Source organism: Artemia sp. Qi Xiang Cuo, chromosome 17, assembly GCF_049724085.1.
Source record: "Artemia sp. Qi Xiang Cuo chromosome 17, ASM4972408v1, whole genome shotgun sequence".
In the NCBI taxonomy this organism is placed as follows: Eukaryota; Metazoa; Arthropoda; class Branchiopoda; order Anostraca; family Artemiidae; genus Artemia; species Artemia sp. Qi Xiang Cuo.
Genome location: NC_142810.1, coordinates 12,928,261 through 13,044,258, shown reverse-complemented (window position 1 = coordinate 13,044,258; position 115,998 = coordinate 12,928,261). Strand labels below are relative to the sequence as shown.

General features: G+C 35.3%; 1 protein-coding gene across 2 annotated transcripts; it reads right to left on the bottom strand.

Annotated features, from left to right (window-relative positions):
• Window positions 1-21,813: 21,813 nt before the first annotated feature.
• LOC148941904 (BTB/POZ domain-containing protein 6-like) lies at window positions 21,814-100,937 on the bottom strand. 2 transcript variants are annotated; one of them, XM_089103016.1, is made up of 5 exons: window positions 100,830-100,937; window positions 68,986-69,068; window positions 46,093-46,305; window positions 31,996-32,177; window positions 21,814-26,626 (listed from the first exon to the last, which is right to left on the bottom strand). In XM_089103016.1, the coding sequence occupies exons 1-5, from the start codon at window positions 100,857-100,859 to the stop codon at window positions 25,947-25,949; spliced, it is 1,188 nt and encodes a 395-aa protein (XP_088959142.1). In that variant the 5' UTR covers window positions 100,860-100,937; the 3' UTR covers window positions 21,814-25,946. The 2 variants fall into 2 exon arrangements, with proteins under 2 accessions (XP_088959142.1, XP_088959143.1); XM_089103017.1 differs by lacking the exon at window positions 100,830-100,937 and adding an exon at window positions 81,293-81,469.
• Window positions 100,938-115,998: the final 15,061 nt, after the last annotated feature.

The window sequence follows — 115,998 nt, the reverse complement described above, 5'->3', positions numbered from 1 at the left end:
GTTAGTTATTTTCAGTTTGGAAAATGGAAAAATATTTTTCACATGGTACATTGAACCAATATTTTGACCAAGTTTAAACCTTAAATGATCAATGTGATTATGAAAAGACGACAATGGATCAAGAAAACTCCCAAATAACGATATGACTGAACCCTACAAATTTTATTTTCACCAACCTGAAGCTCCTGACAAGAAATCAATTGAGTGGTGCATTTTGAAGGACCAAAAACCATAAATTCAGTTTTAGTAAAATCTGGTACTAGATTATTATAAGCAAACCATTGATTAACTTAAGTAATAGTTATAATCAAATTTTCAATTAATGTTGTTGAATCCCTTGCTTCAACAGATATAGCTGTGTCATCTACAATAGCAAGACTAATATTCCTTGCAAACTCTGTGGAAGATTTTTATTGTAAATAAAAAAAAAAAAACAGCAGGCCTAATACTGAACCTTGAGGGACATCAATATCATCAAGATTTTTAAAATTGGACAGTTTTCCATCGACATGTACCGTAATTTTTCGTCCACAGAGGTAGGATTTTACTAAGTCTAGTCCTATCCCCCTTATGCCTGCATTTTCCATTTTATCAGAAAAATTGTCTTGGTTTAGTGCGTCAAATGCTTTCTTAACATTATAGAAAACAGTAGCCACATGGAAATCATTATCTAAACTAAACAATCATCTAATTCTAATATAAGAGCTGTAACTGCGTGTTGTGTCGAATGGCTTCCCCTAAATCCAAACTGTTATTTGGTAAAAAAAAATTTATCTTATCCAAATAATTAGAAATCCTCTCTTTAAAATTTTTTTAAGACACTGTAGATAAAGCATAAGGATGAACTAAAAAACAATGCAAAAATAAGAGATTGGACTAAGCTCTATTTACATTACCTCAAAAGGGTTCAAACAACCATTACTACTGCTGCTACTAACAACAAACTGTAGTACCAAACACCTCAGACCAAAAATAAGAACAACCGATGGTCAGAGAGAGATCGTTAGATCCTCATTCAAAACCTACTGCTTACATCTGTTACATTTTAACACATAAAGACAAACTGAGCCACAAAAATTGTAGCATGCTACAAAATGGCACTTTTTTGAGGCCATCTCTGGAACGGGTAGGGGTACAAGGGTAGTTAAGCCCTTTTAGAATGGTCTCAACAACCGGATTCTATGGTATGAACATGAGCTCAATTTACCAGTTAGAAAAAGTTCCAGATTCGACAGTATCGTTTGGCACTGGACCAAAATATTTCCGTTTGCAAATGAAGCTAGAAAGTTGGAAATAAAGCTTTTGATAGCTAATAAAAGTGTCAGTGACATCTACGAGATCCATTCTGTTCCTTTTAGTTACATTCGGGCTAAATCTAACAATGGCAATTTGTAATTTTGATGCCGTCTCTTGAATGGATGGAGCTGGGAGGCTGGTTATTTTATTTGTAGAGGTCTTGTTAAGAGAACCCTTTGAATTCAATTAATGAAAATATCTAATAATATACTCTAGTAGTAGTCAAATCAAGCAGTACCTCATTGCTAAATACCAGACCGTCTGATTCTCAAACGGGAAGTTCCTGGTTTGAATCCTGATAACACAGATTTTTTTAAGTTGGTCAATTTTCAACTTTGATCTAAATCTGGGGGTTGGGTTTGTGCAAACAAAGACACTTTTGCGCATATAGGTTTCGTTGCAGCTCATCTAAAAAGTAACAAAAGTCTAGGATGTTGAGATCGGGTGATTGAAGGGAAAGGAGAAGTGTGGTAATCCGACAATCCCTTTAAGAATTTGGTTTTACTTAAAAATAAAACAAAATATGAAAAACGTGATTTACTAAGTTTTAACCCTTACTGAGATGATGTGTTTTTGAAAATACCCACAAAAACCGGAAATGAAGGATATTTATAGGTTGAAATAGGAATTGAGAGATATCCTTGGTGTAGCACAGAATATGTGGCTGGTCATATAAAATATAAGTAAAAGTTGCCTGGCTTCTGAGCTTTTTTACTGGGAGATACTTTTGACTTATGCCCTTTTTCGGAAACTTTGGATTACCTTGAGTTGCTGTAAGTGTTTGCATACATTATGCTTCTAAGCTGTGCATTGGATTCTTAAATTTATTGAGACTGTTCTCTGTATTATTGTTGTTATTCAGAGTCTTTAGTCTGTACCGTCATTGTTTAGATTCCAGTAAAGTAATCAATACCTGTCTTCTCGTAGAGCATAGTAGAAAACGTCTCCTTATACTTAGACTCGGCTAACCATAGTTTAAGACACTACCATAGTTATTACCGTTCCTATTGACTTTCTCCAGGTATCCTCCTACCCCATCAAGGGTAGTAACCCTACCCTTCCTCCTTACCTTGGATTGGATCCAAGGTTGTCACCTCTCCCGGTCTTACCTCACCCCATCGTAGTCATATTTCCCCATCTAGGGCAGTAACCCTCCCCTACCTCCTTATGTTGGAGTGTAACCAACGTTGCCACCTCAACACTCGTAGTGGTCATAACTCTTCCACCATACCCCCTCGAGTGGCCCTGACATTTTTTTTACTTTATCAAATCTGGTGGCAGACGGAAAAGACAGGGCTGAAAGACAAAATAAGTTTAAATTAAATCAAATTGACCTTTTCGGAAGGAGAAAGCAAAATGATATCCATTAAAAGGAGGACAAACAATTCAACAGCTAAATTTCCTTGGATGTCCATAGGTCTGATCAATGCTATACACATGAAGGCGTCTTTATTCAAGGCTGCATGTAAAAGCAAGACACAGGATGATCTTTTTAAGTATAAAAAATCTAAAAATGTGTTTAACTCCTCAGTACGTGCAGCCAAAAACCCTTTTTTATGTCAAATTGATAAAGGTGTAAGGGAAATTTGAAACCAGGAAGACTACTCCAGAGACTACTAGACGCTCCCTGTTGTAAGCAGATCTTCAAGTACAAGCACAAATTCATCGGTATTGTAATTAAAAGATAAAAAGTCGAAAAATTAAACTTCAAGCCACGTCAAATCTAAGCTTCAAGCTATGATCTTAGTCTTGTGTAATAAAAGGTTTTTATTTTTCAATAAGTGCATTGTAGCAAAAAAGAAAAGAAAAAAATACAGGAAATGCTTCATCAAACTTTTGCAATTTCCTTGAATTCAAAGACAGTCAAAAAACGTTGAAAGTTGATATAAAGAAAGTAACACAGTGTGCGCCAGTGGTGGATCCAGGATTTTTTTTAGGGGGGGGGGGGTGCAAAAGAGGTTGATCAGATAAACTTGCGTTAGGAGCAAGTTTAATTAACGCAAACTATCGTTAATGAGGTAAATTTCACTATTTTAGGGGGGAGGGGCGCGCGCCCCCTCGTCCCTTCCCTGGGTCTACCAGTGGTGTGTGCCAAAAGTAATACTGAAAAAATTATATCCAAGATAGAAGAAAAGCAAAATTAGAAAACAAAAACTCTAAAATTGCCATTAGCCACCCTATCAACTCACTCATTTACCCCCATACACCATCTTGGTCAATAGCCTTCCGTTACCTCTATACCTTAGATTGGATCAAACTTGGTCACCACACAACACCTAATGGTCATGACACCTTACCGCTTCTAGTTGCCATACACTTGTTTACTTTAGCAAAGAAATCATTTTTGAGGAAAAACTTTGTCATTACTTAGAGTTAGAAACAAATCCGATCTACCTCACTAGAAAGTGAATAGCTCCCTCTTTCCTACTGAGTATTATATCTGCAGTTTAGTACCCCGGTTTAAAAATACATTTTAGAATGTACCAATATCACAAAGGAATCTTTCCTAAAATTATCTAATTTCCTTTCTATTGCTTCTCAAAAAGATACCATTGGTAAATATAAGTGTACCTCCATTCTTTGGACAATGAGGCTGACCAGTATGACGGGAAATATGCAGAGTTGCCATGGGTCATTCCAAAGTACCATTTTAGTACTCTACAGTCAAAGCAGTACTTTTTAAATACTTTCTACGAAAGTGGTACTTTTTCAATACATCTCGTTAAAAAAAAAAAAATTTCCAATGGATTCTGTTAAAAGTAATGCCTGTTCAAAATGTAACGTTTAAGAATCCATTTACTCCTCAATTTCCCGTAATAAAGAAACTTTTTGCAGGTTTGTTGACAAGCTTTTGCGCAACATGTAATAAGTAACATACTAACGTTTTTATTCATTGAACTTACTTTTTTGATGAAGAGAAATAAATAGACGTAACTCTACTACGAAATTAGTGGGAACTATCAATAGAAGTTAATTTTCGCTTTCTGAAAAGGCTACATACAGTTATCAATGACATAAATTGGAGAACGGGCTATCCCTCTTTGATTCTTTGACCCCTTCGATTTCGGAAGATTAAGTTTTTGAGAAATGCTTTTATTAAGAAATCCTTTTGGTATATTCCGTGAAAAAATTAAAACGACAAATTTGCCCCCCCCCCTCCTAAAAAAGGTTAAAAGGTACATTTTGCTTTCCTTCTGGCCTTATGTTTTTAATTTAACACCTCTTTCAGGCATTGTTTTGGGGAAAGTTTTTAAATGGGAAGTGCCTTTGAAAACCAATAGACATCAATTTATAAAATAGCATTTTGCTGAATAAAAAAAAATTGCTTTTTAGTTTGGCTTCAGCTCTAAAACGGTGGATTATTTAAGCGATGCATGCTTAAAAATTATTTTTTGAAGATTTTATATAAAAAACAGCTTCGATATACATAACCAATAAACTTGTGCATATTTATTAAAAAAAAACTGCTTATTTCGACTATTTTTGATGCTTTTAGCTTCCCGTCCCATTTTTCTAGAAACTGAAAGTCTGAACGCAATATTGTCAAACTAGGCAATCATGGGCTGTTGAAAGTAGGGTTGCCACCAAGGTTGTGTTCGTATCATTTTTGGTACGTTTTACGTTGCGGTCCTAAAAACGTTACATTTTTGTTATGTATTTGAATTTATGTTACAATTAAGTTACGCTTTTGAATAATGAGGAAGTTTCACATTTTCTGGGTAATCTATTTGCTCCCCGTGAAAAAAATCCGCTGTACCTATTTTAATTTCACTGACATGAGTATCGACATTTTTTCACATGGCGGTAATTTAATCTTATCAAACAATCACTCAGTTATTAGGATGAGGAAATACCCACTTCGCTTACTCGCATAGTAAGTTAAGATAACATTCTCTCTCATGAGCATACGATTATCATTTGTTTAGTGACAATAGTCAGTTAGTAACCTCACCAACTTTCAATTTCATCAGTTGACTTTGAATCTTGTTCCGTCAACAGTCATACTAAAATTATCAAATAGTTCGTGGTAACAAACTGTAAGTAAGGAGCGACCCAGCGCAATGGTAACCGAAACTCTAGAAAACAGTATTTTGATACAAATAGATACATTAAAAGAACCATATATTAATGCTGATTTCAAATATATAAATTTCATCAAGTTTAATCCTACTCATCAAAAGTTACGCGCCTGAGAAAATTTGGCTGATTTTGAAAAAAGGGGGAAAGACCCCTCAAAAGTTATAGAACCTTAATGAAAATCATACCATGATATGCCGCGTATCAGGGAATCCTGCTACAGAATTTTCAAGTTCTCATATACGATAAAGTGGAATTTTATATTTTTGGCCTGAAGATAGATCACGGATGCGTGGTTATTTGTTGTTTTTTTTCAGTGGTGACCATATCGATCCAGTGGTCCTAGAACACCATAAGAGGGCTCATTGGAACAAAAATTAAAATTTCTAGTGCCCTTTTTAAGTGATAAAAAAAATTGAGGGCAACTAGGCCCCCTCCCACGCTCATTTTTTCCCCAAAGTCACCTGATCAAAATTTTGAGATAGCCAATTTGTTCAGCATGTTCGAAAATATTATAAGTATGTCCTTTAGGATGACTTAATCCCCCGAAGCTCCCGGAGGGAGGGCTGAAAGTTATGAACTTTTCCCAATGTTAACATATAGTATTGGTTATTGGGAAGTATACAGACGTTTTCAGGGGAGATTTCTCCTGGTAGTGGGGGGTGGTGGTTCGGGGGTTATTTGGGAGGATCTTTCCATGAAGGAAGTTTTCATGGGGGAAGAGACATTGCTATGAAGGGGACGCCGGACTTCCCAGCATTATTTAAAAAAAGATCAGAAATTAAATGTAAAAAAAACAAATTTTTCAACTGCAACAGCAGCAACATCAAAACTTTAAACGAACAGAAAATATTACATATATGATTGGGTTTACCCCCTAGTCAAAACCTCGCTCTTTAAGCCAAAGATTTTTTAGTACTTTCATAAGAGCTATTTATTCTAATTAACGGCCTTTGTGATTAAGCGGTCATTTTTTAAGAATTGGAACAAAATTCGAACTTTCGCTTAAACAGCAAGGTATTGACTGGGGGGAGAACCCCCTAATATACATATTAAAAATTGATGAATATAGAAGTTCGTTACGTAAGTTAATTCGTAAGTTACGTATATTTATTACTAATAAAAACGTTCGCAAATATAATTAAACAAGTTTCGAGAAAGCCATTTAACCAAATAAAAGTAAATTAATATGAAAATTGTGTTTTAATTATTCATGTAGGCCTACGGTGAACCAAGATCAAAACCTGCATTTATTCAAAAACGTTCAAAAATTAAATAAAAAAAACAAGTTTTTTTTAACTGAAAGTAAGGAGCGACATTAAAACTTAAAACGAGCAGAAATTATTCCGTATATGAAAGGGGCTGTCCCCTCCTCAACGCCTCGCTCTTTACGCTAAAGTTTGACTTTCTCACAACTCTTTTTTTTTAAAACAATGAGAAACTTTAGTGCAAAGAGCGAGGCGTTGAGGAGGGACAGCCCCTTTCAAATACGGATTAATTTCTGTTCGTTTTAAGTTTTAATGTCACTCCTTACTTTCAGTTAAATAAACTTGTTTTTTTTTATTTAATATAATTAGTTAATGCTAATGAAATAAAACAAAATATGATGAAAATGTAAAAATTTAGAACCAAATTTGGGCTATATATTTGCACATTAGGGGGGGGGGGGTAAAGCATAGTATGTATTGAATACGCGACCTAATCTAGGTACTCCCCCCCCCTAAACCCCAAAAAATAACAGTTTAAATCATGGGTACCCATATGGAGGGCAGGGAGGGGCTCCCCCCCCCCTGGCTGAATGATGCTGCCTTATTTAGAGTTTGCTATTAAAAGTGCCAATTAGACGAGGTTTGCTCCTGGAATTCAGCTTATGGGCGTCCATGGTTTAAATATTATAAACATGATGACAAACCACGCTTTGCGATCCAATTCTCTACTGACTGATAACCGTTTGACTAGTTTCCATTAGCATCTATCTTGCGTGTGTCTCAGCTAATTGACTAGTACCGATGATATATGTATTAATCTTTCCGTAACGACCTCACCCCCCCCTCTTCTGACTGGTTTGACATAATATCAGGTTATATACAAAACTTGCTCTTTTTATATGGAATTATTACTTAGATATTATTATTACTTATTATTACTATTTTTTTCATTGTTATTTATCACTATTTTTTATAACCCACTTACAAAGCAAATGACGAAACATAAACCTATGTTTTAACGTTATTTTTTTAAATAACGTATTATTTAAAAAAATTATTACTTGTTATATTATCATATTATTAATTTTTTAATTGTTTACGTTATTTATTTAAGTACTTGTTAATTCAATGAAAAACACCCAAGATGTGTAGCAAGGTTAATCCTAATGAAATATAACCTTCATATAACCTAGCAAACGAAATAAATATTTCGAAAGAAAAAACCTAGCAAACGAAATAAATATTCATAAATACAGTGCTAACGCTAAAATCACTGGACAAAGAAAAAAAAAATCTGAATCAAAACATGGACGTAATGGACCATGACTGCTTGGGGCTCCAATCACATGCGACTGCTTGTGATTGTGGCTGTGACTACTTGTATTTGCCGCTGCGACTATTTTTGACTTTGACTATTTGCGACTATAAATACTTGTGAATTCCTGCGACTGAGGCTACATGGGATTGCAGATGTGACTACTTTCGACTGTGACTACTTGTGACTACGACTATTTCTGACTGTGACAACTTGTGATCGTGAATGTTTGCGACTGTGACCAATTATGACTGCGACTACCTCTGACTGTGAGGACTTGTGACTAAATATGAATGCAACTCGAATACTACTTTAGCTACTTGTTACTGTGACTATTGCAATTGGGACTGTAAGTGAACTTATAATTATGAATATGTCAGCTTTTGGCAGCAGCTACTACTGCTTACAACTGTGACTACTAAAATTAGTACTGCTACTGGTACTACGATTGTGACTGTAAATACTATTGCAACTTCTACTGTTAGAAATAGAACAACTGAATTGAATCAATGGGATCTAACTGCACCCTGAAGTCAAAATGGCACATTACATCCAGGTTTTCAAAAAGGCTTTGCGCAATATCTAAAGAATGGCTAAGATTATTATATTGAAAATTCCAGAGAATGTTAAGGGGGATGGCTAAAGCTGTTAAGCTGAAATTTTAAGAAAATAGCTATGGGTGTACCGTATGCACTCATGTAACAAGAAGAATTGTATTTTCCTCAAGGAGATAAAGAAAAATGACAGTTTGACTGAATGCCCTACAGATAACAGTTCGAGTTGAAAGGTCAACCATCGATATCTTATGTCGCCAAAACGATATTTCGTTCTAGAATGCTAATATGTAAAATAAGATCTGAAAAAGATATAAATCTATATTTTAGTTTGCAGCAAAGTATGTCGGACAACAGAAATAACGAAGGAAAAACTATAAAGTATGATCTTTGTGAATACCAGAAACCTACTGACTCTGTAATGATAAATATTATATAATAAGATCTATGAATTCAATGCAGGCTGTTTTCTACGTAAAAATCATTTTTTGTTTATTTAAAAACAAAGAAGGAATTTTATCTTCTTTACAATCTTCAATCTTGGAGGTTTATAAAATGTTTGAATTTAATTTGATAACGACATATTTTTTCAGAGATTTTCTGAAGTATTTTTTGGCTCATATCACTGATTTCTCTGGAAGAGAAGATGACAACATTTGCGAGTTTCTAAAGGAAAGAAATCTGGTGAAATCGTTGTCAAAATGGTCCCTCAGAAACGTCTACTGCATACACCCAACCCCACTACGGTGAGAGATGTGCCCGACTCCTGTTCCTGCCTTTTTCTCCCAATCTCCCTGCCAGGCAGATGGCACAAGTGGTTCAGTGAACCTATATTAATGGTACTTTAATTTGAATTTAAATCACTTTTTTACATTTCTTCCGATGTTTTTCTCAGAATTAAAAAAATCTTTAATTGATTGGAATTAAATTTTAAATTAATAGTAGCAAGCATAATAAATTTCTTGACCTTTCAAAAATATTGAGTTTATTCCAAAAACATGTTTATATTATTTGCAATATTGTCAAATTCACTGTCGAATTTATAATTCACCGTCAAATTTAAATCATTGTCGAATTTATAATTACTGCTGGTTTCATAATGACTGCTGGAACACTGAAGGAGTTGAAGGAGAACACTGAAGGAACACTACTCGTGTTTAGGCCTCAGGATGATTAAAAAATTTCATCAAAATTCTGATGCTTCATAAAATTCCTGTTTGACAACCAATGATTCGCGTGTATACATAATACTGAAAACACTTTCAAGTAGGTGGATGTCAAGTGACTGCGAGAAGTCAAGCAGCCCTGTCATATCTTGCTTTATCCATACTGCCATTAAAATTGGCTAAAAAAGAAAAATCAGACTGTTAGAACAACAAATCAGCAAGACAAAAAACATGTTATATAACGTTATATTGTATTAGCAACAGAAATGATCTGTAAAAGATGTTACAAAGTCTTAAGGAGCTTAAACGAATGGAAAATATGAGGATATTGAAGAAAATGGCCCATTATACTAAATGGGTGAATTCGGTTGTGGTGGAAAAGACAGGCATTTGCCCGAGAGTCTGTATTGATCTTCATGAGCTGAACAAGACCATACCATCCAATGCCAACTTTTGATGAAGTAATTCAGAAGCACAATGGTGCTATATACTTTTCCAAGCTCTATGCTCAGAATGGGTATTGGCCATTCTGGCTTGATGATGAATTCTACGAGTTGACAACTTTTAGCACCCCTTTGGATGCTATGAATTTAGAGAAATGCCATTTGGACTTGTATTTGCCCAAGATGAATTTCAGAGGCATAGAGAGGAAACTCTCAGGCCTTGATCAATTCTCTGTCATAGTTGATGACATGATTCTTCTAGGGAAATCAGAAAAGAGCATGATGGAAATCTTAGATGAGTACTCCAAAGAGCTATTGGGAAAAGAATTAAATTGAACAAGGAAAAATACATTCTAAAGGCAACGTTCATTCTTTCTGATGTTTCTTTCAGAATTGAAAAAAAATCTTCCATTGATTGAAATTAATTTTTAATTTCTAAATTAATAGTAGCAAGCATAATAAATTTTGTTAAGATTAGAGGTATGCATGCATGCCGAGGTATGGATACGATACGGACCTTTCCCATATTCTACTTCTTTGTATAGTATTATTGTAGGAAACAGCTCTCGTCCTTGTTTTTGGAAAAATGCTCAGAAAGGCTTCCCATTCCTGATTGAGCGTGTGTGCAACAATGAGCATAGGTCTTTTTTTCTTTCTGTTTTAATGAGTATTTTCTCTTGAAATTGAACATATATAAAATGTATTTGGTTGCAGAAGTTTAAACTTCACGAATCCAAATACTTAGATTTCATTTTCACTGTCTTTGATACTTAAAGGTAACTAATGTACTTAAAAGGGTACTTGAAGGACTTTAAATTAGATTTTATTTTCCTTGTCTTTGGTACTTTAAAGGACATTAAAGACTTCACTTAAGGTATTTAAGGTACTTAAAGGTAACTAATGTACTTAAAAAGGTACTTGAAGGACTTTAAATTAGATTTTATTTTCCTTGTCTTTTGTACTTTAAAGGACATTAAAGACTTCACTTAAGGTATTTAAGGTACTTAAAGGTAACTAATGTACTTAAAAGGGTACTTGAAGGACTTTAAATTAGATTTTATTTTCCTTGTCTTTGGTACTTTAAAGGACATTAAAGACTTCACTTAAGGTATTTAAGGTACTTAAAGGTAACTAATGTACTTAAAAAGGTACTTGAAGGACTTTAAATTAGATTTTATTTTCCTTGTCTTTTGTACTTTAAAGGACATTAAAGACTTCACTTAAGGTATTTAAGGTACTTAAAGGTAATTAATGTACTTAAAAGGGTACTTGAAGGACTTTAAATTAGATTTTATTTTCCTTGTCTTTGGTACTTTAAAGGACATTAAAGACTTCACTTAAGGTATTTAAGGTACTTAAAGGTAACTAATGTACTTAAAAAGGTACTTGAAGGACTTTAAATTAGATTTTATTTTCCTTGTCTTTTGTACTTTAAAGGACATTAAAGACTTCACTTAAGGTATTTAAGGTACTTAAAGGTAATTAATGTACTTAAAAGGGTACTTGAAGGACTTTAAATTAGATTTTATTTTCCTTGTCTTTGGTACTTTAAAGGACATTAAGGACTTTACTTAAGGTATTTAAGGTACTTAAAGGTAACTAATGTACTTAAAAAGGTACTTGAAGGACTTTAAATTAGATTTTATTTTCCTTGTCTTTTGTACTTTAAAGGACATTAAAGACTTCACTTAAGGTATTTAAGGTACTTAAAGGTAACTAATGTACTTAAAAGGGTACTTGAAGGAATTTAAATTAGATTTTATTTTCCTTGTCTTTGGTACTTTAAAGGACATTAAGGACTTTACTTAAGGTACTTGAAGGTAATTAATGTACTTAAAAAGGTAATGGTTATTTTCCCATGGGGTCATAATTCATAGGCATGTCGTTTAATGGAAGCTGTAAGACCATTATCTAACCACAGATTTAAGATATGTTAGGTTTTGGAAGCCGTAGTCCATACTGAAAAGTCATCTAATTATGGTTTAGGACTGAAAGTTGTTTATGACTTCGATTTGGTGGCAACGGTCTTGTGGATTTCCATATACTAGCTAATCTTTCTCTTTGAGAATCTGAATTTTGATGTATGAATAAATAATTTTGACTGTAAGGATAATTTAGTATTAGGGCTCATAAATCTGAGGGTTCATTCAAACGGAAATTAAAATTTCTAGTGCTCTCTTTTTAAGTGACCAAAAAGATTGGAGCGCAACTAGGCCTCCTTTCCCACCCCTTTTCCACAAAAATCGTCCAATTAAAATTTTTGAGATAGCCATTTTGTTCATCATAGTTGAAAGGTCCAATAACTATACCTTTGGATATTTTTTTGGTCATTTTTTAAAATGACCCCCCAAAACCCCAGGGGAAAGGTCAACGTTTTAAAAATTAAAATAACATATACGGGAGGAGGACTATAGAATTGTTTTGTCCAAGTATATGGACTGTCGTGCTATCAATATGAGAGCATTTGAATATGATAGGGGATTGTTTCCCTGTAGGAAAGTTTAACTTTGCTAAGTACTTTGCTTCCTACAAAAATTAAACTAATACCTCTATAATTAGATAATTACGTAGACCACACTGCCTTTCCATCCAATAAATAAAAGATAAAATAGGGATAAAATCCTTCTAATAGACAGTGTTTCATAAACAGTGGTAGAAATTCACAAAAATAGTTTAACTACTGTGACGGTTTAGTTTTACTACTGATGACGGTCACTGCACATGTGACCGAAATATCTGGTATTTTTGTGAATTTCTATCACTCTTTGTGAAACACTGTCTATTAAAAGAATTTTATCCCTATTTGAACTTTTGTTTATCCTCTATAATTATCACGCTCACTCTTACAGCCTTTCCCAGAAAGGAGTTTAATTAAAGTTTTCAAAAATCATTATATATTTTGAAGTACTAGACAAAATTTTTGGGATTAAAAAATCGTTTACCAGACCTATTGCACGCAACTAAAATTAATCTTTGCCAAACTTTTAGCTGAATAATGTTCAAAATAATTTTTATGTGATATTTTTTATGAAATATTTTTTTTTGTGTGTGTGATTTTTTCTTCTTTTTTCAGGCATTATTATCACACTAGCAACATTGTCCTTAAGGAGTTGCTTGGTATCGACGTACTGAGGAAAAGATTTGAGATTATTTCCATTTCCCATGGTCTCGGTGCCATGGTCGGCCCACCCTTAGCTGCCATTTTCTACGACACAACGGGGTCATACAACATTCTGTTTCATATAGCTGGAGGGTTTTTTGGGTCTGTTGGCTATATTCAGTTTCTTGGTACCAGTTGTTCGTGTTCTTAGTATCAGTAGACAGTGGAGTTTACTCAATAAAAAAAATCCCTCAATAAATATAAAAATCAATAAAAAAAAGTAAGATGTTCAAAGCAGAACTTACTCACTATTATACAAACACTCGGCAGAGTTCGAACTTCCTCTCCCTTGTACTTGTAATCATTGCACGTGTGTTTTAACTTCTTACCTTCTTAATTTCATAAATTGTAGAAAAAAAAAAAAAAAAAAAAAAAACAGGGCGAAAATGGACACCAAAGTCCTCGGGAAGTAGCACCAGGAAGAGTTATGTACTTGAACTCACACTTTTTAATTTTGTCCACAAATTGTAAAAGAAATTTAATTAGTGAACAGCTCACCTTGTCAATGGATAGGATGAAATAAAATGGATGTTTTTGGAAAAAAAAAATAGAGAATGCACGTTTGGAAAAGACAAATGGCTCTGGAGTTAAATAGGCAAATTGAGCGTGTTGTTGAAAATTAACGAATTACCTGATTTATGTATCAGGCAAAGAGTACTTAGATGAAGCATTGTTAGGAAAAGTTTTGTTGGGCCTAGTTAGTAGAAGACGGAAAATTAATCCTTGCAGTAAAAATGGGCTTCGAATCAATCTGGTACAGGAAGAAAGACATAATTTGTGTACTCTTAATGGGTTTGTTGATTAAGTGTTCGTACTGTAAAACGCTTGTATTATTTTAATTTTTTATTAAATTTTAATAAGAAAAGTTGTTTCTTTACTCAATTCTGGAATAGCTTGTTTATTTAAGAGTTAGAATTTGAAATTGATTTGCCTCAAGACTGTCACCTATTATAGTTCTTCTGCAATTTTTAGATCATTTCTACGGTTTATGCAACTATCAAATAAAAAGAAAAAAAATTCAGCTGAAACTAAGGAGCAACATTAAAACTTAAAACGAACAGGAATTATTACGATTGTGAAGGGGGCTGCCTCCTCCTCAACACCTCGCTCTTTACGCTAAATTTGTTTAGTACTTTTGAGAAAAGCTTCTCATTGTTCCAATTAAATGAACATAGTGTTTCAGAATTCGTTCTTAAAGAATTGGTACAAAATTCAAACTTTAGTGTAAAGAGCAAGGTTTTGAGAAGGAGGCACCCCCTTCATATACGTAATAATTTCTGTTTGTTTTAAGTTTTAATGTTGCTCCTTAGTTTCAGTTGAAATAACTTCTTTATATTTAATTTCTTATCATTTTTTAAATAATCTCAGAAAGTCTGGGCCGACGTTCACGGAAAAATACTCTCCTCACGGATATATCCTAGACAATTCAATCCAGTGAAAATTTACCCATGAAATTACCCTTAACAACTCCACGCGTAAAGTTGTAATGGAAAAGAGAAAGCAATAAATACAAAAAGAATTTTGTATAGGAATTCTGGCAAATCCCCGAGTGTAAAATATCCTTCGACAGGTTCACCTCCTGGAAACTTCCCTCCTCATGGAAAGTTCCCGCATGAAAAAAAAAACAGCAGAAAGTTCGTCTTCCCACCCTAAAATGTATGCATGCTTCCCAATAACAAATATTATGCGTAAACAATAGGCAATTTTTACAACTTTAAGACCTTTCCCCTTGGGCTTTGGGGGATCATTCTATATCCAAAGGCATAGTTATTGGGCCTTTAAACTATGAAGAACAAAATGGCTCTCTCCAAAAATTTAATCGGACGATTTTGGGGGGAATGGGGTGGGTGAGGGGGCCTATTTGGCCTCCAATCATTTTGGTAACTTAAAAAGGGCACTGAAACTTTTAATTTCCGTTTGAATGAGCCCCCTCACGATATTCTAGGACCACTGGTTCGACACGATCACCCCTGGGAAAAACAAATAAACACGCATCCGTGATCTTTCTTCTGGGAACAAAATTCCACATTTTTGCAGATAGAAGCTTGTAACCTTTTCAATGGGGTTCTATGAAACGTTGAATCTGAGGCTGTGATTTTCATTAAGGTTCTATGATTTTTAGGGGGTGTTTCCCCCTTCTTTTCGAAAATAAGACAAATTTTCTCATGCTCGTAACTTCTGATCGGTAAGACTAAACTTAATGACACTTATATAGTTGAAACCAGCATTAAAATCCGTTTCTTTTAATTCCGTTTTTAGAGTTTAATTTACTATTGAGCTGAGTCGCTCCTTACTTACAGTTTGTTACCACGAACTGTTTGATTTGTCAACAGTTTCCACCAGAATAATTTGATTCTGCTTCTAATACTGAATTCAAAACTACAATCATAGTTTTTCCTTCGCCAATAGCTTTGCGCAATGTTTTCATCTTTTGTAAAGATCTTTTTTTCCAAAAACTCAGAAGACATTTCTAAGAAAAAATTGTCAAAGCTCATCATTCTTATTTTTGAGCTGGTAATTAGCGCTCACAGTTTCTGGGTGGTCGTTTTTTTTATCTGGTTTCTGTTGCTCCAAATAAAAAACAAAAGTTCTGCTGAAACTATTGATGCTAGAGTTCCTACGTAAATTTTGATTTGGTATGAAAAATTGTACTATCAAAGTTGTCTTAATTATTTACAACTATGAGACATCAATTAACAACTAAGTTAATAGTTAAATTAAAAATACTCGATTTTCACAGAAAAAAATTGTGCCAATGCTTGGGAGACGGAAAATTTGCCTTTGCTTTTTCAGATTTCGCTCTAAAAAAACTAAATCGGTAATCATACAATTTACTTTTTAACCCAAAATTTTACTTTGTTGTCTCAGCATTGTTGTTTCAAAGCCCAAAAATAATACTTCGAAGATAACGTAAAATCCCAGTTAGTGGAGGAAAGATACGGAAAAAAATGGTCAAATCTCGGGGAAATTGCAACAGAATTTTTTTTACACCAAAATGTTCAGAAAAATCAGCTTAATCACAAACAAAAAATCTCCCCGAATCCCCCCTGCACAAGTATCCCAAATTCTCCCTTGAAGGGGGGACATTTATTTTTGTGGTTATAAATATTTTAGAGTTTTAATAGTTGTTTTCTATCAAATCAGGCATGCTGACTACATATCTGAATTAAGACTTTGATTTTTTAGTACCCTAATGCCCATTTCTATCCATAAAGGGCAGTGGGTGGGGGGGTTGGGGTAAACTTGAAATTAAGAGGCTACTGGATTATTTGGTAGTTTCCTATGAAATCAATGGTGGCGAATTCGAAAATTAAGTTAAAAACTTGATTTTACGTGGTCAAGTACCTCATCTTATCCAAAACGGCTGTGAAAGTTGACCAACAGGAACTAGTTATTTTAATCACTTATCAGTTGATTCACCATTTCCTATCAAGCTAGGAATGGAACCTTAGAATACGAGTCTCGAACAGTTTAATTTCAAACCAGTATTCCAGAATCCCCTCCCACCCTCCCCCCCCCAGTTTGCGGTTTCCATTCCTTAGTGTTATTCTTTATAATCAGTGGAGCCATCTACCATAGTACTTGCTAGAAGACTGGCGTGTTCAAGGCTATGTACAAGGTTTGTGCCGTTTTTTTTTTACTTCCGCGAAAAAAAGGCAAAAAATCCACGAGCGCTAAATAGAAGTATTTAGTGAGGTAGTGTTTGGGATTATGTTTCTGATTTGAAAAGAGCGGATAATCATTTTTGCTTTTCAACTTCATTTGTGCAACCATCTACTGTGTATCATTTAAGCTGAGTTTGTTCTTCTAGGTGGCGATGGGTTGAATTTTGATTTGATTGTGCCTGGATTGACTGAACAAACAAGTGGTATGAATTAATGAAAAAAGCGTTTGGTTCGGGATTTTACCGAATTCATTGTGTTTGGATCCATGGTGGGACGGCCTCCCATGCCCCTCTTTCTCAGAATTTCTTTCCTGTCTGGCATTTCTTTTCTCCCTTCTTTTCTTTTAATCCTTGTTTTCTAAGTTTTCGTTGTTATTGTTTTTTATTTTTATTTGTTAATTAAGTTAATTTTGCTATTATTATTATGACGAGAACTTTTGTTTTGTGTGTGTCCCATTATTTACACACCCAATCTTACGAGCTCTGCTCTCTGTTGGGGGTTAAATTTTTTTTTTTTTTGTATATTAAATAAATAAAATAAATAAATCAAGAAGTATTTTTTTCTTCTAGAACTGTTAACGAAGAAAACATGGTCTTCCCAATATTCCAAAGGAGCACATCAAACCCGGTGAAAACACTGCCATATTATCCGAGAACGGAGCCGATGCCGTGAATAACGCAAGCGAAGAAAGAGGTAGTAGCATGGCAGTGACGACCAGAAATGAACTCCAAATCACGCGTCGTCGTAACTTCTGTGACGGACGTCGGATCGACAGTGAAAAGAACGCTCAAAGGAAACTTGAGCAGAAAGAACCGGTTGCAGCTCCCCCGACCAGATCTTCAGCTCCAAGCTTTGATTTTTTGAAGAACTGCCTATTCTGTGGTCAAGCAGTGAAATTATGCAAGATCACAAGCCGGAAATTCGCTGAAGCTTATGCAGTACAACTCATAGCTTGAACTACTCGATTAGTGAAATGTGTAAGAGCAGGAACGATTAGTGGGCCACGACATTGCTTGGTCGGATAAATTCAAATACTTCTGACCTTCATGCAGAGGATGCCGTTTATCATCAAATATGCTCCGTAAACTTCAGGACAGGAAAAGAGATTCCACAAAATCCTGTGGTCAAGCAGAAAAGAGTGACGTACCTCCACCAAAGAAACAGAAGGGAAGACCGTGTGATAGTGCAAGGAAAGCCGCTCTCGGGGAAGCACTCCGGTACTATGCCAACAGTGAAGAACCTGTACCTCTGACGATCATTTTAAGAAAGATGGCTCATATTCTCTCTGAAACTAGCTGTGATAGTTTGACATACAACTTTCGTCAAGCCAAGGATTTGCTAGTCACTGAGTATGGCGAACGAGTGGTTGTGTCCGATTCAAACGGGAAAGAGGCACTCGTAATATTTAGAGATACGGTTGACAAGATATTACGAGAATATCATCAAGAGGTGAAAGCAGATAGCGAAAACAGAGAAAGGGATCAGCTCATCAAAGTCGTTGGAAGAATAATAAGAAGTGAAATAAAATCCATTATGACCAGGAAGGATTCATACGAATTTCTTAACGAAATATCGTCAGTAGAGAAGTGTTTGAACCGCGTGTGCCCATCTCTTTGTCAACTACTTTCAACGATAGGTGTCGAAACGCCTCGTCTAATATCTTCTATCGGACAGGCTATAATGCAGGCATGCAGACCCCGGGGTTTAATGTCTCCTGTACAAATAGGATTGGCTTCGCAGCTGCATCACCATTTATCATCCCAATTTTTAATTGACAAACTGCACAGTTTCGGCTTCTGCTCTTCGTACTTAGAGGTAAAAAAATTTGAGAGATGTGCAGCAGTAAATCAAACGTTGTTGGAAGAGTCCAAAGAGGACGCATATTTTTTCAGTATGTAGGATAAAACTTCGATTATAATATTGCTACTATGGACGGTCTGAATACCTTTCATGGAATGGGTCTTATTGAAGTGTCTACACCTGAGTGTCCGGCAACGGAGCTTTCACTGCCAAGAAAAGAAGTAAGTGGAGATGATATGAAGTCAATCGGCACCGTGCCATTCTACACTTACCAAATACCCGCCAAGTCGCAACCAAGGACTTTTGTTTGCTTGACAAAAAATGGTGACACTTATGACAATGAATGGATGTTGAAACGCTCTGGCGCATCTCTGGCTTTTTCAGAAGCTCATACATGATCTGGTCGGCCTTTATGTGGTCAATACACCAAAAGCTACCTCATCCGGGAAAATCGAATATTCGTTTTTTGCCAAGGATTAACCACAACCCAAGCGATATCTCCTGTGTTTATTCTACACTTATGCACGCTAACGAGCGCGCCAATTGAGCTGGAGAAAACTCTAGTCATTACCTTTGACCAACCGCTTTACTGGAAGGCGAAGTGTATCGTCGATGCAGAGCCCGCCACAAGTGCTTTAAGAAATGCTATTGTTGTCCTGGGTGGATTCCACACACGCATGAGTTTCCTAGGAGCCATTGGCTTCCTTATGGCTGACTCGGGACTTTTGGAAATCCTAAGTCAAGTATATGCGCCTAACACTGGGCATAGTATGTTACAAGGCAAAGCTGACTCTCGTGCAGTGAGAGGCCATGGTCCGTTGGAGGTAGCCCTTTATGTGGAACTTTTATCATCAGAACTGGGTAACAGAGCGTTTGATGGCAATGACATGCTACCAGAGCAAAACAGGCGTACGAGTCGTTCCTTGAAGGAGATGACATCGACGAAGTGCAGGTGTCGGAAGCAGCAGAGCTTATCTATGAAATAGTTCAAAGTGCAAAAGAACGATTAGCCGAGTCCAGAACTGCCCGTCTTTAGTTTCAGTATCTGGACCGTTTGCCAAGCAATGTCTGGCTGAGATACAATATCCAGACTTTACGACATAGAGAAACCACCAGTGGTTTCACTGTTACTTAAAGATGGGATTTTTAAGGATGCCTGCAAGATCTCCATGACACCAGGATCCAACCACCAGAAGATTGCCAAAGCTGGAGAGAAAGCTTTGCTCCGCATATACAAAGGGAAAAGCAATGAGAAGACCCTGAAGGATGTCCGGGTGCGAGCATTTACAATGTGGGTTGCAAGTGCAAATGCTTTTGTTCAGGCAGAGCGGCTTCCACCGACTTTGGCTGCCGCAAAGTATCCCTTTTACAGGTGCTATTTTCAAATAATGAAATGGCAAGACACGTCTAATTCGCTAAAGCCCAAAGAGTGGGGCTGGCACCTCTCTTTGTCACGAAATATGTATCTTCCCATTATGACAGATGCTTCACCAGCACCGAAGAACCTATTGAAGATGGTGTGGTGCCAGTGCACCAGCGGGTGCGAGTCGCTCAGATGCAGCTGCCGTCGGAACGGTTTGCCGTTCTATAATATAAAGGGGCGTTATGCACTAACGCTGCAGCAAGACAGGATGAGGACGATAACAAAGACGAGTAGTAGAAGTAGCTTTAAGTAGCGTAGCTTTAGGTTGTGTTTTAAAATCAAAATGTTCTTGTGATTAATTTACCTGAGTTCTAAACGTTTTTCTTTTATAACTGATTGATCTGAAGTTTTGATCTCGATTAAAGAAGTGGTTTTTCAAGATATTATGCTTAGCAACCCCTCATATTATAGGCCCCTTAGAGGTGGAAATGAGGTAAATAGTAAATAAAAACTGCTTTTTGACCTCATTTTTGGCAATATGGTACTTTATTTGATATAAAATTATCCTTTAGCCGCAGGAATCCGGCAAATAATTATCTGTGTACTTTACCCCCCCCCCTCCCGTTTCGTGAAGGTGAAAATTGATACTGGGGTACGGAAAACTTGATTTCTGACGTCGGATTCGGATTCTTCAGGCTTGATTTGATTGAAAACGACCATTTAAACCCAAAAATACGTCCAAATAGAAATTCTGATTTTCCCCCTTCAAGGGGGATTTTGGGTAGTTGTGCAAGGGGGATTGGGGGATTTTTTTGTGTGATTAAGCTGATTTTTCTGAACATTTTGGTGTAAAAAAAAATTCTGTTGCAATTTCCCTGAGGAAAAACCGTATTTTTCCTCCACTAAGTGGTTGTCCAACTGTTTAATAGTTGTTTTTTTTTTTTTTTTTTTTTTTTTTTGAACGACTGAGAGACATTTATTATAACAAAGAAACATAAACTAGAGTTCAACCGCCAATCTGAGAAGTAAAGCACTTGTTCGAAGTTTGCAAAAATAAATTCCAACAAGAGAAAAAATGGACACGCCGTTCATGACACACTTCCTTATTGGCTTCACAACAAAACTATTTAGTGCAACTGCACTATTCCATTCATACCCTGATGACTATTATTTTACTACCCCACCCAGTAAAAGCTAAAATTTATTTTACTAAAAACACTTAAATGAAGAAGCGTCACGATAGTATGTAATGTAAAAAAATTATCTATAAACAAAGACGAGTTGAATATAATCTCTTACATTTCCTGGAAATAACTAGAAAAGTCACTACTTCCATTTTTTTTTTTTTTTTTTTTTTTTTTTTTTACTTTTCTCTTAGATATTCATTTTTATCAAGCAACACTATTAAAAGTAAATATGAATGCCTGAACTCTGTTGTATACGTCAATGCTTCCTAGAATAAGAAATAGGAGAGAACAGGGCCTTCCTTCCCTACTCAATATCCACCAATAGAAATAGAACACAAATAGTGTTGTAGAGAGGAGTTGAAAAGCTCAATTCAAAGATATTTGATCATTATTGATCATTTAGAGAAAAGGAACATTCAGCAGTAATAAATTTTTTAGTTCTAGGATATATTATTGTCTTAAATGGATACAAGTGGCAGATTTTTTTGTTTTGATGTCCTTGGGGCTTTAAAAGCCAAAAGACTGTTGTGTTGATCTGCTACATAGCCAGGGATCTCTCAAAAGATAAAGCCGAACACCTAAAGCTCAAACTGTATTTCGCATATAAGACGCATAAGAGAAACTACAACAATCAATAAAATCTCAATAAATCGCTTAAACATTAACACAGTAAACACTAACTTATACTGATACGTAACAATTTACAAATAAAAATATGTTCAGATAGAAAAGGAATACATTACAAAAATATATCGCAGAACATGCGTAAATCAAAGATTATGTAAATCAGTATTAACTCAACAACAATAGATAAGTTAAACCTAAGTCTTGACACAAGTATATTCAGACATTAGTAACCAGACAGTTCCCATGAAAACTTTAGAGTTTGTCTGCAAAAAGTTATAAATGTAACAAGTTAAAGATAATACTAGAGCCTAGAACTTTTGGTCTTGGCTTTTAAAACCCACCAATCGAGAAACCCGTTTTGTCACTATATTTACAATCTTCTCATAAAAGTGGCGTTCAGAGGCATGTCTTGCTTAACTTTCATGTTATGCAAGTGTACAATCAGACCTTTATGTCTAGAACATAAAATTTTTGCTGGACCTGCATGTGAAGGCGGCTATATCCAGTGGGTCTTTTTCAGCCACACGTTCATTTGCAGTGTGGATGCACCTTTTGCCATATTTTACTTCAATTATTGTGTAACTTATTTTTTTAAAGGAAGGAGGCAGTGAAGCAGGCAACCTCGATTCCACTGAGAAGATAGACTAAGTCAGTTCTTTGACCAGACAACCTCTTTTTCTAGTACTCATCTAATTACTGTAATCAACTTCCCTGAATGAAGCTAAAATACTAGAGAGTTCTCGGACATCAAAACCGCGCACATAAAAAGTAATGTTGCCAAAAAAAGCAACAATAAAAATAGCGCGTCTGTCATAAGTCAAATTTCGCTCATTTTAAGAGGTCTGTTCTACTCTTCATAATCATCATCAAAAACGCGTAAGCCACAGAGGCTAAGCCACGCTACTTTAACGTAAGAAAACTTTCTACGTTCTTTCTACTACTCTGCTGGCACGATAACTATGCCAGGTGCTTGGTGCCATCTGGCACCAGTAAGCGCGAATTGAAAATATCGTGAGAAGTCTCCAAAATATGCCTCAAGTAGACATTAGTAACGTGACCCCAAAATCGCGTGGTGAAATTGAAGTTACTAGGGTAACAAAGACACATTTTTAATATTGAATAAGCTTTACGAAGAAAAATCTATCGGGAACGCTTTATTTTCAAAAACGTCCCAAAATTTATTACCGAAAAATTAAACATTGACTAGATTTATAAAAATTGGCCCCTAAAATAAAGTTTAAACTTTATCTTTAAAAAATTCAATGGTGTAGTTTGTGTTATTTTTTAAATCAACCTCACAGCTTTTGGCCACTTAAAAAAATCCGCGAGAACAATATGGCTATTCCAAAGCCTCTCATCTCCAAAAATCGATGTTACTATTAGTAAAAATAAAAAAAAAATCCTGCATATATTTTGTTAGTTTCAGCTTCAAACAGACCCCTCTTAAAAATCGTTAATCTATGAAAAAACAAACGGAATTAGAACATCTCATATCTCAAAACTTTAGTTTAGCTGGTAATTCAGTACAGCCAATATTTAAGTAATTTCATTTAAATTTGTGTGTTAAGGCCTAATTTCTATCTTGCAATCCATATTTTAACAAATTCTATTGTTGGCCTGACATTTGTCTTATGGATTGATTTTCGATGACAAGACTCAATTTTGATCTCAACATTTCTCATCAGGTTTCAACATAATTTAGCAAAAATTTTGAAATCTCTAAGGGTCGAATTGATTACGAATGAAGAATGAAAGAAAAATATACTTCTTCATTATAGATATGATGAAGATATTTATTTTTCCAATATAGATATTTTCCTTATTTTTACATTAAATATACGGTATCATTAAAAGTACGATCTCGCAACCTGAAGTTGTGAAATATGTAATAAGTACCCCAAGCATTTATTTCTACTTTTAAAGAATTTCAATTTCTTCTTTTAGATCAATTACTTTTTACTTTTCAGTTTTTTTAGTATTTTTATTCCTTTCACAAAATCCTTAAATTAAATTCAGAAAAAGCTCTACGTAAAGCAATAGACAGCGTGTTCTTTCCAAAATGATAACAGTAAAAAGGACAAACAATGCCATCTATATGGTGCCGAAACTGTTCTAAAACACTTCACTTTTCAATAACTATAATCTTTGACATAAACAAAAACAATTGTAAATTTTGAAAATTAAACATCAAAATAAAAATCTTTTAATCACCGGTAAAGATTGTACCAATTAATGAGACATGATAGTAGAAAGTAGTGATAAGGTAAGATTTTGGCTAATTCAAGTTTTGTATCATGAAGAATCAGACACATTTTTCCAATTTTTCACTGAGGAAGAGAGAGAGTAATAATTTTTTTGGATATCATAATTGAATGCAAGTTCCACTCTAAATCAATTTTCCTCTCTTTTTCAGAAATTTGGGGGAGGGGGTATGCACAATAATTTTAAAGTACCAAGAAAACGAAAATTGAAACTGATTAGAAATTTCAAAAATGGAAATTGATTCGTGACTTCAATTGAATTGAATTGGAAACCTCACAACCATATTCATCATAAAATACTAGAAAAAAAATCAAGGCTCAATTTTTAATGAAAATTGACTGAACATAATGAGTGTGGTTAAAAAGTGAATCCTTCAATAGATATTAAATTTAAAAGATGAAGTTTTCGAGGATTCCCTGTCGAAGTTTCCAAAATCATTTTTTATGATATGGGCAGAGAAAACGCAGTTTTTGATAGTTCTGAATTCAAATCTAAAAAAAAGAAACGTGGGTGGAAAATCGGCAAAAATAAGCTAAAAACACTTGGCACCAAACGGCTGAAGAAGGTTTAGCTTTTCTTTGAATGTGTAGCTGTCTATAGGTTTTAGTCTTTTTAGCTACTTTCTTAGCTATTTTCTTTTTTTAGCTACTTTCTTTGGTTATAATTAAATTAATTTTTTTTACTATAATTAAGTACAAGTAGCTAATAAAAGGAACATTTGCAAGTTATTTAATTTTAACAAAATTCGATTACTAGGATAAGTTCGATAAACTTGGATAGCTTGGAAAATGATATTCTGGGAAATGATATAAGAGCAGATTGCTACTGAAACTTACCAATCTATAAAAATACCATGGTTTACAAAAATACCAAGGTTTAAATAGATGTTGAATAATAGTGACACGTGCCTATTATATTTTTTGAAAGATAGTATCATCACCAGTAATAAGCTTGGGGTTTAGTATTCAACAATCAGTCAAGTTTGATGAGATAAGAAAAAAAATTAGCAAAATTTGATAGCACGAGGGTATTTTTCAGAAGAATTCAGTTAGTTTCAGTATCTTATTTTTCAATAAGAATTCAATCATTGACAAACTATGGCCGATACCTCCGCTAAGCCGTCCTCAATGCAGCACGAACGATAAAAGGAGACAGATAACTCCACAGGAAAATATTAAAGAAAAAGCTTTAAGAGACAAAACTAAAATAGAATAAACATTTTTTTGCGAAGCGTTGTCTTTTCACGGTTGCTTAAAAAACGGCCTCTTCTATTTAAGTTTTATTCACTTCCTCTTTTTTATTTGTTCTGTGGAATTTGATTAATAATTTTTAGTAGTCTTTCTGCACTATGGGCAGCCGAACCGAGGGGGGGGTATACAAAACAACGCATACAAAATTTTTTTATATCCATTTTTGTTACGTTTTTACGAGCCAAAAAATATATTTCGGGAGGGGTTAAAACCCCCCTAACCCCCCCGCGGAGTACGACCGTGGATACAGCCTTTAGGCGTAAGAGCAACAATTTATTGTTTATTTTTCTTGTTTATATTTATTGTTTATTTTTGTTTATTATTCATATTTGTTATTTATTGTTGTATTGCATTCATTGTTTATTCTTGTTGGTATTGTATATTTTTTTTGTTTATATTTATGATCCTTGTTTGTATTTATTGTAAATATATAATATTTATAAAATACATCGAAAGGAAATTAAAATGACATATTTTTCTTACCACTATCTTATTACAATTATCAAGTAAAAATGACAAAAAAGTACGCAGTTTCTATCACAATATCACCGGCGTTTAAATCAGTTCAAACGATTATTCAAAAATTAACGCAAGGAATACGAAAAATTTTTCAACATAGGGAGAATCAGTGGAGCGCTTTTCGCACTCAACACTGCCATCTTTATTTTTATCACTATTCTTCCGAAAGCGTCGCTTTTTTCCCTGTTTCACACCATCTTGATAATTCCTCTTACGTCTCAAATAGGAAGCATCAACTTCAATAAGGTCGCTACAATGTGAACTTGAATTTAACAACAAATTTATAAGTTGTTCCTGTTCTTCTGGTAATAGCAGTTGAGAATTCATTGGACCTTTCATAAATTGTTCATAGCTCATGGCAAGGTATCGTATAGTCCATAATAGGTCACCGAGTACATTTCGCTGGTCAGCTGGGGTTGATTCTCTATTTTGTCGCTTGCACTCACAAATCGCCCAGCTTTTCAGAGCGTCAAACACTTCCAGTTCATCAAATAGAATTAAAGTATCACGTTTGGTGATCAACTCGACGGCAGATCGATCAAGATCTTCGAATTCTTCAGAGTTAAGAAGAATACTTGCATTTCTGTCAATAAAATCTAAGGATTTCTTCACCAACAGAGAGCAAACACTTAATCCATCTTGAATAACTGGGGTAAAAGATTCAAGAGGTGGGGCAGTGGGATCGGTTGTCAGGGCAGGAGTGGGATCTGGCGCCTCATAGTTTGGTCGACATCCTGAAATGAATAAGACTAATTAATAATTTAAATCAATTTTGCAGGCAAGAAACTTACATCTCCAAGGAAATATTACCAAGGAAATATTACCAAGGAAATCAAAATCAAACATTTATATCAAAACGTTTTTAGCCCCCTGCACCAATAATGGATCTATCATTACTGAACCACAAATTTCTTATTGGTTGTCTTAGTCTTCAGAGTTATGAATTTCTTGGGCCAGCAACGTATTTTTGTCAGTGTTGCCAAGTTGAAGCTTGAAAATGAATAAGAAAAAATAATTAGCTGAATTACATAACGCTTTTTATCCATAAAAACTCGAACATTCACAATCTGTTAATTTGCAAAGACAAAGACACCTTCAAAGGAATGTTGCGCCTTTTTAAGCTTTTTGATCCCATATTTAGATTATTATTCATCAATGTTTCTTTCTTTTTTTAATGTAGAACATGCATCTACCAAAAACTGCATAACTGCATATGGAGGCCTTTTTCTATTAAAAGATTATATTCTTTGTTTTTGATTTTTTTTTATTCTTTTACATTAAAATGATGATATCTCATTTCCTTGATGCTCGAATGCAACGCAAAACTTTCAAACAGTTTACCGAAGCTTAGCTCATGATTTTGTTTTCCCTTCTTCTTCTAGTTCTTCGTTTCTTTTTATCCTTTCTTGAAGGAAAAAATACTATTTTGGTACAAAAAAAGAAATAACCCACATTTTGGTCCCAAGTGTTGGCCTGATAACATATCTGGCTTAAATCTTAGTATCGTGAAATTTTACAATTTAAGCAGGGGTTTTATTTCGTCAAAATCCTAGAGGGATAAAGTTTGGGTCGATTTTCCAGATTCAAGTAAAAATGACCAAGTGAAAAATGAAAACTGAGCCATATAGTACCATAAAGCAAAGATATAATAAATAAAACTGATCGGTTTCAGTAGATGCCTGAATTATGTAGGCCTATCTTAGTTTTTACAAGATTTTGAAGACGTTAAATCTCAGCTGGGCGGACAAGCTAGAGTCCAGGGGGTTATTTCCCCCCCCCCCGGCTCCATGGCAAATAAAATCCCTGAATATAACGCAAAAGATTACATATCTTTTATCTTATTGCCATTTAAGAAAAATGAAGAAAGATGCAAGCCAAGATAAAAAATAATTTTCAAGTCTACACGCTAATAGGAGCCTCACAAATGCCTTTAAACAAAGGATAATTTTTTACCAGTAATATCAATTAAAGAGGGGAAGGGAAACCTTTAGCTATTTTAGCCTTGACCCTACCTCTAGACTTAGAAAAATGCCTAATGGCGGGGGGACATTTTCATTGAAAAACGTCTTTTTGGTATTTTCATCGAAAAAATGATAAATTTACCCCCCTCCCAACCTCTAGATTCTGAAAAAAATGCCCCCCCCTACATTTTTGTGAATTATCGCTACTGCTTTCATTACATTCTTTCTACTGCAAATTTTTACTTCATTATTATTATTTATTCATTATTTTTATGATTATATATATATATATATATATATATATATATAGCAGCGGTGTGTCAAAAATGAAAAGTAAATACACACGCGGTTAGAAGAACAGCGGTGGCTTGTCAAAAATGAAAATGAAGAGCCAAGACACACGCGATTAAGGAAATGTGAAAACGAGCAAGTGAGCAACTCGAAAATGAAAACGAAGCGCAAAGACACACGCAATTAGAAGAAATGTGACACCGAACATGTGAGTGAGTCAATGAAAATCAACCTGGGCAGCGAGAATCAAAACATGTCAAAATTGAAAATGATAGCGATGATGATTGGGTTTGGAAACAAAACCAACGTAATTTATTTCAAAAAAAAATAATAATCAGAACATAACATAATCAATACATAACAAATATAGATTTTATTTGAAAATCTGAAGAGGAAGTGTCCAGAAACTTAATAAAATTTATGATTTTTTTTATTTTATTTTTTTTTTGGGGGGGGGGGGGTTTCGGGCCCCAGAGCTTACGCCCCCCTTCCCCTCTTCGTTCGTCCCTGTCTGCATTACGTGACTGTAATGAGGATGGTCACAATATTTACCTGCCAGTTGTTGTTTTTTAAACCTTATCAGACATTCATCTTTGGTTAAAAGAAATTGTCATCCTAACCTCAGATAACCTTATCATGATTAGCTTATAAGTGATAACCTCATAAGATAAGTAATAGCATATATTAAAAAACCCTTAGCGTGGGTGCAGTTTGCCATTGTGTACTCACGACCTACAGTTTTAAATAGACAAAAACATAAACAAATAAACTTCTCTTTTTCAAAGTAAGTTTTGAAAAAAAAAACTGTAATCTCTAAACATATTAGAAAGGAAACAAACTATTATCTCATATATATTAATTAAATTTAGTTAATGATATATTAAATATATATTTATTAAATTAATTAAATTAAAATTAATGAGACAAAAACAGAAAGTGTATATTAGTGTGTGAGGGGTGGGGGGGTACTATCTTTTACTTGTTAGTTCATTGGAAAGTGCAATTGTCATTTTTTTTTATTATTTTTATTCAAATATTTTTAGACTGTGATTAATATTTCAGAAAAGAAAGTAAATCTTTTATAAATTGTTCTAAGGTAATAGATTCATACGAACAAAATTTGTTCAAGTAAAATTTTATTTCCAATAAGTTTGAAAATTTGATTACCCTATTAAAATAAATCTTAACTGATCCAATTAACTTAGTTAAGAATACGAGCTCAGTTTATTGCAATGGCAACATTTAATTAAAAGGACAGTTAATTGATATGGCAAGAGATAAAAACAATATTATACCAGAAAATACATCTAAGGGGTTTTACAAGATTATATAAATTTATTAGCCAAAAAAAAATCTATATAATCTTTTTAAGCAACCATCAGGGATACGCATTAGGTTTTTTGCGATAGTTTTTTCCATCGTTAGAACTTATTGTATATTCAAAACTTTACTTAAAAAAAAAAAAAAGCTAAATCACTATTAACTTAACAGATAGGGGGTGGATGATTAATTAGGGGACACCAGCAAATATGAGCTCTCCCATTTGCACTTTTTGCCCGTTCACACCTGTAATTAGTTCATCTTTTGACCTTCTGCATGGGCATCTGTCCCTAAAACTACTCCCATTGGATCCACCCCTGGAGGAGGTAACGTTTTAGCCTATTCTTGAAACGGTTAGCATTTTCTATCAGCCTAAACATGCCATTTTGTTTTCTGATAAGAGTAGGCTGCGAAAAAATATGTCAAGAATCAAATTAATATATCTAGCTTATGCTTATTTGGTGATTGTATACAAATCTCTTCAAACCATTTTAAGAATAATCCTCAGAAATCAGGGCTTACATCCTCATGGGTGTCTCCATCACCCCTGCATAACAGTAATGACAGTTTATTTGTACAATAGCCAACAATGACGGTGAAAAAACGAACAAAAAACAAACGAACAACCAGACAGAAAACGATAAGAAAAGCAGTCCTATGGTTCAGTTTTAATATCAGTTATTTCCAAAACTTTCGATGTTTTCCCGGATCCTTCTTCCTAATTATTGTTATTCAATAACTGTTATCAATAAACCTTCCTCCAAAAAAAAATCCTTAGATCAACCAATTCTTTACATTCCCCCACAAAATTCTAAATGTTTTTACATACTCAGAATCGGGTTTCAGGTAGTAGATAGGCTACCGCTAGATTCTTGACAATTAAAGAATTAACTAATAAAAAGTTAAGTAATGATTTATGGCTAAACTTAACTCCTTTTGGTATGGATACCTTAATTAGAATCGATGAATGCAAGGAGAGAAATCGCATGCGTGCATTCAAAAAACGATATGTTACACAACATTAATTTTTACAATTTGTTATAAAAATGATATTTGATTAATTTTTTAAAACTCTTATAATATGAACTGATCAACTAGTTTTCTAAGTTTTTTTTTCATTACCTGTCGGCACTTTTTTTTAAGTTAAGTAATAGTAAATGGCTAAACGTAAATCCTTTTGATATGAATACCTTAACCAGACTCGATGAATGCAAGGAGAGAAATCGCTTGCGTGCATTCAAAAAACGATATGTTACACAATGTTAATTAATGTGATAAATAATAATGAGATAAAAATTAATGTGATTAATTAATGTAATAAAAATGATGTTTGGTTAATTTTTTCAAACACTTATAATATGAACCGATCAACTAGTTTTATAAGTTTTTTTCATTACCTCTCGGCACTTTTTTTTCAGTTAAGTAATATTTAATGGCTAAACTTAACTCCTTTTAATATGAATACCTTAGCCAGAATCGATGAATGCAAGGAGAGAAATCGCATGCGTGCATTCAAGAGACGGTTACATGACGTTAATTTTACAATTTTGATAAAAATGATTTTTGGTTAATTTTTTCAAACTCTTATAATATGAACCGATCAACTTGTTTTATAAGTTGTTTTTTTTCATTACCTGTCGACAGTTTTTTTTACTCCTATTTGATATTAGGATCAACTTTGAGATATGCAAACACACGATCCGTATCGTTTAACCAAGCTATCCGATTTCCAAAAGAAAAGCCATAATTTATTTTCAGTAATTGATGGCTATATTTATTGTATTTGATGTAGTAATTGTATTTATTTTGAAATAATTAAATCCATGAGACATAAATTTCTAAACTTTAAGATATCACTTTTATGAAAGGCATGATAAGCCAAAATTTTGGTAAATGTTGTTTTAGCAAGTTTAATTCAAAAATTGAGTTATATGTATAAGTTTCACTCCAAATATTTCCTCCATAACAACCATCGGCTTTAATTTTTAATTTTGGGGAGTAACTTCAAAATTAATTTTGGGATTTATACAAATAAAACACGATAAATTACATACAATAAAACTTTAAGATAATAATAAAAAAATGTGAATAATTAATAATAAATAAATGGGCAAATATAATGAAAATTACTATGGATTTTTTTTCTTAAAAATAATGGAAGGGTAGTAAAAATCGAACTATAACAAAAATAAAACTATATAAAAGTTGAGACAAAAAAGAAAATGTAAGAACAAAAAGGAATTTTTTTTAAAAGGCCGTGAATGAAACAGTCCAACAATAAAAAGAAAGTTTGCTCCTTATTTTACTTGATGTATTTCTACCAACAAGTTCTGGAAGACCCCCTCTCCTCCTGCAAAAACAGAGAAAATCGTAAAAAAAGGAACGCGCGCAAAATAAAGCACTTTCTTATTATACCAGAGCTGGACAAAGTTCTTAAAAAGAAGGCATATTTTAACAAATTCGCTTAAATATTTTTTTAACGGACAAATGGCATATTTACATTAAAAAAATTAGAATAAAAAATTACTTACCACTTGGGCAGTAAAGCAAAACGTGTTGAAGAACTTGTAAAACGTTAGAAATGGTGAGGTTTTTCCCAAGGTAATCAACACAACACTCTGTCAATTCCGAGCACAAATACTGTTGCGATGCATGCAGTGTTGCAACAGCAGTGTGGACAGACCTTAGATCAACCGGTTCAAAATGAAGAAATCTGCAACGATGTTTACCATTAACCATGTTTATTATCGAAACATATTCTAACTACGCAATAACATTTAAAATTAACAATTTTCAATATAATTGATGGATAAACTTAAATTCTCAGCAAATGAACCAGAATTGATAAATACAAAGATGTCCATAGACAAGGGCTCTAAGGAGAGGGGTAAACTAGAGATATTTGCCTTACCCCCTGATTTCTCACCCCAACCACCCCATTCCCCCGATTCCGAAACTTACCCTTCTTTTGGTATTTACATAGAACAAAAATCTAAAAAAAATCCGTCTCTGAATTTTTAATTTTTTTTTGTTCTAACTACTTGGAAAAAAAGCACAACTTTCTAAATACCTTAAGAACAAAATACGGAATATAAAAGGGGATTGGAGAAGCCGATAGAACGTATTTCCTTAAAATGGTAATTTATAAATTTAATATTGAAAGAGATTGCACAACTGTCTTTAGTCTCACAAAAAGGGGAAAATCAAAAATCATATTTTTTAAATTCTGTTGACGACACTAGACCCTCAAGGTCCAAACCGGTGATCAAGGCCGTATCCAGGGGGGGGGGTACCCGGTTTGAACCCCCCCCCCCCGAAATTTTTGACCAACTCGAAAATAAGTCGAAAATTAGTAAAACCTAGGTAAAAATCAGTAAAATTAGTCGAAAACTGAGTCAAAAATTAGTAAACCCCCCCCCCCAAAAAAGTCAAAAATTAGTAAAACCCCCCCTGAACAAAAATCCTGGATACGGCCCTGCCGGCGATGCTGATCTCTGCTTCGTGGTCCTTCAGCCAGGAAGTGCAAGGGGAGGCTGGGGCCCACCATCTTGAGTATTTGCAAACCCTTCCTGCTTACCATTCCCAGATTTCTCCAGGTACCCATTTAGAGCTGGGTTGACTCTGGCTGAGCTTAGAGAGTCAGGCCACTGACCCCCATCCCAAACTAAATAACTGGCCACGCCAGGGATAAAACTCGTACCCTCGGACAAACGATTCCCAACCCACCACACCAACCACTTAGCCAGGACGGCTTTAAATTCTGTTACTTTACCTTTATTGTGGGACAAAAGACGGTGTACTTTTTTATATTTTTTTTAGTTGAAAATAATGCTTCCAATACCCCCAAACTTAACCACAGATCTAAGATTGTCGTGATATTCAACCAAAATTTTTTGGGGGGGAACGAGGGGGTCGGTGAAAATTGCACCTTTTGGCACAAAAGAAAAGTATTTTTTTAGGTTTCTTTTTACCTTTTTTTATTTTAGTAGCAAAATATCACATATGTCTTCTTTCCTTTTTAGCTGTAACCAAAATCCATTTTTTTTTTATTTTACTTCTGGGGCTAAGGCCAAAGACAATAGTTGCAAGATGTGGATCACGTCTCATTCAAAGAGCCTATTTTACTTGCCTCCAACCCAATGTGTGAAATTACGTTAGGAAAGGCAATAAAAGTTAGAGGTAAATAATAATAAATTGAATTCCTATATTCCTTGGGCAACAATTACGATAGATAGAAAATTGCAATTTACAGGAAGGAAAGATAAACAGGAAATATGCACCGACGGGCAGACAGTCTAAAGAAGGAGTAGAACTCAAAATCTTGTTCAATGGAGGCTAAAAATAGTTTCATTTACTTCTTGACAGATTTACTTAGAAAATGAATAAAAAATCGTAAAATTAAATTTAAATCAATTTTATATATTTTTATGTATTTTATATATATATTTATATATTTTATATTTTCTATACTATTTATATATATTATAGAAAATTTTCAGTTTAGAGTATTTTTCTTATCGAAAATGTAAATTAGCAAAATACATAAGTTTTGGTTAGACTTTAGATGGTTTTTGGTTAATCATAACAAGTCCTTAAGGATGTATATGGTGCCTCTGCATCATAATACGCGGCCAAAAAAAAGGGGGGGGGGGGTTCCCCTCTATATTTTGAAAATAATTTTTTTTTAGTTTCACTGGAAAAATGCCCTTTCTTCGTATTTTCATTGACAAAACAACAACAAAAATGCTCCTCCCCCTTGATTTTTAAAATACACTAACTTCCATCTACATTTTCGTGAAGTGACAACCCTGACCACAGTTATTCTTTGTGTAAGCATTGGCATCAATACAAGCGAATTTATGGTGGGGGCAAACTGTATTTTCAATATTTCGGAAGGACATTTTTTTTTTTAAGTAGAACCCCACCCTGAAAAAGAAATTCTTCAATGAAAATACCCCAAAATTTTTATTTTTTCAAAACCAAAGGGGAAGGGGCAAAAAATCTATTGAGAAAGACCCCCTTCCCCAATTGAAACCACTGCCCGTAAGCCTCTTAGAATACTGTATGCTGAATAAAAAATCTGGTCATTGACCTAAACAAGAGTTAACTTTTTCTCCTTTAAAAAGACGTCACCGGTCAGTATAATATTGATCGAAACTCTCTTTTGTCAATTATATGTTGCTGCGCGTTCCTAATAGAAACAATTTTCAACAAGGCTTCGCCATAGTTACAACCAAATTGAACCTGAATAAACATGGTGCTTACTTGGACTACTAAATTAGTGTTGCCAGTTTGGCACTTTCTAGAGACTCTTAATCACTTGCACTCAAGGGTCCGAGGGAGGGGTGTATGGCCCCATCCTTTCTTTGTAGACCAACGATATACAAAATGTACAATGTCTAAATATACTATTCTCTTAGGTTTTTTTTAAACCAAATTTGTTCAAGAGATTTTAAATTACCCGAAAAAACGGTACTTATGCATTATATGTTACGCATCGCTGTATACTGTATCGGGAAACACTAAAGGAAACAAGTCAAACGGGTACTTGCAATAGAGGAATGGATCGCAAAGCGTCGTTTCTTGTTGCGTTTACAATATTTAAACTATTGTTTTTTGGGGTTTAGGGGGGAAAGGTACCCAGGTTAGGTTAGGTTACGTAATTAATATATGCTATGCTTTACAAATGGCATTTTCTTTATGTTTTTATTAGTCAGACAACATTTTGGAGCGGGGGTTAAAACCCGGTAACCCCTTGATATAACCTTGGTTTGAACAATGGCTCAGATGTATATTGTTAATTGCTATTAACTTTTAAAGTCCTTTATACCAACACATACAGAAGGGAGCACTCGCAAGCACTTTTCAGTTTTGTTCCGCCTCTTTTGTCTAGAATTAAAGCCTGGAAGGCCAATCTGAAAAGGCAAGAAACTAATGGTTACAAGTAGGCATAGAAGTATAGTGGGGGTCTTCTGGCCTGTACCCCACTATTGAAATCTCAAAGTTCTTTAGATTTGTCCTAGGATTTAATATATTTGCCTATCAGTAAGGCCTTCCCAAGTATGCTTCCCCCCCGAAATAAATTGATGTATATCTATTGTCAGCGTGTTGAGAAATCTAGTTGTCAGCGTGAGAAATCAGTTCGTCAGCTCATTTAAGCTGACTAGAAAGAAAAAATCAGTAGTTTCGCATATCAAATGAGCACTTATGCAACAGTTCTTCGTTTGATTTTTTTCTTCTTATTGCATCACTGCGTTGCGTGATAACACTTTTAAAGTATTGATACTATCCTGCGATTTAATGATTTTCGAAATAGATACACAAACTAGAAGTAACATAAAGGATAACATATCATATATATGGTTATTAGGCCTATTCACAATGATATATAACCAACTTCAAAATTTAGCTAATGCCGAGCTTTGTACTGCGGGTGCAGGGTACTTGTGCACTATATGGTACAGACCGCTATAGACTGTATCAAGGAAAACCAGACATGAAACCCGTCAAACGGCTATTTGTAAGAGATAAATGATTGCAAAGCTTAGTTTCTTAATGAGTTTACAATATTTAAACGATTTTTTTGGAGGTTTAGGGGAGGTACCTAGGTTAGCTTACATATTTAATATATGCTATGCTTTAGCCCCCCCCCCTTAATGTGCAAATATATAGCCCAAATTTGTTTCTAAACTATTGTATATTCATCCTGTTTTATTATATATCATTAGCATTAACCAAACTTGGCTTCTTTCGTGTGTACCATATAATGAACAAGTACCGGGTGTAGCTACCAGTGAAGTACGCATGCGCTAGATCCCCCTCCATAATCCAAAAATTTTCCGAATTCCCGAGCTGTTCTAATCCCAATTATCAGGTGGATTTGTTTTATTATTCCCTCCCCTGAAAAATCTTGCTTCCGTGTATGGCAGCTCCTCCTGCGTATGGCAGCTCCTCCTGTTCCCCTCCTGCGGCTTACGGATATGAGTTGTTAGTGGAAGTAATAGTAGCAAAGTTTTAGCCAATACCAAGAGTTAGCTAACGCCAGATCTATTGATAATACGAAATTATCTGATTGGATAGTTCTGACTAACTCAGATAGAAAATTTTTCGTTTCCTTCTCACAGTTTGATCATTTGGTGACGCATAATCTCCATTCAATTCCAGTCCAGTCCCTGGAGCCACTAACCCCGAGTCTCGTATTATCAAGCAGGGATCAATGCCACTGTTCTATAACGTTTAAACGTTCGTTTAAACGTTTAAACGTAGGGTTAAAACGTTCATCTATCAGTAGAGGCAGGTTCTTTTCATCTCCTTAGATTATTTTTGTTTTGAAAGAAGTCTTTTTGGATTTTTCATTGCTGCAAATCTGTAAGAAAAATTGCCCCTCCTTGGTTTTGAAAAATACATTTGAGTCCTCCTCCTAATCTCTATGAACTTACACAACTGTGACTTACATTTAGAGATAGATAACGAAACTCTTAGGTTCGCTGACCTCAGCTAAATCAAAGAGTTCGTGGTAATGAATTGTAAGTAAGGAGCGACCCGGAAAAACAGCCTCTAAAAGTCAAGTGATCTCAATGAAAATAGCACCATCAGATTCAGTATACCAGAGAACCCTACTGCAGAGGTTTCAAGCTCCTATCTGCAAAAATGTTGAATTTTGTATTTTTTGCCAGAAGAAAGATCACGGATGCGTGTTTACTTGCTTTTTTTTCCAGGGGTGATCGTCTCGACCCAGTGGCCCTAGAATATCTGGAGAGGGCTCATTCAAACGGAAATTAAAAGTTCTTGTGCCCTTTTTAAGTGACCAAAAAATTGGAGGGCAACTAGGTCCCCTCACCCGCCCCTTTTTCCCAAAATCATCCAATCAAAATTTTGAGATAGCCTTTTTGTTCATCATAGTTGAAATGCACAAAAACTATGCCTTTGGGTATAACATGACCCTCCACAGCCCCAGGGGAAAGGTATTGTTTTTATAAAAGGGGTCAAGTGCTGGCGCCTAGTATTTGTCATTGGCAGGGAGCCAGATTAGTTTGGTTGGGGGAGGGACAAATTTTCTGCTGGGTGTCTTATCACGGGGAGGGAAGTTTCCAGGGAGTAAAATTGTCAGGGTAAATCATACACTGGGGGAATTTGTCAGAATTCTTATACAAATTTCTTTTTTAATGTCTTGCTTTTTCTTTTCCGTCTCAATTTTACGTGCAGAGTGGTTAAGAGTAATTGTCCGGGGTAAATTTTCACCGGCATTGAATCTTCTAGAGAATATTTCCGTGGAGAGGGGGGTTTCCGTGGAGGTGGGGCCAGATTTCCTGGCATTACTGAAAAAATAATCAGAATTTAAATAAAAAAACAAGTTTTTTCAACTGAAAGTAAGTAGAAACATTAAAACCTAAAACAAACAGAATAAATTACGTATATAAAGGGGGTTACCCCTCCTCAACACCTCGCTTTTTACGCTCAAGTTTGAATTTGGTCCCAATTCTTTAATAACGACTCCTGAAACACATGGGCCATTTAATTAGAAAAATAAGATGCTTTTTTAAAACTACTAAAAAACTTTAGCGTAAAGAACGAGGTGTTGAGGAGGGCCAACCCCCTTTTTATACGTAATAATTTCTGTTCGTTTTAAAGTTTTAATGTTGCTCTTTACTTTCAGTTGAAAAAAACTTGTTTTTTTTATTTAATTCCAAAAAAGTTCAGATAAATTGAACATCAGTGATGGCTTTAGCTGACTCTGAGTTTCAGTAATTATTATTATGGATGGGTCTGATGTTAACTACATGGATTCAACCCAATCCTGGTGGTAGCGAAATCTTGTCGTTGGATAGAACATACTCTGAATGGTTCTGTGAGATTTTTTTGGGCAACTCTTTTTCTTAAGCAGTTGGTTTCTTTCTTCTTTTTTTTTTACTTAGCTTGAAATATAAGACAAAATTTTCAGAGGCCAAGATTTCATGAGGTTGTAAATATCGACGGCCAACAATACTAATCTTAGAAAATATGTCAAGTTTTTGTGTCAATGTACATGTTACGACAAGTTTTTATTGTAAAGATTTTTATTTGAAATGTTACCCAAAATTTTTGACGTTTATGTTAAAACTTGCGGCTTTGAATATGGATCAATTGCAGAGTGTGCATAATCACTGGTGTCGATTAGGGGACCTGGAGGGGGCATTTGTGCTCTTATAGATTCTGAAATATATATTTTTTTTGTATTTCAACTTAAAAATTATATTGATTTTATTTTCCTTAATTAACTAAGAAAACAAGTTTTTTTTAACTGAAAGTAAAGAGCGACATTAAAACTTAAAACGAACAGAAATTATTCCGTATATGAAAGGGGCTGTCCCCTCCTCGATGCCTCGCTCTTTACGCTAAAGTTTGACTTTCTCACAACTCTATTTTTTTTAAACAATAAAAAAACTTCATCGTAAAGACCGAGGCGTTGAGAAGGGGACAGCCCCTTTCATATACGGAATAATTTCTGTTCGTTTTAAGTTTTAATGTCGCTCCTTACTTTCAGTAAAAAAAACTTTTTTTTAGTTAATTTCTGAACGTTTTTGAATTAATGCAGCTTTGATTTTGGGTCGCCGTACATGAATAATTAAAACGAAATTGCATATTAATTTCTCTTTTTTGGCTAATTGGCTTTCTCGAAATTTTGTTCTGACGTAACTTACGAATTAACTTACGTAACGAATTTCTGCATTCGTATGTTTTTATTAGGTATATTAGGGAGTTCTCTCCCTCGCTCTTTACGCTGAAGTTCGAATTTTGTTCGAATCACAAACCCCTGAATCACAAAGGCCGGTTAATCAGAATAAATAGCTCTCTTGAAAGTACTAAAAAACTTTAGCGCACAGAGCGAGGTATTGACTAGGGGGCGAACCCTCTCATATACGTTATAATTTCTGTTCGTTTTTTAATGTTGCTCCTTATTTTCAGTTGAAAAAAACTTGTTTTTTTATTCAATTTCTGATCGTTTTTTTAATAATACTGGGAAATCTGGAAATGCTCCTTCCCCCAAGGAAATATCCTCCATGGAAAGATCCTCCCCCGTAACCCTTACTCCGGCCCTGACCCCCCACTATAAAAAATTCTTCTAGAAAACACCTGTATACTTCCCAATAACCAATGCTATATGTAAACAATGGGCAAAGTTTATAAATTGCAGCCCTTCCCCAGGGAGCTGTGGGGGATTAAGTCATCCTCAGGGACACATTAATTATATTTTCGACTATGTTGAACATAATGGATATCTCAAAATTTTGATTGGGTGACTTTGGAAAAAAATGAGCGTGGGAGGGGGCCAAGTTGCCCTTCAATTTATTTGGTCACTTAAAAAGGGCACTAGAACTTTTAATCTCCGTTCAAATGAGCCTCTCATCACGATATTCTAGGACTACTGGATCGATACAATCACCCCTGAAAAAAAAAAAAAAAAAAAAAAAAAAAAAAAAAAAAAAAAACCCGCAACCGTGATCTTTCTTATGGCAAAAAATACAAAATTCCACATTTTTGCAGGTAGGAGCTTGAAACCTGTATAGAAGAGTTCTCTGATACGCTGAATCTGATGGGGTGATTTTCATTAAAGTTCTATGACTTTTAGGGGTTTTTTCCCCTTTTTTCGAAAATAAAGGAAATTTTCTCAGGCGTGTAACTTTTGACAGGTAACATTAAACTTGATGAAAATTATATATTTGAAATCAGCATAAAAATTTAATTCTTTTGATGTATCCATTGATATGAAAACTCTGTTTTTTAGAGTTTCGGTTACTATTGAGCCGGGTCGCTCCTTACTTACAGTTCGTATACCACGAATTGTTTGATGATAGATGTGCAGAAGCATCCAGAATTACTCCTAGAAAATAGCGAAGAGGAAAACTTTATCATCAAAGAAAAGTTGTATTTCTCCGCAAATAAATACAGTTCTTTAGAAAGAACCAAACAATATGTAAACAATAGGCAAACTTTATAAATTGCAGTCCTTCCCCCGGGAACTGTGGGGGAATAAGTCATCCTAAAAGACATATTTGTTAGATGTTCGACTACGCTGAACAAAATAGCTATCTCAAAATTTTGATCGGGTGACTTCGGGAAAAGATGAGCGTGGGAGAGGGTCAAGTTGCCCTCCAATTTATTGGTCACTTAAAAAGGGCACTAGAAATTTTAATTTCCGTTCGAATGAGCCCTTTTACGATATTCTAGGACTACTTGATCGATACGGTCACCCCTGGGAAAATAAAAAAACAAACAAACAAATAAACACGCATCTGTGATCTTTCTTCTGACAAAAAATACAAAAGTCCACATTTTTGCAGATAGGAGTTTGAAACTTCTGCAGGATGATTTTCTGATGCTGTAAATCCCAAGATGTGATTTCCATTAAAGGTCTCTGACTTTTATGGGGTGTTTTTCAGGTAAAATAAGTCAAAATAAGTCAAATCATAACTTTTAATGGGGTAAAACTAAACTTGATGAAACTTATATATTTGAAATCAGCATAAAAATCTGATTCGTCTGATGTATCTATTGGTATCAAAATTCCGTTTTTTAGAGTTTCCGTTATTATTAATCCGGGTCGCTCCTTACGTACAGTTCGTTACCACGAACTGTTTGAAAAATTGAAAAAAAAGTCTACCACCCTCCTAAATTTTGGAAAAAAGTATAAATTACTTTTTAAGATTTTTATTGAAAAAAAAGAAGAACAACTAAGTTGCCCCTTAGATTTTGAAAACACATATTTGCCTCCCCCCTCCCCGAAAATTTACATTAATTGACGCCACTGTGCATAAGTGTACTTCGCCAATGTATTAAAGAGAACATCAGAATTTCTCTGAAGAAGACGAGTCTGATAACACAAGCAGTTTTTTTCAGCTCGATATTTTAATATTTTTCTCATTCTAATCTTGCGCTTGCACAGCTATTTTGTATGGAGGTGGGGGGGAGTATTTTAGGAATTGATACGTATTCAAAAAAACGAATCGTATTAATTGTAATATCTTAGGAGTGTTTATAGTTCTGAAGTCCTCTTTGGGTATTCTAACAGCCCTGTTCTAACAGACAAAAGTTCTTATAGAGGATTCTCTAACATTCCCTAGGTGAGAAACCCTTTCAGCTTGACACCTCAATTTGTAGCTCCCGAGCAAAAATCAGTTTGGAAAACATCATAATGGTAGTCCCCCCTAAATTTGCATTGGATGAATGGCTGTAAAAAAAAGAAAGAAAAAAAAGGTTCTAGTCCTCATCTTAGATCGACCCTTGACTGGGTTTAATAAATTAATAGTTTGTTATTAAAATCATATTTGATTTTGTAAGTTATTTGATGTCAAACTATATTTGAAATCATGAGTATAAAATATAATGTTTCAGAATTTGTCTTTTAGGAAGAGAACTATTGAAACAGAAACAGGTTCTTGTTGGCTGTTCAGTGAAGATGAAAAAACTGTCCGTCAGTTTGGCAAACATTTTGAAAATAAGAGATTTTCACGAGCCCGCACTTGGTGTTTATCAACCAAAGAAGAAGTTACTGCATGAAGAAGAAGGGGAAGGGGATGGAGGCCAGAACCTCCGAAAGAAAGTTGCTAGAGAATTATTGTGGAATAAAAACAAAAGCAATAAAAGTGAAATTGTTGGCTCCAATAGATTAAAAAACCTATCATTTTAACGTGTATGCACAGCAAATAGTCCTAATAGTCTTAGTAGAAAACTGCCCAATGAAGATGAAAGATTTGTGCGTCAATTTGGCATATATTTTGAAAATAAACGAGTGTCACAAGCCCACACTCAGCGTTTATGGCCTTCTTATGTTATGAAGAAGAAGAGGAAGGAGATGAAGACCGATCCCTCCAAATTAAAATTGTTAGATATTTACTTGGGAATAAAAAAAAGAGAAAAAGCGAGATTTTTGACTCTGTTATTCTCCTGCGGCTTTAGAAACCTTAATTTTTTACTAAATTTGTTACAGAGGTTTTACATAGCTTAAATTTTATTTCCATCTATACTATTAGAAAAAAAACAACAATTTTTTTGTTCAATAAACCTCTCATTTTAAGGTGTGGATACAGATAATAGTTCTAATAATTTTAGTGTTAGCAGCTAATAGTATTAGTAATCCAAACAGCTGCTGAATGTATGACTTTTTCTGATCTTTACTAACCTATTCAATTTATTGTGAGAGAGTTGTTGGTCATATGTCAATATTTATGACATGGTATTCCACCTTTAAACCACAAGCGGCCTGACAGGCTTAAGTCCGTAAGTCCAACCGAATTCAGTCCCAGATTTTGTATACAAGTCCAGTGGACATTGTCCTTCACGTGACAACCCGAAATCAATCCAATCTTTCATCCCTTAATTCTATGACTATCTCCCTTAGTTCTGCCCTAGGAATGATCTATGGATAAATGATAGATAGACTTATCTATTAACAAATGACATCATATTTTATACAATCTTAAAAAGGGCTTATCCCAGATTCACCTCTCAATTACTCAGATTATCTGTCTTGGCTTTTTCTACAATTAGCCATGTCTTAATGGCTACTGCAAAATACTTGATTTGAATTCAATACGTTTATATAACTGAGACTGAGGCAGTAGTAGCAGCATACATAGCGGTTTAAGCTGCATTGATTTCCATACAAACTAGTATAGAATAAACATAATTTCCAACAACCACCAAGGGACCACAGCAAAGCGTCTGATAAAAGATAGCTGCATCCCTTTGATTCTCAACCGACCATTCATTAAGAAAATCATCTCTCTTGTCACACGTTTTCAATAAAAAAAACAACTAAATAACAAACAATATTTCTTCATTAAAAAACACTTCTTTAAGGGGATTCAATACTTTAAAAATTATTTTGCGAGTCACAGCATTGGCCGACCTTCTCAAAGACAAAGGAACCATTAGCAACACAGGGAACTCCCGAAGTAGGTTTGGTAATAATTGAAAGGAGATCATAATTTTGTCAACAGTTCGAAAAGCTAACGAGAGGCTGTTTTTAAAATTAAAATACCGAATAATCTCTTACCAATTGTTAATCAAAGCGCTGTATATTCAATATACATAAAATATAAACAATATGTATCCTGTGTCGGAAAGTTTTTCAATCAAGGAAAGTAGCACAACAGGGAGCTCCCAAAACTGTCAAATTCCATATATGATACTTCCTATGGGCTGATCTTAAATGTTTACCGAGCAGGTATGCTGGAATATTTTTCGAAAAAGCAGGTGTCAGCTATTAGTTTTCTGTCGTTTATTCATATCTTATCCATGCTCTACAAGTTATAGCAAGGCCGTCCAATCAACTCTAAATAGTCTGGCCATACAAACTAGAAAGTTTATGATAGACCATAGATTTATAATTTTAAGTAATTTTAATAATAATGTGTTTTCAGTTATGCATGTGCATGTGTTAATGTGACAGTGTGTTTTCAGTTATTTTGTAGGCTTACTTTTTGGTATGTTTCAATTATTAACAGATATGTTTCAGTTAGTTTGGTATGCTACTGTATGTTTCAGTTATTACGTTTTCAATGTTTTCAGTTACTGTATGTTTTTCCTAGGTCATTGACATTGTTATAGACCTTTTTATAATTGTCTAGTGCGACAAGCTTGTTAAAGCTTACCGTATTTTGGTATTAATAAATAAATAAATAAATTTTAAATAATTTCGTAATTTTAATAATACGTCTATGTGAAAGACGAGATGGGATGATCCTTTAAGGTATAGAATCCCCTTAATCTATTTCAAAGTAAACCAATGTGCTCAGCCAGGCACATACGCAGGAATTCGATTCGGGGGGGGGGGCAAATCCTTCAAACCCATTATTCTGTGAGAAAAATCAGAAAATTATACCCCTGTCCCTGTGCTCAGCCTGCAAAGAGCCATTCGGAATGTTGCTCGGTTGATGTCAGTCCGTGGACTGTATGTAAAAAAGTTGTTTACTAATTCATATTCAAAGTTCAACAAATCCTTAGAAATTACCCCTAGAATTTATTCCGCGAGGTAAGTTGTAATATAATAACGTGTACAATGGTGTCATATACTAGTGACTCGCACTGTATGTATGTCTTTACACAAACTGGAATAAAATTGGAGGTTTAAAATGATATTCAGATCTTGGAATAATGATTTAAGATTTTTATTGAATTGTAATTCTATTGTAATCACCTAAAACTATTTACAGCATAAAATTAATCGTGATTCTACTCTGATATTATGGAATAATGTAGTCCCTTTTGAAACATTGATGCCAAGGGAGATGAAAATTTTGACTACAATATAAATAGCCTACCTGTAATATTTTTGATTTGCTAATAGTGAAAGAGCATTAGTAAATACATGCATGTAAATGCCATATCAAGTAACATAAGATTTTTCTTATTATTGTTTCAAACTATGAAGTTTTAAGGCTAGTACCACATTTCCTTGGCATTTTGAAAAAAGGCCCCACTTTTCCTACTTTTACAGGAGAGAAAAATGAAAATAAAAACGCACAATGAAAAAATCTTTCTCAAAAATATGGATTTAAGAAGCGAGAAGCTGTAAAGACTGAGTCCTAATTAAATTTTCAATCAAAATTAACTAGAAATGTCCAAATTGCTGAATTGATCGTTAATTCAGAAGATAAGGGACTTGCACTCTTTTTTACACCCTTTTGGAACAATTTTATAAATCAGTCAGAATTGAAGATAAGCCCATTATGAACAAATCAGTCAATATATCCCTTCGAGTTCTTTCGAACAACACTTTCAGAAAAAAGTGGACTTTGGCCCTTTTTGCAAAACTCCACAGATTTGTGTCACGTTGTCAGCGTTGTCACGTTGAACTGTTTTATAAATAAGCAAAACTGGTTTGTTAAATTTGACTGCTTTTCAGACAAATTTCAAACATTAAGAATGTGTTGATTCCAAAAGACAACTAAACCTTCAAATGAGAGCTAAGCTTTCTTGACCTGTTTTGAGTCATATGTTCTTAGCTGATTTTTGACCGATATTTATTTTTTTGGTACACGTATGATATAGCCCCTACCTAATATTCTTCTAATATGTTTCTCTGACGCTCAATCTTAATAAAATATACCTAAGTATGACAAAAATATAATATTTTAGAAACAAATTTGGGCTATATATTTGCACATTAGGGGGGGGGGACATTAGGGGGATATAGCGCGTCTGCATGCCTAATATGTTAGGTACAATTGTTATGCATAATATGAAGTAAGAATTGTTTTCTAATTTCACGCTGTCCAAATACTTTACCCCCAGCCCCATAATGTGCAAATATATAGCCCCAAATTATGTATTTTCCATATACTCTGTCACTTCTCTGTGTCTTGTCGCCCTAAGCTGATAGAAACTAACTAAAAAAAAAACCGGTTCTATAATGCGTCAATGAATGAACAGCATATATCATGCAAGCATTTATTTTTTTAATATGGTGCCAAAACCAAAAGCAAGTTTTCGGTGCATTTTACGGTGGTCTTTTTCATTAAGAATTTAGTTCCTGATTTCGTATAATTTTGAAATATATATACAATATATGGTTGTGTTAAATTTCTACGTAGCAATCAGATTTCAATGCTCTTGGTACTTCAAAAGTAATAGGAAATAAAACTCACTTTATTAAGTTTTCAAAACCTCTTCCGTCAACATCACTCACAGATATTTGTCCTTGTGGGGCCCAAATATCCTGTGAGAACATGGCCTTGAACACGGGGTTATTCTCTTCAATAATTTTCCGTTGTGCAGGAACCCTCCAGACATTTTTCGGCTCTGTTTCTACTAAGAATAATACGTCATAGGAGTTCGACCTTGAGCTGGTGCTGCTTTTCCTAAAACGGAGAAATTGTAATCATAAACAATTAATCTTGGATGCTTTCCAATTTAATAAAATCCTTGCTTCTCTTTCCAGAAAAATACCAGCATCCTAATTATTAACATTACCCGTCAATATACATGCAGATCCTTAGAGTTCAGTAGATCAATGCTGACTAAGTAAGTGTTAATTTCAAATTAACTTTTTAACTATTCAAATTGGCATTTGAATATGCCAAATGGCATATTCAAATGCCATTTGGCCCTTCAAAGCAGTTGGGCCGTCCAGACATAAACACGCCTAAAGCTAAAATAATCATAGAATGTAAAATTTTTCCAATCTTTGACTGCAGCTATAGACTCTAACCGGTTGGATAGATCGGTTAAACTGGTTAGATAGACCGTTTAATAGCGTTTTATTCCAGCGTTTTAAGAGCTTAAATGAGCAAATGATAGGCTGTCAGTTTCACAGGAAAGGTGGCGTGTCTTTGGAAAATCATCTGGGATTTCTAAAGAATGGACACCCAAAAATATTTCCCAAGACGGGGGGAAGGGGTCAAGTTCAACTAAGAGCTGTTTTTTAACAAAAATTTAAAGCGGAATATTTCTCATTTTCCTATTTATATGTATTTTTTTCAATGTCTTCTTGTTTCTCAAGGGGTAATGACCCTCTGGCCCTCCTGTCAGCATCCATGGGAAACCCGATATGTTAGAAATCAATTAGCATATTAAGCTAGCCAGTAAGCAACCTCACGTGGTGGTGTCAATTCATGGATAGGGTATCCAAAAAAGAGTATATTTTAAAATCTGGAAGAGGAGGAAGAGAAGGATTTTCAAAATCTAAGAGAAGGGTAAAAATCTGTGGCAGGGGGGGGGTCCACCCTCAATTGGAACCCCTGACTCCACAAATATTAGACTGAATGCACCTCAACCTACTGAAAAATCCTCTCAAACTATAAAGTCAGGCTGAAATCGCTTGAATTGAATGTTAAACTGAAAAAAAAATCCTGGATTGAAAGTTGACGCAAAATACGCCTGTATTGAACTAGTACGGCGTTTTTAACTTTGAAAACGCTTTGTCTGTACAGTCCGAAAGCTTTCAGACAGACTTCAACTTCCGCTTACGTCATTGTGACGTAAGGCAACCTTACGTCACATGAAGAAAAAAAAAATCTTTTCATGAGTTGATATTCGGCCTACTCCTATGAAATTTTATTAAATTTAAAAATTTTTTATTAAATGAGAGAAAACTAGCTGGTAATGTAAACATTTTATTTTCTATTTTTATCGTTCTAGAAAGACCCGGGAAATTTACTTTCAATTAAGCTAATTTGCAGTTTTTAGTTTTAATTCAGTAATTACTTACTTTCAACTCACTAGCCAAAACTTGTAGAGCAGCGTTCCTTTTCTTGAGCAATATATACTTTCTAACTTCATTTTTCTTATAGCTATGCATCATAAATGTTAACAAAGAGTTAATATGGGCAAACAATTCATCGAAAATTTCGAAATATCAAAACAATCGCTTAGTCAAAAAATCGCCCAGGAGATAAAACAATTTCAAACTGTAACCTGAAGGCAGAGTTACTGTCTCTAGGCTTGCCTGCTTTACAAAAATTGTTACAAAAACTTAACATTCGAAATGAAATTACATAGTTGAAGCAGAATTCATAACAACTCTGATATATTTTTTTTTAATGTGATTCTTATAAATATAAATTTCTAAAAATTACTTTTAAATGAATTTTTTTAATTAGCTTTTTATTTATAAAATTCTGCTCATTATGCAGTTTTTTTTAGAATCTACCTTAAATACAGCTTAAAACTATATGGAACATATATTCTGAAAATATATTAGCCGAAACGGAGAGTTGCAACACAGACAATGGGAACAAATATATATTTAATAGCAAGAGATTTCTGCATTATTTTTCCTATTTTTAAATATGGTCTACTATACTAAATACTTTGATCAGTCTGATTAAAATGCATAAAAACAATTTTACCCTTCATAATCACGAAAAGTTGATTTTTAATAAAGAAAAAAAAAAAAACTAGATTCAAGTCCGGTACACAAAGGGACATCTAAGTCAGGATAGGTCACTAGATGAGAGCAGGACACCTTCTTGGTTAGGGGGTAAGACACTTTTTGGAAATTTGTTTACCTTTCATTTGATAAAAAAATTTGGGAGAATCGAATTCAAAGAAGCGTGAGGGAGTTTTGATTTTGAAATTGCAGCTGTCACCAGGATTGAGGGGCTATGTAATTCGACTGACTGGTGTACCTTCCTTATATTTTAGCAGCGTCTACTTATAGTAGTATATTTATAAGAAAAGTGACTGATATCTTTACAGTAACAACTTGATTCGATAAGTTTATACTACAAGCATAAGTACATTCATGAATTATATATACTACAATATTCTGAGTGGTTAACAACTTCACTTTTAATTCACACATGAAAAGAAAGGATTATAATTAAAGTCCAAGACACTTTGGAGGCTTGACAATAAGATTCTGCTGCTAGACAACGGTCAGCTTTGTCTATAGCTTGCAACGTCCCTGATTTGTATTTTAGGCCAGAACAAATAGTTTGCCTACATTTCCTTTATTTCTGAGACATTGAGAATAAAAAATTGTCTCCATGGGGCTACCCAATAATTATAAATAGGTATGCATGATAATGACGTAGTTTTACAATTATTTATAGAGACGATCAGCTGTAGTAATCATGGTTCTGAAAAGTCAGGAATAGAGACATGGTACCTAATATGCTTTATTTTGTTCCTCCTAGAAAAACAGCATGTAAAAGACAAGGGCACATGATCTTATCTTAGAATTAAATAAAAAAAACAAGTTTTTTTTAACTGAAAGTAAGGAGCGACACTAAAACTTAAAACGAACAGAAAATATTCCGTATATGAAAGGGGCTGTAACCTCCTCAACACCTCGCTCTTTACGCTAAAGTTTTCTATTGTTTAAAAAAAGTAGAGTTGTGAGAAAGTCAAACTTTAGCGTGAAGAGCGAGGCGTTGAGGAGGGGACAGCCCCTTTCATATACGGACTAATTTCAGTTCGGTTTATGTTTTAATGTCGCTCCTTACTTTCAGTTAAAAAAACTTGTATTTTTTATTTAATTTTTGAACGTTTTTGAATAAATGCAGGTTTTGATCTTGGCTCACAGTACATGAATAATTAAAACAAAATTTTCATATTAATTTACTTTTATTTGGTTAAATGGCTTTCTCGAAACTTGTTTCATTTTATTTACGAACGTTTTTATTAGTAATAAATATACGTAACTTATGAATTAACTTACGTAACGAACTTCTATATTCATATGTTTTTAATACGTATATTAGGTGGTTTGCCCCCTAGTCAATACCTCGCTCTTTAAGCTAAAGTTCGAATTTTTTTCCAATTCTTTAAAAATGACCGCTTAATGACAAAGGCCGTTAATTAGAATAAATAGCTCTTATGAAAGTACTAAACAATCTCTGGCTTAAAGAGTGAGGTATTGACTAGGGAGTGAACCCAATCATATATGTAATATTTTCTGTTCGTTTAAAGTTTTGATGTTGCTGCTGTTGCAGTTGAAAAACTTGTTTTTCTTATATTTAATTTCTGATCTTTTTTCAAATAATGCTGAGAAGTCCGGCGTCCCCTTCATAGCAATGTTCCTTCCCCCATGAAAACTTCCTTCATGGAAAGATCCCCCTACATAGCCCCCGACCCCAGGCACGTACGCAGGAATTTGTTTCGGGGGGGGGGGGGGGGCCCAAGGGGGCAAATCCTTCAAACCCATTATTCTGTGAGAAAAATCAGAAAATTATGGGGAAATTAAAAAAATCGTGAGATTTCGGGGGGCCCGGGCCCGGAGGCCCCCCCTGCGTACGTCCCTACCCGACACCCCCTCCCCCCCTAACAGGAAAAATCTCCCCTGAAAACGTCTGTACTGTATACTTCCCAATAACCAATACTATATGTTAACATTGGGTAAAGTTCATAACTTTCAGCCCTCCTCCCGGGACCTTCGGGGGATTAAGTCATCCTAAAAGACAAAGTTAGAATATTTTCGAACATTCTAAACAAAATGGCTCTATCAAAATTTTGATCAGGTGACTTTGGAAAAAAAATGAGCGTGGGAGGGGGCCTAGTTGCCCTCCATTTTTTTGGTCACTTAAAAAGGGCACTAGAACTTTAATTTCCATTCCAATGAGCACTCCCATGATATTCTAGGACCACTGATTCGATACGATCACCCCTGGAAAAAAAAATAAAAATAAACACGCACCCGTGATCTTTCTTCTGGCGAAAAATGCAAAATTCCACATTTTTGTAGATAGGAGCTCTAAACCTCTACAGTAGGGTTTTTCTGATACGCGGAATATGATGGTGTGATTTTCATTAAAGTTCTATAGCTTTTAGGGGGTCTTTCCCCCTTTTTTCGAAAATCAGCCAAATTTTCTCCGGCACGTAACTTTTGATGGGTAGGATTAAACTTGATGAAACTTATATATTTGAAATCAGCATTAAAATATCCGATTCTTTGATGTATCTATTTCTATCAAAATACCGTTATCTAGAGTTTTGGTTAACATCGAGCCGGGTCCTAATAACCAATACTATATGTTAACATTGGGTAAAGTTCATAACTTTCAGCCCTCCTCCTGGGGGCTTCGAGGGATTAAGTCATCCTAAAAGACATAGTTATAAAATTTTCGACCATGCTGAACAAAATGGCTATCTTGAAATTTTGATCCGGTGGCTTTGGGAGAAAAATGAGCGTGGGAGGCGGCCTAGTTGCCCTCCATTTTTTTGGTCACTTAAAAAGGGCACTAGAAATTTTAATTTACGTTCCAATGAGCCCTCACACGATATTCTAGGACCACTGGGTCGATACGATCACCCCTGGGGGAAAAAAACAAAAAAAAACCAACAAAAAAACAAATAAACATGCATCCGTGATCTTTCTTCTGGCAAAAAACGGAAAAGTCCACATTTTTGTAGATAGGAGCTTGAAACCCCTGCAGTAGGGTTCTCTGATACGCTAAATATGATGGTGGGATTTTCATTAAGGTTCTATACCTTTTAAGGGGTCTTTCCCCCTTTTTTCGAAAATCAGCCAAATATTATCAGGCGCATAATTTTTGATAGGTAAAATTAAACTTGATGAAACTTATATATTAGAAATCAGAATTAAAATCTGATTCTTTTGATGTATCTATTGGTATCAAAATTCCGTTTTTTAGAGTTTCGGTTACCATTGAGCCGGGTCGCTCCTTATATACATACACTTCGTTACCACGAACTGTTTGATATAACACATATTATAGTTTTCCAATGTATTTACCCATTTGAAACATTTATTTTTTTTTCTAAACAGGACAGAGTAATTTCAAATCTTAGTTATCGTTATATTCGTTTTTGTAGTCAAAGGTTCTTTTACTTATTTCGTTCTATATTATTCAAAATTTGAAAAAAAGAAAATATGCAAAATACTCTTTAATCACAATATTTGTTGCCAACCTTTGTCAAACCAAAAGTTCCTTTATCGCGTTTGACTAATGCGTCATATATTAACCAAGAGTTGATTTTACCAAAAATCTGATTATAATGTATAATCTTGAAATTTCAACAAATCTAATTCTTGCCTAGACTACCCATACTAAGTTAAGCTGCGGCCTGAAATCAGAGTTACCGTCATTCAAAGCTTGACAGCTCTCCAAAAATTGTTAAAGATACGAAAGTAAGGTGATAGGTGAGGGTTACTAGAGTGAATTAAAACTCCGAATTATAATAATTCTGATATATTAAATTTCCAAATTAATATAATTTTTGCAAATTTAATATTGCTAAACAGTGTTTTTGAATAACAGTTTTTAATAGCTTATTATTTACAAAATGTTGCTCATAATACGATTTTTCAAATTTTCTACCTTAAATATAGCTAAAAATGATATGTAGCCTATCATATTTTCTGCAAGCATATAGTCTACTATGCAACACAAACAATAAGGCTAAATAGATGTATACTAACAAGAAGTTTCTGTATTATTTTTCCTATTTTTGAATATAGTCTACTATGCACCATGCTAGATGCTTTGATCAGTCTAATTAAAATGCATAAAAGTAATTTTACACTCCAGAACCATGGAAAGCTGATTTTTCATACAAGGAAAAAATGGATTCATTTCCTGTATACAGAGGATTATTCAAGTCAGGATAGGTAATTAGACTAAAGCAGGGCACCTTCTTGGTTAAGCAATTAGAAATTATTGGAAATCCGTGTACCTTTCAGTCAGTAAATAAATTTGGGAGAACAGAATTCAAAGAAATGTGAGGGAATTTTAATTTTGAATTGGCTGCTGTCATCAGGAATGAGGGGCTATGTAATTCGACTGACTAGTGTGCCTTCCTTATGTTTTTAGAAACGCCCATTTATGAAGGCCGTATCCAGGGGGGGTTTACCCGTTTTTAACCCCCCCCCCCCCCGAAATGTTTGTTTGACTCGTAAAAACGTAACAAAAATGGACATAAACAAATTTTGTATGCGTTTTTTTAGGGTTTTTTGTGTACCCCCCCCTAACAAAATAAACCCCACCCGCCCTAACAAAAATCCTGGATGCGCTTCTGCCATTTATAGTTGTCAGATTGTAAGAAAAGTGACTGATAGTTTTTTCGTAACAACTTGGTTCGATAAGTTTATACTGCATGCATTATTACTTTTATGAAATATATATTTTAAAATATTTTGAGCGGTTAACAAATTCACTTTTAATTCACCACATGGAAAAAAAGAATTATTTGAATTATTAGAACAATTTGTAGACAATTTATTAAGATTCTACTGTTAGAAAACGGTCAGCTCTGTCAATTAGGGGCTTGCAACGTCCCTGATATGCATTTTAGGCCAAAACAAATAATTTGTTTACATTTCCTCAGTTTCCGATGCATTGAGAATAAAAAAGTCTCTCCATGGGGCTGGGTAACAATTATAAATAAAAATTTTTATAATAACCTAGTTTCACAATTATTTTAGGGGAGATTAGCTGCAATAATAATTATTAATTATTAACTACAATTTTAATTGTTAATATTAATTATCAATTAATATCATATTGATTAGTATATTATATTATATATTAATTAATACAAAAATATAAATATAATATTAGTTATTAATTACAATTTTTAAATTATTAATTATAACAACAAAATTTTTTTTTTTTTTTGTCTAATTACCTACCATTTCTAGCTATATTTCCACCTGGTTTTGGAAAGCCAGGCATAGAGACATGGTATGTAATAGATAAGGCACATGATTTTTTTTAAATTAATTAAAAAACTTTTTCCACGAAATAACTTTTTCAAAAAAAAGTAAAGAACTCCATTAAACTCTATTAAAAATATGATATTTGGACTATTTTGAATAAAAGGACTGTCTCAAAATATCTATTGGATATATCTCGGGGAAACATGACGTGTTTGTGTGTGTGTATGCTAGAGGGAGGGGGGGGAGGGTAGCTGCGCTCTGATCACTTTGACTCTAAAAAGGGCAATAGAACTTCTGATTTTTTTTTTGATTTTTTTTTATTCCAATATTCACGGCGCCAGCTACTTCAAAGTATCTGATATGCCGCTATTCATTTACCTCGTTCAATGGCCTCGAGGTTTTAAATGTTAATTGAACCTTCTTTTGAAGGTGTCAACAGAGGGATTTGCAGGGATAATATCCCCAGGAAGATCGTTCCAGATAGAAGTGCAACGCCGGATGAAGCTGTTCCTCAAGTACTCGGTTTTCGCCATATCCTCTTTTAGATAATTGGACCGAGCTATGTGCCTTCGTGTCTGCCTTGTCGGCTGGACAAAGGGGGGAGGGGCACAATTCGAGAGAGCTCGTCTGAGGGAGGCGAATTCATGTACTTGTAGAAAACAGCCATCGACGCTGCATCAAACCTTTCATTTAGAGGCTGGAGCGATTCTTGTGTAGAGGCGCAGCCTGCCATATTTGCCCTATTCTGGATCTTCTGAAGTGGTGCCAACAGTGTTTTCGGAGCACCAGCATATAGCGGGCATCCATATTCAGCTATGGGTCTGATGCAAGACTTTGCAGCAAAGAGTAACTCCCAGCTTTCTTGCGCAGGAGGTTCTCACCCTATCAAGGTGGTTGTTCCAAGAGAGATCAGTGGAGAAATGAATCCCCAGTAGACGAAGCTCATCGACTCTCTTTATAGCTTCATTTTTGAAGATGAAACTAGGGTGTTCACGTGGCACCTCTGATCGGGTAATTAGAAGCTCCTTTGTTTTCGATGCACTGAAGTTGATCATCCATGCATCAGACCACTTTTCAATTTTCAAAAGATCCATCTGTAGGGAAAGGGAGGCTTGTGTTGGGTCTTTGTGTTTAGGGACGGCTGAGTGTGTCGTGGTATCGTCGGCAAAGTGATGCAGAGGGTTTGCGAGGTTGTCTCCCATGTCGTTTATGTAGATAAGGAAAAGCGTAGGTCCCAAGACACTGCCCTGGGGTACCCCTGCTTTCACTGGATAATCTTGGGAAATAAACCTGTCGAGGACAACCCGTAGTGAACGATCTGAAAGAAAAGCTCTCAATAAATCTTAACAAACATCCACGAACACCATAGCATAGAGTTTCTTTAGCAGGCCACGGTGCCATACTCTGTCAAAAGCTTTCGCAATGTCGAAGGATAATAGCCTGATGTCGTGTCCCATTGCCAGAAGTTCTATCCACTCCTGATACTGGGCCACTAGGCAGTCTAATGTTGAGCGTTTCCGGCGGAATCCATATTGGCGATCGCCTAGAAGGTCATTTGATTCCAGGTACTGATGAAGTGTTTTATTGGAGACGCTCTCGTAGACTTTGCCAACAAAGGAGAGAAGGCTAATAGGCCTGTAGGAGCCCACGCTAATTGGATCGCCTTCTGGCTTTAGGGTAGGTATAACATGGGCGGACTTCCATGTTCGTGGGAAGGTTCCGGAGCGAAGGCACAGCCGGAAAAGCAATGACAAGGGTCCAGCTAGTTTGGCACTGCAGGACTTGAGGAAAACATTTGGTATGTTGTCAGGACCCGTGGCTTTGGTCACATCAAGATGCTGCAGAATGCGAAGGATCTTGGGAGCACAAAAATTCAAGCGTTCCTGGACAGTGTCGGTTTGGTCGGAGAAATTTGGCACTTCTCTACCGTCGTCGTCCAGATTCGAGAATTCGGCAAAAGCCTTAGCAAGAGCTTCAGCCTTTGCCTGTGGATCTTGTACCACTGTCCCGTTAGTCTGGAGAGAAGGAATTATGGTCCCCTTGGACGACGGTAAAGCCTCTTTGACAATTCTCCACCAACTCTTTGCCGAAGTAAGTTGAAGCTTGGTGGCGAATTTTTCCTTATACTGGAACCGGGACTGCCGAATCACTCGAACTGCATCTTTGCGCGCATTTATGAATGCAATTCTGTCCTCTTCGCTCTTCGAAAGTAGCCATCGCTTGTGTGCCTTTTGCTTTGCTCGGATTGTCTTCTTACACTGGGCGTTGAACCAAGGTTTGTCCTTACTGGACACCTGGATCTGCTTTGAAGGGATATGCTTTTCGACAGAGTCAACTATGGCCTGCTGGTACTTATCTGCAGCTTTCTCTGGGCCTTTCAGGAGGAACTTTCACTGGGCCTTTCACTCTCCTCCTTTCAGGAGGAGAGTGTTTCTCAAACCGTCCCAATCACCTCTTTTGTATAGCCAGATTGTTCGCTCATGCTTTACTGGAGGCGGAATACGTAGGTTTCCAAGTGTAACGACGTCATCGTCGTCACTGGTGAAAGCATGAGCGTCTACCTTAAAGAAGTCAGGGTGATCTGTAAGGAAGAGGTCAAGACGAGATAATCCGTTTGGGCCGTGATACGTGTCGAAATCGACAAGTTGTTCCAGCCCGTAAGAGAGAGATAGATCACACAAGTCCGACCCTTCCTTATCAGTATTTTTGCTGCGAAGCCACACGCTAAGATGGACGTTGAAGCTCCATAGAGAGATAATAGCAGACTTAGCGTAATTGCCCCGAATATATTCGAGGGGGGCTTCAAGGTAGCTGGTATTCTGGGAAGCTTGAGGATTATATACAGTACCAACAATAGCTGACTTATTTGGAAGGGCCGCTTTGAACTACTGAGTCTCTTTGCCTGCTGCATCGGGTATAGTTGAGCATGACAATCTTACTCAACTCTTTATCTGTACAGTGAAACCTCCTCCTCCGCCTCTAATACTATGAGTGTGCTCTTGGTACTGCCAGAGGACCGTATCTCCCTGTACGGCACCCTCATTGCTCTGAATATGGTGATTTAGATTGGTTTCAGTGATGGGTATTATAGATGGTTTGGCCGAGTTCACTAAATGTAGGATCTGGTCAAACTTAGATCTGAGACCTCGTACATTGCAGTGGGCTATCGTAAACAGGTCCGTTTGGATGGTCGGTGGACATGCTACAGGTCGTCGTCGAAATGGCTGTTTGGTCCGAGGCTTATTGTTGTTAATCATAACCAGGTAAAAGAAGCTTTGCCGGGTAAATTATCAACCCAAAATTCCCTCCAAAGCATATACGACCACCCTTCCAGACATAATTGTGTTCCTCACAGACATAATTTCCGTAACCTTCAAATACGAAGAAAAACAATTGTTTTATCGAAATTTTGATTGAAGGTGTTGAGGGAAATGATGAGGACGGGGGGGGGGGGTTGCCCTCAAATCACTTTGCTCTTAAAAAGGGTGCTATAGCTTCCAATTTCAAATCAAATAAGCCCCATCTGAAGTTTATATGACCGCTCATTCCATAAGACCTTATATGCCCTCATTGCCCTCATGGCATAACTTACAACCCTATCCCCAGGGTGCTGGGGGGTTGTGTCGTCCCTAGAGACATTATTATATGCTCTTTGGACTATTTTGAATAATATCGATATCTCATAATTTTAATGAGATACGTTTGGTGAAAAGAGGTTGTCGGGAGGGGGTTATTAAATGCCCTCCATTACATTTGACGCTTACAAAGGAACTAAAACTTCCAATTTTCAACCAAATGAGCCCCTTCTAAAGTTAAAAAGCCATCCCTGCCATAAGAACCTTAAATACCCCGAGGCATAACTTACAACCCTCACCCCCTAGGCTCTGGTGGTTTGTATCAACTCCAAAAACTTTGTTATATGATCTCTGGACTATTTTGAATAAAATGGTTGTCCCAACATTTTTCATTCGATGTATTTCTGAAAAACACGACGTGTTGGGGGGATGGGGGGGGGGGGGGTAACTGCCTTTTGATTACTTTGACTCGTAAAAATGGACACTAGAAATTCAGATTACCAATCCATTGAGTCTCATCTGAAGTATATACAACCAACCTTTCTATAAAAACCTTATATACCCCCGGGGCATAACTTATAACCCTTGTCCTGAGATCTATGGAGGCGGGTGTATTTTCCTCAAAAACATAATTTCCGGGCTCTTCAATTACAATGAACAAAATTACTATCTTCAGATTTTGATGGGATGACTTTGGGGAAATGATGAGCGTGGGGGGGGGCGGTTGCTCTCGAATCCCTTTTGACTCTTAAAAAGTGCACTATAACTTTCAATTTCAAATCAAATAAGCCCTATCTGAAGTTTATGCGACCACCAATTCCATAAAAACTTTATATGACCCCAGGCCATGATTAACATACCTATCGCCAGGGCACTGGGGGGTTGTGTTAACCCTAGAGGCATTGTTTTAGTTCTTTGGACTATTTTGAGCAAAATGGCTATCTCACAATTTTAACCATATTTAATTGGTGAAGAGGGGTTGTTTGGGGGGGGGGGCTGCCCTCCATCACTTTTGACTCTTAAAAGGGAACTGGAACTTCCAATTTTTAACCAAATGAGCTTCCTCTAGAGTTTATGCAGCCATCCTTTCCATAAAAACCTTAAATATCCCCTGGGCACAACTTACAACCCTTGCCCCTAGGCTCTGGGGTTTGCTTCAATTCCAAAAGCCTTGTTATATGATATTTAGACTATTTTGAATAAAATAGCTTTCTCAAAATTTCTGTTAGATGTATTTCGGGTCAATAAGACGTGTGTTTGTGGGGGGGGGGGTAGCTGCCCTTCGATCTCTTTGACTCTTAAAAAGGGCACTAGAGCTTCTGATTACCAATCTAATGGTAACCAATCCTATGAAAACCTCATATTCCCCTAAGGCATTACTTAAAACCCTTGCCCTGAGGGCTGGGAGGATTTGCTATCCTCAAAGACATATTTTCCGGACCTTTCAAATACGTTGAACAAAATGGCTATCTAAAAATTTTGATTGGAAGTGCTTGGGGAAATGATGAGCTTCGCTGGGGTGGGGGCCATTTGCCCTCTCATAACTTTCGATTGATAAAAAGGGCACTAGTCCTCTCAATTTCCAATCGAATGAGTCCTTTTTGAAGTTTCTATAACAATGCTTTCTATAAAAAAAACCTTATATGCCCCAAGGGCACAAATTACAACCCTTGTCCTGAGGGATGTGGGGGGGGGGGTTGTCATCCTCAAAGACATATTTTCTAGACCTTTCAACTACGTTGAGCAAAATAGCTATATCAAAATGTTGATCGGAAGTGTTTGGGAAATGATGGGCGTGAGGGGGGGAAGAATTCTCCCTCCGATTACTTTTGACTATTAAAAAGGGCACTATTCCTCTGAATTTCCAATCGATTGAGCCCTTTTTGAAGTTTCTACGGCAACGCTTTCTATAAAGCCTTATATACCCTCTGTGCATGACTTACAACCTTAGCCCTGAGGACAGTGGGAGGGGGGCTGTCACCTCAAAGACATAATTTCCGGACCCTTCAACTATGTTGAGCAAAAGGGCTATATCAAAATGTTGATCGAAAGTGTGTGGGCAAATATTGGGCGTGAGGGGGGGGGCCTTCGTCCTCCGATCACTTTCGACTATTAATAAGGGCACTAGCCTTCTCAACCTCCAATCGGATGAGCACTTTTTGAAGTTTCTACGCCAACGCTTTCTAAAAATACAATATATGTCCCCAGGGTATAACTTACGACCTTTGTCCTGAGGGCTGTGAAGGGGTTGTCATCCTCAAAGACATAATTTCCAGACCTTCCAACTGTGTTGAACAATATGGCTATCTAAAAATTTGATTGGATGTGCTTGGGGAAATGATGGGCGTCAGAGGGGGGTTAGTTGCCCTCCAATTACTTTTGACTATTGAAAAAGGCACTAGCTCTCTCAATTTCCAATCGAATAGGTTCTTTTTGAATTTTCTACGACAACTCCTTCGATACGAAGCGCCCTGGTCTAAACAAATAAATGCTTATGCAGCGCTTAGGCAGCGCTATAGCACTGCCTATGGCTATAATACATATTATAGTTTTTCCAATGTATTTAACGATTAGAACCATTTGATTTTTGCTAAATAGGGCAGGGGTTATTCTAAATCTTAGTTTTCATGACTTTCCTTTATATAAACGAAGTTTCTTTTTATTGTTTCATTAAATCAGTTTCCGCAGAAAGTTTTGCGTCTTTTATATTTCTCATTAGTCCATCCTTATTATCGCTCAACATGGTCCAAGAAGGTCTCCAAGATCATCGATGCCGGGCGAGGTGGAAACGCCTGATTCCCGCCACAAGTACAAGTAAGTAAGTAAGTTCTGTTTGGTCTGGAACATTTTATGTTCACCTGAAACCTTTGCGTGTTCTCCAGAATTCAACTGTGCGTGCTATTTATGGAATCGATAGACTTGCCTCAGTTAGAAATATTTATCCGCAAATCCATATTTTACCGTTATCAGGGTTGTGCTTATTTTATAAGCTTCAACTAATGTCTGATATTATTAATAATATTGCTCCTATGTGTCTTCGTCATATGCTTGAGACAGATGCTGATGTACATGGGCATTTAACGAAACAGGTTGGTAATTATTGAAGGCCGATTAGAGTGTTTACGAGGTCTGCTTTCTCTGTTTGTCATATTCTTCCAGTGCTGTGGTCACAGACGCCATCTTCTATTAGGGATATTGCTGAAAGGTCTGGCTTCCGTGAGCAGTTGAGGCACCATTGCCTGCACGTTTATGAATTCTAATATTTTTTTTTTCAAGTAGTTCTATATATTTAATATGTTTTATATGCTTTTTTTTTGCTTTGTTGTGAAATGGGAACCCGAATGCACTGATGTAAGTGGATGTAAGTTTTTTTTGGAGTGGCAATACAAGCCCAGGTTACTGGGCTTCATGCTTTTTTGTTTATTTTTTTGTGAATAAATTATATCTCCATTGAAAAAAAATAAGAGACGGAGTAAGGTTTTTCCTCAGTGGGGGGGGGGCAGCTTTAAACATTGCCGCCCCATCAATACTGTAAACCTTAAATTTTTACCCAAAACATTACAATTTAAGCTTGTTTTACCACCCTAAGGCACTTGCCCACCCTAGCCCTTCCCCCCAGGTCATATTTGAATAATCCTGTAGATAATATTCGAAGTTTCAACAAGAATATCAGCAAAAAACTTTTTAATCACAGTTTTTGGCTGAACTTTGGCAAAATCAAGAATTTCTGATTGGGGTTTGACCCAAATCAAAAATTATGTTTATATATGTTTGGTTAATACATTTTCACAAAGAGTTAATTTTAACAAACATCTGATCGATTATCTAAAAATATCGAAATAAAAATATTGATTAATTTAATTATCGCCGAAAAGATTTAGACTGAGTTAAGCTATAGCCTTAAATTCAGAGTAACCGTATTTCGAGGCTTGCCAACTTTACAAAAATTATATCTTAGGCGGCGCAGTAGTGCTGCCTAAGTAAAGAACGATGTTGGCACAATGTATTATTTAATTTTTTTCTAGGCAAGGGCGCTTCGTATCAAAGGAGTTGTAGTGGAAGCTTTGAAAAGGGCTCATTCGATTGGAAATTGGAATGACTAGTGACCTTTTTAAAAGTCGAAAGTGACTGGAAGGTAACTAACACCCTTTCTAAGCCCACCATTTCCCCAAACACATCCAATTAAAATTTTCAGATAGCCATTTTGTTCAACGTAGTTGATTTCCAGATAGAAATTATGTTTTTTAGGAGGACACTCCTGCCCACAGCTGTCAGGACAAGGGTTGTAAGTTATACCCAGGGGGTATATAAGGTTTTTATAGAAAGCTTTGTCGTAGAAACTGAAAAACGGCTCATTCGATTAGAAATTCAAAGGGCTAGTGCCCTTTTTAATACTCGAAAGTGATTAGAGGGCAACTAACCCCCCTCTAACGCCAACCTTTTCCCCAAACACATCCAATCAAATTTGGAGATAGCCATTTTGTTGAACGTAGTTGAGAGTTCTGGAAATTATGTCTTTGAGGATGACCCCCCCCCCCTGGAGCCCTCAGGGCAAGGGGGGTAAGTTATGACCGGGAGCCAAACAAGATTTTTAAAGAGAGCCTTGTCGTAGAAACTTCCAAAAGGGCTCATTAGATCAAATGTTGAATTGGATAGTGCCCTTTTTAATAGTCGAAAGTGATAGGGGGGCAACTAACGCCCATCTCATGCCACCGTTTCTCCAAACACATCCAATCAGAACTTTTAGATAGCCATTTTGTTCAACTTAGGTGAAAGTTCCGGACATTAGGTTATTGAGGTTGACAACCCCCTTTGAGCCCTCAGGGCAAGGGTTGTAAGTTATACCCTGGGGGCATATAAGGTTTTTATTGAAAGCTTTGTCGTAGAAACTTGAAAGAGGGCTAATTCGATTGGAAATTCAAAGGGCTAGTGCCTTTTTAATAGCCGAAAGTGATTGGAGGGCAACTAACCCTCCTCTCATGCCCACCTTTTCCGCAAACATATCCAATCATCATTTTTAGGTAGCCATTTTGTTCAACGTAGTTGAAAGTTTTGGAAATTAGGTCTTTAAGGATGAAACACCCTCCCCACAGCCCTCAGGACAAGGGTTGTAAGTTATGCCCTGGGGGCATATAAGGTTTTTATAGAAAGAGTTGTCGTAGAAACTTTGAAAAGGGCTCATTAGATTCTAAATTGAAAGGGCTAGTGCCCTTTTTAAAAGTCAGAAAAGATTGAAGGGCAACAAACCCCCCTCTCACGCCCACCATTTCCCCAAACACATCCAATCAAAATTTAGAGATATTTATATTGTTCAACGCAGATGAAAGTTCTGGAAATTAGGTCTTTGAGGATGACAACTCTCCCCCCCCCACAACCCTCAGGACAAGGGTTGTAAGTTATGCCCTGTGGGAATATACAGTTTTATAGAAAGTTTTGTTGTAGAAACTTCACAAAGGGCTCATTTGATTGAAAATTGAAATGGCTAGTGCCCTTTTTAATAGTCGAAACTGAACGGAGAGTAACTAACCCCCCTCCAACCCCCGCCATTTCCCCAAACACATTCAATCAAATTTTTGAGATAGCCATTTTTTTCAACGTAGTTGAAAATTCTGGAAAATATGTATTTGATGATGACACCCCCCCCCCCAGAGCCTCCAGGGCAAAGGTTGTAATTTATACCCTGGGGGAATATAACGTTTTTATAGATAGTATGGTCGTAGAAACTTCAAAAGGGGACCATTTAATTGGAAATTGAGAGGGCTAATGCCCTTTTTAATAGTTGAAAGGGATTGGAGGGTATTTAACAGATAGCCATTTTGTTCAACGTAGTTGAAATTTCTGGAAATTAGGTCTTTGAGGATGACACTCCGCCTGGAGCCCTCAGGGTTAAGGTTGTAGGTTATGCCCTGGGGGCGAGTAAGGTTTTTATTGAAATCTTTGTCGTAGAAACTTGAAAAAGTGCTCATTCGATTGGAAATTCAAAGGGATAGTGTCCTTTTTAATGCTCAAAAGTGATTGGAGGGCAACTAACCCTTTTCTCACGGTTATTTTGGGCATGTTTATTTTTTAATATAATTTAAATAAAACACGTTACAGTCAGCACAACTAAAATAAAACGTTCCAGTGTTCGAACCTTTTTAATAGTCAAAAGTGATTGGAAGTCGAAGGTGAAGGCAACTAACGCCCCTCTCACGCCCACCATTTCCCCAAACACATCCAGTCAGAATTTTTAGATAGATATTTTGTTCAACATAGTTGAAAGTTCTGGAAATTAGGTGTTTGCCAGCGTTGTCGTAGAAACTTCAAAAAGGACTCTTTCAATTGTGAATTGACAGGGCTAATGCCCTTATTAATAGTCAAAAGTGGTCGGAGGGCGAATGCCCCCCCCATGCCCACAATTTCCCCAGACACTTCCAATTAACATTTGAACAAATAAACTTTCAAATGGGGATAAATCAATTTATTTAGACAGTGAAAAAAACAGGTACAAAAGTCCAGATATTTCGTTCACATATACAGCGACTGAAGCGTATTTCTACTGAACACGGTCACTGTATATGTGACCGAAATATCTGGACTTTTGTAACTGTTTTTCACTATCTAAATAAATGGATTTATCCCCATTTGAAAGTTTATTTGGGCATTTAAGGTTTTTATAGAAAGTGTTGTCGTAAAAACTTCAAAAATGGCTTTTTCGGTTGGAAATTGAAAGGGCTGTTTCCCTTTTAATAGTCGAAAGTAATCGGAGGGAGAATCACCTCCCCCCACGCCTATTATTTCCCCAAAAATTTCCGATCAACTATTTTGTTCAACTTAGTTGAAGGGTTTGGAAATTATTTCTTTAAGGATGAAAACCCTCCCCCCCATAGCCCTCAGGACAAGGGTCTTAAGTTATGCCCTTGGGGCTTATAAGGTTTTTATAGAAAGTTTTGTCGTAGGTGCTTCAAAATGGACTCATTCGATTGGAAACTGAGAGACTAGTGCCTTTTTTATTAGTCGAACGTGATGAGAGGGCAAATTTTGATATAGCCATTTTGTTCAGCCCATCAGAAAGGTCTGGAAATTTTGTCTTTGAGGATAACAAATCCCCCCCCAGATTTAAGGGCAAGGGTTGTGTATTATTGTACTTTACAGAAAAAAAATTCTTTTAAATTTTTTCACTTTTATAACTTTAAGAAAAAAAAATTAATTAAGATTTCAGGGAATAAATATCAGCTTATGTATATTAAACTAGCAATGCACATTTTTTCAGTAAATTCATTTGAATTTTTTCAGTAAAGTACAAATTATATTCTAGCTTTTAGAAAGCATAGGGTTTAGAAACCTACTCAGATTGATTTCTGCTCGTTTTGAGTTTGACTTATTTTAATTTCTGTTTGCTTTGGGTTTCTTTTATTCATTGATCCTGATTTGTGGAAGTTGTATGCTTGGTAGATTATTTGATTCTATTTTTTTTTTTTTCATTTTTGGCTTATGGAGTACTTTACTATTTTTGGAAAACTTATTTTGCGCAAAAAGTTTTATTGCTCAATCAAATGAAAAAGCTGGAACAGTTTATTTCTTTCATGCTGAAACGATATCTTATAACAATTCTGATATATTAAATTTCCCAAAATAACATGATATTTTAAGTATAATTCACCAAACAATATTTTAAAATATAATTGTTGAATAACTTATGATTTATGAAATGTTGCTCATAATACAGTTTTTCGAAATTTATATCAAAGATAGCTTAAATGGATATGAAACAAATATTCTACAAGCAGAGTCTATTTATAGTAGTTTGATTATAAAACTATAAAAAAAAGTGACTGATAGCTTTATAGTAACAACTTGGTTCGATGAATTTATACTGCACCCATACGTACCTTCATGAAATGTATATTTTAAAATATTTTGAGCAGTTAAAATCTTCACTTTTAATTCACACTTGGAAAGAAAATTATCATTAAAGTCCAAGACACTTTGGAGGCTTGATAGTAAGATTCTGCTGCTAGACAACGGTCAACTTTGTCGATAGCTGGCAACTTTTCCTAGTTCGTGTACCTTTTAATCGTCCCTGGAATATATTTTAGGTCAAAACAAATAATTGGTCTGCATTTGCTTTGTTTTGGAGGCATTGAGGAAAAAAGGTTGTCTCCATGAGACGACTCCACAATTATAAATAAGAATACACGATAATGACGTAATTTCACAATTATTTTAGGGAAGATTAGCTGCAGTAATATGCTTCGGAAAAGTCAGGAATAGAGACATAGCACTAATTATGCTTTATTTTGTCCCCTCCCCCCCCAAAAAAAACAGCAACCTTTTCTCGAAATATAATGTATATTATAGTTTTTCCAATGTATTTAATGATTAGAACCATTTGATTTTGGCTAATTAGGGTGACTTTTATTTTAGGTATGATTTTGCTGTTTGAAAACGTAACAGAACAACTGTAAAAATCATAAGATTTTCCAAGGGAGGATCCTATGGAGCCCCTTTGAGCACCTACCCAAAGCTTCTGACCTTTCTCCCATTTAAACCCCCTCCTACCGGAGTAGCTACTAAGCAATCATCCTTTAAAACTGCCGTTATGCCCCTTGGTGAGCTAGACTGGGGTTGACATGCCTTAAGACAACCTTCAAATTATTTTACCCTGATAAGTTAGTGAGTTTTAAAAGAAGAATCAACATATACATTTTCCAACTATTTCCCTAAACATACCAAAAAAGTATTTTCAATGAAAAATACCCTCCAAAAAGGTATTTTCCAAATCTAGTACAGGAAGGGGCAAAAAAACCCTAGGAGACAAGTTTTCCTGTACCTCCAGATCCATTTAGGGTATCCAAGAAAATCTGCCAGTCAATTCTCTGGTGTGCTGCAGCCCAAAGACCTTCCGACTCGAATTGCATAGATGCTCGAAGATTTCAGAGGTTGGTGGTATAGCTGGGTTTGAGGGAATTTTCTGTCCTGCATCTTCGTCTGGATCTCACAAGCTGCCACTGGAGGATATCCTTAGAGAGCCAGTTTTCATAAATTTGGATGACATATCCTAGGTACTTTTATTTATGGTATGTTATCATCTTTGTGATTAATGGTTACATTGTGAGGTCTCCCATAGTCTCGTTTGCGACTCCTTGTGTCAAGTGGAAAGACGTGCCACAAGGAAATTTTCTTTAACTTCAGTAATCTTTTCTCTAACTGTTGGCGAAGATGCTAGTTTTCTGAGCCGTAACAATGGATCGAGAGCATATTGCTATCGAATATTTTTGGCTCAATTCGTAGGGAACATTTTAACCATCTCCTCACTAAAACGACTAAAATAGTAGGAACAACGGTATTTGTATGATATACACCCTACATAATGTTCTTCTAATATGTTTATCTGATACTCAATCCTAATGAAATATACCAAAGTAAGGTAAAAATATGATAGTTTAGAAACTAACTTTGGGCTACATATTTGCACATTAGGGGGGGGGGGTAAAGTATAGCAGGTCTGCATGTCTGAGGTTTTAGGTACAATCATTCTGCATATTATGTAGTAAGAATTGTTTTCTAACTCCGCACTGTCCAAATACTTTACCCCCCTAATGTGCAAATATATAGCCCAAATTATATATTTTCCATCTATTCTGTCACTTCTCTTTGTCTTGTCTCACGCTAAGCTGAAAGAAACTAACGAAAAAAAAACCGGTTCTATAATGCGTCAATGAATGAACAATTTTAACTGTAGGGCGTTTATCATACAAGCGCCGGAACAACCCCTTTAAGCACCAAGGATACCAAGGTGAGAACATGTTTTCCCCTTGACACCATCTTGGGTCTATTCATACCGTAAACCGGAATTTTCTAGGGTTTTTTATTTGGGTGTTATACAATTATTAAGTTTTTCGTTTCGTCAATTCTCTTCTTTGTTGCTGTTTTGAATAGTCTGCTGTTTTGAAATGTGTGTGTGTCTGTGTGTGTCTGTGTGTGTGTGTGTGTGTGTGTGTGTGTGTGTGTGTGTGTGTGTGTGTGTGTGTGTGTTTCTGTCTTGGTGTTTATCTCTTTGTGTGTGTGTGTCTGTATGTGTTTGTGTGTCTGTGTCTTTCTGTGACTTTGTGTGTGTGTCTGTGTGTGTCTGTGTGTGTGTCTGTGTGTGTGTGTTACTGTGAATGTCCGACATTGGTGAATGTCGCCATTCACGTGAGAATGTCTGAAATAATTTGGGTGTTATACAATTATTAAGTTTTTCGTTTCGTCAATTCTCTTCTTTGTTGCTGTTTTGAATAGTAAGAGGAAACAAGGTGAATCTTTTCTTGTTTACAGATAAACCCAACCAAACGGTTGTAACAACCAATTCATCTACATGTGATCGTTGAGCAAATTAGGCAATAAAGATGGTGTTGTTTGAGTAAAAAGAAAATAAGGTATTTAATGATATGTCAATAGCCAACTGAAAATATATATGTTACTGTGAATGTGCAAAATTTGGTTAATTTCGGATATTCACCAGTGAATGTCCAAAATTCCCTTTTCTCTGCTTGGATTCAATTAGCTTTGCGAATCAGCTTTTTCAGTTTTATGCAAGCATTGATGGCAAAAGCTAAATTTAGGTTAAATTAGGTTACAAATATCAGAAATGAGTTAAAAACCAAATATAACCTAACCTTACATAAAAATGAAAAAGTTGACTGGCAAAGCTGACTAAATCCAAGGAGAAAAAAAGGTATTTCAGACATTCTCACGTGAATGGCGACATTCACCAATGTCGGATATTCACAGTAACACACACACACACACACACATACATATAGACATATAAATACATACATACACACACACACACCCACACACACAAATACTCATACACACACATACAAATAAACACAAACACAAACAACCACACACACACTCAAACACACAAACACACACACACACACACACACACACACACACACACACACACACACACACAGAGACACAGACACAAACACACACACAAACACACACACACACACAAAAACACACACACACACACACACACACACACACACACACCACACACACACACACACACACACACACACACACACACACACACACACACACACACACACACACACACACACACACACACACACACACACACACACACACACACACACACACACACACACACACACACACACACACACACACACACACACACACACACACACACACACACACACACACACACACACACACACACACACACACACACACACACACACACACACACACACACACACACACACACACACACACACACACACACACACACACACACACACACACACACACACACACACACACACACACACACACACACACACACACACACACACACACACACACACACACACACACACACACACACACACACACACACACACACACACACACACACACACACACACACACACACACACACACACACACACACACACACACACACACACACACACACACACACACACACACACACACACACACACACACACACACACACACACACACACACACACACACACACACACACACACACACACACACACACACACACACACACATACACACACACACACACACACACACACACACACACACACACACAATAAAGAATGAGATTCAATTTTCAGTGTTTGGTACTTAAAATCAAAATAATAATAATTAATAATAATAATAATAAATCAAAATAATAATAATTATCATTGTTTAAGCCGAATAATTTAATGGAAAGCAGAAAAGCCGATGCAATTGCATATTTAAAAAAAATTGTTAGGTTTTAAACCTGTATTATCATCAGCTAAATAATTAAAAAGTAAACTAACCTGTTGTGAACTTTTCCGTGTCTTTTAATATACTGTATACTTGGTTTTTCGTCGGCAAGACAATGCTGTTGACGGGTAGCGACCTAGAAATAGATTGACTTTTAAATTTTGGCTTGTTTTCATATCTAAATTAATTAATTTCTTTGGTATTTTCGTCATTCTGAGCGTTTACGCTCTCTGTGAAAGTTTTTAAAGATCGACGTTCATATAATGTGGAATAAATTGTTAATATAAGGGAGGAGCAACAATTCAAAAAAAAATTACGAACATTGTCATCTCTGCAATGTGTTGGTTAGATATAAGGGTTATCAAGCCAAAAGATTCTGTATTATGTAAATACTGGTGTATAATACATGGATTTTTGACCAGTTTTGCGGACCAACATTGATCTTAAAACTTTTTAGGATTGACCAACAAACCGAATAATTTGATTACTAGGTTCGTAAGGCTAATTTCTATGCACATTTAAGCCCGGAATAACAAGCTAGGCGTGACATAGCTTGATAACGGGGGTACCAATTGTGGAGGGATCAGGGGACTCTTGCTCCCTCTAGATTTTGAAATTTTTTTTTTTTTATATATAAAAAAATGGACACGAAAAAACGCCTACACTAGACTTTTGAAAAAGTTTATTGCCAACATTAAACTTTTTTCCATCTTTCTTCAGAAAATTTGAGAAAAACCCTCCTCCCCCTTGCATTTCCAAGAACTGTCGCTTTGGCTTGATAATATTTTCAATGGCTTGGCATTTAAAGTTTTATTGTTTATTGTTTGCACGTCTACGGTCTCAGACCACTACGTCGGCCAAGCCCTTTATTGCTGTGTGTTCACGAAAACGATTGGCATAAACAATAATCACCAATTTAAAATTATTTGAGTTGCAATTTTTTATTTATAAAATTAATTATTTCTTTGTATTATATAAGCAGAAAGAACCAAAATATCAGCCTCTTTTACTTATAATGACCACATAAGAAGTAGAATTTGTAGGTTTGACCTATTTTAGGAGGAAGGTTACAACAAATAATTAATTATAATTAATTAAGGCTTCTGCTACGAACCCATTTTGTTTTGGCTCCAACAGAAAGCAGGGTTTCAACTTGTGACCCTGCCGTTTATTTTTGAAAAATAATTTACAGACAGGGTTGCCACATCTAGCACATACGTGCTATTTTATCACTATTTTATTATATTTAGCATTGCAGCACACGCCCAGGGTTGGTAAAATAGCACGAAAATGCTATTTTAGAATTATTTCAGTGCTATTACAGTCAATTTTTTTACTAGAGCACCGAAAATCACTGTATATCACGCTTATTTGGCAATTGTAGCACTTTAGGAACTGACTGTGGTGGCACCCGGTTTACAGGCATGCATTAAAAGAAATTGCCAGTTTATTTTCGTGGTCAGAAAGAAACTAAGATTATAAACCATAGGAACATAACTGAAGCTAACATAACCCTGGACTCATAAATTTCCGGTTTTATTTACCTAGTTGTTGAACTGAGAACATGCCTTCAAAAAAAATGAAAAGGATGGAGCTTAAATGAAAAAATAAGAAGAAGAAAAAAAGCATCTACATATAAAAGCAACAACAATAGTAGAAAGAGTTGTACGTAGCTTCATAAATTACAGCCTCATTCATCTGATAAAAAACGGCGAACACATCAAACAGTTCGTGGTAACGAACTGTAAGTAAGGAGCGACCCGGCTCAATGGTAACCGAACTTCTAAAAAACGGAATTTTGATACCAATAGATACGTCAAAAGAATTAGATTTTAATGCTGATTTCAAATATATAAGTTTTATCAAGTTTAGTCGTACCCATCAAAAGTAACGCGCCTGAGAAAATTTGGCTGATTTTAGAAAAAAAGGGGGGAAAACCCCCTAAAAGTTATAGAACCTTAATGAAAATCACACCATCATATTCAGCATATCAGAGAACCCTACTGTAGAGGTTTCAAGTACCTATCTACAAAAATGTGGAATTTTAAATTTTTTGCCAGAAGAAAGATCACGGATGTGTGTGTTTTTTTGTTTTTTTTTTTGTTTTTTTTTCCAGGGGTGATCGTATCGACCCAGTGGTCCTAAAATATCGTGGGAGAGCTCATTGTAACGGAAATTAAAAGTTCTAGTGCCCTTTTTAAGTGACCAAAAAAAATGGAGGGCAACTAGGCCCCTTCCCACGCTCATTTTTTTAGTCACCCGATCAAAATTTTGAGATGGCCATTTTGTTCAGCATGGTCAAAAATATGATAACTAGGTCTTTTAGGATGACTTAATCCCCCAAAGTCCCCCGGGGAAGGGCTGAAATTTATGAACTTTACCCAATGTTAACATATAGTATTGGTTATTGGGAAGTATACAGACGTTTTCAGGGGGGGATTTTTTCTGGTAGGGGCGGGGGGAATCTTTCCATGAAGGAAGTTTTCATGGGAGAAGGGACTTTGCTATGAAGGGGGCGCCGGATTTCCCAGCATTATTTAAAAATAGATCAGAAATTAAATTTAAAAAAGAAGTTTTTCAACTGAAAGTAATGAGCAACATCAAAACTTAGAACGAACAGAAATTATCACGTATTTTATTGGGTTCACCCCCTAGCCAATACTTCGCTCTTTACGCTAAACATTTTTTAGTACTTTCATAAGAGCTATTTATTCTAATTAACTGCCTTTGTGATTAAGGGGTTATTTTTAAAGAATTGGAACAAAATTCAAACTTAAGCTTAAAGAGCAAGGTATTGACTAGGGGGCGAACCCCCTAATATACATATTACAAATCTAAGAATATAGAAGTTCGTTACGTAAGTTAATTCGTAAGTTACGTATATTTATTACTAATAAAAACGTTCGTAAATAAAATTAAACAAGTTTCGGGAAAGCCATTCAACCAAATAAAACTAAAATTATACGCAAATTTTGTGTTAATTATTCATGTACGGTGGGCCAATATCAAAAACTGCATTAATTCAAAAACGATCAAAAATTAAATAAAAAAACAAGTTTTTTTAACAGAAAATAAGGAACGACGTTGAAACTTAAAACGAACAGAAATTATTCCGTATATGAAAGGGGCTGTCCCCTCCTCAACGCCTCGCTTTTTACGCTAAAGTTTGACTTTCCAACAACTTACTATGTGGACCTAGGATGAAACCTTTTGGGAAATAGAAAGACTTTTAAAACTGTAAATCCAGTTTATCCGTCTATAACTGCATTTTGAAGATTATGAATAAAAATAATATGTATTTATCTGTACGTTGTTCTGAAATTTAATGGCCGAGCCATGTTACTGTCATGGCTCTTGGCGATAAACTAAACACGACTCTAACACCCAGCTTTGATATTTTCCGCCTGTAATTTGTCGGGTTGAATAATTGTTTGTTCTTAAGCCTAGGACTTGTAATTGACCAATCAGAGTCAAGATTTAAGGCATAGTTTTTAAAAATAAAAAAGATCATAGTTTGGAAGCGGAGATATTTCTATTTGTAGTTTGAATCATTGGAAGCGTAATCGCGCTGCCTAAGTAAAGAACGGTGTTGGCACAATGTATTATTTTTTTTTTCCTTTAGACCAGGACACTTCGTATTGAAGGAGTTGTCGTAGAAACTTCGAAAAGGACTCATTCGATTGAAAATTGGAGTGGCTTGTGCCCTTTTTAATAGTCGAAAGTGATTGGAAGGCAACTAACACCCCTTCCACAACCACCATTTCCCCAAACACATCCAATCAAAATTTTGATATCGCCATTTTGTTCAGCGTAGTTGATTTCCAGATAGCAATTACGTTTTTGATGAGGACACTACGACATAGCCCTCAATACAAGGTTTGTAAGTTATGTCATGGGGTCATATAAGGTTTTATAGAGAGCTTTTTTGCAGAAACTTCAAAAAGGACTAGTTGGATTGCAAATTGAAAGCGCCAGTGCCCTTTTTATAGTCGAAAGTGATTGAAGGGTTACTAACCCCCCTCTCACGCCCTTCTTTTCCCCAAACACATCCAATCAAAATTTTGAGATAACCATTTTGTTGAACGAAGTTGGAAGGTCCAGAAATTGTGTCTTTGAGGATGACAACCCCTTATAGCCAAAAGTGATTGGAAGGCACCTAACACCCCTTCCACGCCCACCTTTTATCCAAACAGACCCAATCAAAATTTTGAGAAAGCCATTTTGTTCCAAGTAGTTGAAAGGTCCGGAAATTATATCTTTTAGGATGACACTCCCCCCTACAGCCCTCAGGGTAAGGATTATAAGTTATGCCCTGAGGGCATATGAGGTTTTTATTGAAAGCTTTGTCGTAAAAACTTGAAAAAGGGATCATTCGATTAGAAATTCAAAGGGCTAGTGCCTTTTTTAAAAGTCGAAAGTGATTTGAGGGCAACTAATCCCCCTCTCACGCCCACCTTTTCCCCTAACACATCCAATCAAAATTCTTAGATAGTCATTTTGTTCAACATAGTTAAAAGTTTTAGAAATTAGGTCTTTGAGGATGATAGCCCCCTTAGAGCCCTCGGGGCAAGGGTTGTAAGTTATGCCCTGTGGCACATAAGGTTCTTATAGATAGTCATGTTGTAGAACTTCAAGAAGGGCTCATTCGGTTGGAAATTAGAAAGGCTTGTGCCCTTTTTAATAGCCGAAAGTGATTGGAGGATAACTAACACCCCTCTCACACCCACCATTTCCCCAAACACATCGCAATCAAAATTCTGAGATAGCCATTTTGTTCAATGTAGTTAGAAAGCCCGGAAATTATGTTTTCGAGCATGAAAATCCCCCTAAAGCTCTCAGGGCAAGGGTTGTATGTTATGCCCTGGGGTCATATAAGGGTTTTTTTTATAGAAAGTGTTGTCGTAAAAAAATCAAAAAGGAATCATTCGATTGCAAATTGAAACGGCTAGTGCCCTTTCTAATAGTCGAAAGCGATTGGAGGGTAAGTAATCCCTCTCTCACGCCCACCATTTCTCCAAACACATCCAATCAAAATTTTGAGACAACCATTTTGTTCTACGTAGTTGAAAGGTCCTGAACTTATGTCTTTGAGAATGACAATCCCCTCAGAGCCCTCAGGGCAAGGGTTGTAAGTTATGCCCAGGGGTATATAAGGTTTCTATAGAAAGTTTTGACGCAAAAGCTTCAAAAAAGGCTTGATTGAAAATTGAAAGGGCCTAGTGCCCTTTTTAATAGTCGGAAGTGATTGGAGGGCAACTAACCCATCTCTCACGCCCACCGTTTCCCCAATTCCATACAATCAAAATTTTCAAATAGCAATTTTCTTCAACGTAGTTAAAAATTCTGGAAATTAGGTCTTTGAGGATGACACTCCCCCAGCCCTCAGGGCAAGGGTTGTAAGTTATGCCCTGGGGCATATAAGGTTTTTAATTGAAAGCGTTGTCGTAGAAACTTCAAATGAGCTCATTCGATTGGAAATTGAAAGGGCTAGTGCATTTTATAATAGTTGAAAGTTACTGAAGAGCAACTAACGCCCATCTCACGCCCACCATTTCCCCAAACACATCCAATCAAAATTTTGATATAGTCATTTTGTTTAACGTAGCTGAAAGTTCTGGCAATTAGGTCTTTCAGGATGACAACCCCCTCACAGCCCTCATGGTAAGGGTTGTAATTTATGCCCTGGGGGCAAATAAGGTGTTTATAGAAAGCGGTTTTTTTTCTTTACTGAAAAAAAAAATACAAATGAATGTGCATTGTCAGTTTAATTTACATATACTGACATTTAGTAATCAAAATGTTAATATTATTTGATTTATTAAAGTTATAAAAGTAAAAATATTTATATTTATTACTCAAGTGCAAATTATGTTCTGGCCTTGGGAAGGCATAGAGGTTTTGAGCCCCACACATTTTAATTTCTGCTCGTTTTGAGTTTGACTCAGTTATTTATTGAAATTTCTGTTCGTTTTGGGTTTCATTTATTTATCGATGCTCTTTTTTGGTAGTTTCACGCTTGGTAGATTATTTTATTTAATTTTTGTTCGTTTTTTGTTTAACGGAGTTCTTTACTTTTCTTTGAAAAATTTATTTGGTGGAAAAAGGTTTTTTTTAATTAATCTTACAAAAGATACTATAGATTAATGCGAATAAGTTTCAAATAATGTCAAAGCTATGCCCATTCGCCATTAAAATATATGTAGCCACAATCACTATGGAATAATTCTGACATTACCAATATAGTCATAACAAATGTATGGCTATTCTTATTAAATTATGCATAGCAATGATTAATACTGTTAATACTAATTTAGCCATAATAAATCTACGGTCATTCCCGTTAAATTATACATAGCCACAATTCGTACCGCATATCAAGGGCCATTCATCATTGATTTTTACAAGGTCATGATTGGCACCAATAAATATCAATGTAGCCATAATAAATCTATGGCCATTCCATGTTAAATTATGCATAGCCATGACAAGTACCTATGAGCATTAGTATGACCATAATAAATGTACGGCCACTACCCATTAAAATATGCACAGCCATGATTAATACCGATCAATAGTAATATAGCCACACTCAATCTATGGCCATTCCCCATTAAACTATGGATATCCATGATTAGTACTGACTATTACTGATATAGTTTTAATAAATCTAGGGCCTTTTCGCATTAAGTTATACATAGCCATGATTAACACAAATTCATATCAATATAGTCATAATAAATCTATGGCCATTCCATATTAAATTATGGATAGCCAAGATTAATACCGACCAATACTAACATAGCCATAAGAAATCTTTGGTCATTTAACATTACATTATGCATAGCCATGGTTAACACCAATTCATATTGATATAACCAAAATATAGCTATAGTCGTTCCCCACTAAATTATGTTTAGCCACAATTAATCTGGATAACCAAATGCCGTTAACAAATATATGGCTATTTCCCATTAACTTTTGTACAACTAATGCAGACACATGTAATTAAGTTAGATTAATACAGGTATAATTCATACAGTCATAAAAACATGTATCCGTTCCTATTTAATTATGTATAGCCATGTTTAGCATTGGCGTTTATGGCACAATGAATATAGCCATAATAAATCTAAAGCTATCCCCCATTAAAATACAAGGAATACCCCCAGCAAACAGAGGTAGAAAATAAAAAAAAGGATGTAAATATAAATGATTATAAGTAAAGAGGTCCATTCAAGTTTCAAGGACAGTCGACACATTTTTGACACTTTTACCTTTCCACCTCCTCTATCTAATATTCTTGCTTGGTCCATGCTTCTAGGACTGCAATCCATACACGGGGAAGCCCCTTACCCGAAAATCTTTCATCTAAATTCTTCAGCGGTATGGTTTCTTATTTCAACACATTTTAATGGTTGACAAAGCTAAAAACGTTGTTTTGAAATGTGAATCCACCTAGGACTATTAAATCAAGAAGGGGTGCTAAACTTAGAATTTTGTGTTCTGAGAAATTTATAATTAGGTAAGATGACCACTTCTGGGATTCTTGGAAAAGATTGTACGCATTTCCTCTTGGAAAGTGATATAGAGGTCTTGTCTAGGTCTAGAAAAATGTGCTTGGTGAATCAAATCAGTTGCCTGGTGTAGAACGGCCTAACCTTCGAGTTAATGCTACTAAAATAACCTACCATAGAAAAAATAAATGAAAAATACATATACATAAAGAGAATAAGAGGAGTTCTAAGCAAATACAGATTGCTTAAAATGGTCACCGGGAAAATCTATAAATTTGAAACATAAAGATGCACTTTTTTAGATGCTTTCACAACAAAATGGTTGGCCTATTCCTTCAGGAGAATGTGAGGGGCATATTTATTTTTGCAATTTTTGCTAATAAAAATACAAAAAAAATAATTTTTTCAAATATAGAAGAGATAAATGCCCCCCCCCCAATTGGTACCCCTGCTCAGAATGTATGATGTTTATGACTAGGGTCGTATCCAGTATTTTTTTCGGGGGGGGGTACAAAAATAACGCTTTAATAAACTCATTAAAAAAAAATTATATTTATTTTGGTTATGTTTTTACGAGTTGGAAAAACATTTCAGGGTGGGGTTCAAACCCCCTAACCCCCCTCCTGGATGTAGCCTTGTTATTGACATCTCCAAATGGAATTTTATTAAGTACGAGTATATGACATTTTAACACTTCTGAGGTAATCGTCAAATCTTTTTATTAAGTAATTATCAAAGGCAGGATCAGCAGTGCAATGTAGATTAGGAATATCAAAGTGTGATTGAATATACATTGCCTGCTTGTTATCCCTTTGAAAACAGCTAAGCGAACGGTTTTTGGTAATTGTCTCAGAAGTGTGAAAAAAATGTCAGGTATGAACTTTATGCTTGAGACTGATGAAATATCAAATAGCTGCTATTTGACTTTTTTGAAAAGTGACAATTTGTAATAATAAATTGAGCTGCAAGAATTTGCTACAGTAAATTTCATTTGGATGTGGTATTCCAAAGGCGGTATGTTACACAACATAAATTTTAGAGGATGGTGCAAAACCTTTATGTTTTCCATCTATTGCATAAATATTCGGTAGTTTGATAATATATTCTATAACTTGAAAATATGTGGCGAATCATAAGGTGTTATGATACATAGCATAAATCTTAGAGGAGAGGGAAAAATTTTAAAACGCGTGTCAGTTATTTTGACCGACCAGTTCTTACATGGATTCTTTTTACCACTTAATATACGCGCACACCACAGCAAACTCGGGTGTCAAAAGTTACGTTTCTCAACTGTTAATGTGAGCGAGAAAAATAAGGATGTATCGCATTTTGGAAGAAACGAGAACTTCTAAATATCTTGAAAACCAAACAATATAGCAAAAAACGGAAGAGAATGAAAGTAAAAAAAAAAAGAATTAAAAAACAGGTAACGTACATAGTATCAAATGTTAGTAATTGATCCCCTATTTGGGGTTCAGAAGTCCTGGTCCAGAGACTTAGGCAAACAGTGGGTCGCAGAATTCACCCCTTAGTCTATTTATTGTTTTTCCGATAAAATTTGCAAAATCACCCCAACATTATCAAATAATTGTCAAAATACAGCCTGAATTATCTATAGAAATTTTGAAAGAATTATTTTATTTGGCATTTAATTTTTTCAAATGCCCCTCCCCCGTCTAAATTTTGAAAAATACATTGTTTTGGTACCTTTATAAAAAAAGAGGAAATTTTTGACCCCCTTCCGCTAAATTTTGTGAATTGACATCCCTGGAATAGCACGTTTTCTGGTATTGCCAACTGTTCCCGCGCCTATTTGGATAAAAATTGAATTTAGAAAGTATAACTCACCAAAATTAGTCCATTCATTCTCTCAGATTTCCCCCCAAAAAATTGTTAAAATCACCCCAACATTATCACATAGCTTTCCAAATACAGTCTGATTTCTGAATCTTAGAATCTTGTGTCTATTTAGAAAATGGAATAAAAAATTAGATACGGGCTCCCACCGAGACTGATGTCGTAGAGGTCAATATGCTAAAGCTAAAAAGAAACTTCTTAGACAGTACTGAATCCTTGTTTCTGGTAGTTACGTTGTAATTGGTAACAGGCACATGCGTAGGACTTTTTTTTTGTTGGGGGTGGAGGGACTATAATGAAAACTTGATAATTTGAATAAGAAGCACCTTGGTGTTATATTTTTTTTTTATATATATATATATATATATATATATATATATATATATATATATATATATATATATATATATATATATATATATATATATATATATATATATATATTTATTATCTGGCCAGGACGTTGGGTTGAGAATTCATTGTCCAAGGGGCACAGGTACGATCTCTGGCAAGGCTAGTTCTGTGGGTTTGGGACGCGAGTCAGTGGGGTGACTCTGTAAACTTATCCAGAGGTAACACAGCTCTAAATGGGTACCTAGAGACTTCTGTGAACGGTCATCAGGAAGGATGTGCTAGAGCAAAGGATGGTTGCCCCCCCCCATTGCACTTCCTGGCTGAAGGGCCACGAAACGGAGATCAGCACCGCCGGTTTGGACCTTAAGGGTCTAGTGCCGTCATACTTACTTACTTACTTTTATATATATATCACTGTATATAAATTATGGGCAGTATGATCTTTCCCTATCTTACCCATTATAAAAACCCGGACCGAGGTGCGAGTGCTCCAGAGAATGTAGAAACATAAGCGACATTAGATCTTTTCACGGGTAGACAAGTCAGATTTCTCTTCAACGTGAAACTTGGCTTCACGTTGAAGTGAAACTTGAAACGTGAAACGTGAAACTTGGCTTTATATATATATATATATATATATATATATATATATATATATATATATATATATATATATATATATATTTACAATTATTGAAAAACGCATCAAAATTTGTGTATATGTGTTTTGTTACGTTTTTACGAGTCGGACAAAATATTTCCGAGGGGTTCAAATCCAGTTATCTCCCTGGATACGACAATGTATATAGCCAAGTCTTTACCTATGTAGATAGGTGTAGGTTTGTCTTAGCATATCGCATATATTACTATAATTATTTCGTTCATGATTTTTTTCTGGGGGGAGGGAATCATCTCATTGTTATGACATAACCGTTCTAATGCATCTGATTCTAAATACACACACATATATATATATATATATATATATATATATATATATATATATATATATATATATATATATATATATATATATATATATATATATATGTATATATATATATTTAGCCCAGCCTACATTTATCTAGATACTAACAATCTTAGAAACTACAACTTAGCATAATTATTCCGTTCACTATCTCTCTCTGTTTTTATTTATTGGCGAAATTGTCCCAACATTATACAATAGCGATCCTAATTAATCTGATTTTTCGGAACTTATCTTAATTCAAAAAAAAAAAAAAACATGCATGTTCCCGCCACGACTGACGTTGCCGAGGTCAACATACTAAATCTAAAAAAAATCCTCCTAGACAGTAACAAAATAACGTCAATTGGGGGAAGGCTTTGGCTCTTAGATGTTTTTCCCCCCTCCCCCTTGATTTTGAAAACACTATTTTTGGGGGAATTTTCATTTAAAAATTGTAAAAAATAAAATTGAAAATACCCCCCCCGGTTACTTAAAATTATATTTTGCCCCCTCCCTAACTTTTCATGGATTTACACCACTGTAGTAATGTATCCTTATTTCTTGTATTTACGTAGTTAGTCCTGTTGAGGTAAGGTCCTTATTGTACAAGCAAGTTCACCTGTACTAAAATCCAAAACTTACCAAAATTATTCCAGACATCATCTCAGTTAAAAAAAAAAAACAGAAGAAAAAACATGGCGAATTCACCCCACCGCTATCACATAACCATACAATCCAAATACAGTCTGTATCTTAGAAACTTATGTGTATTTAGTAAATAGGGAAAAGAACAGATACGGGTTCCCGCCGTCGCTGACGTCCTGGAGGTCAATATGCTAGAACTAGAAAGAATCTTTGTAGATAATAATACATCCTTGTTTTTGGTAGCTACGTTGTAAGCCCTGGTAATAGGAACGTACGCATGATTTTTTTTTTTGGGGGGGGAGGTAATAATAAAAAACGTATTTGAATAAGAAGTGTCCAGAAATTCAGTAAAACTTGAGATTTCAGAGGAGTCTCAGCCCACCTACCGTGTGTTCCTGTCTCGTAAGCAACACTGGCGGATCCAATGGTTAGGCCGGGGGGAGGGGACCCCGGGCTCCCACCAAGACATTTGTCTGAACCTCTTTTCCTGTTTTTTTTTAATCTTTTTTTAGACTAAATTTGTCAATTTGGTCATTTATTGGCACCTTATTCACATTGCCACCCCCCCCCCCCCCAAGATTTTGCTCATTGGCGCCCTTGTCTCATTCCGCCTCCCCCAAGATTTTGCTCCAGATAAAACCCTGGTAAGCAACGCTGCATCCAGGGTTTTTGTTCGGAGTGGGGGGGGGGAGGGGAGTATTTTTTTTGACAAAAAAACTACAAAAATGGGTTCTACAAAAGAGAACTTACAAAACAAATTAGAATATTGTTATATGCTTTTTTGGGGGGGGGGGAGGGCTCAAACCTGTTAACCCCAGAATGTGTACCCCTAGATACGGCCCTGCTCGTAAGGTTATTTTGTTTCCACAAAAATGAGTATTTGTTAAAATATGGGGGAGCAACATATTCTATCGGATGTCCCTCGAGGCAAAGGGTTAACCCCCCTCCCATCTACCCCTAAGTTTTATTACCGAAACACTTATCTAAATACTAACAAGTGCAAAAACTAAAACTTACCAAAATTATTCCGTTCATTATCACAGCTTTTCCAAAAAAAATGTTAAAATCACCCCAACATATTACATAGCAGTCCGAATAGAGTCTGAATCTTAGAAACTCATGTCAACTCAGAAAACAGAAAAAAAAACTAGATACAGGCTCCCACTAAGAGTGATGTCGCGGAGGTCAATATGCTAAAGCTAAAAAGAATCTTTCTAGATAGCCCATATTATTAACCATTATGAGGTTTCTAAAAAGATAAATTGTGTAGCAATATCTGATAAGGCATGTAAATTTTATCGGTCTACTGGGATAATGAACCTTTTCATGCGTGATTGTGGAATTATTGAAAAAAAAGTTGATTTTGATTAGTAAAAACTAATCTTGACACAAATTATTGGAATAATTTTGCCTTTGAATTTAGTTTCTTTATTGCATGTTCCCAGGATGTTTTTATGTTTAAAATTTAGTTTTTTAATCTTATATAGCTCATTATTACTGTTTATTCATGGCATATTTTGACATCTAAAAAAATAATAAGGAACATACATTTAAAATTTATGCGTTCACTAATCAAAACCAATACTTTACCTTCTATTGTAAAAATTGCTGCCAGGCACGTACGCAGTTAATTTGTTCAGGGGGGGGGGCGAAATAGATTTTTGGATAATCTGAGTAAGAAGTGCATTTAAAGAAAATTAAAGAAATTTTTACGATTTCTGGGGATGTTCTACTCCCAAGGCCCCTCCCCTCCGTGCTTCCCTGATTCTTCCGTATAGGCTTAATGCAACTTGCTCATTTTGTCAAAATCTCTGTTCTTCAAGAAAGCTAAATCAATTTTATTCTACTATATACAAAGTCGTATCCAAGGGTTGGGGGTCAGGGGGTTTGACCCCCCCCCCAAAAAAAAAATATTTATCGGACTCGTAAAAACGTAACAAAAATGAATATAAACAAATTTTTGATGCATTTTTTAAAAAAATTTAATATATTTGACTCCCACCCAAAAATCTGTTTATACCCCCCCACCCCCGGAATAAAGTCCTCGATATGACCCTGACTATACAATACTTATTAGGCTCAAGGACGCACACAGGGGAGGCAAGAGGGGCCCGGGGCCCAGGATCACCAGAAATCCTAAATTTCTCCAAACTTTTGTGCACTTCTTGTTGACGTTATAATTTTTTTATTATTGCCCCCCCCCCCCATAAGAAAACTATGCATGTGCATGACCGATTTCCAATTTTAATTCCATCTTGCTATTTGATAGGCTTCAACTAACATAAATATCGTGACAAGTTGAACTGATTGGTAAAATTTTATACTTGAATATTTATTATCTATTTTTTATTATTGTTTATTTATGGAGTATTTTATCACTTAGATTTTATAAAAATATTTATAGTACTGTTAGATACTTCATATACTTTCATCTAAATTATACAAAATATTTGTTATATTTTGTATAATTTAGTATAATTGTATATATTTTTGTATAATTTGTATATATTTTTGTATATAATTATATACAAAATTTGTATAATTTGTATATATAATTTTGTATAATTTGTATATATTTTACGACATAAATTTCCTGCATATGACCCTGATTCGACTCACTAATTTTCTTTGTACCTCCATAATGGCACAGCTAAGGGTGACAAAGGGGACGACTGTCCCCGAGCGCAGCCTCTGAGGAAGCACCAAAGTGATTTTCCCCTCAATACCCTAATATTCTAAGGGGGGGGGTCAAAAACTGACATCGTTCCTGGGTGCTGAAAAACCTTGTCTAGGACTCTGTACCTGCATTCTCTAAGAAATTTGAACTACTTCTCTTTCTCGTATATAATATCTCTCAGTTTCAGAGTTTGATTTCGACTTACTATTGAACCGGCATCCTGGATCGATTTGTGTCAACTAATACACACAACCATGATGATTTGTTCTAATTACCGGTAAGCATGCTGCAAAAACAAACAGTTCATGCCATTGACAAAAATTTGGAGGGGGGCAAGGAATATTTTACATTTCTTTTTAATGAAGATAAAAAAAAAATTATTTTTCAAAATCCAGGGAAAATTATTTTTCTCGATGAGAATTCCAGAACAAAGTTATTTTTCAATACATAGGGGAGCAGCAGAATCTATTAGGTGCTCCTGGAGGAAGAGGGATAATCGCCTCCCTAAATTTTATTTCAAAATTAAGGGGTTCAAAACAGAGGTGCCAATTCACAAAAGTATATAGGACAGTAAGATGTTTTTTTTTCTGTTTTTAAGTGCAGGTAAAAAAAAGGTATTTTTCATAATCCAGGTGGAGGGGATTTTTTTTTCAATTTTGAATGAGAATTCATAAAAGCAACATTTTTCAAAATTCAGGAAAACAAAAGAATCCAGGGGGTGCCCCTGGAGGAAGAGGGGTAATCACCCCCATAATTCTCCTGCCCTCTTAAATTTTCAAAAAATATATTTTTGTATCTTCATTAAAAAAAAAAAAAATTAAGAAAAACCCTTGTCCTCCTCAATTTTCATGAATTGGTACCCCAGAACACAAATAAACTAAGCAACTAGTACAGTGAAACCGGCACAAACAAAATGTAAATGTAATCAGATTAATTACTGCACTTTACCTTCCACCACATTTTCACTAACTGTTAGAAATCATTAGAAATACGAGTTTACATTGAGCTGTTATGTCAAAAAGCAGAGAGCTATAATAAAAACCGTAAAACTTTCTGATTCGCTGGTTTTATACTTGAAACTTGAGAACCAAAAAAACTTGTTAAAGCGAAATCATAAAATTAAAGTTTGTCAGCAAGCTGGTTAAAATTTTCTTGGTCAAGACGAAATTATTATAGAAATATAAGTTTACGTTGATCTAAGTGATTTTACTTTAAGGGTTTGCACAAGGCCCCTGGATTTTCTGGAACTTTGGGTCTCCGACCAAATAAAAGAGAATAAAAGAGAGTCATATGATTAAAAAATTAAAAGAGAGTCATAATTTTTAAAGAGAGTCTCCGAATAAAAGAGAGTCATATGATTAAAAAATTTTTGCAAGTATCGAATTGAAAAACTCAATGTTTGATTGCTTCTTATGCTGTTATAGGTTGACATGGCGAAGCTTTACTAGTGAGTTGTTAAAAATAAGACAATTGGGGAATCTCTAAAATACAAAGGTAACGATACTAAAACATATTTGTCCCCCCAGGCCCATCTTAGGTATTATTTATGCGTGAAAACTGAAATTTTCTAAGATTTTTGTTTTGGTTGTTTCGCTACGAAGCTTACTATTGAGTTGGCAAAAACCAGAAAAGAGGGGAATCTCTAGAGTACCAAGGCAACGATAATAAGATATCCCCTCCCTTGGGCCCATATTATGTTTTATTTATTCGTGAAAACTGCAATTCTCAAAGGTTCTTGCTTTGGTTATTTCATAACAAAGTTGTAGGGTAATACAACACTTTTGTCTTTATTAGAATATTGAAAAGTGAAAATAAATTAGCAAAATATTTAGTTAAATTTGACAACGCTTTCAATCCGTAAAATTCAAACTTTAACAATCAGCTGACCCCCAAACACAACTACTCCTTCAAGGAAAGCTACGCCTTCCGAAACTGTTTGGTGCCCATTTTTCAACAACGTCTTGGTTTTTTAATTTGGCACCCGCTCCTACCAAACCAGCACAACTGCTTGTGGAGGTCTTTTTTTATTGATTAATCAAAAAAACTTTTTCCACAAAATAAGTTTTTCAAACAAAACTAAAGAAATCCATTAAACGAAAAATGAGCAAAAATAAATCAAATAATCTACCAAGCGTGAAACTACCACAAATCAGCATCGATAAATAAATGAAACCCAAAACGAACAGAAATTACAATAAATAACCGAGTCAAACTCAAAACGAGCAGAAATTAACATAAGTTGGGTGCAAAACCCCTATGCCTTCCCAAGGGCAGAACTAAAATTGCACTTTACTGAAAAAATATAAAGGTTGTTACTTTTATAACTTTAATAAAAAAAATAATGTTAACATTTTGATTACTAAATATCATTATATGTATATTATTAACTAAAAAAAACAAGTTTTTTTTTACTGAAAGTAAGGAGCGACATTAAAACTTAAAACAAACAGAAATTATTCCGTATATGAAAGGGGCTTTCCCCTCCTCAACCCCTCGCTCTTTACGCTAAAGTTTTTATTGTTTTAAAAGATAATGTTGTGAGACAGAGTCAAACTTTAGCGTAAAGAGCGAGGTGTTGAGGAGGGGAAAGCCCCTTTCATATACGGAATAATTTCTGTTCGTTTTAAGTTTTAATGTCGCTCCTTACTTTTAGTTAAAAAAACTTATTTTTTTTAGATAATTTCTGAACATTTTTGAATTAATGCAGCTTTGATTTTGGCTCACTGTACATGAATAATTAAAACAAAATTCGCATATTAATTTTGCTTTTTTTTGGCTAATTGGCTTTCACGAAATTTTGTTCTGACGTAACTACTAACGTAACGAATTAAATTTCGTAACGAATTTTTATATTCGTATGTTTTTATTACGTATAATAGGGATTTCGCTCCCTAGTCAATACATCACTCGTTACGCCTAAGTTCGAATTTTGTTCGAATCACAAACCCCTGAATCACGAAGGCCGGTGAATTAGAATAGATAGCTCTTTTGAAAGTACTAAAAAACTTTAGCGTAAAGAGCGAGGTATTGACAAGGGGGCGAACCCTCTAATATACGTAATAATTTCTGTTTGTCTTAAATTTTAATGCTGCTCGTTATTTTTAGTTGAAAAAACTTGTTTTTTTTTATTTCTGATCGTTTTTTAAATAATGCTGGGAAATCTGGCGCCCCCTTCATGGAAATATTCCTTCCCCAAGGGAAATATCCTCCATGGAAAGACCCTCCCCCGTAACCACTACTCCGACCCCGACCCCCCACTAGAAAAAAATTCCTTCTGAAAACACCTGTATAGTTCCCAATGACCAATACTATATGTAAACAATGGGCAAAGTTTATAACTTGCAGCCCTTCCCCCGGGAACTTTAGGGGATCAAGTCATCCTCAAAGACATATTAATTAGGTTTTCGACTATGCTGAACAAAATGGCTATCTCAAAATTTTGATTGGGTGACTTCGGAAAAAAATGAGCGTAGGAGGGGGCCAAGTTGTCCTCCAATTTTTTTGGTCACTTAAGAAGGGCACTAAAACTTTTAATTTACGTTCGAATGAGCCCTATCGTGATATTTCAGGACTACTGGATCAATACGATAACCCCTGGGAAAATAAAAAAACCAACACAAAAAAAAAAAAAACAAACAAACAAACAAACAAATAAATACGCATCCGTCATCTTTCTTCTGGCAAAAAATGCAAAATTCCACATTTTTGTAGATAAGAGCTTGAAACTTCTAATATAGAAAATTCTAAGATAAGAGCTCTGATACACTGAATATGATGGTGTGATTTTCATTAGAGTTCTATGACTTTTAGGGGTTGTTTCCCCCTTGTTTCGAAAATAAGGCAAATTTTCTCAGGCACGTAGCTTTTGATGGGTAAGACTAACCTTGATGAAACTTATATATTTGAAACCAGCATAAAAATCTTATTCTTCTGATGTATCTATTGGTATCAAAATTCTGTTTTTTAGAGTTTCAGTTACTATTGAGCCGGGTCACTCATTACTTACAGTTCGTTACCACGAACTGTTTGAAACTGACAATAAAAATTCATTTGTATTTTTGCAGCAAAGTACAAATTTGGTTCTGGCCTTGGGAAGGCATAGGGGTTTTGCGCCCAACTTATGTTAATTTCTGCTCATTTTGAGTTTGACTCGGCTACTTATTGTAATTTCCGTTCATTTTGGGTTACGTTTATTTATCGATGCTCGTTTGGGGTAGTTTCACGCTTGGTAGAATATTGGATTTTTGTTTTGTTCCTTCTTTGTCTAATAAGGCTCTTTATTTTTCTTTGAAAGACTAATTTTGTATAAAAAGATTTTTTAATTAATTTCCGTTTTATTTATATTGACATAGTCTTTTCAGGGAAAAAGAAACTAATACTTTAAATCTTTTCGTTTTTTTAGACTTTTTAGTTTGGCCTGCTATTTGTATGCTGGAAAAAAAATTCAGCAATTTTTAACTACATACACCCTTTTAAAAATCTGGACACAAATAGTAGTATTTAATTTAGTTTCATACCTCCTATAGTTGACTTGAAATGGAAAACTTGATACCATTCGCAAAAAAAATCTGTTTACTTTCTTTGATAGCTTGGATACACTTACGCTATTTTGATTTGGTTAAATTTTAAAAGCAGAAGTTGGCCCGAAAGTTTGAACATAATACCCTCAGTCGTTCTTGGGATACTGCTGAGATGTATTATTGGAAATTAGCATTAACACAGTGCATTTTGATTTAATCTTAAGCAGCATTTAGTTTTTAAACATAACGGGCAAATTGGAGGGTGGGCGTGGGAGGGTGGGAGTGGGAGGGGGATTAGTTGCCCTCCAATCATTTTCGACCATTAAAAACCATTAAAACCCTTGCCTTGAGGGTTGTGGGGGACTGACCTCCTCAAAAATATATTTTCTATTTGGAAATAAACTACGCTGAACAAAATGGCTATCTCAAAATTTTGATTGGAAGTGGTTAAGGGGAATGATGGGCGTGGGGGGCTAGTTGCCCTCCAATCACTTTTGACTATTACAAAGGGCACTAGCCTTTTGAATTCCCAATCAAATGAGCCTGTTTTGAAGCTTCTACGACATCGTCTTCTATAAAAACCTTATATGCCCCCAGGGCATAACTTAAAACCCTTGCCCTGAGGGCTCTGGAGGAGTGTCCTCCTCAAAAACATAATTTCTATCTGGAAATCAACTACGCTGAACAAAATGGCTATCTCAAAATTTTGATTGGATGTGTTTGGGGAAATGATGGGCGTGGAAGGGGGGTTAGTGACTCTCCATTCACTTTCGACTATTAAAAAGGGAACTAGCCTTTTCAATTTCCAATCGAATGAGTCTTTTTTGAAGTTTCTACGACATCGCCTTCTATAAAAACCTTATATGCCCCCAGGGCATAACTTAAAACCCTTCCCTAAGGGTTGTGGGGGAGTGTCCTCCTCAAAAACATATTTTCTATCTGGAAATCAACTACGCTGAACAAAATGGATATCTCAAAATTTTGATTGGATGTGTTTGGGGGAATGATGGGCGTGGAGGGGGTCTAGTTGCCCTCCAATAACTTTTGACTATCAAAAAGGGCACTATCCCTTTGAATATCCAATCGAATGAGCCCCTTTGAAGTTTCTACGAAATCGCCTTCTATAAAGACCTTATATGCCCCAAGGGCATAACTTAAAACCCTTGCCCTGAGGGTTGTGGGGGAGTGTCGTCCTCAAAAATATACTTTCTATCTGGAAATCAACTACGTTGAACAAAATGGCTATCTCAAAATTTTTATTGGATGTGTTTGGGGGAATGATGGGCTTGGGGGGGCTAGTTGCCCTCCAATCACTTTCGACTATTAAAAAGGGCCACTAGTCCTTTGAATTTCCAATCGAATAAGCCGGTTTTGAAGTTTCTACGACAACGCCTTCTATAAGAACCTTATATGCCCCCAGGGCATAACTTAAACCCCTTACCCTGAGGGCTCTGGGAGAGTGTCATCCTCAAAAACATATTTTCTATCAAGATAGCTATCTCAAAATTTTGATTGGATGTGTTTGGGGGGATGATGGGCGGGGGGGGGGCTAGTTGCCCTCCAATCACTTTCGACTATTAAAAAGCGTACAAGCCACTCCAATTTCCAATCGAATGAGCCCTTTTCGAAGTTTCTCCGACAACTCCTTCGATACGAAGTGCCCGGGTATGGAGAAAAAAAAACATTGTACCCACATCGCTCTTTACTTAGGCAGTGCTAGCGCGCTGCCTATGAAAATAAAATTTCCAGTTTTTCTTAGTTTCTTCGGATATATGCATTATCGTGCAAGTTTCAACTTAACCAAATAAAAAAAAAAATCGTCAGTGTCACTTCAATGTCACTATCACTGTCTTCATTGTCACTGTCACGGCACTGAATTTCTTCGCCACTGTCCTTGGTATTTTAAAAACTGTGGTATTGAAAATGGAGATTTATACAGATTTTTTAACAACCTTTAGGGAATTTGAAACATACTAAGTGGAACCACAGACTGAGTAGTTATTTTAACGTTAGAAGCACTTTGCTGCTGCAGTTGATAATAAAATAGAGATAAGGACGTATAAACATGTCATGTAGTAATTGTTGACCTAGGTTGTATTCAGGGGGTTTCAGGTTTTGACCCCCCTCTCGTGCAATATTTGTTCGACTCGTAAGCACGAAACAAAATGTACATAAAAGAGTTTTTGATGCGTTTTCTAAGTTTCCTTTTGTAAACCACCCCCCCCCCCCCTCCGAACAAAAATCCCCGATGCAAATTTGCTGATGACTATAAAATAAGATACCTTGTAGAAAAATAAAAGCGCAAAAAATGACAAATAAAGGGCTTTTAAATAAAATCATTAGAAATACAAGCGAATATCGAACCACTATTTTTAGGTAAAAAATATTATTTGACAAGCATGAAATAGGATGTAATGTTGACAAATAAGAACAAAGGCAGGGCACAACGAATAAATGTGCTATTAAACAAAATTACAAAAATACGAATTAAACAAAATTACAAAAATATGAATTAAACATAATTACAAAAATATGAATTAAACAAAATTACAAAAATATGAATTAAACAAAATTACAAAAATAGGATTTTACAAATTACTGTTGTTTCGATACCAAAAGTATTCGACCTTCTTGATATAGTTGACAAAACGCATAGCACATGTGAGAATAGTGTTTAATTGACTGATTGAGATGTAATATTTCAACCAGAATAAAAAAAACAAAAAAACACCATGATGAAGAATAACCGTAAATATTGTATTATTTAAGTCTAAAAAGTAATGCACAGAAAGTAAATAAGCAAAGAACGACTGATTTACACCAAAATTGCGACTGAAGGTTTTCAAGGCGCCTAATTATATATTCTAGTTATAATTACAATCATAAATTCATAAATTATAATCATAAATAATTATAAATTTAATAGTATAAATACTCATAAATATTAGGAAAATATTACAATTTGAGCATGTTAAAGCAAAGCTCATCATGTAGCTATTTCTCTGCCAAAGGCTCACTCGCCACCTGCACCCAGCAGTCGACCTTACCAAATTTCGAAACATCTTAATGCCCAAAATCTCCCATTTGATACTGCCCTAAGGGGCATAGCTTGTGTAGGTACAGTATAGGCTCTTGACGAGCCTGAATAAGTATAGGCTCTTGACGAGCCTTACCTTATTCAAACAAAATTAAATCTTTGAAGAAGAAATCCAGCCCTAATACATTTGCCACTATTATTTCTACCTTGGCTACTCCTTTAATGACCACACTAACTCTTACCTACCACCAATTGCCACCACTAGTTCTACCAGAGGATTGGCCACAGCATGACTATTCCTACGAAGACTACTCCTATCGGGACAATTTCCCTCACAACAAATAGGACTATGGTACTAGTACTAATTTACGTATTATGCTATTATGAATAAAACTCATTAGTCAATAGTAGTACTGGCAAATTTAAACCATGTTAACTTAAAAAAAAGAACAAAGTTAAACAAAAGGAATCGTATAAATGAAAAGTAAAAAATGAAATAAAATATAGTAAAAATTAACTAATATTTGACATAAAACTCAAAGCAAACAAAAGTGTTACGAATCGAGATGAATCATATAAGAAACAGGTATTACACTAAAAACAAAATCCACGTTTAAATAAATAGATTTCGATATAAGTGAGTTGCCTTCAGCAGCTTCCGGCCAATTATATTTATATATAATATAATTTAATAATGTAAATTATCATTTACACCTTACGCAGAATATAGCTTAATCAGCTTTTAGAATTATAGCATGCAGAAAATAAAATTTTGAAAATTTAATAATTTTTTTCATTCGTCAACAGTTTAACAGAATGTAAACTTTTGACTAATCTTCGACAATATTTTATTCCTTTTGAATCCTCATACCCCTCATACCCTCAAACCCAAGTCAATCAACATCAGTGACAATTTCAATTCCGTGAAATTAAAATTAACCTTGAGCAATTATCGTTTCTATACTATTAACATACAAAAAATTCAAAATTCAGCTTAAACTTTTGGATGATTTTTTTTCTTTTTTTACAAATGTTATTGTTTTGAACAAGCTGTTTAATAGTTTAATGTAGCACTAATCTTCATCAATATTTACCTCCCTGTAAATCCATTCGTATAAACGCATAGAAAATGAGAAATGACAGTTACCTAAATACCAGTTTAAGGTTAACCAGTCTAATTAGTTTTCAGTAAAGCACAAATGATGTTATCGGTTTTGAGAGTTTTGAAGGGGATTGCAACATCTACTTATTTGGGGTAGTATTTGTTCATCCTAAGATTTGTTTCATGTCTGATGTATTTTGTGCACATTGTGTTATTCATTTTGTGTTACTCATTGTTAAATAAAATTCTCGGCCGTTTTAAGGATATATTTATATTAATTTTTTTATATAAATTTGCTAGCTAAAAGATAAATAAACTACAAGACGCGTTTTTTGACGTTCTTTCCAAATATATAAAAATCAATTCTCGCCCCCCCCCCCCCTTCTTCTTTCAGCTATTTTGAACTTCTTTGAATTTGCACTATACGAGCTATTGGCAATGTTTAAAAATAACAAAATTATAATAAATTGCATAAAATTATAATATAATAGCTTATAACAAATCTAAACATTTGGAGTAGGTGAAAGTGTCAAGGATGCAGGAAGGGGTCAGGACCCAGCCCCTCTTAAAAATTTTCTTCAGTTTCTTGGCATTTCTGATTCAACCTTATCAAAAAATTTGTTTTTTCTTTATTTTTGGGCTCGCTCAAAATTATTTCTATTATTATCCCCCTCCAAAGAACAGCAATCTTTCAAACGTGCTTGGACTGTGCAAAATCAACTTAGCTCTGCATTTTAAATCAAATGACATATTTTTTTCCATAGTTTTTGTGACCAAAAAAAGCAAAAAATAAAAAGAAAACTATGTCACTTTAAAGGTCCAAAATGGAATTCGCAACTATTCGTAACGTGAAACAATTAGAATAACAAGATGAGAAAAAAACTCAAAAAGAAGAAAATTCGAGGATATTTGCAGCCTGTGAAAATGAAATTGAAAGCCAGTGTAAATATTTTGGCCTCCCTCAACTACTGTCCTCTGTACAAAAATAAAAAATAGACCTTAAAAAAGCAACTATTAAAATAAATAAAAACCAAACCGTAAAAATCACCACTAAAATAAAACTAAGACTCTTTCCAAGCAACGGTTATAGGGCAAATCAAAAGGATAGCAAAAGATTCCACCTTTACCGTTGCTTAGAAAGGGTTTTACTTTTATTTTAGTGCTGATTTTTACGGTTTGCTTTTTATTTATTTTAGTGGTTGCTTTTCTAACTTTTTTTTGCACTGAAGACGGTTTAGTGGAGGTCTCGATCAAAGTATTTGGATTGTATTCAAGGCCTTACCCAAGATTTTTTTCGGAGGGGTTTTTACCAATTTTTTTTTTTTTTTTTGGCGGGGGGTTAAACAAAAAAAACTCAAAAAGCATAAAAAATTCGTTTATGGCCATTTTTTTTACGTTGCTACGAGTCAAACAAACATTTAGGGGGAGGAGGGTTCAAACCCCTAACCCCCCCCCCTGGATACGGCCTTTGTTGTATTTTTCACTTTCACTGGCTGTAAATATCTTCATTTTTTCTTATTTTGTCATGCTTAGCCAGTGTAGTCTCAGAAATTTTTTTTTACATTTAGTATAATTGAAAATAGCGTTGAAATGTGCATTATTCGGTATTGGTAGCTACTATTATGGTATATCACCCTCTACATTTACAGAAAAAAAGTTCCAAAAGTTCAATAAGTCAACCCTGCCAGATACCCTCTTATGTCATAAGGGTCACATACATAAATACTCCTATTAAATTTGAACGAGTCTTTGTTTACATTATATTTTCTATGTGGGTGGTAGAGAGAAATCTTTGGCCAGAATATGCTTTACGCCACCTCTTGGCCGGCCTTCATTTGGTCTCCGATTAGAAAGAATTTCAACTGGAAAGGGTCAAGGCTTAGGAGCCTTTTTTATTTTTGAATCGTTTCCAGATTTCGTATATTTCCAGGTGAGAAATTCCTAAGGATGTCTGCTATCTTTTACTAGAAAAACTGAAAGGAAAGTCTAAAAGAACTGTTGTTTGTTCTTGATAAAATAAAGTTGATTGAAAGGAAAGTAATTTAAATATTTAGATTTTCAGCATTATATATTATGTTGCTTATAAAAAAAAAATCATGCTTAGTTATTGCAAAAAATTAAATATCTCACTAAAAAAATCACTTCGTCAAAGTTATTTCATATTTTCTGCAAAACTTTTAAGTTTTTGAATGGCTTGCACATTTTTAAAACTCCCAGAAAATCCAAGGATACCTCTTGCATTTTTTATTCAAAATCTGAAAACACGAATTTATGCTTGAAAAATAGTTTAAAATGTGAGTAGGGTAAAATAGTAATTTCAAACCCTGAAATCGAAAAACTACTAGGTTACTCTTAGTTCCTCAAACAGGAACAAAGTTTCTTAAAAACGGGTGGATTTTCTCAGGAGGTCAAATTTTGCTAACCAATTGGCTTATCAGCCAAAATATTTGAAGCTATAATTTTAATCGTTTACTAGTTTCATCCAATTTCCCCAGATAAAATAAAGTTTCCTATTGACAAATGAATTTTCCCAGGAAGTCAAGTCTCGCTAATCAGTAAAAGTCATTTATATCGGTCAATGATCTTTTGAAATAAAGAAAATCAATCAAGTCAATATAACAATATACATATATATACATATTGACATTATTCTATCTTCAAATTAGGAAATTACAAATCATGAATGATTTTTTTCTACAACGAAAAACATTAGTAAGGAATGCCAAAATGAAATTACGAGAGGATTTTGGTCAGTAAGTCGAAGCGACATTCGTGAAAACTGGATGTTTTAAAAAAATAACAAAAGAAGAGATTTTCATTCATTTGATAGTCCAAAACAACATGCAATATCAAATATTCGGGAGTTTATTTCATTGGGAAGGAGAGGAGGGCAAGGAGGTTGGCCATTATAAATTAAGGGGCTAAGAAGCAACAAAATCTAAATATTTTCTGAGAAATCCTGTTAATTTTTAAGCATGGAAAGTTCGCATTGTTTTGAAACTTAATATTTACGATAGACCACTCGTCTTCTTATTTAATTATTCTGTATACGAAAGGGGCTGTCCTCTCCTCAACGCCTCGCTCTTTACGCTAAAGTTTTTTATTGTTTAAAAAATTAGAGTTGTGAGAAAGTCAAACTTTAGCGTAAAGAGCGAGGCGTTGAGGAGGGGACAGCCCCTTTCATATACAGAATAATTTCTGTTCGTTTTAAGTTTTAACGACGCTCCTTACTTTCAGTTAGAAAAACTTGTTTTTTTTATTTAATGTTTGAACGTTTTTGAATTAATGCAGGTTTTGATTTTGGCTCACCGTACATGAATGTTTAAAACAAAATTTCCTTATTAATTTTACTTTTATTTGGTTAAATGGCTTTCTCGAAAGTTGTTTAATTTTATTTACGAACGTGTTTATTAGTAATAAATATACGTAACTTACGAATTAACTTACGTGACGAATTTCTATATTCATACGGTTTTAATACGTATATTAGGGTGTTCACCCCCCTAGTCAATACCTCGCTCTTTACGCTAAAGTTCGAATTTTGTTCCAATTCTTCAAAAATGACTCCTTAATCACAAAGGCCGCTAATTAGGATAAATCCGGCGCCCCCTTCATAACAATATCCCTTCCCCTATGAAAACTTCCTCCATGGAAAGATTCTTCCATATAACCCAAACCCCCCCCTACTACCAGTAAAAATCCCCCCTGAAAACGTCTGTACACTTCCCAATAACCAATACTATATGTTAACATTGGGTAAAGTTCATAACTTTCAGCCCTCCTTCCGGGGACTTTGGGAAATTAAGTCATCCTAAAAGACATAGTTATCATATTTTTGACCATGCTGAACAAAGTGGTTATCTCAAAATTTTGATCGGGTGACTTTGGGAAAAAAATGAGGGCGGGAGGGGGCCTAGTTGTTCTCCATTTTTTTGGTCACTTAAAAAGGGCACTAGAATTTCTAATTTCCTTTCCAATGAGCCCTCCCACGATATTCTAGGACCACTGGGTCGATACGATCACCCCTGAAAAGGGATAATAATAAACCAAATAAATTCGCACCCGTGATCTTTCTTCTGGCAAAAAATGTAAAACTCCATTTTTTAGTAGATGGGAGTTTGAATCCTTTACTATGGGGTTCTCCGATACGCAGAATATGACGATAGGATTTTCATCAATGTTTCATAACCTTTAAAGGGTCCTTCTCCCTTTTTTCAAACATCAGCCAAATTATCTATGTTGCCTAGCTATTAATAGATAAAAGTAAACTTGATAAAACTTATATATTTGAAATCAGAATTAAAATCCGATTCTTTTGATGTATGTATTTGTATCAAAATACCGTTTTCTAGAGTTTCAGTTACCATTGAGCCGGGTCCCAATAACCAATGCTATAAGTTAACATTGGGTAAAGTTCATAACATTCAGCCCTCCTCCTGGGGCTTCGAGGGATTAAGTCATCCTAAAAGACATTGCTATAATATTTTCGACCATGTTGAACAAAATGGCGATCTCAAAATTTTGATCGGGTGATTTTGGGAAAAAAATGAGCGTGGGAGGGGGCCTAGTTGCCTTCCATTTTTTTTGTCACTTAAAAAGGGCACTAGAACTTTTAATTTCCATTTTAATGAGCCCTCCCATGATATTATAGGACCACTGGGTCGATACGATCACCCCTGGGGAAAAGAAAAAAAAACAAAAAAAAACAAAAAAACAAATAAACACGCATCCGTGATCTTTCTTCTGGCAAAAAATGGAAAATTCCAAATTTTTGTCGATAGGAGCTTGAAACCTCTGCAGTAAGGTTCTTTTATACACTAAATATGATGGTGTGATTTTCATTAAGGTTCTATAATTTTTAGGGGGTCTTTCCCCCTTTTTTCGAAAATCAGCCAAATTTTCTCAGGCGAGTAACTTTTGATAGGTAAGATTAAACTTGATGAAACTTATATATTTGAAATCAAAATTAAAATCTGATACTTTTGATGTATCTATTGGTATCAAAATTCCGTTTTTTAGAGTTTCGGTTACCATTGAGCCGGGTCGCTCCTTACTTACAGTTCGTTAACACGAACTGTTTGATATATTTTTTTCTTTACTTAATCTCATCTCAAGGTTCAATACATATATTAAACCTTTGTCTAAAAAAAATTCCCATTAGAGTGGACTTTCAGTTTATTGGGATCTTTTTTACGCCAATGTAAATGACTTAAGGCTAGCTATAGGTATATCATGGTATATCATACAACGGTATACAGATATATCAGGTATATCATGATCAATATTTATTCCCGAGAAAAAAATTATCCAGCCTCCAGTCTATTAATTTTTTCTTTTTTTTTGTAATCAGAGCAAATAAAGTGGGAGGCCATTGCGATGGCTCTGGACATTGGAATCGGAGCTTTTCTATATTCCTGCTAAATTGGTTTTCTCAAAAAGCAAAATTTGAATTGTGCAGAGGCACTAGAAGTGACAATTATACAGTTTTACTGCATTACAAAGGCACTGGGGATGGTTGCACTGCAGACGACACTACAGAGGTACTATAAATGGTAGCAAAGCAGAGGTAGTATATATTTTAACAGATACTGCACTGCAGATTTTAACAGATACTGCACTGCAGATTTCAACAGATACTGCACTGCAGATACTCTACTGCAGAGTTATTGTAATGAAGAAATACTGGACATATAGTACACTGCAGATCACCCTTTAGAAGCACTGCTGATGGTAATAGAGTTGCAGTAGATAACGATTGCACGCCAAAACTACGCGTAACAGATTCCTAGAGCCTCTCCTATGATGATACTTTTGATTCACTGGGGACCCCTTTTCGATTTTTTATTTATCTGCAGGTCCATGTTTGCTAAGTGCACAAGTCAAGCATTGCGTAGTTAGTTGTATATCTGAGATTTGTCATATATTTCTCGGACCCCCTAAGTGTTACTTATCGAATCCTCAGGGAATAGGAACGAGGACTCCTCGAGGGACTATATTTTTTCAAATTCACTAATCCTGAACATGCGCACCGTCGTCAGATCTGTTAATAAAGGCTAACTATACAAATAAAAATTGTAATGTTATAACATTTTCGGTCCAGTAGAAAAAAATAAGACATAAGAAAAGCAGGAAAAAAAAACTTGACTAGAGATTATATTAAAAAAAATTAAAAACTTGTCTCTTAAATTTTGTATATTTAAAGCAAATTATGATCAATGCCTTTCGGAATCAATCCAAAACTATCCAGAAATCTCCCTCCCTGACACTTTTCCTCTTGTCAGGCATACTGATCAGTGCGCTAATTCTCTGGATCCCAAGTAATCCCCTTTGTTCCCTACATCCCTAATTTTTTTCCCTTCATTTTTCAAGATGAAACATTTAAGTTATTAGTCGAGGACTAACGAGGACCTTTTCTTTCTTTAGTTGTCCCTGGCTTTCAAGAAATAATAGGACAGATGTCGGACAAGTTTTGCTTTACCAAGAAACTAGCTAAAGTACACATATCCCCCTACTAATATTTTTGAAACAAGATCCCTGGCTCCTCTTCTGGTAAATATCATGAAAAATTGGACTGAAAGCAAATATTAATAGTTTTTCATAGAAGGTTTAGAAGTATATTAGCTCCACAATTTTTCAAATATGCTCACATCTTGACTTAAGCAAGGCTAAGAGCTTGAGTTTGAAGTTTATTAAAAAAAAAAAAAAAAAAAAAATCAGCTGAAAGTAAGGAGCAACATTTTAACTTAAAACAAACAGAAATTATTACGTATATGAAGGGGGTTGCCTCCTCCTCAACACCTCACTCTTTTAGTATTTAAAAAAAGCTTCTTATTGTTCTAATTAAAAGACCCTTTTGTTTCAGGAGTCGTTCTTAAAGAATTGGGACAAAATTCAAACTTTAGCGTAAAGAGTGAGGTGTTGAGGAGAAGGATACGCCCTTCATATACGTAATATCGTTTTAAGTTTTAATGCTGCTGCTTACTTTCAGTTGAAAAAAATTGATTTAATTTCTAATCGCTTTTTAAATAATGCCGGGAAATCTGGCCCTAACTCCACGTATAAATATCCTCCCACGGAAATATCCTCTACACAATTCAATCCCTGATAAAATTAACCAGGACAACTACCCTTAACAACTGCACGCGTAAAATTGAGACGGAAAGAAAAAACAAGAAATAATTCCTATACAAAAAGAATTTTGTATAGGAATTCTTGCAAATTCCCGCAGTGTATAATTTCTCCTTACAAATTCATCCCCTGGAAACTTCCCTTCCCATGGAAAATTCACCAGTGGAAAAACTCCCAGCAGAAAATTCGCCTCCCCCCCCCCAACCCAAAATGTATGCATGCTTCCCAATAACAAATACTATGCGTAAAAAATGGGCAAATTATATAACTTAAAGACTTTTCCCCTGGGGCTGGGGGGGGAAGTCATGTTATATCCAAAGGCACAGTGATTGGGTCTTTCAACTATGATGAACAAAATGGCTGTCTGTGACGGAAAGAGAAAACAAGACATATAAAAAGAATTTTGAATACGAATTCTTGCAAATTCCCCCACTGTATAATTTCTCCTTACAAATTCATCCCCTGGAAACTTCCCTTCCCATGGAAAATTCACCAGTGGAAAAACTCCCAGCAGAAAATTCGCCTCCCCCCCCCCACCCAAAATGTATGCATGCTTCCCAATAACAAATACTATGCGTAAAAAATGGGCAAATTATATAACTTAAAGACTTTTCCCTTGGGGCTGAGGGGGGAGGGTCATGTTATATCCAAAGGCACAGTTATTGGGCCTTTCAACTATGATGAACAAAATTGCTGTCTGAAAATTTTGATTGGACGATTTTGGGGAAAAAAGGACAGGGGAGGGGGCCTAGTTACCCTCTAATCTTTTTCGTCACTTAAAAAGGGTACTAGAAGTTTTAATTTATGTTCGAATGAGCACTCTCATGATATTCTAGGACCAATGGTTGATACGATCACCCCTGAAAAAAACAGACATCCGTGATATTTCTTCTGACAAAAAATACAAAATTCCACATTTTCACTGATAGGAGCTTGAAACCTCTACAGTAGGGTTTTCTAATACGCTGAATTTGATGGTATGATTTTCAGTAAGAAAACTTTAGGGGATGCTTCCTACTTTTATTGAAAAACATGCAATTTTTTTCAGGCTCGTAGCCGTTAATATGTAAGACTAAACTTAATGAAACTTATATATTTGAAATCAGTATAATAAGTAGGTTCTTTGATATAACTACTGGTATCAAAGTTCGGTTTTTTAGAGTTTTGGTTACTATTGCAAGCGGGTCGCTCCTTACTTACACTTCTTCACATCGAACTGGTTGATTTAGTTTGGTGGTTGGCTCAGACTTTATAATGCCTCTATTTCATGAATATAATAGGGTAAGTTCAGGGTGGGGGGTCTTAAGGTCTCTTTAATTATTGTATGTTCTTTTAACGCTTAACTCCTGATGTTTGACTTTCAAATGTATCTATACAAACACAATTTTATCCAAAAATTACTTAATAAGGGAATATGTTCATTCCTCCTAATAAGTAAGTTCAATAAGTTTGTTGAAATTTCTTAAAAAACGACACACAGCAAGTTATAATTGTGACCTTGTTGGATCTTTTTCCTGTCAATAAGGGGGGAAGTTGAAATTACTTCAACTTAACTATGAAAATTCTTTTCACACTTTACTCTTGATATTTAGCAGTCACATTCTACAAAGCAAAATTTTATCCGATAAATGTAGTAAAATTTTATTTAACAATTCTATATAATAAGTGTTCTCATTGAAAAATGTCTTTTTCGTGGTAGTTTTACTGGAAAAATTTCAAAAACTACTATTTTCTCCCTCACCTATATTTTGAAACTTACATTTGGCCCCCTAAATTCTCATGAATTGACACCACTGCTTAAGAGATGTAGTAGAAGGACCTTGTTTCGATAATTTTTCTTTCAAGAAGGGACAGGGTTTAAACAGTGGCGGATCCAGGGAAGGGGCGAGGGGGGCACGCGCCCCCTAACGTAGTCTAAAGTTGTGTAACGTACTTAATTAACGCAAATTTGCGTTAATTAAACTTTCTCCTAACGCAAGTTTATTGAATCAACCTATTTCCCACCCCCCCCCCCCGCCTACAAAAATCCTGGATTCACCCCTGGGTTTAAATGATTTAAAATTAATATTGACCATTATTTTCTTCCTTACCTCTTGATGTTTAGTTGAGTAATTCCCCATAGTATACAGATTTATTCACATCCTAGGAGGAACTGAAAGCAAAGTTTCCCTGGAACCAAGGTTATTTTCCCCTGCGCAAAAGTTCCAAGTTTTTTATTTCTTCAAACATTTGAATTTTCTCCAGGACGAACTGAAAGACGGATATCGACCGGTTAGGAATTTAAATAATCAATCTTAGGCTAGTTACTTTTTTTTATGAAGAAACTGTTTCCGATTTCGACATTGTTCACACTTCTAATCAACCGCAATTGATTGAAATATCTGAAACTAAAAAAAGTAATCAAATATCAATGATTTGAGTTATAAGTATTATTTTTGTAATTTGAAAGCTTTTCTTAACAGGAATTTCAAAGATATCTTTGCCACAGCGGCGTCACTGGGGGGGGGGGGGTAGGAGGCCTACAAAACCAAAGGCCCTTACATGTGTATACACCTGCTTTTAAGCTTTTGTATATGTTTTACCTATATGACTCGTTTTTCTTATGAGAAGATGCAGGAAAAAAGAGGCCTTACAATTTCAAGTATTATTCATAGTAATATAATTGAGTTATGTCAAACTGTTTGATCTCCTCTATATTATAGACCTGAATCTTGTAAAACTGTTCATGTTTCTGCCCTAATGACTCTTCTCCACACGTTTTGCTTCTATATTTATGATTCCTTGCGTCCATGTCGTTTATTTTGCACTTTTCTTTATTCTAGGTAGAAAATAAAAGTCTCATTTTTACCACCATGCGAAAGGTCACAAGGTATTCAATTTTACTTAGTATAAATCTTTCTCTGCCATTTATACACACAAGCTGAAAGGGTAAGGAAAGGCTGAAAGGGTAATCTGGAGGATAAGTCTTGTGATACAGGGTGTGTAAGAACAGCCAACTGTGCAATTTTACGTCCAAAATTTTCGAATTACCTGTACGTCCGAAATGTCGAACGATTCGAAATGCTCGAATACTTGTTCTAAGTAATTTATAACATCCATATGCAAGTTCAAATTAGAACATACGACAAAACACAATTCGTTATGTTAAAGAGAACTTGAAATATGATTACCCCAATAACGTTGATAGTCATAGGAAGTACAATATACGTATGCAGGGAGGGGGGGGCTTGAGGCCTGGCCCCAGAAATCTTAAATTTTCTTGAATTTCGGAGCCAGTCTTATTTATATTTTCAAATGAGGTATGTTTTTCTTTATTACTTTTTTATCCCCCCCCTCCCAAAAAAATAACAACAAACGAACAATTCCTACGTATGGGTGTAGCATGTGCCCTAGTTAGGTTGTCTTCTGCTTTCCGTGATCATTCTGTCCTCTATCTGCCTGGTTTATACCAATTTTTGAAGTGACAAAGACAGTAAAAATGAAATCTGATTGGATAGCCAATATGAAAGCTTTTACAAACATTTTTATTTAAAAATTTTTGAAGCATTTGGAATCTTCTGTTTATTAATCTTCTGATCTCCATGTTCAGGTATGCAGATTTTGATAGCGGCCAGTACTAAATTAAAAAGAAGCAAATTTGGGTAAAAAACAGCAAAAAATAAGCTAAAAACGTACGGCTCAAACAGCTTAAGAAAATGTAGCTGTTCTCTGAGGGTGTGACTGTTTTGGGGAATAAAAATATAGTTAATATTTGGATTTTTGCAGACGAAAAGCGTTGTCAAATTTAACTAATTAGTTTTGCTTATTCATTTTTACGCTACAGCATGTCAACCCCAGGGCTTTGGAGTTGGAGTCATGAAGTCAGTCTTAGTATATATTTGCTGAATGGAGTCGGAGTTGGTGTCTGTATAGTAATAATATCTGGAGTCGGAGTAGGTTATAACTTATAACTGACTCCACAGCCCTGGTCAATGTTGCAACGCAACCCTAAAAACCTGTTTTTAGGGCTCTGCCCTAAAAACCTGATACTTCCGAAGTAACCAAAAACAAAAAGTAATAACAACCCCAAAAACAATAAAAGATGACGACATTCTGCATAAAACAGGGCTGTGGAGTTGGAGTCAGAGTTTGAGTGAATTTTTGTTCAATGCAGTGGGAGTTGGAGTTGCTATATTGAAAACGTCTAGAGTCGGAGTTGAAGTTAGAGTTGGTTATAACTTATAACTGACTCCACAGCCCTGATCAACACTGACGAAAATTTGGTTCTTAAAAACTTAATGCTTTCGAAGTAGTCCAAAAAAAAGAAGCAATAACACCCCCAAAAGCAATAAAAGATCAAGAAATATTGCATAAAACAGGGCTGTGAAGTTAGAGTCAGAGTTTTAGTTAATTTTTTTTCTGAATGGAGTCGGAGTTGGTATATTGAAAATGTCTGGAGTCGGAGTTGGTTATACCTTGTAACTGACTCCAACGCCCTGGTCAACACTAACGAAAACGTGACTCTCTCATAAAAATTTGATACTTTCGAAGTAGCCAAAAACAAAAAGCCATTACAAGTCAAAAAGAAAGATGAATAAATTATGCATAAGACAGGGCTGTGGAGTCGGAGTCAGAGTTTTAGGCAATTTTTGCAGAATAGAGTTGGAGTTGGTAAATTGAAAATGGGTAGAGTTGGAGTTGATTATAACTTATAACTGACTCCACAGCCCTGGTCAACACTGACGAAAATGTGGCCCTGCCATAAAAATTTGATACTTTCGAAATAGCCAAAAACAAAAAGCCATTACAGCCCAATAAAACAATTAAAGATGAATAAATTATGCTTAAAACAGGGCTGTGGAGTTGGAGTTTTAGACAATTTTTGCAGAATGCAGATGGAGTTAGTATATTGAAAATGGGTAGAGTTGGAGTTGAAATTGGACTTGATTATAATTTGTAACTGACTCCACAGCCCTGGTCAACACTGAAGAAAATGTGGTTCTTCCCTAAAAACTTGATATTTTCGAAGTAAATAAAAACAGAAAGCCACTACAACCCAAAAAAACAATAAAATATTAATTAATTATGCATAAAACAGGGCTGTGGAGTCGGAGTCAGAGTTTCAGTCAATTTTTGCAGAATGGAGTTGGAGTTGGTATATTGAAAACGGGTGGAGTTGGAGTTGACGTTGGAATTGATTATAACCTATAACTGACTCCACAGCCCTGGTCAACACCTCCGAAGATGTGGTTCTTCCCTAAAAACTTGATAATTTCGAAGTAACTAAACACGAAAAGCGATTACAACCTAAAAGACAATTCGAGAAAGAGTGATGTTAAAAAAAAATATTAGCATTTTGTTTAAGATTAAATTTTTAGCTTTATAGCAAAATTTTAGTAGTAGCAAAAAAGGTCATAAATTTGATCTCTCTGCTGTAACAGCTAAGTTGATCATTCTGAACAAAGGTTTGTTTTTCTTGATTTTTGCCAAACCACAAGTTAATTTGTTTGATTTGTTAACAGAAGTTTATTTTAGCTTCACTTTAGTTATTTCCCCTTCTAATAACTCCAAGGTAATTATATCAACAAATCGTATTGTAAGTCATGACGACACTAACCATGGTAAATAGAATTTCCTTTGTGAAGCGTTTTAGCCGCCCATTTTTTATACCCATCACAGTAATCTCTATCTGGTCGCTGGAAGCGGGGTTGCCAGGTTGAGCTATTTCCAACCAACTTCATTTAAAGATGTGCTTGGCTAATGTAATTTATAATATCAGTCTAATAAATTGATACAAATGAAGTTCCATTAATAATCGTCAAAAATTGGGCTAGTTATTTTCGCCATTTTGGTATCAGCTTATAACTGCAGCAGGGGCGGATTCAGGATTTTTCTAGGGGAGGGGGATAGGTTGATCCGATAAACTTGCGTTAGGAATAAGTTTAATTGACGGAATCTTACGTTAATTAGGAAATTACACTACTTTAGAATGCGTTAGGGGGGCACGTGCCCCCTCGCCCCCCTCTGGATCCGCCACTGAACTGCAGACTGAAAAAAACCTCAGCAGCATAAAATGTCAGTCGTTCACTGGAGAATTCCCAATCAATCTAATTGATTGACTCTTATCATTCGACATGTCATTATTGACGCTTAACCGCTGATTAATACCCAATCAAGGTCATTTACTTTGAAAGTCACATGAATAATCACAAGGAGTTTAGAAAACAGACTTTTTAAAATCTTTCCAAGTTCTATATGCAAATACAGCAGAGTAATAATTGCTTAAGCTTTGTGCATCAAAATTTCGTGTATGTAACCCCTTTGTGTGTTTTCTATGTCCATTGGCTAAAAAAAAATAAAAAAAAAATTCTGAAAAAATTGCTCCCAAAAAATTTAAGAGTGGGGGGGGTCTCAAATCCCAAATAAGATTTAATGTCATATTATTTCATTTTTAAGTATTAGTTTGATAACTTTAATTCAGTGATTCAAATAAAAAACTTAGAAGTTACAATACAAGTTTGAAACATCCTATTAAAATTGTTCCAAAGCAACTCCAAAGCCAAGCCAATATTTGAAAGCCTCCATGAAGTTTAAAGAAGTGGTGCTAATGACCTTTAAACCTGGTACCGCCTAGATTTACTCAAACCTTTATGCTACAATATTGTTATACTATATCATACCTTATAACTAGAGGAGTATATGCGGTACGAGTGACTTGTGGCATGGGCCTTTCTAAATCTTATTACCTTTACGATCTTTAATTACATAACTGCTTTTTTACTTGTCTTTTGTTCAACTTTCTTCTTCCTCCTAAATATCTTTTGGACGCACTAATGACTGGTTAAAAAATTGACTTTGAAAGAGCTTTTCCACTAAAAGTTATCGTGAATGTTTGAGTCACATTTGTTCCGCCATATGTGGCACCCTACGTCTTCTGTAGAAAAAATTCATCCATATCACACCTATATGTAATACATGTGATAAACATTGGCCAAGCATGGAATACGCCACATGGCGTACGCAATTTTATAAGACCCCTTGGCCATGGGCGTAGGGACGGGGGCAGGGGGGAGGGCAGCTTCCCCCCTAGACCTTCAAATTTACATTAGATATGGCTGAAAAAGCAGATCATTTGGAAAAAGCAGTTGATAAAACTCCATCACACTATCGACTGCCCCCCCCCCTAGACAATATGCTGACTACGCCCATGCCCTTGGCTGTTTCTTTGTCACAGCTAACCAAAACAAAATTTCATTTTATTTTTACGAGTGGTAGTAAAAAAAAACCTTAAATATTTCTGAATGCAAACTTACTCAACTAAAATAGTCACATGCAACCTGAGAAGTTTAGCTTCGTAAACAAAACGCTGAATGAATATAAACCTAAAAAAATTCGCAAATATAGCAAATTCTGAGAGTATATTACTATGAGTGAGAAAATTTTGAATTATATATTTCCCACCATCAAGCGTATACCTATAAAAAAGAAATCCGTACAGGATTCAAATTATACTTTTGTTTCGTTTTGAGACCAAAGGGCTGCCCACTTCCCAAAATTATGTACCCTAGGTGAAGCCAGGTGCGTCAAACGAAGAGGGTGGTGCCAATTGCTCTGTTCTATAAAATTTGCCCTACCCTTCCCCTTAGATTTTGAAAAACTGTGTGTGTGTTATCTCCATTGAAAAATCCTTTTTTTAGTATTCTTCTTGAAAAAAACAAAATAAAGCAAGGAAATTGCACCCGTAGATTAAAAAAAAGAAAAAGAAATACATTTCGTGGTACATTTTGTGAATTGACACCCCAAGATGGCGCGCGTTACGCATGATGAAATTGCGCCGAATGGGGCACCAAGTTTGCCATGATTGGCGTATAGATACGCGGTAGGGTGAAAGTATGTCACGCTTAGCGGACCAAGTGATGCTCCAAGATGCTCCGAGAAAGCTAAGCTATGAAAGGATCAAAGGAGTTAAATTTCGGCAAAATAGTTCTTAAAATAGACAAAAGCCTCTTGTTTATGTTCAGAAAACATAATATATTGGCATTCTTTTTACATAGGGATTCAAGTTAAAGGGATTTTTCGAGAAATCTAATGAAAGGCGGCTTCTAGCAGGAGTTGAATTTCACTTTAGGAGGCGGATTTCACGTCGCCTGACGAAATAAAACGTTTCTTTGGCCAGTTATCCGCTCTGATTCTGTTTCAGATCACAGTTAAAAAATACTCGTTTTACCGGTGAGTGAAATATTGTTTAAGAAAGACAAGAGCCTGTTTACACTAATGAAAGCTGTCTTATTGCTATTATTTTTATTTAAATTTTGAAAATATTTTTAAAGAATTTTCTTTGCAATACTAGGGAGATTTTCACTTTCAGTGTAACATACCCACCAGAATTCACATTGCAACGCTATTTTGTCAAAAGTTGCCATTTTCTATCAAAATTTGCCATTAACAATGGATTCCTGTCCATTTCACTCTCGCAGCTAACACTTTCTTGAAAATAACACATAGTTTAATCACAAATGTTCATCTAAAATTAAAGAATATCTCGCATCAATAACCCTATTCTTTACAGGGGTGTCAATTCGAGGGAGGGGGTAGGGAGCATTCGTCCCCCTAGATTTTTTTTTACCCTAGACTATGAGAGATACAGTTTTAGGTATTAATTTTGAAAAATACATTTTTTTTTTGGTTTTTTGCTCAGAAATATTAAAACAAGCAACAAAACTGCCCACTTGAAATTTTGAACAAAAGTCCCCCCCCATCAAAATTTTCGTAAACAGACTCAACTGCCTCAGTGCATAATTTTTTTGAATCGTTTAAATTAAAAGAATGCATAAATGATTGCAAAAAAGTCATTAGATAATTAATATTAGTATTTTTATTTTGACTAATCTGTGTTAAGGAAGGAGTTGAGTGTTAAGTTAGTGATAAAAGGGAACATAACGTTGTAGTTATGCTTTGTTTTTTTTTTAAACTCTTGTAAGCTTAACGCATTTTCTTTTTTTTTTCTTTGGATTTACTTAATTATCTTTCTCCACGTAAAGCCGTAACATTTGGAAACGATGTGGTTATATTAAGTTTTAACTGATAATAAATAAATACAAAAAAAAACTAAAAAAGACTGATATGGTTCATATTAATTTATTTTATTTCATATTGAAGGTATCAAAATCATCGTTCATAATGAACATATTGAAATTAAGGACATCTTTCTTAAGAACCAATGACATTAAAACATTGTCCCCAAAAAATCAAAACTAAAAATAAAAAATTCAGGTCTATTCATCCCTGAAAATCATAACTTTATAAGACCAACTTTTGACTGTTTTGAAGTTATAAGGTTTTTTGGGAAGTATTACACCAGTGTTACCAAGACGAACCGTGCAAATAAATCAGTTAGATTTGACAACGTTTGTTGTCGGCAAAAATCAAACATTAACGATACGTTGATTCCCAAAGATAAATACACCTTCAATGGAAAGCTCCAGCTTCTTGAGGTGTTTAGTGCCACATACTTTAGCTTACCTTTTGCTAGATTTTCCTCCAAGTTTCCATTTTCTAAATTCGATACCCACTAGAAGCGAAAACCCATTAACTTCAAACGAAGGTATTTTCCAATAAAAACATGAGTTCTGATTTTTTCTTATTTTTACGACATAGCTTGCTTATAATTATTTATGCCACCAATTCAAAAAATTATGTTTTATTTTCAATGTCCTGGGTACTTCATTTTAGCAACCAGAAACGAAGCTGCTTTTCACCTTTTTTTGGAGAAATCAAATGGGAATGTAAGACTCTCCTAGACTTAGATTATGCTGCTGATTTGAGCGCCTTAGAACTTTGAGGAAGATGTTAGCAAAATTAGCGATTTTTGAAAATTTTGAAACTTCAGGGTGCTAAGTTGGTTATACTACCAATGAATCAAGGTAAAGAGGTGATGATGTGTAACAAGAAGATCGATCAAGTGGACAACTTCACTTTTTTAGGTAGCGTTATTAGTGAATATAGGTGATGCAGTGAAGACGTTAATAGTAGAATAGCCAAGGCTTAGGGTGTTTTTTCACAGTTTGAAAAAATTTGGAGGAATTGGAGGATAAGTCTGCGAACCAACTTTGACTTACTGTATTTCAAATTTTAAGCCGTAAGAAAGATTTGGTTCTATCGTACTTTCTATGACTAAAATGATAGAAAGATTGAGATGACCAGGACGCTTTTTGCGAATAGTGGATGGCAAAGTGCCAAAGCTCATCCATTTTGGCCATCCATCTAGGACCAAATGGAAAGCAGCTCATCCCCGAATTCTTTAATTGAAAAAATTCTTTAAATATAATTTGAGAGTGAATGCATTGCTACAATTCCCTTCTATCCCGTCTTTTGCCCTTTCTGTCGCTACAAGAGTAGCAGTGGCTAAGACCACAATTAAGCAGCTTTCACACTACATACGTAATTTCCTATGCTAAGCGGTGAAGCATAACCTTTCCCACTTAAACAAGTCTTTTCGCAATAGGCTAAGGTAAAAATTCATAAAACCATCGTAATCAACGTCACAAATTATCATAAATAAGCTTACTCAAAAATAAAAACTGGAAAGGAGATGACAATTAAAGCTCTAATCAAGCATGAAAGGCTTTCTAAGAAAATGCTATTATTTCTTTTTCCCAAAATTGCCCTCCCCCTACTAAATAGGATGCTCTAGACACAGTAGTGATTAAGTTAGGTTACGATAAGTGTAACATTTCACGCAAAAGTCCTTTCACAGGATGATGTAAAATCTATGAAACCATCATAATCATTGTCTAGTATCATCACAATCATCATAAGCAAATTATTGAAAAAATTGCTTCAAAATTTTATATTTTGCTAATACTAACCTAAATTGACCTTTTTATAGCGTAACCTAACGCAAAATTTTAAGTTGACCTCGATCCTTTTAGGCACTGTCTACATTACGGACAAATTCGCTCCGTAAGATTTATATACTACTACTACTACTAAAAACTCAGTGCAGTACTAAGCCTCATGAGGCCAACACAGCTACGTACGCTCTTCCTTCATCCCAATAAATTTAAAGCCCTTCTCTTTACACCCTCCCAAGAAGCTCCCATTCCCCTTAAATCTTTCCTTAGGACATCCTCCCGCCCCCTTCGGGGACGCCATACATTTTGTTTGTCCCTAGACGGTTGTCCGATAAGACCAAGTAAATTTGGTCTTCATAACTTAGCGTAAAGTCTTAAGTCATACTAACGTGAACGACGCAACGACGCAGTGCGAAAGCACCATTACCGTGATGTAATTCAGTATCGATCCAAATTCCTGATTTTTGTTTATTTTCTCTCTCTAAGGAATTTTTCCGAGCAACCGCCTGTCTTGCCCTTGATCTTGAGGAAAGGAAAAATATTGTTTTAGGTTGAATGTACTTCCTCCCAAATTGCATCTGAAAATTTCAAGATACATAGGACTTATTAAAAAAATGTTTAAAAATTTATTTCGTACCAGCAGCACATAGCAGCACGCACGCACATAACAGCACAACAGCATGTAATGACGTTAGTAGCCGCTAAGATAGAGGAGGCACCAGCTAGGTGGATGGGAAAAAAATTACTGACTAGACATGAATCTGCTAAATCTAAGCATGGGCGACGGTTCATTTTTTTTTACCACGGATCTAGCTAAAAGAAGGGTTAAGTAGGATGGAAGTATCCATAACCTTAAATTAGCAGATTCTTTCTGCAGTAACATTATTCAGGAGGTATTAACTCCTGATATTTAGGTAAAATCCTAGATCAGGGGCTTTTTGCTATCTCGAACAGTAATTGAGTTAGGTGAATTAAACTTCCAGGAACGAATCAAGTGCCGAAATTCCAAAGCCTTATGACCGTCTCTTACCCCCCCCCCCCAAAGGACACTCATCTTTCACGAACTAGCACAAGCTTTGTGTTGTAAAAGTGAAACTTTCGAAGATAGACCTACAGTACATACAAATTAAAAAAAAAAGTGTTTTGAGCCATACAACTTTGCAAAGTCCTAATGCATAAGATATTAAAGAGTTTAAGAAAATGCGTCTTAAATTTGAAAAAAAAATCCTAACGTGGCTTAGAGTCCTACTCAGCAGTGACACCAATTCATGGAAATTTAGGAGGATGTAAATATTTTTAAAATCCGAGGGAGAAGGTTCAATTTTGATACTTATTCAACGAAAATACCAAAAGTCATTTTTCTATGAAAATACCTAAGGAAAATTTCAAAATCTAGAGAGAAGGAGGGGGTGCAAAACATCTTGGTAGAAGGCGATATGTTGCTCAATATAGATTTTATATGAGAAGGGGAAAAACTTCATATTGTGTTTCAGGTTTGTTTGTTTTTACTGTTATTTAGGGCCAGTTGTTTATGCAAGGAAGGTTTGTTTTTGGTTTAAATATAAGCTTAAAAATAATTCTGAAATCAAAAGCTCTATTTTCAAACTATTTCTATATGTCAGAAACTAGGACGTAATACATCGATAAAAAAAAGAACAAAAAAAGAAACTTCTAAATTTCCTAAGAATCAATCACATTACATATAACAAACTTGACACGCAGATAGAAAGTGTTGTAAACCCAAATTCAAAAAACAATCAAATAAAAGTTCAAATAGGGATAAAATTCTTTTAATAGACAGTGATAAATTTCACAAGAAATACTAGATATTTCGGTCACATATGCAGTGACCGTCATCAGTAGAAATATCTTGAATTTCTTGTGAAATTTATCACTTTCAATTGAAGGGATTTTATCCCTATTTGAACTTTTATATATTGTCATGGAAAGGCAGTGTGGTCTTCAAAATTATCTAAATTCACAAAAATTGTCTTATTTAAGATATAATCACCCAAAATTGATTGTAAAACTGAATTATAAAATTAATATAAAATTGAACAACAAAATTATTAAAAAATGTAATTATTAAGAAATAAAAATCTAAATTAAAAGAAAATAATGTAGCCTATATTCTAACTTGAATTACCCTGTCCCGATATTTAATTTGAATTTAATAGTTCGAACTCTTTTGGCTCTGATGTCTACCTAAGGTTATGGAAGGTATTTAGATTTTACTCCGTTTTTTGTTATTTTAGTTATTTATTGAGCTGAGCTTCAAGTAACTCATGAGCAGATCATTTAAATTCGAGCTTCTAAGAGGAGATTTAAGTTTTGAAAAAAATTTATATGAAATAACTCTTATTTTCCCTTTTTTTTAACGGCGGATATTTTAAAGCGATACTGTTCTTTTAATAGCACCAACTGCTAATCAGAAATAAAGTGCTAATATATCTGATATAAATTACAATAATAGAAGCTTCACTTAAGCACTTTTATGAGGTTAATTGGGTCTTTTATAGAAAAGTACATTTTTTCATAAATCATATAACAATAAAAATTTTCCATTTTATCATTAGAGTTTTTGCGGGGTAGGGGGAATTTATTACCTAAATTTTCGTTGATAGCAATTTTCCGTTGACCAAACAAACGTAGTGTCTTACTGCTTCCATGCGGTTGGGTTACATACCGCCCTAACGCGGTACGTAACGAAGGTAGATTGGCTGTGGAAATACGAAAGACGTTAAGTGGCATATCAGTCAAAATGAGTTTTATATCAATTCTACTAAAATCGATTCTACAGAATACACAAATCCCCTTTTGTTCTTGAGATAATTTCAATTTTTGAATCCACTCAAAACATGTTTTAACCAAATTTCGACCAGTTTTGCAGACCAGAAAGCGCTAAGTGCACGACATTTCCACAACCACAAAGAACGTCGCATAAGGCCCTCCATAAGATGGCCAGAAAGGCACAATTGGAACTCGAGAGATATGAAGGCATATTTCCCAAACCAGTTTTTTGCTTCTCCTGAAAACTTTGGAACAAATCAGTTAACGCTTTTCGTATTTCCAAAGCCGAGATGGTACGTTAATACTCTTTAACTAATCTTATTCGGTTTATTGTTATCGTTTCCTTTTGTAGGAATCGAGCTTTTGTTGTTTCTGTTTTTGTCAAAAGGTTAAAGATGTTGGAAGAGACTCGTTGTTCCCAAGCACGAAGCCTCTGATCACCGTCTTCATTATGACTTTTACAGGCAAATTTGGCCGAGTGAGAACAGCTTTTCGCTCACCATGCAGATTTGACTTTACTTGAAAAAAGATCACTTAAAATGCGCCTAATCTACCTTTTGAGCCGGCTTCCCCTGAAAAACTATAAAGAAAACATGGCTTAGCAGGTATTACCTTATATGCCATGGTGCACTTCGTACCCTGTAGAACCATTTAAAAAATTGTAATTTTTAAAGATAACAATAACGGTTAGCTCAGCTATATTAGTCCCAAGGTTTTATGTGACAAATTTACCCTCCTTGAAATTAAGCAAACTCCCCCAATCGTTCCGATCCCACTTCCTTCCATTTTCTTTTGTTCTCAAGAATTTTAGAAATTTAGTAATTCTTTTTTCTCAAATACGTTAAATTCTCTTGTTTCATTGACATATATAGTTGGGAAGTTCATCTTTCGTGTCGATGCTGTTCCTTTTTTCCACATCTTGGCTGCCTAAAAAAATAAGAAAAAATACTTATCATTCCGATAATTGGCTCTTAGCAGTCTCACTTATTACTTTTTTACTTTTGGCCATTTGACGAAAGTTCAACTGACGAATATGCAATACGATCTGTCCCCGGCAGCCTCTTCTGAAATCTTCAACGATTAGTTCCCTTAAATACACTGGAGTCGGCAAAAGCCACGCCAAGGATACCCTAAGTCATTCTCCATCCGGTCTCCATTTCCAAAGTGTAGGTGGGTCGAATATTAGGATATCGTAGGATATGGTTTCAGTTGGTTGTCGCAGTATTTGTCTAAGAAATTTTAATCGTTATTTTTCATGATTACCAAGAGGAGACCAATTGGCTAACAAGCAGCATTGCCAACGCTTTGGAATAAACTGTACCAGTTTTCCAACTGAAACTGAATCACTAGAGATTGACTTGTACCGTAGGAACAGCAGGTTAAAAAATTGTCGTAACACAAAGAAGATTTTCGACAAATTAAAACTTGAACAGATATCCGATTCGGAAAGGAGTAAGAAAAACCACAATGGACTGCAAAATTTGTATTTTACAAAATGTACTTCATTGTACCAGGACCTCTAAATTTTACCAAAAACGGTAAAATTGTACCGCGTTGGCAACACTGCTAACAAGTAGAACATGCCTCATGCAACGATAGTAGAATGATTCAAGGGAACAAGTGTCTTCAGAATTGGTTGCCCCGGCTTCCCAGGCTTGCAGCAGGAAATATCGAACGGTGGATTCAGACACGTTTCAGACATGTTCATCTTAAATTTTATTTTGACCTCATGTCTTCTCTAGGGGAATTCTTTGTGATTATGAATGTGACTCATGCTTTTCCTACTTGTGCTACAATGTCTGTCTCTTCACCACCATTTGGAGTTAGGATAGAGCCGATGCAGCGGAAGGAGGTGGAATTCAGAAAGATATTTTTCAGCTTTTCTGCTGTAAATTTTACCTTCTGCTACCATAGGCACCAGCAGGGGTGCCAATGGGGAGGTACCTCCCTGGGGAAAAAAGAATAAAACGGGAAAATGATAAACACTTCAATCCAAATCCGGCTAAAAAACAAAGCTCCTGGTAGGACTTGCCCCCTGGAAAATCTCCTGGTGGCACTCATTTGGGTACCATAGCACGTTTTGAATTATCGCAGCAATATGAGCTTCAAAACTCATCTGTAATTAGAACGGTGTATTATTTCAATGTGATGAGGTTTCCGTGAGGTTACAGTGAGAGGTTTGGGGAAAAGTTTCCTGTCAGAAAAATGTCAGTTTTTGCTATTGCAAAATGTCTTAGTGATTTCATTAAAAATTCACCTGATTGCAGTGAAGGTCTCTTACTTTTTCGCATTGATTTAAGATTCTCGTTTACGTGTTTATTTCTAGCCTTTAGAATGATATTTTCATACTCCATCTTTTTATTATTAAGCTGGTAGAAATGGCTTATTATTTAGCTTTTGTGTACAGCGTGGCCCAAAGGAGATTGACGGGTTAAAAATCTTCATAACTTATTTGTTTTTAGTGTTTTTTTTCCATTTATGTAGAGACTTTCAAGATATATGATGCCAAACTATGATCTGCAGGAAAGCGTTTCTACCCTTCTGGCAGGTCAATTCAACATAATTATCGTTAAGTTGACCCAACGATATTTTATCGGCTGAATAACGATAGATAGATAGATATATTTCTCACAAAAGCATCATGGGCCATGGATATTACAAATACAGCAAAACACATAAAATATAATAAGTTGAAACACTTTTGAAAATAACACCACGATAGAAAACCCTCCTTGTGTCTCATCTTTACACTCACAAAATTTCCCAAATTTCTAATATCCACTTTGCAACTTCTTCCTATTTTATTTTAAACAACTTCTATGCATGACATCCCTCCCAAAAATTTCCCTTCCAAGTACCTTCAGTTCTTCACAATTACACATAAAATGTTCTAAATTTTCAGACTCCCCGCACATCGGACAAGTGAAGGGACCACTCCGTACCTTAACCCTCCCTATATATTTTCTTCTTCCCCCAAGCGGCATAAAATTCCACCTCACTGATAAAACCCATTTTAAAGTATCATTTTGGAGCCAAAATTTTAGATAGATTTCTTCTGCCCAGGCTTCTTTAATTTTTCTATATATTCCAAGGGATACTCCAAGGGATATTTTGAGGACTGAAAAGTTATTTAAATGATGGAGTAAATGAAAACGCTCTTGACCTCAATTCAACGAAATTATCGTCGTTATTTCAAATGACAAAAAACGTCATTTTAACAACCGAATACAGTAAATTATTCTTGCAAAAGACACTATATATCAGCAGGAAAATTAAAACCATTTAAGAGAGGTCATATTTCACACTTAGTTGTAAAAAATTATATAAACCGATAATTTTTTTAAAATAAAAAATATTAAAAAAGGAAAGAAAAAAAGGTCTGGTTATTTTTGAAACTTCAATCTTATTTTGGCCAACAAAGACTCAACGAAACAATTCCACATATTATGGATCCGAATCCACATTTCAGGTCATTGTTCAAAAATATTCATAACTTCTTTGTTTTTAGTAGTTTTTTGCAGGTTATTTAGAGAATTCCAAGTTATATGATGGCAAACTATGATCTACAGGACAGCGTTTTTTACCCTTCTGGCAGGTCAACTCAACACAAACTATCGTTGAGTTGACCCAACGATAT

Excerpts from the sequence above, each read along its gene's own strand:
- LOC148941904 (XM_089103016.1), bottom strand. The coding sequence starts at position 100,859 with ATGGGGAATTACTCAACTAAACATCAAGAG. Across the intron at positions 46,306-68,985 it reads CACGGAAAAGTTCACAACAG|GAAAAGCAGCACCAGCTCAA; the intron begins GTTAGTTTACTT and ends TCTCCGTTTTAG. Across the intron at positions 26,627-31,995 it reads TTTGCTTTACTGCCCAAGTG|GATGTCGACCAAACTATGAG; the intron begins GTAAGTAATTTT and ends TATTCATTTCAG.